A 144,179-nucleotide genomic window follows, 5' to 3' on the forward strand; every position below is an offset into this window, starting at 1 on the left:
TCTGGATAGCCCACCCCTTTGTCCTTGGGCAGGTCAACTTTACAGTAAAATTATCAGTAGGACCAAGGGGGTGAGACCAACCGGCAGCCTTGACCTCATTCCTACCCTCCAAGAGTCCTCGATTTCTCCAGTTAAAACAAATCCCATTAACCACAAAGATCTATCTTAGAAAGCCAGGTGGTTTCTTCCATAAGTTTCTATGGTAACACTTTTGAACTTGGCTCATGGCATCCATTCAGACACAGCGTACCCTGGTCAGGAAGCAGAAGCTGACCTGAAAGTCTTCCAAGCTGAGGCAGTGTCGAAGTGGTCCGGCACACATACACAGGAGGTGCAGTCCCAGAGGGCACGTGTGGCACCCCAGGGAACAGTTGACAATTGTTAGGACACCCCAAGCAGGACAGACATTAGTCAGGCAGTATGGGTTAACAGAGCACCCTCCCCACCCAGGCCCCAGGGTGGCCTCCCGCCCAGTCCAATCCAAATCATTCCATTTAGTCCTTGGTTTCAGAGGGACTGCCTGAAAGCAAGCCGGTTTTCATCGGTTCTGCTTGTCTGAGACATATGTCTTCCCTGCCCTGAACGTGGACGACATCTGGAGGTGTCAGAGCTCCCCGCAGTTGGGATGTGGGCCTCGGCAGTCAGTTTGCATACTCAAGGTGCTCACAGCAGCTTGGGAATCAAGCCCCGTGGGGGCATTTTTCTTCCAGAAGACGGGAAGCTTCCAGAACAGTTCAGAAAAGCAAAGATCATTAATGCCCGCTCTACTCCCTGGCTCCTCCCCAAATGTCTCCTGATTTCTCCATGGTTACACCATCAGTGTGTCTCACGCAGTGACCTAACCTTCCATTTCCCAAGCATTTTATTCTCCACCAAACCTTTTGTCTGGAAGCGTTGCTTGCAAGAGGGACAGAAACATTTTCCCTGGAAAAAAAATTGTTATATGATTTTAACCAGAAGGATGCATCACGTCCGGGAATTGGTCAGGAAGAATTCTCAACTTTCAATTTGTTTCAAAATGGGTTTACATAACCTCCCACTCCTTTCATGCTGATCATTTTCCCAGTGAACAGCCTAGAAAAACACCCAGCCCTTGCTGGGGACAGCTGCGTTTGGTAATCAAACGCCTGGCAAATGTGCGTGTAGCACAGAGAGTGATGAAGAATCAGGCAGGCTCTCATTTCAAGGGTACAAACTGCAAGTAATCTGAAAATTTGGAACACAGCAAGTCGACAGCGGCGACACATCTCCAAGAGAGGGTCAGGAGTCCCATCTGGATGGGACTTCACCCACTGGTGAAGGGTCACATTCCCTGCAATGTAACCCCTACAATTAGTCTCTATATCAGTAATAGAAAAACAACCAGAGGGGCAGCTGGGTGGCTCAGTCAGTTAAGCCTCTGCTTTCGGTTCAGGTCATGATCCCAGGGTCTTGGGATCGAGCCTCGAAGCTCCCCTGCTCAGTGGGGAACCTGCTTCTCTCTCTCTCTCTTTCTCACTCTCTCAAATGAATCAATGAAATCTATAATAAATACATAAATACATACATAAATACATAAGTAAAAATAAAGCCAACCAGCAAATCCATTTCGGAGAACAAGCCCACTCCTCTGGGCACCTGTATGATATTTGGATAGCTCCATGAGTGTGTTTCTGATTTCTTTGCCGGTTCAGTTTGGTTGGTTGATTGGTTTGTTGAGAACAGATTGGAGGTTCGAGGGAAGGAGTGGGGGCTGGGTGGGATAGAGAGGTAAAGGGAATTAAGAGATAGACACTGCCAGTGATCAACTAAATAAGTCACCAGGATGCAAAGTACAACATGGAGAATATTGCCAATAATATTGTAGTAACGTGCTAGGGTGATAGATGGGGACGACACTTATCGTGGGGGGGGGGGTGTATAATGTATGGAATTGTTGAATCACCGTGCTGTATCCCCAAAGCTGGTATAACATTATCTGTCAACCATACTTCAAGAATCAAAGATAGAAATGAAAAAAAAAAAGGCTCAAATATTCTATTCAATCCGCACCTGCGGATCTGTTCCTAGTTTATGCACCCCACCCCCACCCCCTGTCCCAGTTGGGGGCTGTCTTAAATAGGCAAAATTTCCAGAATCTGGGTTCTGTTCTTTGAGATGTGTTTCAGTTCGGCACAGCTCACAGTCGGGCCAAAACAGCTGCAGAAGCCAACTGTCAGCTTTCAGCTTCTAGTCAGACCCCAGCAACTGGGATCTGGGAATCCAGGACTTTTTTTCCAAAGCCCGAAGCTTTTCTTCAGTAGCAGCAAAGTCAAGACAAGGAAGGGCCGGACAGCTGTGCTCCCAGTCCCAAGCAAAGCTTCTCTAATAGCCCTTTTCATCTTGTCAGTTTCAGAGTCCAAGCAGACCCACTCAAACATACATGCATGGGGCTGGAAAGCCTCTGTGGGGTCCAGGCACCTCGTTCCCAGAAGAGCACCTTAGCAAACCAAAAGCTGAGTTTCCCATCTCCAGAAGTGCCATTTCTATATGGGCACTGCCTCTTTTTTTTTTTTCCTTTCTTTCTTTTTTAAAAAAGATTTTATTTTTTTATTTGACAGAGAGTGAGCACAAGTGGGGGGAGCTGCAGGCCGAGGGAGAGGGAGAAGCGGCCTCCCTGCAGAGCAAGGAGCCCTACTCTGGGCTGGATTCCAGCAACCCGCATCAGCATCATAGGGCTCCTTGCTCAGCCGGGATCCTGCTTCTCCTTCTGCAGCACTCGATCCCAGGACCCCCCAAGATCATGACCTGAGCCAAAGGCAGACACCTAACAGACTGAGCCACTCAGGCATCCCAGACTGCCTCTTTTCATGGTTGTCTCTTTTTCCAGAGACTCCAATAGGCAAAAATCATCCCTTATGGAGTCTTGCTCCGTCTTCAATACCCAAAGACTTTAAACTGCCATCTGCACCCAGGCAAGAAAAAGTGAGGGAGCTAGGAGCCACCGACACTTTTTGCTTCATCTATGGCTTTCCTGACGCGGACCACCTGCCTAGCGCTGATGAAACGTCTGACCCTTTACATCCATTTTTATCATGTCCCCAGATGCAGTAGCCACAGGATCCAACGTCTTTTTAAAAATCCCCCTCTTTTATCCTTGAACCCCTAGTTGTAAAATCAGCATTTACAGGGTTAACATTACAGCTGTGGGAGCTCAGAGCAGCCAAGAAAGGAGCTGCCGCCTCCCCCACTCCCCCGCCCCACTGCAGCCAGAATGGGGCAGCTGCTAAACTGGAAAAAAAAAAAAAAGTTAGAGTGTTTTTTTTGTTCTTTTCTTTTCTTTGCCATTTTTTGTCCCTCTGGTTTATCTAAAGCCTTGCTCCAGCCCTCAGATGCAATTTAGCTGTTTTTCTTCCACTAAGAGGAGAGAGCAACACAGGCTTAACGGTTTTTTAGTCCACCCCAAAATCTGCCTTCCGGGAATCTGGAGATCCTTTCCCCTCCTACCTGGAGGAGAGAGCAACTACAAACTAATTTTGATTTGTCTTTAACTCCTACAAAGCTCACTGGGGCGGGTGGGGGGGATATTTGGGCCCTTTCTCTTCCCTTTGGAGGACAGAACGCAAAACAAAGGCATTGTCCGGACTTGATCTTTTTCCTCCCTTTACCCAGCAGGACCAAGAGCAGCCCAGGAATCTTCTAGCAAGCCAACTGGCCTTCTAACTTTACGTTTATGTTCTTCAAATTCCGAAGAGAGCTTTCACCGCTTGTTACTATAGGTCACTCCATTAGCCACCTAGACACCAGGATCCTTTTTTTTTTTTTTAAGATTTTATTTATTTATTTGACAGACAGAGATCACAAGTAGGCAGAGAGGCAGGCAGAGACAGAGGGGGAAGCAGGATCCCCGCTGAGCAGAGAGCAGGATGCAGGGCTCAATCCCAGGACCCTGTGATCATGGCCTGAGCCAAAAGCAGAGGCTTTAACCCACTGAGCCACCCAGGCGCCCCCAGACACCAGGATCTTGTCATTCTCCCCAGGATCTCCCCAGGATCTTCTCACTCCCTTTTTCTTTTTCATAAGCCATGCTGGAGCCATATTTCAGTGAGTCAGATTGTTCAACTGAGTCCCACCACTGCCACCACATTCAATGATCTGCTATGAGGACTCCTGGGACTTGGGTTATAGCGATATCCACACTAAGATTTATAACAGCCAATAATAAATACATGGTAGAATCCACAAGGGGAAACGACACAGGAGGATGCCAAGCACAAACTTCCTCACTGTCTCCCTCCCATGAGGGGTCACACACACACAGCTTGTGGTTTCCCGGGCAACAAAAACCGCAGCAATACTCGTTTCCTCCAGGAGAAGCCCGTTAGAGACTTGGTGGCCAAGGATTTCACTGGGACTTAGTCATTAGGCACCCTCGGCAGAGCACGTACCAATATTCCAGATCCCCAGCACTAAAGCAGATGTTTGCCATAAACCACACCGCTGGCACAGTCTAGGCATAATAAGCCACGCTTATCACAGGGAACAGTGGGAACCCTCCTGAAATCCAAGTTCCAAGACTCGAGCCAAGGGCAAACCTTGTGAGCAGATCTTTTGAGGGCTAGCAGTCTCAGATTTTCTAAGTTAACCCCTTTCTGGGCATCCATGCTGGTCAGTCCCAGGAAAACATATTAATTCTACCACCACTGACTTGACTGCCACAAATAGTTTAAAAACAGGAGCATATACTCCCCTATTCTCTTCCAATTCCTTTCCCGGTTGCATTATATCTACATCATCTGAGCCATGACCCACTCAACTCTCCCTCTAAACTGTTACTGAGTCTTAATTCCTAGTTCAGTGCTTACTACCAATCCTCAGGTCAAAGACTCCTGAGCCATTGTGATTTTCTGAAGCTTGTTCTTTAATAGACTCTTTAGAAAGGACTTATGAGCACAATATTTCTTGAGTTTTTGCATGTTGATAACATTTTGTTGAAAGACGGCTTTTCTTGGTATAAAGTTCTTGGCTCACATTTTCTCTTCTTGTTATTTTAAATGTTGCTCCACTTTATCCTAACATAAAAGGCTTCCATCGCAGTCTGATGATGATCTAATTTTCTTACCCTTATCCATCACTTGCTCTTTTTTTCCCCTAGAGGCTCAAAGATTTTTTTTCTTTATTCTTTATTTTAAAGTCAACCATCGGGGCTCCTGGGTGGCTCAGTCGGTTGGGCATCTGCCTTCAGCTCCAGTCGTGATCCCGGTGTCCTGGGATGGAACTCCACACCAGGCTCCCTGCTGAGCAGGGGAGCCTGCTTCTCCCTCTCCCTCAGCTGCTCCCCCTGCTTGTGTTCCCGCTCTCCCTGTGTGTGTGTGTGTGTGTCTCTCTCTGTCAAATAAATAAAATCTTTTTAAAAATAGAGGCCAACCATTTATGATAATAGGATGGGGTGGTGGTCACTCTGGGTGGATTTTCTTGAGTATGTGGGGTGCCCTTGCCAATATTTTTTTTTCTGTACCTCCCACCTGCCAAAGACAACAGCCACGTGCACATTAAACAACTTGAATTTATCCCATGGCTGATACATGGCTCATTTTTTCCATCATTTTTCCTTCTATATTTTGGTTTGGATAGTTTCTATTCCTATGCCTTCAAATTCGCTAATCTTTTCTTCCACTGTGTCTCACCTGCTGTTAATGTCGTCCATGCATTTTTCATTTCAAACTTTATATTTTCATCTCTAGAAGTTCTATTTAGGCCTTTTTAGGGTGTTCCATGTCTCTCCTTAAGATGCTTGATCTAAGCTTTTGAACATTTGGACTAGAGTTATAATGACTGTTTTCATGTCCTTCACTATTGATTCAAAACTGCCATGACTTCTGGGTCAATTCAAATTGATTGATTTTTCTCCAAATTATGCATCATGAGTTCCTGGTTCACTGCATGCCTGGTTATTTTTTGCTGGGTGGCAGACATTGTGAATTTTACCTTGCCTGGGGCTGGATAGTTTTGTATTCCTATGAATGTTGTTAAGCTTTATTCTGGGACACCATTAACATATCTGGGAACAGTTTGATTCTTCTGGGTCTTGCTTTTAAACTTTATTGAGCAGGGGCAAAGCAGGTACACTCTGGGGCTATTTTTGCCCTCACTGTTAGTCTCCTAAGTACTCTACTCAATCATCTATAAATTATGAGGTTTTCTTCTCTATCTGGTGAGATCAGGAACTCTTGCCAGCCCATTGTGAATTCCCAGGATTATTCCTGCTAATCCTTCTTGGTGGTTCTTTGCCCAGCCTTGTGTAGTTTCCTCACATACAAGAGCTGAGGAGTACTTAGCTGAAGACTCGACTGGGACCCTCTGCAGACCTTTAGAGCTCTTTTCAACTCTATGCAGCCTTCTCCTCTCTAGTACCCTGCCCTTGACCTCCACCTGCCTTGGTCTCCTCGGACTCCCAGGTCCATCTCCCTAACTCGAAAGGAGCACCAGGCTCTGCCTGGATTCCCCTCTCAGTGCTGTGATGGGAAACCATCCAGGTTGAGGCATTTGCAGGGCTCACTTCACTTGTTTCCCCTTTCACAAGGATCACCGTTCTTTGTTGGTTGATGTCCATCATCTTGAAGACCGTTGTTTCATATATTTTACCGTTTTAGTTATTTCAGTTGGGAGGGTAAATTTGGTCCCTGTTACTCCATCTTGGTCAGAAGCAGAAGAAAGTCCGGTATGCCCTCTCAGTATGTAGGGTTGTTTTATTATTATTATTATTACTCCAAGAAGTTTTATGGAATTATAGTTTTTAGTATTTGTTTTGTTTCCTTAGTATGATTTTCTTTTTCAGGGACTGTACTGGTATATGAATTAGACCTTCTCTTTCTAACTTTGATATTTGTCACTTGTTCTCAAATCTTTTTACTTCTTTAAAAAAAAATGTTCCTCTTTGTCACCTTCTATTTCTCTTAAGCCGTTATGTGTTGTGTTTATTTGGTTTGTGTTCCTTGTAGTTTAATCTTCTATTCTGAAATAATTTTTTCCTTTTAATTCCAAATATTTCCTGAGATCTATCAAGTCATTTCTGAGTTTTTCTAGTATTTATTTTATGTTTTCTTTCACTGCTTTACATTTTTTCTCTCTCTTTTTAAAGCTTTTATTTTCAAAGAATTTCTACACCCAACCCAGGCTCAACTCATAGCTCTGAGATCAAGAGTCACACGCTCCACTGACTGAACCAGCCATGCGCCCCTTACATAATTTTCTTAATATCTTTTAGCTTGTTCAAAGTAGCTGGCTCGGGGGTAGAGCTCAGGGGTAGAGCATTTGACTGCAAAGTAGCTGGCTATAGCTTTGATCCGTTCTGTAGGCATGGGTTTCTAGCCCGCCTTCATTATCTCTTAGGGTGGTATTCTTCCTCTTATCCTGATAGCGACATTGTATGGGATTTTCCTTGTACGTTTTTTGTTGCTCTTCTTTATACAAAATTAGTTTTCCTTAACTTTTGAGGGAGGTGGGGTTCAGGGTAGCTTCTTAAATGTCAGAGCTCCCTCTTCTGTTGTTTTTGCATAGTGCTAAAAATTATGGTAACTTGTTTAGAAGACTTCTTCACTGTATTCACCTACTTTTATCTGGGCATTCTCTTTCTTTACCGAGGTAGGCTAGATTGTTTCTTCCTAAAAGAAATCCAAGTCCTAATTCCTGAAACCTGTGTTACCATAAAAGGACTTTGCAGATGTGATTATAAGGATTCGAGGTGAAGAGATTATTCTGAATTATCCAGGTGGCCCTAACTGCAATGGAACATATCTTTGTACGAGGGAGGCAAAGGGAGATCCCACAAATAGAAGGGAAGAAACAAATGTGATATGTAGGCAGATATTGGAGTGATGGGGCTACAAGCCAAGGAATGCCAGCAGCCACCAGAAGCTGGAAAAAGCAAGGAATGAATTCTCCCTTAGAACTCCCAGAGGGAGCATGATCCTGCCAGCACCTTGATCTTGGCCCAGAAATACTGATTTGGGACTTCTGGCCTCCAGAACTGTAAGGGAATAAATATCTTTTGTTTTAAGTCACACGGTTTGTGGTAATCTGTCCTAGCTGCCGTAGGAAACAGGCTTTGGTGCCGGAAGAATGGTGTTACTATAAGAAATCTCAAAAAATGTGAAAGTGATTTCAGAATAGGGTAACTGGGTAATAGGTGGAGGCTGGAAGAATGGTAAGGAACAGGACAGAAAAAAAAAAAGCCTAGATTGCCTGAAATAGAAATCCAGATGCTGAAGGTGCTGCTGGTGAGGGCTCAGGAGTAAGGAACATGGTAGAAAAGCCTATTTTGTCTTAGAGAAGATAGACGATTGATAGATGATAGATAGGTAGATAGATATATAGACATTCAACAAAATGTTGGCATAAATATGAGCCTTCAAGTGTTGCTCATGAGGGTTCAGAAGGAAATGTGGAACATGTTGCTGGAAACTGGAGGAAAAGCGATCCTCATTATATCGAAACAGGGAATGTAGCTTAATTGTTTCTACAGTGATAGGGAGAGCAGAACTTTTTTTTTTAAAGACAGATTTTTTAAAAAGATTTTATTTATTTATTTGACAGAGAGAGAGATCACAAGTAGGCAGAGAGGCAGACAGAGAGAGAAGCAGGCTCCCTGCTGAGCAGAGAGCCCGATGCAGGACTCGATTCCAGAACCCCGAGATCACTACCTGAGCTGTAGGCAGAGGCTTTAACCCACTGAGCCACCCAGGCACCCGCTGCGGAAATTTTTAAGCAAAGTGTTGAGGGTGTAGCCTGGTTTCTCCTTGCTGCTTATAGGAAAAAGTGGGAGGAAAGAGGAGAAACTGAAGGAAGAACTGCTGAGCAAAAAAGGCACCAACGCTTGAGGATTTGGGAAGATCTCAGCCTATCCAGATTGCAGAAGGCGCTAAAAGTAGAAGATTCACTGTCAGGAAAGCACGTTCTGGAGATGGTGCCAAGGGTGTGGCCAGATAACCTTTTGCTATTACCAAAGAGATTAAGCATTTGACTCAGTGATCCCCTCCACCTTCACAGCAGAAGCCAGGAGTAGAGATGGGATTAATGAGGGAAGCACGTGTGGAGGCACCTTTTCTCCAATGGCATGAATCCCTGTGACATAGAGAGGGGACCCGCAAGGTTTTTGAGACCATTACGTCATCGGAAATACTGCCAGTGTGGACTGAAAGGGACAAAGATAGGATGAAATGAAATAAAGGCTGGCAGATTCCTGGAACAAGAAACAGGCTTCTGAAACTACTCAGCTTTGAACGTGAGTTACCCTTCCAGAAAAAGCATGAATGAGTGGAGTTTTGAGTGGGGTAGGGCCTCAAGCTATGAACGATTATTTCCCAGACTTAAAGTCTGATGACGTCTGCCCTCCTGGATTGCAAAATGGCTCAGTGACAAAGGCTTTCTATTTTCCTTCTATTTTTCTCTCTCTTTGGAAATAGGAATGTCTATGACGTTTATCCTATGCCTGTCCCACCATTGTATTTGGGGAGGTGGTTTTAATTTGTTTTCTTGTTTCACAAGTGCACAGATTGAGCAAAATTTTGTTCCAGGATGGCATACTAAAAGAAAGCATTCATCCTTGATTCAAATGATGAGATTTAATACTTCTGAGCTGATGATCTTTAGATGAAATTTTGGACTTGAGTTGGCACTGTCATGTATTAGCCCTTTTAAGGGATAGCGTGAACATATTTTGTATGTGGCATGGACATTGATATTTGGGGACTAGAGGGTGGACTGTGGTAGGTTGAATAACAGCTCCCCAAAGATATCCTCGTGTTAACTCCTGGAACAGTGAATGTTAGATTATTTGACAAAAAAAAAAAAAAAAGACTTTGCAGGTATGAAGTTCTTAAGATAAGGCATTAAGACCCGTTAAGTTAGGGGTCTCGAAGATAGAGCAATCACCTTGGGTTATCCAGATGGGCCTTAAAGGCCATCACAAGTGCTCTTGCAAGAGAGAGGCGGAGATGACATGGGCAGAAGAGGAGATGACGATGTGACCACAGAAGCAGATTGAAGTGATACAGCCACAAGCCAAGGAATGCCTGCAGCCTTGGGAGGGAGCTGAGCTCTGCTGACACCATGATTTTAGCCTAGCAATGCCGATTCAGAGTTCTTGCTTCCAGAACTGCGAAAGAAGAAATTCATTGTCTTAAGCCACCATAGGAAATGAATACACTCACTGTCGACTGTTCTAACCTGCTCAATTTTTATTTGACCCCCAGCAGTTTCTCCTCTCCACCCCCAGATCCTTGTGCAAGGAGAGAGCCCCCTGTGGATCAGTATGGTAAAGGGTTAATTCAGCCCCACTAGAGTATCCAAACCTCACACTTTCCTAAGAAAGTTTTGGCCCTTGCACAGCTCCTGGGAGACAACTTCTAAGACCTTGGAATATCCTGCCTGTTAAGAATATCTTTGTTTGGGGCACCTGGGTGGCTTAGTCGGTTAAGCACCCACCTTCAGTTCAGGTCATGATCCCAGAGTCCTGGGATAGAGCCCCATATTGGCCTCCCTGCTCAGCGGGGAGTCTGCATCTCCCTCTCCCCCTGTCACTGACCCTGCTTGTGCTCTCTCTCTGTCAAATAAATAAATAAAATCTTTAAAAAAAAAAAAGAGTTCACAGGAATTAGGTTGCTCCACCCCACTCAGACCTTACCACAGACCCTTTGCACTTGCTTCTCACTGCATGGAACAAAACACCTGTCTGTTTCTGCTGCTGAATTCATGTTGGCCTACCATACCAGATGATTGTTTTGGCATTCTCCTGTTCTCAGGTCTGTCAAATGCCAGTTACTTCTCTCTGCTTTTCCCCATTCAGATAACTATATCATACATTTCCTGTGGCTGTTGGTAACTTGTACTCACCCACATGTATTTTGAGACTCATGGACATTTCCTCTATCTATTGCTGTGTAAATAAACCACACCAAAACATAGTGGCTTAGAATAATAACCATTTTATTGCTCATTATTCTCTGGGTCAGGAACTTGGGGAGGGCATAGTGGGGAGGGCTTGTTTCTTCTCCATATGATGTCAGAGACTGCTAAGGCAGGGTTGGATGGTCCGAGATGATTTCATCACATGACTGGGACCTCAGTGCTGGTTGGGAGCTGGGGCTTCAGTCCTCATGCACATGGTCTGTTTTGAAAATACTGTCTCATTGTCCAGGGTCTCTGTCTTCAAAAGGATAGAGTCCCCTGCTTGTGCTTTCTCTTTCTCTCTGACAAATAAATAAACAAAATATTTTAAAAAATTATTTCAGAAAGAACAGATGCTTGGTGTGAGGGTAAAGAAGTAAAATCAGGGGCACCTGGGTGGCTCAGTGGGTTAAGCCCCTGCCTTCGGCTCCAGTCATGATCTCAGGGTCCTGGAATCAGGGTCCTGGGATCAAGCCCCGCATCGGGCTCTCTGCTCAGCAGGGAGTCTGTTTCCCCCTCTCTCTCTGCCGGCTGCTCTGCCTACTTGTGATCTCTCTCTCTCTGCCAAATAAATAAATAAAATCTTTAAAAAAAGGAAGTAAAATCATTCTAAAGACTTTTTTTGAGAGAGAGAGAGAGAAAGAGAATACAGAGAGAGGGACAGAGGGAGAAGCTGACTCCTTCCTCACTGAGCAGGGAGCCCAATGTCGGACTCAATCCCAGGGACCCTGGGCTCATGACCTGAGCTGAAGCCAGACACTTAACCCACTGAGCTACCCAGGCACCTGGAAGTAAAAATGTTCTAAATGTTTTATGCTCCTGAGAAATTAGGGGTAAATGCAAATAATGTGTGTGTTCAATCTACCAATAGAGAAAATCCGAATCATGTTCATAGTGGAAGAATAATAACCAGTAGATTGATAAGCACAGTTGAACGTCCAAATTACTAAGAAAGGGAAAAGGAGATTGAACAGAAACTTGACAGAGACAGCAAACGTAAGGAAATGGAAAAAGAATGAGCAACAACAGAAACAGTCCTTCTGAATGGAAGACACAAAATCAGGCATATCATTAACAAATGAAATTGATTGGGTTCTCCTATAAGAGACTGGGGAATTGGGGCGCCTGGGTGGCTCAGTGGGTTAAAGCCTCTGCCTTCAGCTCAGGTCATGATCTCAGGGTCCTGGGATTGAGGCCCGCATCCGGCTCTCTGCTCAGCAGGGAACCTGCTTCCTCCTCTCTGCCTACTTGTGATCTCTCTCTCTCTCTCTGTCAAATAAATAAAAAAAAAAGAGAGAGAGAGAGACTGGGGAATTGGGTTTAAAAAACAAGAGTTCTTGGATGCCTGGGTGGCTCAGTCAGTTGAGCATCTGCCTTCAGCTCACGATCCCAGGACCCTGGGATTGAGTCCCAAATTGGGCTCCCTGCTCAGTGGGGAGCCTGCTTCTCCCTCTCTCTCTGCCTGCTGCCTGGGCACACACTGTCTCTCTCTGACAGGTAGATGGATAAAATCTTTTCAAAAAAACAAAACAGAACAAGAGTTCTGTGTTGTTTACTAAAAGAGACAAAATTAAACAATAGCAAAGGATACATGTCAGGTAAATGCAAGCAGAATGAAAGCAGGTCTGATGATATAATTATCAAGTTAAATTCGATGGCTCAAAGCATTCAACAGATAAAAAGAGACATTACATAATAATAAAGTCTACCTTTGGTGAAGATATAATATGTATAAACTTTTACAAAAACACAAATAGAACGAGCAAAAATAATAGAGATGAAACAAAACCTTAAAATCATAATTTATAGTGAGAGATTATACCTCTTTCAGAATATGATGAATCAAGTTAACAAAGGCAAAAAAGATATGAAAATTATAATCAATAAGATATTTAATACACATAAAAAGAACTTTATATCTTTTTAAATTTTATTTTTTTAAGATTTTGTTTATTTATTTGACGGGGAGAGAGAGACAGTGAGAGAGGGAACACAAGCAGGGGGAGAGGGAGAGGGAGAAGCAGGATCCCCGCTGAGCAGGAAGCTCCATCCCAGGACCCTGGGATCATGACCTGAGCTGAAGGCAGACGTTTAATGACTGAGCCACCCAGGCGCTCCATTCTTTGTTTTAAAAAGATTTTATTTATTCACTTGAGAGAGAGTGCATGCAAGCGGGAGGGAGAGGGAAAAAGAATCTGAAGGAGACGTTGTGGGGAGAGTGGAGCCTTGCCACATGCTTGTTTCCCAGGACCTGAAATGACGACCTGCAGCGAAACCAAGGGCCAGACAATCAACCGACTCAGCCAGCCAGGGACACCAAGAACTTTATATTTTACAAAGAGATTATATAATCCCATGTCCTTGCAACATTAAAAAACATTCAGTTGTCCCACCTGGCCTAAGAGAAATGATGGATATATTTTTAAAAAGTAGGGCCTTCACAGATCATTTCCTGTGATAAGAGTCAGTAAGAACAGAAATAAATTAAAATGTTACCAAAATACCTTAACCAGCTGGAAGTTAAGAAGCACTTTCCTAAATAAATCATGATGAAAGGGGTCTATGTTTCATAAACTCTACCAGCTCCTAGAGAAAGATGGAAATTTTCCAATTTATTTTATGAAAGAATAACCTTAATGCCCAAACGGAAATATATTGCTCACAAAACAAGATGATTGGAGATAATCTTTCATAAATGTGAACGAAAATTTCTAAATGAAGTATCCACATATCAAATCCAGACGTGTCTCCAGAAAACAAGGGGCTCCTGGGTGGCTCAGTCAGTTAAGCATCCAACTGTTGATTTCAGCTCAGGTCATGATCTCAGGGTTGTGAGATGGAACCCCACCTCTGGGGCTGTCTCTCTTTCTCCTTCTGCCTCCCCCCTACCCCCCCACCATGCATGTGCTCTTTCTTTCTCTCTAAAAAAAGAAAAAGAAAAAAAATACACCATAACCATTAAGATGATTCTAAAAATACTAGTGTAGTTTAATATTTATAAGTCAGGGGCACCTGGGTGGCTCAGTGGTTAAGCCTCTGCCTTCAGCTCGGGTCATGATCTCAGGGTCCTGGGATCGAGCCCCACATCGGGCTCTCTGCTCTTCGGGGAGCCTGCTTCCTCCTCTCTCTCTCTCTCTGCCTGCCTCTTCACTCACTTGTGATCTCTCTCTGTCAAATAAATAAAATCTTTTAAAAAAAATATTTATAAGTCAATCAACAGAAGTCATTACCCCAACACTTTAGAAAAGCTACATAATGCTATTGATATTTCAAAAGTATATGATATAATTCTAGCCATTATATTAATAGTAAAAACTCAAAATAACAATAGAAGGAAACTACTTAGGGTGCCTGGGTGGCTCAGTCGGTTAAGCGTCTGTCTTGGGTCATGGGTCATGATCCTGCTGTCCTGGGATCGAGCCCCACATCAGGCTCCTTGCTCAGCAGGGAGCCTACATCTCCCTCTGCCTGCTGCTCCCCCTGCTGTGCTCTCTCTCTCTGTCAAATAAATAATAAAATCTTTAAAAAAAGAGTCTGTTTCTTAATAAATTTAAATTTAAATAGCCATTAATTAAATTTAAATGAGCTTAGTGGCTACTGTACTGAACAGCTAACACAATAAAAAGAATCACAGCAAGTACTGGATAAATGAGAAATATTATCTACATCTGATAGGTTGTACAATTAGAAAACGAGAGACTATATACTAAGAAGCTACCAGGGGGCGCCTGGGTGGCTCAGTGGGTTAAGCCGCTGCCTTCGGCTCAGGTCATGATCCCAGGTCCTGGGTTCAAGCCCCACATCGGGCTTTCTGCTTAGCAGGGAGCCTGCTTCCTCCTCTCTCTCTGCCTGCCTCTCTGCCTACTTGTGATTTCTCTCTGTCAAATAAATAAATAAAATCTTAAAAAAAAAAAAAAAAAGAAGCTACCAGAATTGGCAGGTAGTTTTGATAATGGGCTGGATACAAGATAAAATTATAAAAATAGGTATTTTCTTGCTATACTAATAGTAAGCACATAGGATTAGCAAGCAGGCCTTAACATTGACAACAAAAATATTGTGACTATCTGAGAACAAATTTAACCAAAAAAGACGATGGACTTATAAGACGACGACAAAATGTCATTGCCGTATATAAGACATAATCAAGTGGAGACTCATGAAATCTCTAGATACAAAGGCTTATTGTAACGAAAAGCATTGACTCTTCCCAAACTATCATATTAGGGTAATATAATTCCAATCAGAATCCCAAAAGTTTTGTTTTGTTCGGGTTTTGGGGGGGGTAGTGTTCATTTTGAAACTTCATTTTAAACTTCAGGGAGTTGTTAGAAAAATAAATTTGCGGGCACCTGGGTGGCTCAGTGGGTTAAAGCCTCTGCCTTTGGCTCAGGTCGCCCATTGGGGAGCCTGCATCCCTTCCTCTCTCTCTCTCTTTCTCTGCCTGCCTCTCTGCCTACTTGTGATCTCTGTCTGTCAAATAAATAAATAAATAAGAAAAATAAATTTGCAAGAAGAGAACTCCTTTGAAATCAGATTGCAGAGACACAATCGAGAAAGAGTTCAGGTCAGGCAAAACATATGTGTGACCTTGTATGAACAAAGTGATATTTAATTCAGGGGATACAAGGCAGTGTGTTTCATAAACAGTGCCACGTGGCCCTGTTGAATTTTACCTGAGCCCTGTGATCCTGGTAAACTGAAGGCTGAGAAATCCCCTTATTCTTTCATGTTCTGGAAAACTGCTTACTGCCAAGAACTCCCCTTCCCTCCCTGACTTAGACAGGACTCACGGATGCTCCTGTTCTTTACGTATGACAAGGACAGACGCAGACCTTCCAAATTCCCAGTCCTTGCCTCATAAACGCTGACTTTGTTTCAGAACAAAATGCTTGTTACCAAACAGCAGTCGAGTCTCTCTCTTTCCTGCAGCCTCCTGAAATCAGCTTGTCCCCAAGTCTGAGACAGCACAAAAGATTGTGGAATGGGCCCTCTCTTCTCAGCCTCCCCTGGGAGGGAATCAACCGGCCACAGTGGGCACTTTCCTTTCAGATCCCACTGGCCATTCTCCTGCTAAAGCAGTTCCTCGCTCACAGATTCTGCTTATCTGGCTTGCCTCCTCCTTACCCTGTCTACAAATGAGAAGCCTTTTTCTGCTTGGTTATGAGATAATTGCAGATTTCTGAAATGGAAGCTTTCTCCCTATTTGATACAGCAAGAACAAACCTTGACCTTAGCCTCATACCATACATCACAGTAAATTCCAACTAGATTAAAACAATTAAAGCAATAAAAATGAAATAAATGTTAAGACTCTTCTTTTGGGCGGATGTGGAATGGGGGAGGAGGACCATGCAAGACAGGAAATACAGAGGCCAGGAAAGAAAGCTTAGACATTTCAGTTGAGAGAATGCGTCTTTCTAATTACATATCGAAGGACACCTATAAAATGCAAAGGAGAATAAGAGTTAGGGGGAAATACTGCGGCGCAACTCACGAAGGGTTGCTATCCATAATGCACAAAGAGCTTCTAGAAATCGATAAGAAAAAGACATATCAATCCAAAGTAAATTGGACAAAGGATATGAAGATCTGCAGAAGAGAAAATCTAAGGGGTCAACAAACAGAAAAAGATCCTCTGTTGCAGAAGTAGCCAGGAAAATGCAAATTAAAGTGATTAAACAGTACTGGCCATCACACTGGCAAACATAAAAGCATCAACATCTAGTGCTGAAAAGATTTGCCTCAATGAACTCCTATTTTGCTGCTGGCAGTAGGCATGTTACAATCTTTTGGGGAATTGATTTGGCTGTATGTATTTGACAACGAAATACCCTCACCTGAATTTAATAATATTAAACTTCAAAATATAGAAGGCAAAAATAGACTAGCACAATGAAAACCTGACCTAACAATACGGTGGGAGAATGTCTCACCACTCTCAGGAACTCATGGGGCAAGCAGAAGAAAATCATCAGGAAGGAAATACATTTTTAAGGCCCGACTAACAAGCTTGAGCCAACAAACGCATATGTTCAACCCAACAACTGGGAAATAGAATCTTTTAAATCAGGAGATGAAATATTTCTGAAACCTGGGCCCGTGCTTGAGCCATAAGGCAAGTTTCAACAAATTTCAAAAACTCAGCATCATTCAGACAAAATTCCCAGACCACGATGCGATTAGGTGAGAAAACTCTAATATCAGATTAACTTTGTGTTTGTTTGGGAGAATGAAAAATGGTGTCAGGAACTGTAAACTTTTCTGCACTCCCTCTACCTTCCTTCGTGGTATCATTAATTCCGAGAGGAGTATGTGACAAAACTCTTCTCCCCTATAAAACTCCCCATGCTCCGTGAAACGCTGGGCTGGGCCGTTCTCCCCATCGCAGCAGCCTGAAAAAAATCCCCATTCCCTTGCCCTATGAGTCCCGGAGAAGTTTTGCAAGTTGGACAATGGACTTCTAAATAATTCATGTGTTAAAAGGGGGCAAAACTTACAAATTAGCACTTGAAACCAAACACTAATGGAAAGCCATCAAAACTTGGATCTTTGGTGGAACTTTTAGCCTGAAGGCTTTCATAAGGACACCAGGAAGGCTGATCACTTGATTTAAAAAAAAAAAAAAAAAAAAAAAAGGATGAAATGCCCCACCACTGGTATCTCGGGCCTCCCAGTTAGTCGCTCCACGGATCCTTGGTCCCCAGCGCTAAATCGCCCGAGCTCCCCGCGCCCAGAGTGGTTAAACTCTCGCTGCGGGCGACTTCCGCTTCCTGGCCTAAATCTGACACGTACTGTTCTCCCCCCTGCCCGTGGCAACCACCCAGGGTCGGTGACAGTCGAGGAGCCCGGCGATGCCCTCAGCCGAGGCGGGGACAGAGAGGCGCCGGCAGGTGGGCACGTTGCGGCGCCCTGGGCCCCGCCGCAGCCGCGAGCCACCCGCGCCCGCCAGGGGCCGTCCCGTTCGCTCTAGAAGGGGAGCCGGGGCGGAGGCCGGGGCGGGGGCGGGCCAGGCTGTGGACCCGCGGCTTGGAGGAGTCTTTCTAGCGGGGACCCGGTGGCAGGACGCGAGTGGGGGGTGAGGGGGTGGCTACCGGCGCGGCTAGGCGCGGGAAGAAGAAGAAGCCGCGGCTCCCCGGGGCTGCGGCTCGAGGGCGGGGCCCCTGAGCGCCAGGAAAGGCGAGCGCCTGGAAAGGGGAGCGCCTGGGCCTGCGTCCGGGCGGCCACAGCGGAGAAGGTGGCGCGGGTGCGAGAAGTGCCGGCCGCACAGCCGGCGCTCCGGCCCAGTCGGCTCCCGGGAGACCCCGCAGGGCTAGATCCGGCCGGGGCCCGCCCGCTCCGCGGCCGAAATGAGCACCCTTCCAAGATGGCGACTCCCGTAGAGACACTCCCGAGGGGCCAGCCATGTTAGCCGCCTGACAAAGTCACTAAAGAACATTTGAAAGCCCGCTTCTCCACCGCCACGCACACGCGCTAACACGGCGCGAGGGCACCCCTGTGGGACTGCGGCCGGCCGGCCGCTCCCAGGCCGACACTGAGCGTGTGCACGGTCAAGTCCAGACACGGAAGAGTCCCTCAGAGGTAGTTTCCACACTTAGGGTTCAGGGACGTGAGTTTAACCGAGGCGGCAGAGTTGGGCCACGGAAGCACTGACATGGTTATGGGGGTGGGTGACATGGATTTCGCACTCAGTGATGCTACTCCGTAGGGTGAGTGATGAGGCTTCCCTGAAGTCCCTAAGTAGGAGGGGCGTGGAGATTTGGGGTGACTGATGGGGTCAGTGGGGAAAATAAAATGCGTAGTCTGCAGGTTGAGTGATGAGGTTCCTGGGGGTCTATAGGGTGAGCAATGAGGACGCTGTGGCGGAGAGTGGTGAGGATTCTCAGAAGTTACTGATGGGGTCTTGCAGTGTAAGTGATTGGACCCGTGGGGTAAGTTATGGGGGTCTGTGGGGTGATTCATAGGAGTGGATTCATAGTGAGTGGATTCATAGGAGTGATTCATAGTGGAGTAAGTGATAGGAGCCTGCAAGAATGAACGATTGGACTTCAGTGGGTGAGTGGTGAGGGTGTTTGGGAAGTAACGGGTGGTCTGAGGAGTGAATGGTGGAGTTTGTGCGGTGAGTATTGAAGGATCAGTGAATGAATGATTCGGACCGTAGGGTGACTTGCGTGGTCTGTGAGGTGCATGGTGGGGTTTATTGCGTGGACAGCCAACGTTTCTGTGGCATTAGTCACGCATTTATTTGGGACTGGTTGGTGGAGGGCCAGTGGAATCAGATCTGCTGCCTCAGCGATGGGTGGTCTTAAACCAAGATGAAATTGTTTCAAAACCTTACTTTGACTTTGTTGGACCTCCTGTATTTTTGTTTTCTGCATCATTAATTTCTCCCCTTGATTTCATTATTTCTCTTCTTTCGGTTTTTTCTTTTATTCTTAAGGTTTTATTTATTCACTTGACAGAGAGAGAGAGAGAGAGCACAGCAGGGGGAGTGGAAAGGGAGAAGCAGACTCCCCACTGAGCAAGGACACCCCCGCCCCCAATGCCGGGCTCCATCCCCAGGACACAGTGATCATGACCTGAGCTGAAGGCAGAGGCTTAACCTACTGAGCCACTCAGGCTCCCTCTTTTATTCTTTTCTTTTTTTAATTCCTAAGTTGAATGCTTATCTCATTAATATTCAGTCACTTTTCTTTTATAATATAAGCTGTAAGTTCATGAATTTTTCTCTAAGAACACTTTAGCTCCATGTAACAAATTTTGATACGTAACATTTTCACTACAGTTTACTTCAAGTGTTTTCTAATTTCTGTTGTGGTTTCCTCTCTGACCCCAAGTTATTTAGATATGAGATTCTGATTTTCCAAAAAGTTGAAATTTTTGTTACTGATTTCACTCAGAGACTGTTGTCTGAGTGATTATTAGGTGCAAAAATGGATGTTCCTTAAAGTGGATGGTATGTATTGAACTTTAAATTATTTTCCAAACCTTTTGTAAAACTGGTACTCCCACCAACAACATATAAAAGGGCTCACTCCGGGGGCGCCTGGGTGGCTCAGTCTGTTGAGCGTCTGACTCGGGCTGGGGTCTTGATCTCCGGGTCACATCCCTGACTAGGGCTCCGCACTGGGGGGGAGTCTGCTTCTCTGTCTCCCTCTGCCTCTTCCCCCACCCTGGACCACCCCCTCCCTGCTTGTGCTTGCGCTCTTTCTAATAAATAGATAAAAATCTTTAAAAATAGAAAAAAATTGAAAAAATAAAAGAGCTCTTCTAACATCCTTTCCCACACTGAATTTTGCTGCTTTTTAAATTTTCCCCATTCTGAGGGCCATACAGAATGGTATCTGTTTTTACTTTGGTAAAGTAAATGGTATCTAGTATCTTGTTTTACTTTGATATGCATTTTCCTGGCAACTGATGGTTGAATACCTTTGAATGGGTTTTTTAAAGTTTTCCTATCCTTTGCTCTTTTTTTCCTTTAGGTGGTTTGTCTTTCTAATTTGTGAATATTAACCTTGTGTCATTTATTGTGATCTTTTCCCTTTTCTCTGTCTTTATATCTTGATTTTTTTTTTTTAGATTTTATTTGTTTATTTGACAGACAGAGACCACAAGTAGACAGAGAGGCAGGCAGAGAGAGAGAGAGAGGGAAGCAGGCTCCCTGCCAAGCAGAGAGCCCGATGCGGGACCCGATCCCAGGACCCTGAGATCATGACCTGAGCCGAAGGCAGCAGCTTAACCCACTGAGCCACCCAGGCGCCCCTATATCTTGATTTTTGAAAGATGTTTTCACATATAATTAGAAAAAATAGTCATCCGTCTTTTTCCTTTTCAGGTTCTGAGTATCTTCTGTTGCCTAGTGAGTTCTCTCCACTTTATGCTTAAACAAATATATGCCTGAAGTTTAACATTTGTATTGTTTTAATTTTTAAAGATTATTTGTTTATTTATTTATTTGACAGAGAGAGAGAGATCACAAGTAGGCAGGGAGGCAGGCAGAGAGAGGGAGAAGCAGGCTTCCCGCTGAGCAGAGAGCCTGATGTGGGGCTCGATCCGGGGACCCTGAGATCATGACCTGAGCTGAAGGCAGAGGCTTAACCCACTGAGCCACCCAGGTGCCCCTAATTTTTAAAATTAAATTTCAGTCCAGCTGGAATTTACTCTGGTGTGTGGTGTGAGATGAGATTGAAGTTTGTATTTCCCATTTGGATAGTATATTTGCTGGCACCAATCATTACACGAATACACTTTTCTAATTCAACTACATGCCAGTTTTGTCACATAAATTTCCAAATGCATATTGCTCTATATCTGAGCTCTTTCCTTCTGATATATGCTATCTACTCCCCTTTAAAAAAGTGTACTGACTTTTAGAAATACTTTTAATATCAAATAATGCTAGCCCCTTCACTGTTCCTTTTCTTAATTTTTTGGTTGCTTTCTTTAATATTGTTTTTTTAAAAAAAGATTCTATTTATTTATTTGAGAGGGAGAGAAAGGTAGAGAACACGAGTCGGGGGCATGTCAGAGGGAAGGGGGAACCAGACTCCCCGCCCCTGGTGCCTGACATGGGGCTGGATCCCAGGATCCTGAGATCATGACCTGAGCCATAGGCAGATGTGTAACCAACTGAGCCATCCAGGCACCCCTGTTTAATATTCTTTAGCATTTATTCTTCCATGTGAATGTTAAAACCATCTTATTTTGTTTCAAAACAGCCATTAAAACTATGTATTTTGTAGTTTTCTTTTTTTTAAAGATTTATTTACTTATTTATTTGAGAGAATGAGTGCATGAGAGTTAGAGGAGGGGCAGAGGGAGAGAATCTCAAGCAGATTCCCCACTGAGCGAACAGCCTGACTAAGGGCTCGATCTCATGAGATCATGACCTGAATCGAAACCAAGAGTCAGAGGCTCAACTGAGCTCCCCAGGAGCGCCTTTTGTTTTCTTCTTATAGACCCAGCACCTTTTTTTTTTAAAGATTTTATTTGTTTATTTGACACAGAGAGAGAGAGATCACTAGTAGGCAGAGAGGCAGGCAGAGAGAGAGGGGGGAGCAGGTCCCCCCTGAGCAGAGAGCCCGAAGCGGGGCTTGATCCCGGGACCCTAAGATCATGGTCTGAGCTGAAGGCAGAGGCTCAACCCACTGAGCTACCCAGGCACCCCACCCAGCACCTTTTTATTTAAAAAATTTCATTCTTTAATATTTTACATTTATTTTTGTCAATATGGTGAAAAGCATACTTTTTCTGTTTCCAAAGGAAGAAAAGATCTATCAATTTTTATTTTCTTTTTTTAAAATTTCTTATCCAGTGCAATGATCAGATTCTCATGTGAATTCTAGTTGCTTTTTATAGTCTCGTAGTTTTCCTAGATAGAGTATCCAGTTAACAATGATACTCTCTCTTCCTTCCAAATATTTATTCTGATACCTCATCTTCTCTTGCATTAGCTAGCACTTTCGGAACAATGTTGAATAATACTTGATAGAGGTTATCCCTGTTTTGTTGCTAATTTGAAAGTGAAAGGTGCTCATTCATTCATTCATTCATTTGCTCATTCATTTATTCATACATTCAACAACCATTTATTGAGTACCTTCCCCTTGCCAAGAGACTGGGTTTGAAATCCTGCATGGCCACTTACTAGCTACATGATCTTTTTTTTTCTAACAGATTTATTGATATAATTCATCTACTATAAACTTATGATAAACTATCCATTCAAAGCTTACAGTTTGGTGGTTTTAAGTATATTCATAGAGTTGTGTAACCACCACCACAATCTAATTTTAGAACATTCTATAACCTCAAAAAGAAACATGGTACTCATTCCTCATTCCCATTCTGTATCCCCCTGCTGCAGGCAACCCCTTCTGTCTCTGTAGATCTAACTATTCTAGGCTTTTCATATAAATGGGATCATACAACAGGTGGTCTTTTGTGACTCTCTTCTCTCATTTACCATAATGTTTTCAAGATTCATTCATGTGTGTACTTCATTCCTTTTTTATTACTGAATAATATTCTTTTGTGAGGATATACCACATTTTGTTTTCCCATTCATCAGCTGAGGGACTTTTGGGTTGTTGCCACTTTTAACTACAATGAATAATGCTACTGTGAACATTTGTGTCCGCATTTTTGTGTGAACATCTATTTTCATTCTCTGGGGAGTGAAATTGCTAGATCATATGGTACCTCTATGTTTAACACTTGGAAGAACTGCCAAACTGTTTTTCAAAATGGCTGTGCCATTTTACATCCCACCAGGAATGCATGTAGGTTCCAGTTAGTCACAGCTCCGCCAACACTTGTTACTGTCTTTTTTTATTCTAGCCATCCTAGTGGGTGGGAAGTGCTATCTCATTTTGGTTTCGATTTCTATTTCTCTAATGACTACTGATATTGAATATCTTTTCATGTGTGCAATGGACTGAATATTTGGGTCAATTCAAATCCTTTGCCTATTATTAATTGAGTGATTTGGTTTTTTATTATTGAGTTGTAAGTGTTCTTGATATGTTCTGGATACAAGTCCCTTGTCAAATATGTGATTTGCATGTATTTTCTCCCATTTTGTGGGTATCTTTTCACTGTCTTGGTGGTTGACTTTGTAGCACAAAAGTCTGTGATTTTGATACAGTCCAGTTTATCTATTTTTTTCCTTTTGTTTCCTGTGCTTTTGATGTCATAGACTTTTCTTTCCCCATGGAATTATATTGGAACACTTATCTAAAATCAGTTGACTGTATGAGCCTGGCTGGCTCAGTCAGTTAACAGTCTGGCTCTTGATTCTGGCTTAGGTCGTGATCTCAGGGTCGTACCATCAAGCCCTGCATAGGGCTCCTCGCTCAGCAGGGAGTTAGCTTGTGTCTTGCCCTCTGCCCCTCCCCCAACTCATGCTTGTGCGCTCTCTCTCTCTCAAATAAATAAAAATCTTTAAAATGGTAAATTTCAATTATTTTCTTTTCTCTGATTATTGGTCTTAACAGGTTTCTGCTTTGGGGGGGATTAATTTTGGTAGTTTATGTTTGCTGGGGATTTTATATTCTCGCAGAGCTGCGCATAATGCTTAGTTAAATTATTTTGTTCACTCCCACCTTATTCTTTGTTAAGACTGCTTTAGCTATTCTAGGGGCTGTGCCTTTCTGTATAAATTCTAGAATATGTTTGTCTATGGATGTTGAACATATTCTCATGTACTTATTTTCCCTCTTTGGTGAAATGTCTCTTCATGTCTTTTGCCCATTTTCTAATTGGATTGTTTGTTTCTTCAGTGTTGAGTTTTGAGAGTTCTTTATGTTATACTTATGAGTCTTTCTAACACTCTGTAGCTTTTCATTTCATCCTCCTAACAGTGTCTTTTGCAGAGCTACAGTTTTTAACCTGTTGAAGGCAAATATATGTATTTTTTTTCTTTTATTGATCGTGTTTTTGGTGTCATATCTAACAACTTTTACTAAGCCCTAAGTCCTGATGATTTTCTCCCACATGGTCCTCTTTTTTTTTTTAAAGATTTTATTTATTTATTTGACACAGAGAGAGAGAGATCACAAGTAGGCATAGAGGCAGACAGAGAGAGAGGGGGAAGCAGACTCCCTGCCGAGCAGAGAGCCTGATGCGGGGCTCTATTCCAGGACCCTGAGACCATGACCTGAGCCGAAGGCAGAGGCTTAACCCACTGAACCACCCAGGCGCCCTCCCACATGGTCTTCTAACGGTTTTATAGTTTTACATTTTACATTTGAATCTATGATCCATTTTGGGTTAATTTTTTATGAAGTGTGACACTTAGATTGAGATTCATTTTGTTTTTTTCCTTATGAATGATCCGATTGCTCCAGCACCATTGTTGAAAAGACTTTCCTTCATCCACTGAATAGTTTTTGCACCTTTGTAAAAAAAAAAAAAAAAGTTAATTGGCTATACTTTTGTGGGGCTATTTCTGGGCCCTCTCTTCTGTTTCATTGCTCTATGTTTCCATCCCTTCATTAGTACCACATTGTCTTGATTCCTGTAGTTAAATAAAAAAGCTTGAGAAAACAGGTAGATTGATTTCTCCCATTTTATTCCTTGTCAGAATTGTTTTTAGCTAGTATAGATCCTTTGTTCTTCCACATAAATTTAAGAATAACTGTGCCTGTATCTACAAAAAATTCTTGCTGAGATTTTAATAGGAATATATTAAGTCTGTAAATCAACTTGTGAAGAATTGATATTTTTACTGCATTGAGGCTACCTGCCCATAAACACAGTATCTGTCTCCATTTATTTAGATCTTTGTTGACTTCTTTCATCAATATTCTCTAGTTTTCAGCAGGCAAGGCCTGTGTATGTTTTGTTACATTTACACCTAAATATTTCACTTTCTGAGTGATGTAAAGTATTGTGTTTTTAATTTGTTTCATTATGTTCAATGTTCATTTGTAGTATATAAAAATACAGCTGATTTTTGTGTGTTGTTTTGTGTCCCATAACCTTGCTGAAGTCACTTATTACTTCTAGAAGGTTTTTTTGAAGATTTTATTTATTTATTTGAGAGAGCAGAAGTGAGCATGGGTAGGGGGGAGGGACAGAGGGAGAGAGAAAGCAGGGTCCCCGCTGAGTGTCCCATGTGAGGCTCCATCCCAGGACCCTGATTCCATTTCACTCGAGACTTCCATGTGATCCCTTCTGTGGGATCAGGGATCATGATCTGAGCTGAAGGCAAACATTTAATCTACTGAGCCACCCAGGATCCCCTTCTTCTAGAAGTTTTTGTGTAGGGTCTTAGGGATTTTCTATCTGGACCATCATGTTACCTGCAAAAGGGTCAGTTTTATTTCTTCCTCTTCAATTTCTATGCCTTTTGTTCTTTTTTCTTGCCTCATTGCACTGGCAAGAAAATTTTCATTACTGTATTGAATAAGAGTGGTGACATTTGACATCCTTGTGTTGTTCCTGATATTAGGGGGCAAACATTCAGTCTCTCACTATTAAGTATGATGTTAGTTATAGTTTTTTGGTAGATCTTATTTCTAGCAAGTTGGCAAAGTTAACCTTTATTCCACATTTTCTAAGAGTTTGGTTTTTTAAAATCATGAATGGGTGTCGGATTTTGTCAAAACCTTTTTCTGCATCAGTTGATATGATCATGTGATTTTTTTCTTCTGTGGCCTGTTAGTATGGTAAATTACATCAATTGATTTTCAAATATTGAACTAGTCTTGCATTCCTGGAATAAATACCAGTTGGTCATGGTGTATAATTCTCTTTGTATGTTGCTGAATTACATTTGCTAATATTTTGTTAAGAATTCTTGCATCTATGGGGTGCCTGGGTGGCTCAGTTGGTTAAGTGACTGCCTTCAGCTTGGGTCATGGTCCTGGAGTCCCCGGATTGAGCCCCATATCAGGCTCCCTGCTCGGCGGGGAGTCTGCTTCTCCCTCTGACCCTCTCCCCTCTCATGCTCTCTCTCTCACCCTCTCTCTCTCTCCAATAAATAAATGAAATCTTTAAAAAAAAGAATTCTTGCATCTATGCTTTTGAAGGATATTGGTCTGTAGGTTTTTTACACTTTTTTGGCTTAGGCAATAGAATTATTTATCAAGAAAATACTATTTTCAAATACAGGTGATGACAAAATGTGCAAAATTTGCTATGTAAACCACATATAAACTAGTGGGAAAACGTGAGCACGTCAATGACATATTTATTATACTCTTTGTCTGCTTTTGGTATCAGGCTTTAGGGAATGAATTAGGAAGAATTCTGTCTTCTATTTCCTGGGAGACATAATGTGCCATTGGTGTTAATTCTTCTTGAAAAGTTGATTGAAGTCTCCAGTGAAACCATTTGGCCTAGAGATTTATATTTCAAGAGTTGTTTTTTAACTTGCAAATTGCTTTTCCTCAACTGAGGCTATCCAAACGAACTCTTTCGTATTGGAAGAGTTGTGGTGGTTTGTACTGTTTGAGGAATTGGTCCATGTCCTCTAAGTTGTCAAATTTATTATTGTATTCCTTTATTATTGTATTCCTTTATTATTCTTTTGATGTCTGTGGTGTTATCCCGTTTCATTCTTGATATTAATCATTTATGTCTCTGATTTTTTTTCTTTGTCAATATTGCTAAAGGTTTGTTTAATTTTATTATTCTTTTTGGAAAACCAGCCCTCTGTTTCAGAGGGTTTTTTTTTCTGTTGTTTTTCTGTTTTCAATTTCATTGATTTCTGCTCCAACTTCATTGTCTCCTTTCTTGTGCTAGCTTTGGTTTTATTTTGTTCCTTTGTAATTTCTTTTTTTTTTAAGATTTTATTTTTAAGTAATCTCTACGCCCAACGTGGGGCTCAGACTTACAACTCTGAGATCAAGAGTCACATGCTCCACTGACTGAGCCAGCCAGGTGCCCCTCCTTCTCTAATTTCTTGAGATGAGAGTTTAGATTATTGAGCTGAGGCTTTTTCTCTTTCACTTATAAATGTTTAGTGCCATAAATTTTCCTTGTAGCACTGCTGTAGTCTATGGAGCAGAGTCTTGTGCACGGGTTATCAAATCCCAGGGGAGGACTCCAAACACTTTTGCCTGCTGTGACTTGGTATCAGAGTCACCAAGGAAAACACAGTCCAATGAAACACTGAATGGGACAATGCTTTACTTGCCTAGAGTAGACATCCTAGTAGACATCCTCTCCTCATAGCTAGCGGGTCCCCTGGCAGCCAAATGGCGAGAAGGAAAGCATATTAAGGAAAAGATCCTTCACTCCCTTACTTAGCAAAGAAATCTAAATTGAACTAAACTAAGATACTATTCACATCCCTCTCATATTGCAGTGGAAGAACCCGACCCACTCCCCCATGGAGTCTGAAATACCGAAAGCTAAGGGCATGCGGAAGAGCCATTGACATACACACTTCCGCAGAACAGAACGGCACACACTGAGTTCAAAATAGGGAAAGATATTCCCACACAAGGCTGTAGCCCAGCACAGGTTGTGTGGGCTCTTGGTCTTGTGTTCCAGGCCCAAGGTCCATTTTTTTTAAGATTTTTTTTTATTGATTTGAGAAAGAGGTAGAGAGAGAGACAGAGAGAGTACAAGAGAGGGGGGAGAGGTAGAGGGAGAAGCAGACTCCCCACTGAGCCGGGAGCCCAACGTGATGGGGGCATGGGTCTCCATCCCGGGACCTGGAGATCATGACCTGAGCCAAAGGCAGAGACTCAACCATCTGAGCCACCCAAGCGCCCCAAGGTCCATTCTTATACGGTCAAAGGGGAATTAAATGATTAGATGCCCGAGACTCTATCCTACACATTTTAATGTTGTATTTTAATTTTTATTCAGTTCAGTGTATTTTTTTTTAATTTCCCTCGAGATTTCCTCATTGAGCTGTGTATTATTTAGAAGCATGTTGTTTAGTTTCTAAGTGTTTGGGGATTTTCCTGTTACCTCTTTGTTTTGATTACTAGTTTCATTCCACTGTGGACAGAGAACATACTGTGTATGATTCTAATTCTTTTACATTTGTTGAGATTGGTTATATGGTCTAGGATATGGTTTATATGACATATTTTCTGTGGGTACTTAAAAAGAATGTGTATTCTATTACTGTTGGGTGGAAAGTTCTATAAATGTCGCTGAGATCCTGTTGGCTAATGATGTTCACGAATTCTTTTATAACCTTGCTGATTTTCTGTCCAATTTTTCTTTCAGTTTTGAACGAAGGATAATGAAGTCTCCAGCTGTAATTGTGATTTTGCCTATTTCTCCTTTCAGTTTTATCAAGATTTTCTTCATATATTTTGCAATTCTATTGCATGGTGCATACACATTTAAAATTGCTATGTCTTCTTGGTGGACTGACCCTTTTATTATTATGTAATGTCCCTGTCCGTCCCTGGTAATTTTCGTTACTCTGAAATCTACGCTATCCAAAATTAATAAATCTACTCTTGCTTCCTTTTAATCCATGTTTCCATGATACATGTTTTCCATCCTTTTACTTCCGACCACATGTATCATTATGTTTGAAGCACATTTCTTGTAGACAGCATATAGTTGGGTCATGATTTTTGAAATAGAATCTGCTGATTTCTGTCTACATTTGGTGCATTTATGCCATTTACATTTTATGTAATTATTTATACATTAAGGTTTAAGTCTGTTGTATTTTGTGTTTTCTGTTTGTTTTCTCTTTCTCTCTCTCCTTTTTTTTTTTTTTTTTTTTGCCCTTCTTTGGGATATTTGGACATTTTAAAGAATTCCACTTTGCTTATCTAGTGTTTTCAGGAAGTTCTCTTTATATAGCTTTTTTTGACCTGATATTGTGTGTCTCATGTAATACATACACAACTTATCAGAGTCCACTGGTATCATTTGACCAGTTCCAGGGAAGTGTGGAAACTTACTTACCTCATGTCCCTTTATCCTCCTCTATTTATAATATAACTGTCTTAAATATTTCCTTTACCTGCATTGAGGACCACATTAGATGGTGTTAGAATTTTCACTTCAATCGTCAAACATAATTTAGAAAACTTAGGAGAAGGAAAGCATATTATATTTACCTATATTTTCCCTCTTCCCATGTTCTTTCTGGCTGGTGTTCCAAGATTCCTACTTCTATTATTGCCTTTCTGGTTAGAGAACTTCCTGTAGCTCTTCTTTTATGGTAGGTCTCCTGGTAACACATTCTTAGTTTTCCTTCATCTGAAGATGCCTTGACAGTGCTTTGATTCCTGAAGGATATTTTCTATGGGTATAGGATTCTAGGCTAACGATTCTTTTCTTTCAGCACTTGAAAAGTGTTGTGCCATTTCCTTCTGTTCCTAGTGGTATCTTCTTCCAATAGAAGGCTGTTTTGTCTATGTTGAAAATCTGTTGTTTAGCATAACCACCTTCAGTAATTATCTTAGCTGAATCTTCTGGATAATTGGCTTCAGCTTCCATACCAGCACTTGCTGCTTCACCTTACACTTTTATGTTATGGAGACGGCTTCTTTCCTTAAAATTCATGAACCAACAGGGCGCCTGTGGGGCTCTGTCCGTTAAGCGTCTGCCTTCGGCTCAGGTCATGATCCCAGGGTCTTGGAATCCGGCCCCTGCATCAAACTCCCTGCTCAGTGGGGAGCCTACTTCTTCCTCTGCCTCCCACTGTGCTCATTCTCTCTCTCTCTCTCAAATGAATAAATAAAACCTTTTTAAAAAAGTCGTGAACCAATCTCTGCTTGCTTCAGACTTTTTTTCTGCAGTTTCCTCACCTCTCTCAGCCTTCAGAGAACTGAAGAGAGTTAGGTCCTCGATCTGGATTAGGCTTTGGTTGAAGGGATTGTTGTGACTAACGATGTGGATATGGCTTGTGGTGCCCCCAAACGATTATGATGGTAACATCAAAGATCACTGACAACAGGTCACCATAATAAGTATAATAATAATGAAAAAGTTTGAAATATTACAAAGTATTACCAAAATGTGACACAGAGACATGAAGCGAGCAGCTGCTATTAGAAAAATGGCGCCGACAGACTTACTTGACAGAGTTGCCATAAACCTTCAATCTGTCAAAACTTCAATATCTGGGAAGCACAATAAAATGAGGTATACCTGTATTTCTTTGCTGAGATTTTCTGTTGTCTCATCTGTGTTAAGCATTTTTCCTAATTGCCCAATGAAGCGTGTTTATGATGGCTGCTCTAAAATCCTCGTCAGATGGGGCACCTGGGTGGCTCAGTCAGTTGGGCGTCGGATTTTGGTTGGGGTCATGGTCTCAGGGTCATGACTGAGCCGGGTATTGGGCTCTGCACTCAGCAGGGAGTCTGCTTGGGATTCTCTCTCCCTCTCCCTTAGCTGTCAGTAATGGTGGTGGGACCCCAGTGTTATTGTGGTGTTTGGCCTGAGTGGAGCCATTGTCTAAAAGTTTTCTGTCTTGGCAGTCTACCTCTTTCCTGGTCCTTTGACTAGAGAGAACAGGCTTTTCTGGGGGCATTTTGTGTCTGTACCCATTGGCCTCTAGTTCTAAGTTGCTGGCTTTTCCAGCACCAAGTGTAGGCTAGATGAGGCTAAAAGAAAACCAGGAGAACTCACTGCCAGGATCCCTAGTCAGTCTGGCCTCTTCACTCCACCTTTTCACATCTTCCTTTATTTTTTTAAAGATTTTATTTATTTATCTGAGAAAGAGAGTATGAGTGAGTGAGAGAGAGAGAGAGAGAGAGAGAGAGAACAAGCCAGTGGGAGAGGCAGAGGGAGAAGACTCCTCACTGAGCAGGGAGCCTGATGTGGGGCTCAATTCCAGGACCCTCGGATCATGACCTGAACCAAAGGCTGGTGTTTAACTGACTGAGCCACCCAGGCACCCTTCTACCTATATTTATGTATAATATCCACACTTTTTAGTTGTATTTAGTTGTATTAGTTGTATTTAGCAGAAAGAATAGGTAAACTACTCCATCTTCAGAAGAGGAAGTCCCCATAATTACGATTTTGAAGACTTCATGTGGTTTCATGCATTTGTGCTGGTTTTATTTGTACATATTGAATGGCCCTAAAAATTTATGCAAAAGTTTATATACTTCTTTATTGTATATTTTATTAAAAATGAACCCCATTGTTAACCTACGGAACAGTTTAGATTTAATTTCCACCTCAGTAATTATATTTCTAGATATGCTTTCATTTTCTTACATTTGCCTGGTGTATATTTTTAAAAAAATCTTTATTTAATTATGACATAATACAGGAAACTGCACAGATTATGCATTTAGCTTGATGATTTTTTAACAGACTGCGTGAACGCACAACCACCACCTAGATTTAGAAATAGAACATCGCTACACCCAAGAAATACCCTCTTGTGTTCCTTTCCAATCACTAACCTCCTCCCAAGGGGTACCAATAGCCTGACTTCTAACAGCATAGATTAGTTTTACATGTTTTTGAAATTTATATAAACATAATCCTACAGTATTGATTCATTGCTCTTTTGGGTCTGGCTTCTTTGGCCAATGGAATATTCATAAGATGAGATTCTTGTCTGTCGTGCATAGTAATCTGATCATTCTTGTTACTGTAGAGTACTACCTTGTATGATTATAGGACTTGTTTATCCATTCTGATATTGATGGGCATTTGGATAATTTTCAGTTTTGAATAAAGCCACTCTAAACATCATCTTGTCTTTCAATCAAAATATGTTCGCCTTTCTCCTAAGTACATTCCTAGGAGTGGAAGAGCTGGGTCATAGACTATTACTTGGGTTCAGCTCTCTCTCTCTTTTTTTTTTTAAGATTTTATTTGAGAGAGAGAGGGCGCCTGAGCAGGGGGAGGGGTAGAAGGAGAGGGAGAAGCAGGCTCCCCACTGTGTAGGGAGCCCCAGGTGGGGCTCGATCCCAGGACCCCGGGATCATGACCTGAGCCGAAGGCAGATGCTTACCCTGCTGAGCCACCCAGGCGCCCCTGTGTTCAGCTTTCATAGATAACACCAAACAGTTTTACAAAGTGTTTGTGCTACTGTATGCTCCTCAGAAACAATTTATGAGTTTCCATTGCTCATATCCTCACCAGCTCTCTTGGTTATTTTCCATCTTTTCCATTTTCAGCCATTTCTGGTGGTTATGAAGAAGTATCTGATTGCCATTTAATCTATATATACTTGCTAACTAATGAAGTTGAGTATCTTTTCCTATGCTTACTTGCCACTTGGCATATCTTCTTTGGGAAGTGCCTGTTCCCTTTGAGTTTTTCCTGTTACTCCTATTGATTTCTAGGAATTCTTGATATATTTGAGATATGAATTGTTCGTCAGATACCAGTATTATGATCATCTTCTTCCACTGTGGGATTTGCCTTTTCACTCTTAATTTTGTCTTCTGATGAGCCAAGGTCTTTCATTTTAGTGTAGTCCAATTTAATATCCTTTTATTCTACCAGATATCAGAACTTGATATGAAGCACATTAATTAAGATATGATAGTAGTGGTCCACATATAGACAAATAGGCCAGTCAAAACACAGAGTCCAGGAATGGACCTCTACCTAGATGGTCACAAAGCAATACTGCAGAGCAGTGGAGAAAGGACAGTCTTTTCAATAAGCCATGTTGGATCTCCTTGATATCTATATGGAAGAAAAGAATATTTTTTTTTAATTTATTTATTTGACAGACAGAGATCACAAGTTGGCTAGAGGCAGGCAGAGAGAGAGGAGGAAGCAGGCTCCCCGTAGAGCAGAGAGCCCGATGCGGGGCTCGATCCCAGGACCCTGGGATCACGACCCGGGCTGAAGGCAGCGGCTTAATCCACTGAGCCACCCAGGCGCCCCGAAAAGAATATTTTTTTTAAAAGATTTTATTTATTTATTTGACAGAGAGCATGCACAAGCAGGGGGAGGACAAAGGAAGAGGGAGAAGTAGACTCTCCACTGAGCAGGGAGCCTGACCTGATCTTGGGCTCGATACCAGGACCCCAGGACCCCAGGACCCCAGGATCATGACCTGAGCCAAAGGCAGACACTAACTGACTGAGCCCCCCAGGCGCCCTGGAAGAAATGAATCTCGACCCTAGCACATACCACACACCAGAATCCTTCCCAAGAAGGCTATAAATCTAGATGTAAAAGATAGAACAATCCAAATTTAGAAGAAAACATTGAACATCTTTATGACCCTGAGTTTTCCTAACTAAGACATAGCGAGTACCAACCATAACAGAAAGAATGATAAACAGCAATGGCATGTTTCTGTCCAATGCTTCATTTCACATCTTTGTCTTTTTGTTTTACATATGTGGCACCTATGTTTTGTGACCTCAGGTCATTGTCTTTGTCTTTTATGGCAGGAGTCAGCTCATTCAATTTAGTTGATTTATAACCTATTAAATTTCGTGCCTTCTATTATTTTATGCTAACTATTTATTTGACTCGGTATTTCTACTCTTTTCCTATTTCTGCTGGTTTGGTCACATTTCTCATTCCCCTCTGGGTTCATATTATCTAGGAATTCTGATAGTTTGGGATTTTGATTACTTACATCAGTTTCTGCTAGTAGTTGCCTTCACCTTCCTTACAAATATGATTGTCTATCTTTTCTCTATTACTAGATCCAATAATGTTGTAATCACATTTGGATCTAGGAATAGAGGTGCGTGATTTGCCTTCTCTTCGTCATTTTACTCAGTAGATTTTTCCAGGCTATTGTAAATTTTCCAATTAATAATAATCTTATTTATTCCATATGCCTAGTTACATTATTTTTCTTTATTCAGATATAACTATATATTACAAGAATCATTTCTCAAGACTGGTTTCCTCTGGTTGTTGAGGTTCCTGCTACTCTTCAACTTATAATTGCTTAGACTCTTCCCTTGAGTGGTCTCCTGAGCTAGGAATGGTGGCATTTAATGTTATAAACGCTTTTTTTTTTTTTAAAGATTTTATTTATTCATTTTACAGACAGAGATCACAAGTAGGCAGAGAGGCAGGCAGAGAGAGAGAGGAGGAAGCAGGCTCCCTGGTGAGCAGAGAGCCCGACGTGGGGCTCGATCCCAGGACCCTGGGAACACGACCCGAGCCGAAGGCAGCGGCCCCAACCCACTGAGCCACCCAGGCGCCCCGTTATAAACGCTTTTATGTCTAAAATTGTCTTTTGCTGTAACAGAAGAATAGTATCAAACTAGGATTCGTTTAAAATTCTCAGATCTCAGCCCCTTTCTCTCAGTAATTTGTAGATATTTTCTTCTAATATGATTCCTATCATTGCAAACAATAAGTCTAGTTGCCATTGTGAGCCCTTTCCATTGTAAATAACATGTCATTTCTGCCTGGAAGTATTTTAGGTTTTCTTTCTTTTTTTTTTTTTTTAAATTGTATTTATTTATATGACAGAGAGAGATCACAGGTAGGCCAAGAGAGAGGGGGAAGCAGGCTCCCTGCTGAGCAGAGAGCCCAATGTGGGGCCTCATCCCAGGACCCCTGAGATCATGACCTGAGCCAAAGGCAGAGGCTTAACCCACTGAGCCACCCAGGCGCCCCTTAGGTTTTCTTTTTATCTTCTAAATTCAATGCCACATCAGGTTTGGGGTTGATTTGGTTCCTCTGGGAGTCAAGGATTGGGGAGATTTCCTTGGGGAAGGATCAATGAGATAGGGTCCAATAGGATTAGATAATCTAAAGCCTATATATGTGATTCACAGTGGGGCAGTGAGTGACAGTCTTGGGAAATTCTTGAGGTTTTATAAGAGTTGGAGATATAGGGGTGTTTGGTTGGCTCAGTTGGTTAAGCGTCTGCCTTCAGCTCAGGTTATGATCTCAGGGTCCTGGGATCAAGTCCCGCATCTGGCTCCCTGCTTAGTGGGGAGTCTGCTTCTCCCTCTCTCTCTGTCTCCCACTCCCCTTGCTTGTTCTCTCTCTCTCTGGTCAAATAAATAAAAAAAAATAAATAAAATCTTTAAAAAAAAGAGTTGGAGATATATGTATCTGAAGCCATTGATTAACCCACGAAAGTTATTGATTGGACCCTGAGGTGACAAATGATTGCTTGTAAGCCTGGGATTACAAGTTTTGGGGGGTCAGTTTTGGTGGCCTTTTACGAGTCATTGATTGAGACCTGTGGATATCGGTAAATGCAGGACTGTGTGAGTTAGTATGTGATAGACTATTCCTAAAGATTTTATGGGAGTCACTAATTCTCCATATGGGCTGTGCGTTATGGGGTCCTATAGGAGGTCAGGTTTGGTCCCCAAAAGTCATTGAGTTGGTTTTTCTATTGAGGGTGTGTGGCCTGTGTTGATGATTATTTGGGGAACCTATGAAAACCAGTGGATAATACCATCTGGGACACAATTTTGTCAAGCAGTGTGGGTTACTGATTTAGGAGCCTGTACAGACATGCTGTTGTCAGTGCCCAGATGGGAGTTGGGGGAGGGAGGCAATGAGTTTATGTTTTCATATATGGCAGAAGAAGGTGGGCTCTCTCAGTTGCCCAGAGCAGACACCAAATTATCCAGAAGCTCAGTTTATGCACTTGTGGCATGATCACCTCTAGCCAGAGCACTTTAAGGGCAGCAGGAAATGGAAATAATGTTTTTTGTGACCTCCCATGTACAGAATACTGTATGGCTTAGTATTTAAGAAAATGTACCTTGGAGCCAGACATACCTGGGTTTGAGTCCCTGTCCTTCCCCCTAATCTGAGTGATCTGGGGGAAAATTTCTTAAGATCTCTGAACATCTCTATGTGATGATAAATGGGAATAATACTACTAGAATACCTAGTTCATAGGATGAGTTTGAAAATTAAGAGGTACCTGCTTTGCCCTTGTAATAATAATAATAATAATAATAATAATATTTAATATCAATGGAGTATGTTCCAGGTGCCAAGTAGGAATGAGCGCTTTGGAGGTATTATACCATTTAATTCTAATGACCCTATGAGAACAGATGTTTTCATCCTCAGTTGTAAGATAAAGAAACTCGGATTAAAGTGACTTCCCCCAAATTCTAGCTAGAAGATCTGGAATTCAAGCCCTCATTCATTTTATACTAAGTCTTATGAGTATTTTTTTTTCATATTATATGCTAACACTTGGTGTTGGTTTTACTGAACTTTTTCACAGTATCCAGCACAGAGAGCTGCCCCCTCTGTGCCCCCAGGAGGCAATTGTGGGGAGGATGGTGAATGACTGACCACGTGGACACTGGCTTTTCAGCATTTCTTGGAGTCTCTGCGGAACCCCCGGGCCAACCCCGTAGTGGAGGCTCTAGGACCTACCTCCTGACCCCAGCAGCTCTGATTGGGTCCCCGGCTGCCCACCCGGCTTCCAGCTCCTGGGAAGAGCAGAGTCATTGGCAAGAGAGCCCGGAGAGCTGAGGCCCAGCGGGAACATGCCAGCTAACCAGAGTTCTCCCCAGTGGTCCTCGGTCCTGGCTGCAGAGGGACATGGCAGCCTGTGTGAGGTGAGGAGGGAGAGGACTCTAGGGGCTGGAATTCACCCAGTGAGGAGGCAGCCCTGACTTGTCTCCAGGGCCACAAGGAGGGGGCAGGTGGGTCACAGAAGTGGCTGATTCCAAGACTCTAGGATACCAGGTCACCGTCTTCCAGCTGTGTGAGTACCACGTAGCTGGTGTCCCACATCCAGAGCCCTGTGTGTTTCAGTGGTCATGTGATGGAGGGAAGGTGGGATGGGAGGATCACCCCACATCCGGGGTCCTAGCAAGGAAGACACTACCCCTGACCCACAGCACAGACCCTGCACTCTCCACTGGCTCTCTGTAGATGCACAGCTGGTCACTCTCCCCTCCCCCAGCCTCCTTTCTCCCTTGTCTCAGGGGATTTGCTGATTTCTCCTCTGTCCTGATCTAAGGCAGAAAAATCCCTTTTCTCTGGAACTGAGAAGATGGCAGGGTAATAGGACAACAACAGGATCCAGGGTCCTTCTAGTTCTTCCTCTTCCTTTCAAAGGTGTAAAATGGCCCGAGAATGGACATGACTTGCCCAGGCCCCTTGGATTGTGAGTAACAGCATTAGACTGGAACCAGGTCTCCTGAATGGGTCCTCCACCCTCACCACACCACAGCCAAGACCAAGTTGCCCATTACAATTTCCCTTTGAGCATCTGGGTAGCTCAGTCTGTTGGGCGCCTGCCTTTAGCTCAAGTCATGATGTCCAGGTCCTGGGATCGAGCCCCGTGTCTGCTTCTCCCTCTCCATCTGCCCCTCCACTCCCCGCCCCACTTATGTTCCTTCTCTTTCTCTCTCAAATAAATAAATAAAATATTTTTTAAAAAATAAAAGGAAAAATAAATATTCCCCTTGAGAATCTGTAAACAGGGGAAGGAGATGAGAAAGCCAGACCCTGCCCAACAGCTCCCTGCTTCAGACCTTCCTGTGAGTGCTGTCACCTCTGGGACAGGCTTCCGGGACAGGCTTCTGGTCACAGGGGCTCAGGGTCACATGGTCACTAGGATATTAAGCTTTAAAAAATTATTTTGATTTTTATTGTTTCATAATTTCATTATACCACGATAAAATGTTAGAAAACACAGGCAAACAAATAGGAGAGAATGAAACATTACTTGTAATTCCAGCATCACCCAAAGTTAACCATTGTTAACATTCAGCTACATTTCCTTTCAGTTCATTTTTCCTTTGTACGCACATGCGTGCGTGTATGTGGGTGTATGTTGGGGACTGTGTCTGTGCACGCATACCAGACACGGATACATCCTGTAGCTCAAGTTTAAAAATGGAATCACAGTATTTGGTTGCCTCCTTTTTCATTTGTCAGCTTAACATGATTTTCTGGGCATTAAGTATTTTATCTTCCTCTCCGCACAACGCACAGCATTATGTCCTTTGGGTAAACTTGAATGAATTTAACCAATCCGCTGTATGTGTATTTAGGGTGTTTCAGGTTTTCTACTGTGATCAACACTGCTGTGGGAAAATTCCTGCACTTGAATCTTTTGCTCACGTCACTGAAATTATATTTGGGTCAAAGGTATGAAGCTGTCAAATGGTAAACACCCATGGAAATGTAGAGGCTCCATCGTATCAATCACAGACCCACAGGCCTGCAACTACGTGCTCCTCCCCAGTCTTTCCGCAGGTGGCCTCTTGCCCAGCCAGTGTGTGGGAATTTCTAGATGAAAGATTCTGGGCTCTACAGGGTACATTTCTCCATTCATCTCTTCCTTTCCAACCACAGACCTCTGACCCTTTTCAAGAAGAGATGGAAATGACCAAGACACTGTTGAATGTTATTTATTCACTTATTTATTTGTTGGTGTTTTGGGTTTTTTTGTTAGACGTCAGGGAGCAGGGAATGGGCAGAGATGCCAAAGAACCAATAAGAGTGTCCCCGGAGGTAGGGAACAGCCAGTGGGACCAGGAAATAGTGGCTGAACCTGGAAAATAGGCAGAAGGGTCAGTAAGAGAAAGAGGGATGAGGAACAGCTGAAGGGACCCTGGTGCTCTCCCTGGAGATGGAAGATAGCCAAGGGACCCAGGGGACAGATGAGAGTGCAATGGAACAGAGGAAACGGGAAACAGAAGCCCAGAAGCCAGGGGCAGCGGAGAGACCAATAAATAGTCATGGGGACCGGAGAAGTAGAGAGCAGGGAAAAGCCAGCAGGTCCAAGAACAATAAGAGGGATCGCAAAATAGGAGGAGGGACCAGAAGGTAGATAGCAACCAGAGGAGCAGAGACCATCCAGAGGGATGGGAAAACAAAATTTGGATAAAATGGAAAAAGTAGAGGGGCACCTGGGTGGCTCAGTGGGTTAAAGCCTCTGCCTTCAGCTCAGGTCATGATCCCAGGGTCCTGGGATCGAGCCCCACATCGGGCTCTCTGCTCAGCAGGGAGCCTGCTTCCCTTCCTCTCTCTCTGCCTGCCTCTCTGCCTACTTATGATCTCTGTTGGTCAAATAAATAAATAAAATCTTAAAAAAAAAGTAGATAGGTTTGGCATTCTGGGCAAGAGCCTGTGGGACAAGCAGCTTCACAAGGCACCAGGGCTTCAGGAAGATTCCAATGGGATAGGGAAAGGTAGAGGCGCCAGGGAACAAAAAAAATAGGAAAGAATGGGAAGGGAGTGGATAGCAGCCAGAGGAGCAAGGACCAGCTGCCGAGGCTATAAACAGGGGGAAGGGTGGGGAGGGGACAGGCCCATTGGACAGGTGGAAAGACAGGGAACGGCCTCCCGGGCTGAGGAGTAGCTGAGGACATCAGGAGCCACGCGGAACAAGGAAGAGTCTCTGGGTCCAGGAACAGCCAGAGGGAACAGCAAAGCTGTACTGGGCACAGGGTGTCTACTGGAGGTCCCCAGGGCTAACCAGGGGACTAGGAAACCACAAATTAAAAGCTTATCTGGTGTTGGAGAGCAGCTTGACAGACCAGAGAACAGCTAGAGGGACTAGAGAATAGCTGGAAGGCATAGTAGGCATTCCTGAGGCCAGTTAGCAGTGAGAGACCCCATGTAACAGGCACCAGGGTTAAGGGCCAGTTGCAGAAGCCAGGGAGAGGCTGAGGAACAGCCAGAGTTTCCTGGGATCAGGGATTTCAGTACGAAAATAGGGAAAGTCCTGGGCGAATGAAACAGTTGGTCACCCTACCCAGGAAACAGAAGAACCAGCAAATAGACATGATGTAAGTGATGGAGAAGGCGAAAGTCCAAAATCAAGCATGGCGGAGCGCCCAGAACTGGTAGACTTTGGTGGTCAAGAGTCTAGGCTAGGAGCCGGGTTGACCAGATGTCTGCAAAGTGCCCCCCCCACCTCCCAAACCAGATGCAGGAGTGTCAAGTGAGAGTATATTAAAAATGCATTCTAGATTTGCCGAAGGCACAGGGAAGAACTGGGACCGGACAGCAGTCAGGGGCCTCAAAGGGCAGTCAGTCTGTGTCAAGTAGAAGGAATAAGAAAAGCTCATCAGGACCAGGGAACAGCCAGATGGACTAGGGCGCCATCAGAAGAATGATGCCACAGACTAAGGTCAGCTAGAGGGAGAACTGTCGGAGGAAACACAGGACAGTCAGAGGCACCAGGGAGCATCAGAGGGAAGAAGAAACAGGAGGCATGGAACAGTTAGAGGAACCCAGGGACAATCCGGAAAGAGACCAAAGGGCACTCAGAAGGAGCAAGCAACATTTAGAGGGAACAGTAAACAGAGGGACCAAGGCAGTCCGACGGGGACTAACGCTGAGGGAATAAGGACCAGCAGAGGGAGCAGCAGGGAGAAGAGACAGAAGTGGGCAGGGGAAGCAGGGGAAACTGAGAGGGAGCCCTGGAGGGGTACGAGAACAGTCCAAGGGAACAGGGAACGACCTGAGGGAGCAGGGAAGATCAAAGCAACCCCAGTTAAAGGCAAACACACAGAGAGGCTGGGTCTTTGGCCTCTGGTGAGGGCCCAGGGAGCCAAGAACTCTCTGCACACTTTCAGCCAGCCCCATAAGCACCATGGAAGCCCTTCTGCTAGGCTGGGACAGGGCATAGGAGGGCCGGGTCATATCACAGGAGGGGATGTGGAAGTGTTCACCTGCAGGAGTGAGGCAAGCCCAGAAGTGGGGGTATGGAGACCTAAGCCCGCTGCGGGATGGGCGGGAGCTGAGGGCCAGGAAACACAACGGACAGTGAGTAGTCAATCCTGGCAGCCCAGCAGGGCCCCCGGGATGAGAGCCCATAATGTGTGGCTCAGATGATCCCGAAGGGAGACAGGAGAGTCGAGTGGGTCGCTGGAGAACCGCGAGGAGCTAGAGTGGGGATCCTCACCTCGGATGAGGAAGTCCTTGCAGGGGTCGTGGTGGTAGGCGTGCCATCCTGCCTGGTATAAATGGAACAGGAAATCAAACCTTTTCATAGGTGGCGGGTGAGGCTGAAATCTGGGCGAGTCTGTGTTAGCAACTTTCTCCCCAGATTTCTGGCGCCAAAATCCCCCTCCCAAAGCTGCTATTTTTGCGGGGAAGGGGAGCAAAGTCAGGCATCTGTGGGCAGTATACTTTGCATATATTTATCTTGTGTCTGTCCCTGCTGAGAATGCCTGTCATGGGCTTTGTACACTTTCCCTGCAAACGGGGCCATCATGACTCCCAGGGAGGGAGGGACTGACTGAGGGTGGTCTTTTGTCCACTAGCTTGGGCCACTGGAGTTGTTAAAATGTTGAACAGTGCCAAATGAGAGAGTATTTTCATTCTTGCACACTGATTGGTAAATAGCCACTCATGTCCTGCCCCCTGAGGCTCCTCCCCCTCGTGTTGCCCACACACCTGCCCCTCTGCCCTCGGGGTAGCTGGCAAGCTGCTCCAGAGGATGGGCGGGCAGAATGAGAGCTTCCCCCAAGCCTGACCCCAGGGCTTCCCCTTGTTGACTGCCCTTGGGTGATGAAGGTGGTACAGGTCAGGTGTGTTCCTAGGGGCTCAAGTGAAGGTCCTCCTCTCAGCAACCCCCAGGGCTGTGCTCAGGAGTGCTGGCTTGGTGCGGGGCGGGGTGGGGGGGGCGATGCTCCAAGTGCTGGGCTCGGCCCAGGGTTTGTGATGCTGCCTCCAGAAGCTGCTGGTGCTGGAGAAGTTACTGTGAGTTCCCCGCACTCTTGGTGCCCCTGATCATTCACCAGCAAGGGGAGGCCAACCTGGGCTCCCGGAGGCCAGAGGGGCTTTTGGCAAATAAAGCTTCTTCATTTCCAAAGAGTCAAATCATCAGGTCTTTTCTTTGATACCCAACACATATTCTCTGTCCTTTAGGAAATCCTCACCCACCCCAAGGCCTAAACAAATAGTCACCTAAATTTTCCACGAGGAGTTTCAAATCTTTGTTTTTTTGTTTTTAACTTTTGATTCTTTTGAAATAATTTTAAAATGAAAGAGAAGTTACTGGAACAGCACAAAGAACTATGGTATCCAAAATAACCCATTAACATTTTGCCACATTTGCTTTCATTCCGTTCTTAATGTATGCCTGTGTGTTTGTAAGTTCGTGTCTAAGTGTATACACACAGCTATATTTAAAACTTTATTTTCTGAACCACTTGAGAGGAATTTGCAGACACAGTTTTTAGTATTTACCCCTAAATACTTCAAGGCAAATCTCTTAAGAACAAGGACATTCTCTTCCGTAACCACAGTACAGTTTTCAGAAAGAAGAAATTTCACATCGATAAGGGGCTAACATAACATGTATTACCTAATTATCTAATCTGGTACGTATAATATACAGTTTCCCCAGCTGTCACAAGAAGGTCCTTTATAGCATTTTCCCCTGGTCCAGGATCCAATCCAGGTTCATTTATTACGTTTCCTTGGCATGTCCTTTTAGTCTTGGATCCGGAAGAGTGCCTCAGCCTTTCCTTGACTTTCATGACACGGACCATTTGAAAGAATGTCCCTCAACTTGGATTTGTTTCTTGCTTCCTCGTGATCAGATTTAGGTCATTCCTTTTTTTGCTCAGGAGTATCACAGAAACAGTGCTGTGTTCTTCTCAGTGCTTCGTGTCAGTAGGCATTCAATATCAATTTAGACTTCATTGATAACATTAACTTTGTTCACTATGACTGAGACAGTGTCTGCCAGGTTCTGTAACGTGACTGTCTTTCCCTGTGTAATTAATAACTACTTCGTGGGGAGATACCTTGAGGCTATGTAAATATCCTATTTCTCGTGCATCCCGTGACAATTCTTGCGTCTAACAATTAATTACTCTGCTGTTTCCCTAATGACGTTTTTCTAATCCCATCATTTCTTCCACATCGATTAGTTGGCATTCCAAGGAAGAACAGCCCTCGCTCTGACTGCTGAAAACACAATTACACGCCAGGCATAATGAGCACACCTTGACTTGTCATTCATCACTAATGGGAAGCAGAGCTTCTTGGAGAAATGACTGATTCCAGGGTTAGAGCAGAGAGTACAAAATGACCGTGGAAGAACTCATCGTACTGAAAAGTAATAGAGTGCTTAAAAGATGGGGCCATGTCAGAATGACACAGGAGCCACCTGGAAGGAACTCCCTGTGGCCAAATTGGACAAGTTGAGTAGCAAAATAAAAAATGATTGCAATAGATTATAACCCACTGAATAAAGTAGGAAGTCACCAGCCCATATAATAGGTGGATAGGTTTGTAGGTAGGCAGAGAGGAAAGAAATGAATGCTTCTTTTGAATAGCATTCTGATCTTTTCTGGTGTGCTCACTACTCCAGTCCTTCTGAGGATAATATTGGTAGCTTGTTAAAACTTTTTATTTTTGAAATAATTATAGATTTACTGGAAGTTGCAAAGATGGAGAGAGGTCTCATGTAACCCTTTACGCAGTTTCTGCCAGTGCTTACATCCTGCATCACTGAGTATCACAAACAGGAAACTGACATTGCTACAGTGTGTGTATGTAGTTCTCTGCCATTCATGTACTGATTCTTCCTTTTTAAAGATTTTATTTATTTACTTACTTACTTACTTATTTACTTATTTATTTGGGAGAGAGAGAGAGAGAGAGAGAGAGAGAGTGAGGGAGAGAGAGCATGAAGGGGGAAGGTCAGAGGGAGAAGCAGACTCCCTGCTGAGCGGGGAGCCCAATGCAGGACTCGATCCCGGGACTCCGGGATCATGACCTGAGCCAAAGGCAGTCGCCCAACCAACTGAGCTACCCAGGCGCCCCCATGTATTGATTCTTGTGCAATAATACAAGTACAGAACAATTCCTTCACCAAATAAGTCACTGGCATTGACATTTTACCAGTTAGAATGAAGCATAGAAGACTTAGTGACCTTTAAATCCCTTTACCCTTACCAGATTATATAATACAGTTGTCTTAAATATTTCCCCTACATACATGGAAATCCACAATAGACAATGTAATACGTTTTGCTTTGACCTGCAAATGTAATTTAGAAAACCCGAGAGGAAGAGGAATGTCTATTGTGTTTTCTTGTACTTTTTCTGTTTTCTCTTCCTTCCTGATGCTCCAAGATTCGTTTTCTTACTATCTCCTTTCTGTTTACAGAACTTGCATTGGCCATTCACTTGGGGTAGGTCTGCTGGCCACAGATTTTCCTTCACCTGAGAATATCTTGATTTCCTTTTCACTTCTTCTTTCTTAATTACAGCTTCACACAATCCATTTGACAACAATTTCATCACCTCAAAAAGAAGCCCCATTTCCTGCAGCCGTCACTCCTCCCCACCCCTCCACCCCCGCTCCCTGCCTCCCCCAACCCCAGCAACCACTCATACACTTTCTGTCTCTATAGACTTCACTCTTCTGGACAGTTCACATGGATGGACTCATATATTCTGTGATCTTTGTGTCTGGCTTCTTTCACATAGCATAATGTTTCAAGGAACTCCCTCTGGTCAAATCTGGGACAATTTGAGTAGCAAAATAAATAATGGTAGCAATAGATTATATATAACCTGAAGAATAAAGTAGGAAGTCTCCAGTCCCTATAGGTGGGTAAGTTTATACGTAGATACAGATAGGGAAGAAGTCTAGCTCGTTGGACATGTACCTGTTGTAGCATGTGTCCATTATTTTATTCCTTTTTATGGCTGAATAATATGCCATTGTATAGATGTATCGTGTTTTGTTGATCCCTTTGTCAACTGACGTACACCGGCGTGATTTCCACCTTTTAGCTCTTATGAGTAATGCTGCTCTCGACATATGTGTACGTGTTTTTATGCAGCCGTGTATTTTCTTTTTTTAAAAAGATTTTATTTATTTATTTGACAGACAGAGATCACAAGTAGGCAGAGAGACAGGCAGAGAGAAAGGAAGGGAAGCAGGCTCCCTGCTGAGGAGAGAGCCTGATGCGGGGCTCGATCCCAGGACCCTGGGATCATGACCTGAGCTGAAGGCAGAGGCTTTAACCCACTGAGCCACCCAGGTGCCCCCACGGCCGTATATTTTCATTTTTCTTGAGGATGCATGTACCTAGGAATGGAATTGCTGGGTCGAATGGTAGCTATATGCAGTCATTTGGGGAGCTGCCAGATTGTTTCCTGAAGCAGCTGCACCATTTTACACTCCCCCGGCAGTACATGAAGGTTCCAATTTCTCCACGTTCTCACCAATACTTGCTATTTTCTGACGTCTTGATTCCAGCCATCCTAGTGGGTGTGAGGTGGTATCTCATCGTCATTTTGATTTGTATTTCCCTGATCATTAATGACGCTGAGCACCTTGTCATGTATTTATTGGCCATTACCAGTTCATTTCTTTTTATTGGGGGGTGGGGGAGTAGGGAAGGGGGGAGGGGCAGAGGGAGAGGGAAAGAGAGAATCTTAAGCAGACTCTATGCCCAGCACGGAGCCCAATGCAGGGCTCGACTTCATTACCCTGACATCATGACCCGAGCCGAAATCAAGAGTCAGATGCTTAAATGACTGAGCCACCCCAATGCCTGTTACTACTTCATTTCTTAGGGGTAGTTTTGCCAGATATGGCAGGGTCAACAGTTCTTTTCTTTGAGTACTTAAAAATGTCGTGCCGGTGTACCTCGGTGGCTCAGTCAGTTAGGCAGCTGACGCTTGATTTTGGCTCAGGTCATGATCTCAGGGTCCTGGGATCAAGCCCTGCATCAGGCTCTGCTTTCAGTGGGGAGCCTGCCCGAGGATTCTCTCTCTCTCTCTCTGCCCCTCCCCCCAATACAAATAAATAAATAAATCTTTGGGAAGAAAAAAGGAAAAATGTTGTGCCATTTGCATCTCTCCTTCATGGTTTCTTTCTTTTTCTTTTTCTTTTTAAAGATTTTATTTATTTATTTTACAGACAGAGATCACAAGGAGGCAGAGAGGCAGGCAGAGAGAGAGGAAGGGAAGCAGGCTCCCTGCCAAGCAGAGAGCCCGATGCGGGGCTCCATCCCAGGACCCTGGGATCATGACCTGAGCCGAAGGTAGAGGCTTTAACGTACTGAGCCACCCAGGTGCCCCCCTGCTTCATGGTTTCTGCTGAGAAATCCGTTGTCACTTTGTTTTCTGCCCATAAGTAAGTTGTGGTTTCTCTCTAGCTAATTTTAAGGTTCTTTTTTTCTTTGTCTTTAGTTTTCTTAAGTCTGATTGTAATGTGTCTTGGTGTAGATTTCTTTGGCTTTTCCTCCGGGGGTTTTCCTCAGTTTCTTGAAACTTGTACGTTGATAATTTTTGTTAAATTTGGGAAATTCTCAGCCAGTTTCTTCAAATATTTTTTCAGCCCCACACTTGTTCTCCTCTCCTTCTGGGACTCTGATGACACAAATGCCAGATCTTCTATTATTGTCTCACAGGTCCCTGAGGCTCTGCTCATTTTTTTTCCAGCCAATTTTCCTTTCTGTTCATATTGGATCATTTCCATTGTTCCATTGTCAAGTTCTCAGATTCTTTCCTCTGTCCTCTCTATTCTCCTGTTGAGCCCACAGTGGAGTTTTAAATTTTGTCAATGTTATTTTTCAGTTCTAAAATTTCCATTCAGTTTGTCTTTGTATCTTTTCTTTCTTGGCTAAGACTTTCTATTCTCAAATTTCTTTTGAGTATGTTGAAACATTTTTATGATAGCTGCTCTAAAATTCTTGTCAGATAGTTCTAACATCTGTGTTATCTCAATGTTGATATCTCTTGATTGTCTTTTCTCATTCCAGTCGAGATTTTTCTGCTTCTTCTCATGATGCCTGATTTTTCAGTTATGTCCTGGATATTTTGGGAACTATGACACTCTAGATTTTATTTAAATGCTGTGTTTAACAGGTCTCCTCTGACACTGTTCTGCTAGAAAGGAAGAATCTTCTTCTTTTGAAGAGGATTCTGAAAAATGCTTCTTATTGCCAGGTAGATGTAAAGTTCAGGTTCCCCAGCTGACCTCCTTTGACACCCCAGAAGGAAACAAGCACCTTGTTGCTACTGGGCAAGGGTAGGATTTCAGGCCTTCCCACACACCACGTCTGACACCACCCTGGTGGGAAGGCAGAGGACACCTTGTTATCAAGTGGGGATGGAAGTCCAAGAGCCCCACGCGGCCTAAACTGATACTATGGGCAAGGGGTCTCGTTACCCCCAGGCCGGGATGAAAATCTAGGCTCCCCATTCAGCCTTTGCTGATGAGAATGGGAGTAGGAGCACAGTTCTTTTACGTGATACTTGGCTGGAACAGGGCGGTATTCCTGAAGTTTTTCTCTCTTGCTACGTTGCCTTTTCCCTGGTACTTTAACACATGAAAGCAGGCTTTCCTGGGGCTGTTTCCAGTCTATGCCAGTTGGCATTCTAGGTTGCCAGTTTCTCTAGCACCTAGTGCAAGATATGTGGGGCAAAAAGAAAATGGGGAAATCACCACTGTGTCATTCCTCAGGTTCCGACGACCATGGCAAGTTTGCTTCCCTCTCTCCAACTTGCAGAGTACGCTTATCTTTGTTTTATATATAATGTCCTGAGGTTTTAGCTGTACTCAGCAGGAGAAATAGAGAGAATTATGTCTATTCCATTTTGGTCCCATTGGTGATTTGTAACTTAATTTTTGAATAGGTAATACATTCACATGGTCTCTCCCCCAACTCCCCAGATCTCCCTAGCCAGAAAACTGGTCTTGGGTCGTGTGTGTGTGTGTGTGTGTGTGTGTGTGTGTGTGTGTGTGTCTGTGGTGTGGGGGCCGGGCTGGGGGATATAATATTGCTTAGGGATTATACAAATGAAAGGCACTAAGAAGATACTCTTTTTTAAAGATTTTTTTTATTGATTTATTTAGAGAGAGGGAGCACAAGTGGGAGGAAGGGCAGAGAGAGAGGGAGAGAGAGGATCTCAGACTTGGCACTGAATGCAGAGCCTGACACAAGCCATGACCCCAAGATCAAGACCCTGAGCCCAAATCAAGAATCGGTCACTCAGGGCTCCCGGGTGGCTCAGTCATCAAGCATCAGCCTTCGGTTCAGGTCATGGTCCCAGGATCCTGGGACCGAGCCCCACATGGGGCTCCCTGCTCAGCAGAAAGCCTACTTCTTGCTCTCCCACTCCCCCTGCCTGTGTTTCCTCTCTTGCTGTCTCTCTCTCTCTCTCTGTCAGATAAATAAATAAATAAAATCTTTTTTATAAAGAAAATCTTTAAAATAAAAAAGCATCAGTCACTCAACCAACTGAGCCACCCAGGCATCCCCGAAAATATCCTTTTTTATAAGTTTTTATTTATTTACTTGACACACAGAGAGAGAGATCACAAGTAGGCAGAGAGAGAGGTGGGGGGGGGAAGCAGGCTCCCGCTGAGCAGAGAGCCCCATGCCGGCCTCGATCCCAGGACCCTGAGATCACGACCTGAGCTGAAAGCAGAGGCTCAACCCACTGAGCCACCCAGGCGCCCCCCAGAAAATATTCTTAATATTTTTCACACAGAGAATAGATACTGTTACTATTATGTTGAACACTGGTTTTTTTAATTACTATTAATTTTTAATTTTTATCATGAAATATTACACACATTTTGAATAATGCTGCTATAAATATTCTTGGCCATGCCTCCCATTGCACATGTACACATATTCCGGTTGGGCATATTGCCACAAGTGGAATCACTGTGTTCTCGCATATGCATGCTTTAACATTACCCAATAAAGATAAAATGCTTTCCAGCAAAGTTGCACCAATTTAGATCACCATCAGAAATATGAGAGTGCTTATCACACCACATTCTCCTCAACACTTCATACTATCGGTCTTTTTCATTGAGGACATCCTAGGGATTTTATAGTGGTATCTCACTAAGGGTTTTTTTTTTTTTTAGATTTTATTTATTTATTTGACAGAGAGGAGCGCACACAAGCACAGGGAGCAGGAGAGGGGGAAGCAGGCTCCCGGCTGAGCAGGGAGCCCGATGCAGGGCTCCATCCCAGGACCCCGGGATCATGACCTGAGCAGAAGGCAGATGCCCAACCAACTGAGCCACCCAGGCGCCCCTCACTGTGGTTTAAATTTGCATTCCCTGGTTACTAAGGTTAAGCCCTTTTCATGTTTACTAAAACCTTGATTTTCCCCTTTTGTAAAATGCCTGTTCAAATGCTTTGCCCACTTTTCTACTCGGTGATCTTCTTACTGGCTTGTAAGAGTTCTTTACATCCTCGAGATATAAACCCTTTGACAGTAATAGGTGGTGCAGATATCTTCTATTCGGTGGCTTTCCTTTTCTTCTCTTATAACACTACCTTTTAAATGAATAGAAGCTTTAAAATTTATGGTAGCCAGATGTCAATCTTTTTCATTATGGTTAATGTTTTTTTTTTGCATCTTGTTTGAGAACTATTTTCCTAATCTGTGATCATAAAGATACTTGTCTATATCATCTTTTTCCTGTTTTGTTTTGTGCCAAAACCTGGGGATGAATTTTCTGTATTGTCTTTAAAGGCTCTATTGCTTCACCTTTCCCCCTATATGTTTCTTGTTATTCAATTTCTATTTTATTCAATTCTGTATTGTCTTTAAAGGCTCTATTGCTTCACCTTTCCCCCTATATGTTTCTTGTTATTCAATTTCTATTTTATTCAATTCTGTATTGCCTGGCCTGGCACGTGATCAATCAGTAAATGTAGGTAGTACCCACATTAACTAGAGGACTTAAAGAGAGCCTATTTTAATCCTCATGTTTGCAAAAGAATGACTGACTATATAAACAAATGAACGTACTACATACACAATGAATGTCAAGCTACTTCAATAAGTTTTTTTCTCTCACAGAATGAAATACAAAACCAGGTACTGAGTGAAAGTCCTATGTGGTATATTACGATAAAACATCATGAAAAAACAACTTCCCATTTGTCTTCCTTCCAACCTTCCCCCCCACCGCCCACCGCCCCCTGCTGACCCTGTCGCCTTGAACGGGACTGTGCTGTTACAGGTCTCCGTGTCATTCGAGGATGTGACTGTGGACTTCAGCAAGGAAGAGTGGCAGCAACTGGACCCTGCTCAGAGACGCTTGTACCGGGATGTGACGCTGGAGAATTACAGCCACCTGCGCTCAGTGGGTAAGCACAGCTGCCCTGTGTGCCTGCCAGGCGCCTGAGTGTGGCTATTTCCATTCTCAGCTGCTGGGTGTTCTGGAACATCTTGAGTGTGTGATGGGGTCATCTTTGATCTGTCCAGGATTCTTCAGTCCCTTTTCAGCACTCATTATTACTCTGTTGCCAATGAAATGTGCTTACTTTTCTGGAGAGCAAATGGAAATGTCATTGAAAGTTCCCTGAAATCCAATCAGCTGGACCCAATCCTGTACTATGTCCTGTTAACAGGGTGCCTGGTTCCCAAACCAGAGGTCATCTTCAAGTTGGAGCAAGGAGAGGGGCCATGGACATTGGAGGGGGAAACCCCACATCAGAGCTGGTCAGGTGAGTGAGTGTGACTCAGGCAGATGGGGGACATGGAAGCAAATCTCATTTTTTCAGGAAGAGGCTGATAGCTTTGAAAGGCTGTGAAGATAACCTGCCAGCAAGTTCTAAACTGCCTTTTTTTTTTTTTAGGATTTTATTTATTTATTCCACTGAAAGAAAGAGCAAGAGAGCACATAAGCAGGGGAGTGGGAAGCAGCAGACAGAGGGACAGAGAGACAGAGAGAAGCAGGCTCCCCACTGAGTAAGGAGTCAGATGCCGGGCTTGATCCCAGGGACCCCAGGATCGTGTCCTGAGCCAAAAGCAGACACTTAACCAACTGAGCCACCGAGGTGCCCCAAAAGTTCTAAACTTCTATAGTTTATTGGAGATAGTTCACGGAAGCTCCTTTGATACCTGAACAGTTTCTCCAAGTACAATCCTTGCAAATAGCCATTGTCTTCATTGCTTGGCATTTTTTTTTTAAAGATTTTATTTATTTATTTGACAGAGAGAAATCACAAGTAGGCAGAGAGGCAGGCAGAGAGAGAGGAGGAAGCAGGCTCCCTGCTGAGCAGAAAGCCCGACGCAGGGCTCGAACCCAGGACCTGGGATCATGACCTGAGCCGAAGGCAGCGGCTTAACCCACCGAGCCACCCAGGCGCCCCCATTGCTTGGCATTTTGACGAGAGAGCTGTCTCTCATCTCTGTGTCCTGGATCACATACCTCCCACCCTATCTTATCTAAGATCTGTTTTTTCTTCCTACTCCGCTCCCACCCCCTTTCTCTTAGATTCCTTCCTTGCACATTCAGACATTTTAACATTTCTTCCTTTTTATTCCAGTTCCGCATGTTCATTCCAGGGGTAACGGAGTTACTGTGTTTATCTGTGAATTTGTGTGGTAATTGTTAAAAGCCAGAAGTATGGGTTCATGAGTCTATTTTTAGTACATATAAATTATATTGTGCCCCAGGTCTTTTTTTTTTTTTAAGATTTTATTTATTTATTTATTTGACAGAGAGATCACAAGTAGACAGAGAGGCAGGCAGAGAGAGAGGGAAGCAGACTCCCTGCTGAGCAGAGAGCCCGATGCGGGGCTCGATCCCAGGACCCTGAGATCATGACCTGAGCCGAAGGCAGCGGCTTAACCCACTGAGCCACCCAGGCGCCCTGTGCCCCAGGCCTTAATTCTGTTCCTTTTTTTTTCACTCATCCATAAGGTCTGTCCGTATTACAGTGTGTTCATCTGGCTTCATTCCTTCAAACGGCTGCATAATATTTTATTACTTGCCCCTTTTTCCAGCCTTCTCGTCTTCCTTATAACCCCCAGCCATGAGGTTGTCCTAGGGACCCTGTCCACTGTTCACCAGTCTTTTCTTCATATACATGCACACATTCATCCGTATTAAATTCTGATGACTCTGCTTTTGACATCTCCAGTCTGGTTTTCACTGGTATTTTAGTACTAGATTTAGCTACCCAGAAAGTTCCCATGAGATGTTTCTTCTTGACCCTCAGTACGTCAGGAATTGGAATCATCATCTCACACATCACCTTCCCACCTTCCAAATTCTGTCACATTCTGTCAGTGCTTCTTTAATCTTTCAGCCTTTTTTTTTTTTAAATTAGTCACCCTACAGTTCCTAGTGCTTTTCCATTTTTGCAAATACCATTTTCAGTTCTTAGCCCATCTTCCCAGTTCCCAGTGATACCACCTAAAACCAGCTCTGTGTTTTCTTATGCCTGAATTATGATGATTTTATGCCTGATTGAATTCACTGATTCCATTCTTTCTATTAGTTCACTTTCAGTGACCCTTTGGATGTCTTCTTTGGAAAACTGTCTATTCAGTTCCTCTACCCATTTTTTAAATTGGTTTGCTTGCTTTGTGCCAATGAGTTGTATGAGCTAGATCCAAATCTAGCATTTGGATATTAACTCCTGATCAGATACATGACTTGCAAAGATCTTGCCTCGCGTTGGCTGCTTTTTCATTTTGTGGATTGTTTCGTTTGCTTTGCATTTCTGACATCTTCTTGATGTCTCCCCCATTTGTCAGTGTTCCATGAATCTGACTCTTTATTCTGTGCCCTCTCCCTTCAGATGACGCGTTTGCACCTGGTGATCAGATTTTGGTGTTCTGCGAAATGGCTCACTTAGTCCAACATAGATGGCTCTTTCTTTTTCCTCACCTTTCTTTCCAAGGAACTCAGAAAAAAAAGCACAGATTTTAGACTGTGTGGTAACTGAGGCCTTTACCTCCATGTTTTTAGAAAGTTCTCAGAATGAAGAGCCTGTTTCTTACTGTACAATTCAGGGGCTGATCAGAAGAGAGAAACTATGTAGAAATTTGAACAGGGAAAGCATAACATAAAGAATTATTGGGGCGCCTGGGTGGCTCAGTCGTTAAGCCTCTGCCTTCAGCTCAGGTCAGTGATCCCAGGGTCCTGGGATGGAGCTCCGCATCAGGCTCCCTGCTCAGCAGGAAGCCTGTATCTCCCTCTCCCTCTGCCCCTGCTTGTGTTCCCTCTCTCTGTGTCTCTCTCTGTCAATAAATAAATAAAATCTTAAAAAAGAAAGAATCGTTAGCTCTGGTGAGACAGAAGTGACAAGAGATTAGCTAGTAGAAGTAAAGAGAAATCTAAAGAATAAAGGAACCACAGATAAAAGGAACAGCCAGTGCCTCTAGGGCTGCAATGGGCCACCCACCAAAGAGCCTCCCCTGCTTCCCAGATAAGAATCCAGACCTTGTTGAGGGGCCCAGCCATGGCCCAGAGCATGGAAGAAGAGTTACTGAGGTGCCTTGCTGGTGGAACTTGCTGGAAAGCCGCACCCCCCCCCCCTGCATTCCAGAGAAAGCTCAACACTGCAACAGATATTTATTTATTTATTAAAAAAGATTTTAATTATTTATTTTACAGACAGAGATCACAAGTAGGCAGAGAGGCAGCAGAGAGAGAGAGGAAAGCAAGCTCCCTGCTGAGCAGAGAGCCGGATGCGGGGCTCGATCCCAGGACCCTGGGATCATGACCTGAGCTGAAGGCAGAGGCTTTAACCCACTGAGCCACCCAGGCGCCCCTGTGACAGATATTTAAAGAGACTCAGATCCGTCTTTGTAGAGCAGGCAAAGAGGCATGAATTTAGAGTTGAGAGGCAGTAAGTTGGTTCCCAGCACCTTTATTCTTCTGTTTTTCTGAAGCAAAGCATGGGAACTATTTGGCAAACGTAAATTCATTGAATTTGGGGAGATCAGCAGAGGAGAATCTCTTGCTGTCTTTCAGAAGGAGGTTTCAAGTGTTGGCTCAGGGGAATTCCAAGGACCATAGATTATGTTTGGAAAGGGACAACAGTTGCATGAAATATTAACAATTTCAGTCTTTGTGTTCTGAAAGAAAACCATGCCAAATTCAGTATCTGTATGAGTGGTACCATGTCTGATTTGTAAATTCATAGCAGATATAACCTCCGGAGAAGTGTCCTAAAATCAGAGCTAACATTTTGAATATGCAGAGGAGCAAAACAACAAGCTCGGTGTCAATGTATAGCATCTTTTGTATAAGAAGTCTGAGATGAATGGATTTGTTCAGCAAGTCAACTCTGATCGCAGCGGGCCATTCGGGGACCACGTTCCAAGTCCCTGCTCTGACATCTCCTAGGGCATCGTTGTCAGCTGTGTGGTGAATGTTGGGTCATTGTTGAGTCCGCTGGGAAGGAGAGAGGGGAAGAGTGTTGCCCACCGTCTTGAGTCCCAGGCTGGCAGCTGCACATGTCATTTCTACTCATACTCCACTGGTGAAGACAAAGGAAGGCTGGTAAATGGGTTGCCCAGCTACCTTCTAGTACTATAAAAGAAGAGGCAAATGCAAATCTTTTTTTGATGGATAGCTTGCAGTTTCTGCCGTAGGTGGCTTTCCCTGGCCTATACGACACTTGTTGAAAGCATCAATCCCTGGGACCAAGGAAAACTTGCAGCTGGCCGAGAGTTGGAGCACGGTATCTATTTACTATTTAGATGGCTGATGTTGGCACCGTGTTTCCTATAGATGTAGAAGAATGGGTCTTTGAGGCACATAAAGTTTATGCTGGTGCTCCTATGGTTCAGAGGGAAAAGCGAGAGAAGGCAAAGAGATTAGAACAGTTTAGAGCTGATAAGTAATGAAGACATATAATCTGAACTCTCTCTCCCCTGTCAGGATTCCCCATAACAGACTTGGGTTTCTTCTGGTTAGACTCACTGTCCAGACCTCCTCCATAGTGGATATGAATCCCCAGGATTCAAATCCCATATCTCTCATTTATTTAGCAATTTGATTTCAGCAAGATGCATAACCTGTGTGCTGCTGTTTTCTCATCTGTGAAACATGGTTGGTAATGATGGCCGCCTTTTAAGGTTTAGTGAGGATTAAATGAGCTATTACGTGTGAAGCACTGGGAACGGGGCCTGGTGCATTATAAATGGTATATAATTATTTCGTATGTAGTAAGCACTTTAGAAGAATTTTATATGACTACATTATTGCTATTTTCATGATTGTCATATGGACTCTTCCATTTCTGTGTTCACCTCATCTGAACTACATGTACCCCCTACCCCCTGCTAATTGTCCTTCGTGTCATTTTTACTTTTTTCTTTTTCTTTTTAGACGAGGATATTGGGGGAAAGCAACACCAGAGAATTGCTGGGAAAGTTTCATTGCACTGTGAGAAATTTGGTCAACTCATGGGAGAAGATCCATTGTGTTCCATTTTAGAAGAATTGTGGCAAAACAACAGCCAGCTAGAGAGATATCGGGAGAGCCAGAATCACCCTTTAAATCATGTGAAAGTATTGATTAAGGAGAGGGGCTATGAATGTAAGAATACTGAAAAAATAATCCATGTGAGTACCAAGCTTGTTCCTTCAATTAAAAGTCTCCGTAACTATGACCCATTTGGAAAGAGTCTGAAGCATACTTTAAACTTACACAATCATAATAAAAGCAATGCAACAAAGAAGCTTGATAAGATTTTTGGAAATGATAACAATTTTGCCCCTAGCTCTTCGTCTACTGAGACTGTGAATACAGGGGCAAATTCCTGTGACATTAATCAATGTGAAAAACATCTTGGCAACAAACAAGTTCTCATCCACCATCAGACAATTCAGACTGGGGAGCAACTGCCTGTATGTACTGAGTGTGTAAAGGGCTTCCCCCAAAAGCCCCATCTCTCTGAGCATCAGAGAATTCATGCTGAGGAAAAATCCCATGAATGTCATAAAAGCCACAAAGCCCTCAGGCAGAAGCCACCAATTAACGTACCTCAAAGTGCTTATACAGGAGACAAACCCTATATATGTACTCAATGTGAGAAGGCCTTTACTCTCAAGTCGAACCTCATTACACATCAGAAAATTCATACTGGGCAGAAACCCTATAAATGCAGTGAATGCGGAAAAGCCTTTTTCCACAGATCCTATCTCTTTAGACACATGAGAATCCATACGGGAGAAAAACCGTACGAATGCCGTGAGTGTGGAAGAGGCTTCTCCCAGAATTCAGACCTTACCATACATCAGAAAACTCATACCGGAGAGAAACACTATGCGTGCGGCGAATGCGGGAAAGCCTTCACCAGAAAGTCAGCACTCAGAATGCACCAGAGAATCCACACAGGAGAGAAACCCTACGTATGCCCTGAATGCGGGAAGGCCTTCATCCAGAAATCCCACTTCAACACACATCAGAGAATCCATACCGGCGAGAAGCCTTATGAATGTGGCGAGTGCGGAAAGTCGTTCACGAAGAAGTCACAGCTCCACGTGCATCAAAGAATTCACACAGGGGAAAAACCCTATATATGTACAGAATGTGGAAAGGTCTTTACTCACAGGACAAACCTCACTACACATCAGAAAACTCATACTGGAGAGAAACCCTATACGTGTGCTGAATGTGGCAAGGCTTTCAGCGACCAGTCAAATCTCATTAAACACCAGAAAACGCACACTGGAGAGAAACCCTATAAATGCAACGGCTGTGGAAAAGCCTTCATATGGAAGTCACGCCTCAAAATACATCAGAAATCTCATATTGGAGAGAGACACTATGAATGCAACGAATGTGGGAAAGCCTTCATCCAGAAATCGACACTAAGTGTGCATCAGAGAATCCACACAGGAGAGAAACCCTACGTTTGTCCTGAATGCGGGAAGGCCTTCATCCAGAAATCCCACTTCATTGCACATCATAGAATCCATACCGGAGAGAAGCCTTACAAGTGCAGCGACTGTGGCAAGTGCTTTACTAAGAAGTCACAGCTTCGTGTGCATCAGAAGATTCACACAGGGGAGAAACCCAATATATGCGCCGAATGTGGAAAGGCCTTCACTGACAGGTCCAATCTGATAACACACCAGAAAATCCACACCAGAGAGAAACCCTATAAATGCAGTGACTGCGGAAAAACCTTCACTTGGAAGTCCCGCCTCACTATCCATCAGAAATCTCATACTGGAGAGAGACACTATGAATGCGGTAAATGCGGGAAAGCCTTCATCCAGAAAGCAACATTAAGTATGCATCAGATTATTCATAACGGAAAGAAACCCTATGCCTGTATAGAATGTCAGAAGGCCTTCACCGACAGATCGAATCTCATTAAGCACCAGAAAACTCACAGTGGAGAAAAAGTATAAAGCCACTGACTGAAAAGGCCTTCAGCTGGGACTCAGACCTGGGGATACATCAGAGGTCTCAGAGTAGGGAAAGAGGAGTGCCAGATTCTGTGATCGGGGGTGCGGGGTTGGGGCAGGGGGAGTGGGCATGATAGCCCACAGCTTAAGTGAACAGAAGGCAAACAAAGCCAAGTGTCCTTCAGCCAGTTGGAAATAGAAACACCGGCACCACCAGTTGACATGCAATTATATGCAGAGGGAAACACTTTGATAAGGGATTTGAGCAATAGTCCTTTTTGGTTGCATGATTCACGTGGAGACCCTCAAGCTCCTGCAAACAGTAGAAAGACAGACCCAGGAGATGACTTGTAATCTCTTATGTTTCACTTTTTGGATTGTATAAGTTCAGCACTGATTGGTTCTTCATATCCTGGGATGCGGAAGTGCTTAATACCGGCCACCTTGTTTTCAAATGTCTAGGGTGGGAGAAGAGTTTTCATTGTCCAAACACCCTTGGAGCACCAGAGTCAAGGCAAAAACCTACTGGGGAAGACAGATCTGTGAGGAGAAGCCAGAAGTTTTTGTGATCGTTGACATTTAAGACCCAGAAAAGATGGCACGAGGCACTGTTCTTTCTCTTCCCTTCTCCAGAGTATATTTTTAAAAAACGAAATGGAATTTTAATGACTTTATATATTGGCAAATTAGGCATAGCTGTAGCCAGTGTTACAGGAATATAGTTATTAAACCTTACAGACATCTAAAGATGGCAGTTTGTTCCCTCATTAATTCCATGCTGTGGCCACAGGTGATTCACATCCAAAAAAGGTATGCATACTTTCTGACCTGTACACCAAAAGCTAGCTTTCATGTAGCCCACAGACCACAGACTTATCCTCTTAGGAACTGACCCTAAAACAATGAAACTGAGCCATGACATACTGGACTTCTGGTCTCATCTACTGAAGCTTCTGCTTTCTTTAGGTTTCCTGTTTAAAAGGAGTGGTTGATTAATTGTGTTTCAAGACATGACATTTTGATTTTGTTTTTCTTTCAATTTGGTAAGATACATTCATTTTCTACATGCACATGAAGAGCAGAATTGTGTTGATTGCTATGGGATAAAGTCAATGTTGCACTGTATTTGTTTAGTCTAAGATATGATTATAGTTGAACAGCTAGAAGACTTCTCTAGAAAGAGCACTGGTTTTTTTAAAGCACTGATCTATAGACACTTTCTCATTTTCCCTTAAATGTTTTTTATGATACTCATAAGAAAAGGGGCTTTCTAGCATGCAAATTTACCTGATTTTTAAACCTTTTTATTAATGTGTAATGCAGACAGAAAATGCAGCTGTCGTAAGCAAACAGCTCAATGAATTCTTACAAACTGAACACACTCAGATCAAGAAACACAACATGGGGCGCCTGGGTGGCTCAGTGGGTTAAGCCGCTGCCTTCGGCTCAGGTCATGATCTCAGAGTCCTGGGATCGAGCCCTGCATCGGGCTCTCTGCTCAGCAGGGAGCCTGCTTCCTCCTCTCTCTCTGCCTGCCTCTCTGCCTGCTTGTGATCTCTCTGTCAAATAAATAAATAAAATCTTTAAAAAAAAAAAAAGAAAAGAAACACAACATGCCCAACACACCAGAAGCATTCCCTGTGCTCCCTTCCAGACTTCGTCCCCTCAACTCCCAAGATAAACACTATCTAACAGCATCGACTAGTTTTGTCTGTTTGGTATTTTATGTAAATTGAGTCAAACAATTAAATATATTTCATATTTTAATAATATACTCTTTAGTGTCTATGTTTCCTTCACATTGTAAATGTAAAGGTTCATCCACTTTATTGAATGCCCTTGTAGAACATTCATTCATTCTCATGGTCACGATATATTCCATTGTGTGAATTGTATACCACAGTATGTCTGTTCCACTGTTGGTGGACATTTGGGTTGTCTGCAGCCTCGGGCTATTGGAAATAGTGGTACTATAAATATTTTAGTATCCATTTATTAATGACCATATTTATGAATCTCTGTTAGGCATATTTCTAGGCTTTGAACCGCCAAATCGTACAGTATCCGTATGCTCAGCTTTAGTTTATAAAACTAGTTTTCTAACGGGGCTGTACTAATATACACTCTCACCAGTGCAGTAGATGAGTTCTAGTTGCTCCAGGTTCTTGCCAACACTTGGTATTTTCCATCTTTTTTTTTTCTTTAGCTTATATATTCTCCATAATGTTAGTATCTAGTGATATCTCCGTGTGATTATAATTTTTATTTCTTCCAATTCCACCATAGCAGCTCCCCAAGACAGTTAACTGATATCTGAGATCTGAGACCCAGGCGTGGTTCTCACATGCCTCACAGTAAGCAAATACTAAGTTTAAATCGTCCCACACAAAAAAGCCTAAAGCCAGATGGTTTAACTGGTTAATTGCATTAAACATTTATAGGAGAAATAATATCGAAGCTCCAAAAAATCGTTCAAAAAATAGAGGAGGAAGGAACACTCCCCAAGTCTGTGAGGCCAGTATTACCCTGATACTTAAGCTATACCAACACATAAACACATAACAACAACAAACTACAGATCAGTATTCCACATGAATATAGACATAAAAATCCTCAACAAAATATTAGCAATTTGAACCTAACAACATATAAAAGAATTATACATCATGACCAAGTGAGGTTTATTCCATGATGCAAGGCTGCATCAACATTCAAAAATTATTCAATGTAATGATAATAATAAGCTGAGGAAGGAAAGTCACATGATCTGCAGATTCAATACGATTTTATCAAACTTTGAGCAGGCTTTCTTCTCTCCAAAACTGATAAACTATCTTCAAAATATATAGAGATGTAGAAAGGATCAAGAATAGCAAAAAGGTTGGGGCACCTGGGTGGCTCAGTGGGTTAAGCCTCTGCCTTCTGCTCGGGTCATGATCTCAGGGTCCTGGGATCGAGTCCCGCATGGAGCCCCGCATCAGGCCCTCTGCTTGGCGGGGAGCCTGCTTCTCTCTCTCTGCCTGCCTCTCTGCCTACTTGTGATCTCTCTCTGTCAAATAAATAAATAAAATGTTAAAAAAAAAAAAAGAATAGCAAAAAGGTATCTGCCAAAGAACAAAGAGGGAGGACATTTGCAAGCCAATTTCAAAATTATTACAAAGCTACAGTAATTGAGATAGTACGGTACTGGCATGGGGATAGATCAACAGAACAGAATAGAGTCCAGTAATAAACCCTCATGCTTACTGTAAACATCTTGTTTCTACTTTATTTTTTTTCCACAAAAGAGCGAAAGCAATTCAATGGGGAAAGAAAACCCTTTCAACATTTGGTGGAGGGATAATTGGATATTCACATGCAAAAAGATAAATTTAAATCTTGCTTCACACCATCCTAACAACTCAAAATGGACCACAGACATAAATATAAAAGCTAAAACTATAAAGGTTTTAGCAGAAAACAGGAGAAAAGTCTCTGTGACCTTGTTTTAGACGAGAAATTCTTAGATAGGGCACCACGAACATGATCCATAAGGAAAAAAATAATAAACTGGACTTTAGCAAACCCCAAACCGAAAAGGTTTGTCCTTCAAAAGACACCACCAAGGATGGGGCGCCTGAGTGGCTCAGTGGGTTAAAGCCTCTACCTTCGGCCTGGGTCATGGTCCCAGGGTCCTGGGATTGAGCCCCACATTGGGCTCTCCGCTTGGCAGTGAGCCTGCTTCCCCTCGCCTCTCTCTCTGCCTGCCTCTCTGCCTACTTGTGATCTCTGTCTGTCAAATAAATAAAATCTTTTTAAAAATTTTTGATTCAAAAGACACCACCGAGGAAATGAAAAGACAAAACAGACTGGGAGAAAACATTTATAAGTCCTATGTCTGATAAAAGACTTGTATGCAGGATATATAAAAAACTCCTACAACTTGATAAAAAAAAAAGGAAAAAAGACAAACAACCCATTTTAAAAATGGGCCAAAGACTTAAAGAGACCCTAGGCACATAAAGAAATGCCCAACATCATTGGTCATTAGGGAAATTCTCATGAAAACCACAATAAGATACCCCTTTGCTTGCACTAAAATGGTTATAATAAAAAAAGACTATCATAACAAATGTTGGCAGATACATGGAGAGTTAGGAACTTTCATACATTTCTGGTGTAAATGCATTAAAGTAGTATAGCCACTTAAGAAAAGTGTCAGTTTCCTTAAAAGTTCATCATAAATTTACCATAGGACCCAGCGATGTCACTCCTAGGATCTGCCCAAAAGATACATAACGTGTTCACGCAAACACTTGCACTGGTTCATAACAGCATTATTTATACCAGGCAAAGAGTAGAGACAATCCAAATGTTCATCAACTGGCAAATGATACACAAAATATGGTGCATTCAATAATAAAAAGAAACAAACACTAATAAACACTACAACATGGTTGAACCTCAAAAATACTACACTAAGTGAAAGAAACAAGACACAAAAGATCAAGGATCATATTCGTATATTGAATTTCTATGGAATTTCTGGAAAAATCTATAAAGATCTGTAGACTAGTGGTTGTCTGGGGGTGAAAATGGGAATGGTCATTAACTGTAAATTAGTACAGGAATCTTACTGGGGTGATATAGATGTCCTAGAACTTGATTGTGGTGATGGTTTCATGACTGGGTAAATTTAATGAAGGTCATTGAGGTGATCCTTAATTCCATTCCTTTTTGAACATCTAGATTCCCTGCTAGAATGAACTGTTGTTGTCTTGGAGCCTGTTGTACATTTAAGAATAAACTTTTGGGGGCACCTGGATGGCTCAGTGGGTTAAGCCTCTGCCTTTGGCTCAGGTCATGATCTCAGGGTCCTGGGATCGAGCCCCACATCGGGCTCTCTGCTCAGCGGGGAGCCTGCTTCCTCCTCTCTCTCTGCCTGCCTCTCTGCCTACTTGTGATCTCTCTCTCTGTCAAATAAATAAATAAAATCTTTTAAAAAAAAGAATAAACTTTTGTTTAAAAAAAGTCCTTGAACTGTACAATTTAAATAATGGAATGTAAATTATACCTCAATAAAGTTGTTTCTTTTTCAGAGTTTGTTTTGCCTGTTCTAGCTTCTTTACATTTCCATATGAATTGTAGAGTAAGTTTGTCCATTTCAACAACAACAAAAAAGCTGCTGTGGTTTTGATTTGGATTAATTTGAATCTATAGATCAATTTGGGGATAATTGAAATCTTAACAACACTGTTTTTTTTTTTTAAGATTTTATTTATTTATTTGACAGAGAGAGATCACAAGTAGAGAGAGAGGCAGGCGGAGAGAGAGGAGGGAGCAGGCTCCCTGCTGAGCAGAGAGCCCGATGCGGGACTCGATCCCAGGACCCTGAGATCATGACCTGAGCCGAAGGCAGCGGCTTAACCCACTGAGCCACCCAGGCGCCCCAACAACACTGTTTTCTGACTCATAAATAGGTATATCTCTCAATTTTTTAAAAGATTTTATTTATTTACTTGACAGACAGAGATCACAAGTAGGCAGAGAGGCAGGCAGAGAGAGAGGAGGAAGCAGGGCTCCCCACTGAACAGAGAGCCTGATGTGGGGCTCAATCCCAGGACCCTGGGATCATGACCTGAGCCGAAGGCAGAGACTTTAACCCACAGAGCCACCCAAGCGTCCCTATCTCTTGATTTCCTTAAGTATTCTTTAATGTTGTTACATTTTATTACATTTGTCGTTTTTGGGTTTTGTTTTGTTTTTAAAGACTTTATTCATTTATTTGTCAGAGAGAGAGAGAGAGAGCACAAGCAGGGGGAGCAGCAGGCAGAGGCAGAATCAGTCTCCCCCCTGAGCAAGGACTTGATCCCAGGACCCTGGGATGATGACATTAGCCAAAGGTGCACAGGTCTTTTACATCTTCTGACAAATTATTCCCTAAGTTTTTCATATTTTTCATGCTTTTTACTTCAGGTCTTCTTGTTTCTACTTTATTGTGTGATATTGTTGTTTTTTTTTTTACTTAAATTTCTTTTTTTTAAGTAACTTCTCTACACCCAACATGGGACTTGAACTCACATCCCTGAGATCAAGAGTTGCATGCTCCACTGACTGAGCCAGCCAGACACCCCTTTAAATTTCTTACTGTTAATTACTAGTATATAGAAACTCAGTTGATGTTTATATGTTTATCTTGTGCAGAAGTTAGAGGAAAGAGTCCCCACACAAGACTACCCTCACTTATGACAGCAACAGCAAGTTCAAGGGTCTCTAAGACCACCCTCTCTGTTTCAGTAATTCACTAGCTGGATTCTCAGAACTCACCGAAAGCTGTTAATACTCACACTTACATTTTATTATAGCTGGAGGATAGACATTAAAATCAGTCAAGGGAAGAAGGGAATGGAACACAGTCCTGGAAGGTAAGCTTCCAGTTGGAAGGAAGAGCTTCCAGTTGTCCTCTCCCCATGGAGACATTATTCTCCTGGCCTTGATAAGTGAAAACGGCATGGAGTACTACCAACCAGTACTCAAGCCTTCAATGGGCTCCATCATGTAGGCATGGTTGACTGTTTACATGGCTGATTTCGGTTTCCAACCCTCAGGAGGCCACACTTCATTATGTTGTTCATATGGCTCTGACCCTCACCCTAAATCACCTAGTTACTATCTGGAAGGCATGAGACCCCCAGGTAAACAAAGACATTCCTATCAGGCACGACATTCCAAGGGCCTAGAGATTATTTTCCAGAAGCTGAAGGCAAAGGCAAGACTTCTCTTTGAATAAGCTTAAATTATTTACTATACAGGCCACCCCCCAACCTTTGGCCAATGCTCTTTCACAGCAAAATATATTTACCTGAACTTGTGATGAACTATTTATCATAGAAATTAGCTAATGGTTACTGAAGTCCAGTTCTTCAAGCCATTTTCCATCGGGGGGAAAATAAAGCCTTTAGCTCAATTACTCAATATATTTGACCACCAGTATATATAATATATACAATAAGGTATTGTACATTTAAAATTTTGCATCTCTCCTGTTAAGGGTTATTTTCCAAATTAAAATTTTTTAAAAATGAAGGAAGAGAGGTGCCTGGCTGGCTCGGTCAGTAGAGCATGGGACCTTTGGTCTTGGGGTTGTGAGTTCAAGCCCCATGTTGGATGTAGAGATTACTTAAAAATAAAAAAAAAAATCTTTTAAAAAAATAAATATATTAAAAATTAAAAATTAAAATGAAGGAAGAATAAAGACTTCTCAGATTAACACTCAGATTCTTGAATCTATAAATTTACCTCATACCAAATTTAGGAATTTTCTGGCAATTATTTATTTGGGTAGTTCTTTAGTCATGCCCTAGTTCTCCTCTCCACCAGGACTCGGATGACAGGATCATTAAATACTGTGTGATAGTCTCATGAGTCCCTGAGGATCTGTTCATTTTAAAAATTCTATTTCCTCTCTGTTGCTGAGATGGGGTAGTTTCTGCTCTCCTATCTTCCAACTCACTGATTCCTTCATTGGTTCCCCCAGTGAGCTTGTCTTTTGAGGTTTTCATCCTGGTTATTGTATTTTTCAGTTCTAAATTTCCATGTGGTTTATATATATATTTTTGTATCTTTGATGAGACTTTCCATTTTTTTGCTAAGAGGCTATTTTGTCATTTGTTTCAAGCGTTCCTTTTCTTTTTTTTTTTAAGATTTATTTATTTATTTATTTATTTATTTATTTATTTATTTGACAGAGAGAGAGACAGAGAGAGGGACCACAAGCAGGGGGAGTGGGAGAGGGAGAAGCAGGCTTCCTGCACGGAGCAGGGAGCCTGACACGGGGCTCAATCCCAGGACCCCGGGATCATGACCTGAGCTGAAGGCAGATGCTTAACGACTGAACCACCCAGGTGCCCCGGTTTCAAGTGTCCTTTTTGTTCACTAAAGCATTTTTTTTAGTTTTATTAACACAAATATGACAAGCACATGAGCTGTCTATTCATTTCTTCACTTCGCAGCGTGGCATTGGGATTGGTGACGCTGATGGACAGCTGGGCTGCTCTTTCTACAGTGGCTTGGCGGTTCTTGGAGGAGACATTGTGAGCAGCGTGGGCGCAGTAAGATTTGCTGCACATCTGCAGCACCTGAGATAGATTAGGAACTTCCGGAAGCCACTGGGCAGTGTGTGCTCTGCTTTCTTGTTGCTTCTGTAACCGATGTTGGGCATCAAGGTCGGGCCTTTGATTCTTCTACGCACCCTATTGTCAATGCCTCTGGGTTTTCACCAGTTGTGCTTAATTTTGACCTATCAGTCTGACTTGTCACGGATGAACTTACTTCTTGGTCCTCTTTCTAATGATCTTAGACTTCACGAGGGTTCTGAGGGCGGCCATGATACCAAGTAGGAGATGGCTGCCATCTCTGCAGGGAGCGCCAAGGAAAAGGAACCATTTTTATTACAGCTGCTTTAAAATCTTTGAAAGATAATGTCAGATAATTTGTCATCTTTGTGTTCACATGTATTGATTATTTTTTTTCATTCAGTTTGATATATTCCTGGTTCTTGGTATGACAAGTGATTTCCAATTGAAAGCTGAACATTTTACGTATGTTATGAAACTCTGGTTCTTATTTAAGCCTTCTTTTTATTTTTAAACTTTTTTGAATTAGTGAATATATTTATTTTGTATTTTTTAAATTAACACATAATGTATTATTTGTTTCAGGGGTACAGGTCTGTGAATCACCAGTCTTACACAATTCACAGCACTCACCATAGCACATACCCTCCCCAAGGTCCATCACCCAGCCACCCCATCCCTCTCACCCTCCTCCCCTCCAACAACCCTCAGTTTGTTTCCTGAGATTAAGAATCTCTTATGGGGGCACCTGGGTGGCTCAGTAGGTTAAGCCTCTGCCTTCGGCTCAGGTCATGATCCCAGGGTCCTGGGATCGAGCCCCGCATCGGGCTCTCTGCTCAGCAGGGAGCCTGCTTCCCTTCCTCTCTCTCTCTCTCTGCCTGACTCTCTGCCTACTTGTAATCTCTGTCTGTCAAATAAATAAATAAATCTTTAAAAAAAAAAAAAAAGAGTCTCTTATGGTCTGTCTCCCTCTTGGGTTTCGTTTCATTTTTCCCTCCCTTCTCCTATGGTCCTCTGTCTTGCTTCTCAAATTCCTCAAATAAGTGAGATCATATGATAATTGTCTTTCTCTGATTGACTTGCTTTGCTTAGCATAACACCCTCTAGTTTCATCCACGCCATTGCAAATGGCAAGATTTTGGGGGGGGGTTGATGGCTGCATAGTATTCCATTGTATATATATGTACCATATCTTCTTTATCCATTCTTCTGTTGATGGACATCTAGGTTCTTTCCATAATTTGGCTATTGTGGACATTGCTGCTATAAACATTGGGGTGCAGGTGCCCCCTTTGGATCACTACATTTGTATCTTTGGGTTAAATACCCAGTAGTGCAATTGCTGGGCCATAGGGTAGCTCTAGTTTCAACTTTTCAAGGAACCTCCATGCTGTTTCCCAGAGTGGCTGCACCAGCTTGCATTCTCACCAACAGTGTAGGAGGGTTCCCCTTCTCCACGTCCTCACCAACATCTGTTGTTTCCTGACTTGTTAATTTTAGCCATTCTGACTGGTGTGAGGTGGTATCTCACTGTGGTTTTGATTTGTATCTCCCTGACGCCAAGTGATGTGGAGCACTTTTTCATGTGTCTGTTGGCCATCTGGATGTCTTCTTTGAAGAAATGTCTGTTCATGTCCTCTGCCCATTTCTTGATTGGATTATTTGTTCTTTGGGTGTTGAGTTTGATAAGCTCTTTATAGATTTTGGATCAGCCCTTTATCTGTCATTTGCAACTAACTTGCCCATGCTGTCAGTTGTCTTTTGATTTTGTGGGCTGTTTCTTTTGTTGTGCAAAAGTTTTTGATCTCGATGAAGTCCCAATAGTTCATTTTTGCCCTTACTTCCCTTGCCTTTGGCAAAGCTTCTAGAAAGAAGTTGCTGTGGCCGAGGTTGTAAGCCCTCTTTTTAAAGTGGCTTTTTCTGATACCATTCCAGCAGAGAAAATGAGTGGAGGGTGCCAGTTTGCTAATGCCAGGTATGGGAAGAAGTCTAGCTTCCCCACTTGGCCTCTTTTGATAACAGAGAGGGGAGGCTCCTTGCTACTCTTGGGTAGGGCTTGGACTTCCACTCACAAGTAGGGCTCCACTTATATTTCCCTGGGTGGAAGGGGTAGCCGTGCCTCCTTTCTGCTCTCTATATGGCCTCCAATGATACGACCCTGGGGGGAAAGAGAGGGGTGCTTTGATACTGCCAAGTGAGAGAGCAAGTCTAGGCTCCCCACATGGTCTCCACTGACACCACATAGGGGAAGGCTTGTTACAACCTGTCAAGACATAAGTCCTAGCTCTGTAATCAGTCTTTTCTGAGACCACCTTGGCAGGGTGTTTGGCATGAATTCACAGCCTCTAGAGGGTGAAACCATAAGCTCCTCGCTTGGTATCTGTTGATGGAGGTGGGAATTAGGTCACATCTTTTTCTACACTGTTTTGATTCAATAATGTAACAATTTTCTAAAACTTTACTATCTCATGGGGCTGCCCATTTCCTGGTTCTTTGACAAAAGAAAGAAGGTTCCGGTTATGGTCATTTGTCTTGTTTGGGTCCATTGGCATTTCTAGGTTGCCAGGTTGCACAGTCTCAAATGCACGAAGAAAAAAAAATCCATAGAACTCACCAGTGTGCTCTTTTTTGGGTTCTGATCCCTAGTCAGTCTGCATTCTTCCCCCCACCTTTCAGAGTCATCTTACGTTTGCTTTTATGAATATTACTTCCAGGGGGTTTTTTTTTGTACTCCAGGGGAGGGACAGGGAAAAAGGCATCTACTCCATTTTCCCAGCAGTGGAAATCCTATATTGGGTCTCTCTCTATATTTTTTCCATGTCTCTACTAACTTTCTGAGGATATGCAATACACTTGTTCATTCATTCATTCATTCATTCATTTATTAAATAAGTCCAAACTCTTACTGTGTGATTAATGGTTGAAATCCTTAAGATGAACTCATGCTGCACATTGTTCCCTTATGGAATCCACGCCCGAGTCTGCAGCATACAATTTTTAGGTCCCTCATTCGACCAACAGGTCCCAGTGATATTTCACCTTTTAGCTTTGGCACTGCAGTTACACTTTCCCTTCCTCTTGGCAGGACAGCCACATTTGCCACAGGTCAACTTCCGAACGTGGTAGGCCCTCGAGCCACAGTGCAGAACAATGTGTGTGTCTTACTACAATGCTTTCCAAATGATGAAGTCCCCTTCGTCATCTTGTTTAGGTGGCCACGACCAAAGAGCTGGGGAGAGAAGCCACTGTGCAATAAATTTATAATAATTGTTTAATATCCTTTTTGTTAATTCTAACATGTATGTCAGCTCTGGGTGAGTTGATCGATTGCTTGATTATTCTCACTACGTGTGCTGTTTTCCTACCTCTTTGCGTACCTATTGATAGTTGATTGAATGCCATTGTGGATTTTACTTTGTTGGATACTGGATACTTGTGCATTTTTATAAACTATTTTGAGTTTTGTTCTGGGACACAAGTAAGTTCCATGGAAAGTTTTATCCTTATATAAGGTCTTCCTTATATAATTTTTAGGTGTATCTGGAGCAGAGGTCAACCTAGGGCTAATTATTTCCCCACTACTGGGGCAAGAGCTTCTGGAATTTTTTATGCAGTGCCTTATTTTTCCAGTCTGGTTGGTGATTACGGCACTATTACCAGCCATGAATGAGCATCAGACCCCATTTCCTCTTATCCTTCTAGATGGCTCTCTCACTGACCTCAGTTCCCTCACCCACATGTGCTGGTCAATACTTTATCGAACACTCAAAGAGGATCCTAGAGGGATCCTTTGGAGCTTCTCTCTGCAGTTTTCTCCCTTCTGGTGGTTTGTCCTATGAATCCTAGCTGCCTTCTCCTCCTTAGACTCTCAGTTTCTTCTCAAGTCAGGGAGAACTCACCAGGCTTTTCCTCAGTTCCCCCTCTCTGTGCGATGCCCTGGGATGTCTCTCAAGGAAGTATGCTAGAACAATCAGACGGCTCACTTCACTTGTTTCCCTTTCCTCAGGGATCACTGTTGTTCATTGCCTGATACCCAGTGCCTTGAAAACTGTGGATTATTGTTGTTGTTGTTTTTTCAATGTATTTTGTCTGTTTTGTTTGTTTTTTTGTTTGTTCCAGGCCTAAGGGAAATCTGGTCTCTGTGACTCCATCCTGGCTGGAATAAGTCACGGAAGAAAATTTATAAGTGTGAAGTTTTGTCAATGGAGGTCACCAGTATGAGATATACTTGAGTTAGTGTGATTGTTATGAATAGGGAATACTGTAACCTGGGTTTGAGACAATATGCCAACGAACTTGTATCAGTGAACGCGGAATTTGTATCTATTAAGTGCTCATCAGTGTGGGATATATTGGGAAGTATTTAAGAAAGAGGAAATATGTTAATGTAGGCTGTCACTAAGAAATATTCTCCAGTATGTGAAAATTTATGAATATATTCAACTGAGATTTTCAACGTAAAAAATTCCAGTGGGCAGGCATTTACTACATTTGATCTTAGCCAAAAGGCCGAGAAGTGATAGGCAGGCATTTACAAATCAGATCTGTAAATTGGGTTGTCGATGAGAGATCTGCTTGATGAGGACTTAAGAACAAAGAGATTTTTCACCAGTGATCATCAATGGAGTTTTATGGGTTGGGGGCAGTATTTATGAATATAGATCCTGATAAATGTGGACCTACCAATCAGGGATACATTGATAGGTGTGCGTGAATGGGGAGATATACAATAGGTATTATGTTTTTTGTCTGTTTTTAAAGATTTTAATTTATTTATTTGACAGAGAGAGAGCATGTGAATGCACAAGCAGAGGGAGGGGCAGAGGGAGAAGCAGACTCCCCAATGAACAGGGATCCCGATGCGGGCTCGATCCCCGGACCCTGGGATCATGACCCGAGCCAAAAGCAGACACTTAACCGGCTGAGCCACACAGACATCCCTGTGCAATGGGTCCTGTGCGATAGGTGTTGTACAAGTTAATGTAGTATATGTCAACAGGAGTATTATGATTGGGTAGTTGTAAAACCAGCTGAGCAATAGAGCATATGCCAATAAGCAGATGTTTGAAAGATAAGACAAGGGGCGCCTGGGTGGCTCAGGTGTTAAGCGTCTGCCTTCGGCTCAGGTCATGATCCCAGGGTCCTGGGATCGAGCCCCACATCAGGCTCCCTGCTCAGCGGGAAGCCTGCTTCTCCCTCTCCCACTCCCCCTGTTTGTATTCCCTCTATCGCTGTATCTCTGTCAAATAAATAAAAAATCTTTAAAAAAAATAAAAGATAAGGCAATTTGTCATTAAACTCATAAACGAGTTATACAATCAGGTGGATATTTAAGAATACAGATTTTCTCAAAGGCAAGCAACAATGGAGTATGTATTGTGATGGCTATCAATAAAGAGAGATTTTTTTTGAGAGAGACAGTGTGTGCAAGGGGAGGGGGGGGGCAGAGGCAGAGGGAGAGAGAGAATCTTAAGCAGGCTCCACGCGCAGGCAGAGCCCAACACGGGGCTCGAATTTATGACCCCGAGAACATGACCTGAGCTGAAATTGAGAGTCAGATCCTTAACCAACTGAGCTACCAGGTGCTCCAATAGAGATTTTTAAAACAGGGGTTATATATAGATTTATTTGTTTGTTATGTGCAAAATATCATTAGTGTTTATATTATTCTTTAGTTTTTTTATAATTTCAATTTTAATAAATGTACTCACAAATAAAAAAATACAACCTATGTGTTTCAAATAAATAAACAAATAAAAAATAAACAGGTATTATAATAAGAAATATTCCAGTGGGGATGGCTGGCTGGCTCAGTGGGAAGAGCATGGGACTCTTGATCTCAGGGTCATGAGTTCAAGCCCCATGTTGGGTGTAGAAATTACTTAAATAAAAACAAAACTTAAAAAAAAACAAAAACAAAGAAAGGGCTCTTGGGTGGCTCAGTTGGTTAGGGATCCAACCCTTGATTTCAGCTCAGGTCATAATCTCAGATTTGGGAGACAGAGCCCCCTCGCTGGGCTCTGCACTGGGCATGGAGCCTGCTTTAGATTCTCTCTCTCCCTCTCCCTCTGCCCCTCCTCCACTTCTTTTTCTCTCTCAAAAAAAAAAAAAAAATGGGGCGCCTGGGTGGCTCAGTGGGTTAAAGCCTCTGCCTTCGGCTCAGGTCATGATCTCAGGGTCCTGGGATCGATCGAGTCCCACATCGGGCTCTCTGCTCGGTGGGGAACCTGCTTCCTCCTCTCTCTCCGCCTGCCTCTTTGCCTACTTGTGATCTCTGTCTCTCAAATAAATAAATAAAATCTTAAAAAGAAAAGAAATATGCCAATGGGTGTTCATGAATAAGATTTCTCAATGTCAGACACCTGTGGGTGATATGTCAATGGTTTTTATTTCTCAGTGGGGGGATTTGTCAAGAGGGGTCATGAACAGAGATATCTTAACAGATATTTTTGAATGGAGCAGGTTTTTTTTCCCCAAGAGGTTAATGGATGAAAGATTTGCCAATGGGTACGTATTTATGGAAGGAGAGATATACCATAAAGAATCATAAATGGAGGGGCGCCTGGGTGGCTCAGTGGGTTAAGCCGCTGCCTTCGGCTCAGGTCATAATCTCAGGGTCCTGGGATGGAGCCCCGCATCGGGCTCTCTGCTCAGCAGGGAGCCTGCTTCCTCCTCTCTCTCTGCTTGCCTCTCTGCCTGCTTATGATCTCTCTGTCAAATAAATAAATAAAATCTTAAAAAAAAAATCATAAATGGAGATAAGCCAGTGGGCTGTTCATGAATAAATAGATAGCACAAAAGTGGCTACAGTAGGCAGAATTCCGAGAATGACCCCCAATATCCCTATCACCCTTACATAAACTCCTCCCCTTGAATGTGAGTGAGGAAACCTGTGAATATGAAGCCCTGTAACTCCATGATTGTATTAAGTAGCAAAAGGGATCTTGCCAATGAAATTAAGGTTAATCAATTGACCATAAATAGGAAGATTACCCAAGTGAGCCTAATCTCATTAAGCACAGGAGTCCTTCAAAAATGCAGTTTTCTCCCGCTGGTGGCAGAAGAGACATCAGAGAAACTGAAAGCATGAGAAACGTTTGGCACATCCTATTGGCTTCGAAGACAAAGAGGCCCACGTGGTGAGGCACGCAACTGGCCTCTAAGGGCAGGGAACGAGCCCCGGCTGAGCAAGGAAATAGGAGCCTCAGCACCACAGCGGCAAGACTCTGAATATTCTGCCGATAACCTGAATAAGGTTGGAAATGGATTCTTCCATTTCCTCCAGGAAGGAGCTCAGTGTGGTCAGCTTCGGTTTCGTGAGACCACTAAACAGAGAAACCAGCCAAGCGCTCCCTGAACTTTGGACCTACAGAACTGTGAGTTAATAAACGGATGTTGTTTTGCTGCTCAGTTTGGGGTAATTTGTTACATAGCAACAGGAACCTAATAAAGTATTCGCCAGTTGGGTATGTATGAAAGAGGGGTTATGCCACAAAGGGGGGACTTTTCAAGGTATTTACCAATGGCTTGGGGATTTGTCGTGTGCGATCTCTGCCAACAGCTGAGATTTATAAACATGGGGATTTGTCTGCAATAAGGATTGCCTAAAGGGGAACTAACGGTTGTGGGTTGAATTGTGTCCTCCAAAAAGGTAGAGTGAAGCCCCAACTCCCAGTACCTTAGAATGTGACCTTACTTGGAAATCGTAACAGGAACATTATCACTTGGGGCGATGGCTGTCCTCAGAAGTCTTTGAAAACGTTGGTATTTGCCAGTGAGGGTATTTACACACTTGAAATTAGTGTAGGAGCATCATTCTCAGGAAAAAAAAGTTACAAATGAGCACTTTAATATTTGTAATGTTTTGGGGAAAGACCATCAGAATCATGAGTTAAAATAAAGGTACCAGCGTGCATGAAATTATTACTCCTAGCATTATACATTATTTCTAATACTATAAATTATCATTCCAAAGAAAATATTATTTGTGATATTATAAGTAATTTACTAGGATTCATCACTACAAAGTTATAAATTATATTTACTGTTACCACTCATAATAATAAGTAATACAGAGAGCTGACTAGGTGTCTGGCATTGTTTTAAGCACTTTATGCATATATGACTTCATTTAATATTCACACTGTTCCTATGAGTTAGGCATTATTTTTAATCCCCATTTTCCAGATGTAAAAAATGAGACATAGAGAGGTAATATGATTTCTCCAAGGCCACACAGGTAGGACAAGGAAAAGGTAAGATTTCTTAGGCAAAACTGTAAGCAGACACTAATGAAAACTTTTTTCATTAAAAAAAATCACAAGAACTTAAATTTTAAAATACTGACCCAGTTAAAATCTTTTATTTTTATAATCTTTTTCTTTTTAAAACATTACTGAGGTGTAAATCACATACAATAAATTTTATCCATCCAACGCGACAATTAAGTTCATTTTAGCATATTCACAAAGTTGTGCAACCATCACAGTAGAATTTTAGAACAGTTTCATCATCCCAAAAAGGAGACCCTGTACCCATTAGCAGTCTACTCTTCACTGCTCCCCCTTCCTCCCACCCCAGCCATAGACAACCACTAAGTTACTTTCTAATTCCACAGTTTTGCCTATTCTGGACATTTCATATAAATGGAGTCATACCATATGTGGTCTTTTGTGACTAGCTTCTTTCAAGTAATATTTTCAAACTTCATCCGTGTTGTAGCAGTATCAGAACATCATTCCTTTTGATTACTGAAGAACATTCCACGGTATAGCTATACCGTATTTTGATTAGCCATTCATCAGTCAAAGGACATTTGTGTTGTTTCCACTTTGGGGTGATGATGAATAATGCTGCTGTGAACATTTGAGTATAGGTTTTTATATGGACAGGTTTTCATTTCTCTTGGGTGGATACCCAGCATTGCAATTCCTGAATCGTATGGTAACTCTGTTTAACATTTCTGAGACACTTTCAAACTGTTTTCCAAAATGGCTGCCCCACTTTATGTTCTGCCAGCAATGTAAAATGGGTTCAATTTTTCCACATCCTCACCAACACTTGTTGCTGTCTACACTTTTTCTTCTAGCCATACTAGTAGGTGTGAAGTGTTATCTCATTGTGGTATTTTTTTTTCCATTGTGGTTTTGATCCCCACGTCCTGACGCCTAATGATGTTGAGCAGTTTTTCTTGTGCTTAGACCATTTCTATAGCTCACTTGGAGAAATTGCTATTCAGATCCTTTGCCCCTTTTCAAGTTGCGTTATTTATGTTTTTATTATTGAGTCATAAAAGTTCTCTATATGTTCTAGATAAAGGATTAAAGGATAAAGATAAAGGATATGTGATTTGTAAATATTTTCTCCCATTCTGTGGGTTCACTTTTTACTTTCTTGACAGTACTGTTTGCAGAACAAAAGTTAATTTTGATGAAATCCAATTTATCTGTTTGTTTTGCAGTGTCTGCTTTTGATGTTATATCTAAGAAACCATTAAGGGACAGGATTTGAATACAGACTTGGCACCAGCATTTGTGCTCTTCATTACACCACATTACCTGTCTAGAAATTAAATCACTGCTATTGTTACACATGAAGTTATTATTATGTGTTTTGTGTTTTGACCTGAGAAAATACACACATCCATGATCCTCCCACCCTAGCACGGACTTCAGGATTCTGGGTATGGATTGTGAGGTCCATTTTTTAGGGGAAGTACTGAGACTTAGTGGAGGGAAGGGCCACCCATTGAGCTGGACTCCCCTGCCCACCCCGTGCTGCACACCTCACAGGGCTGACACCCTCACGTGCTTCCTCTCCGCCATCCATCTCTCCCAAGCAGAGATTCACACCCATCCGCATGGAATGCTGAGGTGGAGGGTAACTCCCTTTACTTACTTTAGTGGATTTTCTGGAAGGGTAATGGAGGAAATGTGGTGACACCAGGACTACAGATTGCCTGCCAGGAGCCACACAAGGACTCTGAACTAGGAAGCCTCCCTGTAAGGTAAGTTCTCCATGGCAGCCATAACTAAAGGGAACTATGTGGAAGGAAGGTGCTTCCTCTGCAGCCTGACACTCTTTGTTGTCTGATACTCCCAGCCGCATCCAGTGGCTACAACGGTCCTTGGTTTTGAGAAACAGTTGGATAAACCAGAAAATAATCAAGTGTGAGTATGCCTAGGATTGAGGTAACAACTGGGAGGGTTTGGTAAATTATTCTAGGCATTGGAGAACAACCAGAAGCAGCAAGAACAGTCTGTGGCTGAGAAAATATTCCAGGACACGGGGAACAGTCACTGCAGTGATGTGAAACAGTCAAAGAGACTATCAAACAGCCAGAGGGACAGAGAACAGTTCTTGGAATGAGAGGATAGCCATAGAAACTCTAGAATGGCCACAGGAAGTCATTCCTAAATGTTATGCAATAGCCAGAAATACCTAGGAGATAGCCAGGGATAAGGGAACAGTCTCAGGCTAAAGGAATAGCCAGAGAAATAAGGCAACAGCTGGAGGGGGACAGTGTCTGGACCTGAGGAACAGCAGGATCATCAAACATCTGGAGAGACCACAAAAATAGTCCTTGTATATTTGGAAGATAATCAGAGGGACTGCAAAACAGCCAGAGCAACAGGGGATAGACCCTAAGGATCAGACCACAGCAAGAAAAAGAAGAAAGAAAGAGAGAAAGAAAGAAAAAGACCAAGTAAGTTCTGAAGTACAAGGAACAGAAAAATAAAGCAGCAGTCTAAAGGATTGGGGAACCACCAGAGTCCAGGGAACAATTTCAAGGATTGAAACAATAGCCAACAAACCAGCATACAGAGATCAGGGAACAATGGCTGGTCCTAATACAGGATCATCATAAACTGTGGGGAATAATCACAGAGATCAAAGACACTATACTTAGGACTAGTGGGAATTCAACAGACAGTCGTGGGAGCTGACATAGCACCAGCAGGCATAGCTACGGGGGACTACTGGGCATCAAAGACCCTGTCCTAGTGGCTAATACAGGATCGTCTGAACCAGGAAGGGCTGTAACGTAGGGTAGGCTCTAATGAGTCCCAGGCATTCTGATGAGGCTCACGAAGCCAATACACAGCACTAGGGAATAATGAGGGACCAGCATCCACAGGGATGGGGATAATAGATGAACTGATGCTGAGATAGAGACATTATCACTTTAGTGGTGCTCCATGGCTAATCAGCAGAGTGACTAAGGGCTAAGAGCTGATTTTTTTATGATCAAAAACACTGTATTTGTGACCAATATAAGTGGATAGTGATGACACTAGCTCAGGGTCAGCCGCAGATGCCAAGACTGAGAAGCATGAGGCAAAGATTAGACTAATGAACAGTCACAGGGCTGAGGCTACTCTAATGTTAGCATACGCAGTGATGAACTCAAATGTATGGTCGACACGCACTCAGCTGGGGCACGGTTGCATTCTGACACTGTACTAGTGGCTCATGATTGTAACTTAAGAGGGTCAAAGACACTGTACTGATGGCTAAAAGGATATCAGCAAGTTGGGGCTAATGGGGAATCAGCAGATACTGTCCTGGAAGCTCATGGAAGTTAGCCTCAGCTCTTGTGGTTAATTGGGGATCAGCAGACAGAGGGAAGGTAGTGGAGTAGGATCTGCAGATACACTGCTGGGGCCTCATGGGTGTCAAAGAAACTACTGTTGGCTAATGGAGAACCAACAGATACCATGAGGGGGGCTAATGGGGGATCAGCAGACTTGACTGAGGCTTCAACTGGTCAGAGACACAGAACTCGTGGTTAAAGGGAGGAGATTTAGCTGACATAATGATTCAACTGAAGAGAAAAAAAAACGTGATGCATCCTCAAGGAGTTCATACTCTGCTAGTGGCTAATAAATGAAAAGACACTTTGGGGTACCTGGGTAGTACAGGTGGTTAAGCTTCAACTTGGTTTTGGCTCAGGTCATGATCTCAGGGTCATGAGATGGAGCGTTGGGCTCCACACTCAGCCTGTAGTCTGCTTAAGATTCTCTGTCCCGGGGCGCCTGGGTGGCTCAGTGGGTTAAAGCCTCTGCCTTCAGCTCAGGTCATGATCCCGGAGTCCTGGGATCGAGCCCCACATCGGGCTATCTGATCAACAGGGAGCCTGCTTCCCTTCCTCTCTCTCTGCCTGCCTCTCTGCCTACCTGTGATCTCTCTCTCTGTCAAATAAATAAATAAAATCTTTAAAAAAAAAAAAAGATTCTCTGTCCCTCTCCCTCTGCCCCTCTGCACTGTGCTTACGCTCTCTCCCCCTCTCTCTAACTAATAAATCAATACATCTTTAAAAATCAGTCAATCAAAAAGCATCGGTGTATGGTCAGCAGATACAATGACAGGCTGTAGTGGAAGGTCGGAAGACACAGTGATGGGGGCTCTTTTAAGCAGACACCACTGGGTCTCAAGGTTAAAAATCTTGAAGCTTGGGACGCCTGGGTGGCTCAGTTGGTTAAGCAGCTGCCTTCGGCTCAGGTCATGATCCCAGCGTCCTGGGATCGAGTCCCACATCGGGCTCCTTGCTCATCGGGGAGCCTGCTTCTCCCTCTGCCTCTGCCTGCCATTCTGTCTGCCTGTGCTTGCTCTCTCTCCCTCTCTCTCTCTGACAAATAAATAAATAAAATCTTTAAAAAAAAAATCTTGAAGCTTGGTAAACAGGGGATCAGAAGACAGAGTGACAAGGTCATCTGAGTTCTGCAGATACTGTATTGGGGCTCAGAAGGATCAAGGTCACCACATTGGTGGATAACTGGGGAACAGCGGACGGAAACTGGTGCAATTGTGCTGTGCTGTGGGTACATGGTGGGGTCAGACACTGACTACAGGTGACTGATAAACATCACCATAATGAGCGCATCCAATGTGGTTTGAACACATTGGGTTGACTATATCGTATGGTAGCCAAGTGGGGAGCAGTAGACACTGCTGATATGGGTCAACAGACATTACATTCAGTCTAACAGAAGGCAACTAGACACAGTACTGTGAGTTAATGGGAGGTCAGCAGTCACCATGCTGAATCTAAAGGAAAGAAAAAAAAACCCATGATACTGAGTTAATGGAAGATCATCAGTCACAAAACTGGAGGCTAAAGGGGTGAAAAGACACTCTGCTGTGAGCAAACGGGTCAGCAAAAATTGTAATGGCAGCGAAAAGGGGTGGTGAGACATGATGCTCCGAGCTAACGGGGAGTCAGCAGACTTTGCTGGATCAAAATGTTGTGATAAGACAAGATATCATGAGCTGATGTTATAGGTCATTGTACAGACACTGTGCTCTAGGCCCAGAGAAGTGAAAAGAAGTGCTGTAGGTTAATGGGGCTGACATATCCTAGGGTAAAACCTACTGTGGCGGTGGCTAATGGAGGATCAAGAGGGATTGTGCTTAAGCCATTAGGAGTCAAATACACACAGTAGTGTTGGCAGGGAGGGTGCTAACCGAGGATAAGCACAAACCATCACGGGGCCTCAGTGAAGGCCATCTTCATGAAGCAAGGCCATTTCGAAAGCCTTAGGAGGACTAAGTCTCCCATTGCCAGTGTACTTTTACCTGCTCTAGTGGTCAAGATTCCTGGTTTTCTCCCTGGAAGCCCACATATGGCTCCTGGTGTGGGAACCCATAACATTTGTATTATTGCTTTTAAATTTTAATTGAGATATAATTTATATCAATAAAGGGCACAAATCTTAAATTTACTCATTTAATAATTTAATATGCATTCCAATCAAGATACAGAATAGCTCTTTCACCCCCCAGGAAGGTCCCTCCTACCCCTTAGGATTTAATCCCCATCCCACAGGCAACCACTGATCTGCTTTCTGTCACTATAGATTACTTTTATTTATGTTTGACATTTTCCATAATAAGAATAAGAATAAGAATTTTAAAACATAAAATTGAAGTTTTTTAAATGATTGAGCTGAAGATTAAAAGAATAAATAAGATAACATCTTGATAAATGTAATTAATACTCAGTAAATGAGGGTTAGGGAATGCTGTTTAAAAAATGCATAAAGGGGGCACCTGGGTGGGTTAAGCCTCTGCCTTTGGCTCAGGTTATGATCTCAGGGTCCTGGGATTGAGCCCCACAGCAGGCTCTCTGCTCAGTGGGGAGCCTGCTTCCCTCTCTCTCTGCCTGCCTCTCTGCCTACTTGTGATCTCTCTGTCAAATAAAAAAAAATTTTTTTTTAAATGCATAAAGTATAATATACACATTCATGTGTATGCTGTATTTGGAGGCATCTGATGATTAATCCAAATATCCTGGGTCTTCATATTTATTATGAAACATCCAGGAAACAAAACAAAAACAGGTACTTAATTTAGCATCAATTTACTATAGCATAGTGCTACAAAATACTAATGGGAAAGGATTAACTTTTGTGGATCAAAATGGTGCATTAGAAAACATTCTCAGGGTGCCTGGCTGGTTCAGTTGGTAGAGCATAAGACTCTTGACCTTGGGATCATGAGCTGGAGTCCCATGGTGGGCCTAGAGCTTACCTAAAAAAGAAAAAGATAAGCTTTACCAAAAAAAAAGAACACATTTTCCAAGTTGAGGGGTTTGGGTATACACTAACAAACCTCCACTAAAGGGTATTTTTCAGGCAAAGAAGAAAATGATCCCGGATGGAATGCAGAAAGGAATGAAGAGCAACCAAGATGGCAAACAAGTGGGTAAAATGAAATGAACATATAAAACAAAAATGTTTTGTGGGGATACATGACTGTATCTGTGTATGTGTGCATATGTATGTGTGTGTGTATCTATATATATAATATATACACAAATATTACATATAAATATTTATATAAACCCCATAATACATTATTACATTTTAAAATATATATGTACATACAGATATATGAGCAAAGTTTCTATTAAAAATTAGCTTTAAAAGATAATTTCTTGGGGGAAAACCATAAAATACTATCAAAGGTCAAAAAGGCGACTTAAAAAATAAAAAGACAAACCGTATTCATGGATACAACAACTTCAAGCCATTTTACACCTTTCAGACTGGCCACAATTTGAAAGACTGCTAATAAGTCCTGGTGAATACATGGAAAAATGTAAACTTCATCTCAAACTGCTCATGAGAATGTAAGTTAGTACAACCTAGAGGGGGAAAAAATCCAATTATTTAACAAAGTTGAAAAATTTCTGTATCAATCTGAAGGACCCAGCTAGGGGAGAGAAACAACACCAGTTATTTTTTAATGAAAAGAACTTATTATAGAGACTTTTTAGCTAGTTACAGAGTTACTAACCATGTAACTGAAAAGACAGGGAACATTAAAATTATCGTGGAGATAGCAACTACAGGAAGCAGCTGGGCTAAGGTAACAAGGGAAGAAACTGGAATTGAAAAGTTGAAGGAGTAGTGTCATGTGGGTGGGACTCACACCTCTAGGGAGGTGGCCCCGGCCAGCGGCTGCCAGTGTCTCTGAGGGGGTGGGAGTTCGTACCGTAGGGGATTCCATGGGTGCTGGAAATCTACAGCCTGGATTAAACTACCGCCACCGGGAGGAACTGCTGCTGGCCAAGGGAAGAAGTAACACTGGGCTGACACTCAGATGAACAGGGAGCTAACAGGAAGGGGAAACAAGGAGCAGGTCCCTTCTTCCTTCCTCACCCTTAAAGTTTATATTTAGTATCTCTTATTGGCAAGACCCAACAGGAAGAAGATGGCAAGACAGAAACATGTTTTGTAGATCATAGCCCAAGCACCACAAAGCACAGTGTAGAATGGGGATGTTAGAGCTAGGGCACAAGAGCTGAATCACTTAAACAATGCCTACACTCTATGACCCATCAGTTCCACTTTTAGATTTAGACACCAAACACAGACACGATACAAATGTCTTGCACCAAGAGAATGGAGAGAGAAATGAATGGACCAGACCTATATTTATCCGCGTGGACAGACCCTGGGAAGGTAACGTTCCATGAAAGGAGCAAGCTGCAGAACTTTCAACACCGTGTGATACCATTCATGTAAAGTTTTTAAAAGCAATAGGGTATTAGATATTGTACAGTTCACACTATACACACAAAAATTCTCAGGGTAGATGACAAATTCTCAATGTTGAAAGGAAAACCTTAACTTTAGAAGAAAGAATAGGAGAATATTACCACCCTGAATCTGATCCATATTCCAACATAAAACCTCAGCAGAAGACTTAACAAAATTAAGCAACCAGGCACAGTCCGTGAGGACATATCTGTAACACACATAACTGAAAAAAGATTTTTATATTCTCATGTAGTAAAAAACAAAGCCAAGAGACACTTACGCCAAGAAGTAAAAGAGAAGTGGCCCATTAAAAACAATGAGCAAAGGATAGAGCACTGTCAGTGCACAGAAGAAAAAAACCGAAATGGCCGGTCAACAGACAAGAAGCTATGCCACCATACCATTCATTAGGGAAATCCAAATGAAATGAAAATGACAATGAGCTATCCCCTAACAGGAACTGGGATGTATTTTCACACCAGTGTAGGAGCCAAACTGTTACGGGTGTACTCTGGGTGCAGGGTGACCAGATGACCCAGAGGGCTTGATCAAATGGTGATGGGAGTCTTCACGAAGAAGCTTTCTCCATTGTACAAGGCAAGGGCCGGCCTACGTGGATTCTCTGATGTTCTGTGAGGTGTGCTTTCCGGCAAAAGGCTTTCCCACATTCCCGACATTCAAAGGGTCTCTCTCCTGTGTGAATTCGCTGATGTTCAATGAGGCGTACTTTCACGTAGAAGGCATTTCCGCATTCGCTACATTCGTAGGGTTTCTCTCCCGTGTGAGTTCTCTGGTGTTGACAAAGGGATTTCTTCATACTGAAGATTTTTCCGCATTCCCTACATTCATAGGGCTTCTCTCCTGAATGCATCCTCTGGTGTTCAATGAGGCGTGCTTTTACGTAGAAGGCATTACCACATTTATTACACTCATAAGGTTTCTCTCCTGTGTGAATTCGCTGATGTATCCCAAGAGATGAGTGTACCCTGAAAGACTTCCCACATTCATTGCACTGATAGGGTTTTTCACCTGTGTGAGTCCTCTGATGATTATTGAGAGTCATTTTCATTCTGAAGAATTTCCCACATTCACCACATTTATAGGGTTTCTCGCCTGTGTGAATTCTTTGATGCTGGTTTAGGGATTTCTTTGCACGGAAGTTCTTCCCACAGTCCCCACATTCGTATGGTTTCTCCCCTGTGTGAGTTCTCTGGTGCTGGGTAAGGGATATCTTAACTCGAAATGTCTTTCCACATTCACTACACTCGTAGGGCTTCTCTCCTGTGTGAGTTCTCTGGTGAATCATGAGGGTTGCCTTCTCAGAAAAGGTTTTCCCACATTCGGTACATTCATAGGGTCTCTCTCCTGTGTGCGTTCTCTGATGTAGAATGAGTTGTGACTTCCTGCCAAAAGATTTCCTACATTCGTTACATTCAAAGGGTTTCTCCCCTGTGTGAGTCTTCTGATGAGCAATGAGGTATGACCTTGCACTAAAGGTCTTTGCACATTCTGCGCATTCATAAGGTCTCTCCCCCGTGTGTATTCTCAGATGTTCAATAAGGTTTGATTTCCGGCAGTAAGCTTTCCCACATTCGTGACATCCAAAGTTTTTTACCCCTGTGTGTGCCTTTTTAGGACCAACAAAGCCTGTTTTCTTGTAGAAGATTTTCCCGTATCCATTATATTCAACAGCTTGGTCCAACGTTTGAATCTTCTGATGCCGGAGGTCATAATCATGCCCGAGGGCATTACCCTCAACAGAACTGTTGTCACACAGCAGTGAGAGAGATCCTTTAAAAACAAATCAGATCACCCTTTCACTTAAAACTCAACAACGGCTTCCCCTGTCACAGTATCAAATGAAAGTGCTGCATAAAGCCTATAAAAAAGTGCTTAACAGAGCCTAAAAATCTCTACATGATTTGGCCCCTGGCTAACTCTCTTGATTTTGCTTCTCACCACCCCCTGTTAAGTTGCACTGGCCTCTTTGCTATTTTTAGGATTTACCACTCAGACCAGACCTGACATGTACTCTCCTCTCTACCCAAAATATTAAAAATCTCCATGGTTCTGTCTCTCTCCCATCCCTGATGTTGGCGGACTCATGTTAACCTCACCAAAGAGTCTTCCCTGAGCACATTCTCTACAAGCACACAACCATCATTAGCCAGCTTTCTCATCTTGCACTGATTTTCTTTTTACCACCAAACATGATGTATTTGTCTCTGGTCCCTTTCCCTCATCAGACTGCAAGCTTCAGAACAGAGCTCTTAGTTCATTCGCTGCTGGACCTCCACACCGTGAACGTGACCAGATTAGAGCGGATACTCATTTAAGATTTGGTGGAACACTAAATGAAGGAATGAGTGAAGGCCTGACCACAGAAGCCATCCCAGGCAACAGAGGGAAGGAAGGCAATTTCGAATACTAAAGAGAGGCAGAACAGCGAAGAATGTCTGAGATGAGGCAGGCAGGGATAGATAAGAATGGCAGATAACTACAGAAATCAAAATAAAAGAGCACGGAGCACATGAGCGTGAGCAGGATAACTGGCATGTGTGATTTACTTATCTGAAGTGTGCAAACCTTACGTGGCCTCCAGTTGTTTCCAAAGCACAAGGGCCTCTAAAAAGAGATGACCAGAGAACACCTCCCAGAGTGTTTTGACCTGCATTTCTGGGCTCTTATTTCCCGTTTCCATATGTCTGGCTACTGCACACTCACCTGGGTAACCAGGGCCTGGGGATTCCTCCTCTAATATCCACAGCTCTTCTCCTCGCTCCAACTTGAAGATCATCTCTGGTTTGGCCACGCAGAGGCCTGTTAATGGGAAATGGCACAGGACATGGGCCAAGTTGTCTGAGCTTAGGGCCTCTGATGGAGGAGGAAGGTGCATCTTCGTGAGCTGCACAAGGAAGGGGGCCCATTTAAACCTTTCACTGGGGGGAAGTGACGACACACACGCTTCCCGGTGCCCCAAACTGATCAGTCACCTGTGACCCCTGCATCTAGAACTCGAGCATCATCCAAGTCTACAAAGGCTGCACACATCCCAGTAACCAAGACAGGACACACACGTGACCGGGAGTGACATGGGAGATAATCCTCACCCACAGATGCCAGGTTGCTGTAGTTCTCCAACATGACATCCTTGTGCATGGTCCTCTGAGCGGGGTCCAGGCTGTGCCATTCCTGTCGGGTAAAATCCACAGCCACGTCCTCAAATGACACAGATCCCTGTAACAACAATCTGCAAGGATCAGAATGGGACACACAGAGAAGATGTGTGGGAACTAATTCCACGGAGCACTAATATAATAAGAGTTAACTAGGAGTTGGGGAGCATGGGTGACCCAGTGGGTTAAGCCTCTGCCTTCGGCTCAGGTTATGATCTCTGGGTCCTGGGGTCGGGCCCCACATCGGGCTCCCTGCTCAGTGGGGAGCCTGCTTCTCCTTCTGCCTGTCCCCCTGGTCATGTTTTCTCTGACAGATTAATAAAATCTTTTTAAAAATTAAAAAAAAGGGGGGGAATAAGATGGAGTGCCTGTTCTCAAAGAGCTCATACTCCAATAAAGAGACTTGTATATAAACACATTCTTGCTAGGTGCCTGGGTGGCTCAGTAGGTTAAGCATCTGCCTTCAGCTCGGGTCATGATCCCAGGGTCCTGGATCAAGCCCCACATTGGGCTCCCTGCTCAGCAGGAAGCTTGCTTCTCCCTCTCCCACTCCCTCTGCTTGTGTTCCCTCTCTCACCGTCTCTCCCTCTGTGTCAAATAAATAAATAAAATCTTTATTTTTTAGCACACGGGAGCTGTGCTAGACACGTGTGCAGGGTGCAGTGGGCTTTCACAAGGGATGGAATGGGATTCTACTTTGTGTTATCAGATTCAACTCAATTCAGCTTCATTTGGGGAGACAGAGCTTTGAATCCCTAAACAAGAATACAATTTCCCTCCACAAACATGGGGCAATCACATAAGAAAAGGCAGGAAAACATGAAACACACATGGTGAGTTAGGGAACCTCACATAGAACAGTGTGACGGAAAACAGCACTTCAGGCTACGATGAAATAAAGGCTGTGGAGACACTCAGGGGCCAGAGAGTGGAGGGCTTTGGGGCTCTTTTTTCCTACACATTATCAGTCTCTAAGATATTTGACTGCATACACCATCAGAATATTTTCTGACCTTTGCACAATATATTCATACTTATAAATTATACAGAAGTACTGTCAAGTGGAGGGAAAGCACAGAATATTAACTCCCAGAAAAATGGCGTGAGCAGATGGGTTGGGGCTGGTGGCACATACTGAGATTAGCAAAACAAGAGAGATACTAGGTTGGCAGAAGGGGAAATTAAAATAGATCTTGGACCTCAGCTGGAGTGTTTATGACACATACTGATAGACATCCAGCTGGCAGGTGGGTATATGATTCTGAAGCTCAGAAGAGAAGGCCAGGACAGGCCAAGGCTTGGGAGGCAATCACATTTCAGTGCCAGCTGAAACCACCAGAATAAATTGGATAGCTAAGAAAAAAACAAAGAGCTTGAGAAAACAAGTACTGAGTCAGCAGGGACACCAAAATGGCAGGAAGCTTGAAGGAGGGTACTGTGGGACAGAGAGAATGGGAGAAGTCCTGTTTGGGTTTGTTTTTTTTTTAAATGCACTACTGCCCCAAAGTCAGCCCCAGAGTCAAAGCCACAAACTTTGTTAGAAGCAGACACCTCGCACTCTGAGGAAGAGAAATCTTTTTCTTTAGCAAGGAGAATAGTTTAGCAAGTGCCCAGGAGGGCGCCTGGGTGGCTCAGTCGGTTAAGCGTCTGCCTTCAGTTCCGGTCCTGATCTCAGGGTCCTGGGATCGAGCTCCACATCGGGCTCTGTGCCCAGTGGGAAGCCTGCTTCTCCCTCTCCCACTCCCCCTGCTTCTGCTCCCTCTCTTGCTGTGTCTCTCTCTCTGTCAAATAAAAAAAAAAAAAAAAAGTGACTGCCTTCGGCCCAGGTCATGATCCCGGCATCCCGGGATCGAGTCCCGCATCAGGCTCCCAGCTCCATGGGGAGTCTGATTCTCCCTCTGACTTCTCCCCTCTCATGCTCTCTCTCACACTCTCTCTCTCCCTCAAATAAATAAAATCTTTAAAAAAAAAAAAAAGAGTATGGAAAGGATCCGCATTGCCTTTTCTCTAAACCCCACCACTTGGCCCTGAGGGTAAACACAGTTATAGAAAGTGAGAGCCAAAGTGGAGAGATTAAAGCCCTAACTCTCCAGCCAAAAGACCATGGAGGGGATCGTGGAGGGGGGGAATTGCTCTAATAAAATAGCCTAGAGTACATGAAACAAAACTAAAAGAACTGGAAGGAAAAATGGGCAAATCCACACTTATGGCTGTTGACCTTCAACACTTCTTTTACTGATAGAAGTAACTAGAAGACAGAAAATCAGCAGGGATATAGAAAAACTGAACACCAACCAACCGACTTTGCAGAGCATTCCACTCAAAAATATAGAAATTAATTATGTTTCTTCAAGTACACATGGAATATTCACCAAGCTAGAACACACCCGGCATCATAAAAAAAACCTCAACACATTCCAAGGCCCGTTGGGTCCCAAGGAAAGTTGACCTGGAACAACCAACTCCGAGATATATATATTTTTTTAAAGATTTTATTTATTTGCCAGAGAGGGAGGAGAGCGAGCGAGCGAGCACAGGCAGACAGAATGGCAGGCAGAGGCAGAGGGAGAAGCAGGCTCCCCGCCAAGCAAGGAGCCCGATGTGGGACTCGATCCCAGGATGCTGGGATCATGACCTGAGCCGAAGGCAGCTGCTTAACCAACTGAGCCACCCAGGCGTCCCTCCGAGATATATTTTAATAAAACAATTAGAATTTAGAGACAAGGAAACTATTCCCTCAGGGCCTCCTGGCAAAAAGATGAAATAACTCCCAAGACAAGAGAATTAAACTGGCATCAATTTCGCAAGACACAAAGCAGTAGTAATGTAGCACTTTCAAGAAAGTGAAGGGGGAAAAGTACCAACAAAGGCAATTCGATGCTTTATACTTGATACTCTTCAAGTATCGAGGCTATCAGAAGAACAGCTGAGTGGGCCAAAACACTGGTGCCCTTCCTAAGGAATTTCATAGAGCTGCACCGTCTAATTCGGTAGCCACTAGACACATGTGGTTATAAAATTTAAGTTTTGATGAATTAAAATGGAGTAACATAGGAAATTCAGTCTCTCGGTCACATCAAGCATATTTCCAGTGTTCAGTAACCGCATGTGGCTAGTTACAGTCCTGGACAGCAGAGACCCAGAACATGCTCATCGCTGCAGGAAATGCTATTGGCCAGCCCTGTACCATCCATCCAAAACCAATGAATGGGAAAATTCTGGCAAAAGCCTAACAGTGAGCATTCCATATACTAATTGTAAAGCTAAGACTAAAACAAAGCTGGGGTCATGGGTCATAAGACAACGTATAAACTTGAAGTTGTCCTGACAAAGTAGAAGAACAAAGAAAAATGGACAATGAATCATTGACTTCTATATAGGCAAAGCTGAGATACAAATTAGATGTTATCAAAGATTAATAAGGAAAAAAAGGGCCATCTGGTTGGCTCAGTTAGTGGAGCGTGTGACTCTTGATCTAGGGGTTGTAAGTTTGAGGCCCATAGTGGGTGTAGAGATCACTTAAAAATAAAATCTTAAAAGGTAAACAGGTACAGCCGTTACGGAAAACAGAATGGAGGTTGTTCAAAAAATTAAAAATAGAACTATATGATCCGGCAGTCCCCCTTCTGGGTATGTATCTGAAGGAAGTGAAATCACTATCCCAAAGAGATATCTGTGTTCCCATGATCACTGCGGCATTATTCACAATAACCAAGATATGGTCCATCCATGGATGAAGGGATAAACACGTGGTTTATATATACAACCAGATCGATTGAGTCATGACAAAGAAGGAAATCCCACCATTTGCAACAAATTAGATGAAACTGGAGGACATGATGCTAAGTGAAATGAATCAGACAGGGGTGCCTGGGTGGCTCAGTTGTTAAGCGTCCGCCTTCGGCGCAGGTCAGGATTTCAAGGTCCTGGGATCGAGCCCTGCATTGAGCTCCTGCTCATCGGGGAGTCTGCTTCTGCCTCTCCCTCTGCCTGTTGCTCCCCCTGCTTATGCTCGCTCTCTCACCCTCTCTCGCTCTCTCTCTGACAAATAAATAAATAAAATCTTTTTTTTCTTAAAGGAAATGAATCAGAGAAAGTCAAATACTGTATGACTTCACTTGTATGTGAAATCTTTTTTAAAAAGGTCGGACTCATAGAAGCAGAGAGGAATGTTACCAGGGGGATGGGGGAAATGAGGACATGTTGGTCAAACAAAACAAAGTCAGTTATGTAGATGAATAAAGTCTAGAGATCTATGGGCACCTGGCTGGCTCAATCAGTGGAGTGTGCGACTGTTTTTTTTAAGACTTTATTTATTTATTCGACAGAGATCACAAGTAGGCAAAGAGGCAGGTGGGGGTGGGGGGAAGCAGGCTCCCTGCCGAGCAGAGAGCCCGATGCGGGGCTCGATTCCAGGACCCTGGGATCATGACCTGAGCTTTAACCTACTGAGCCACCCAGGCGCCCTGGAGTGTTTGACTCTTGATCTCAGGTTGTGAGATCTACACCCACGCTGGGGGTAGAGATTACTTAAAAATAAAATCTTTAGAGATCTAACATATAGGCATAAAGACCATACTTAATAATACTACATTGAACAACGGAAATATGCCAAGAAAGTAAATTACGGGTGTACTCATCACACACAAAAAAAATGGTAACTATGGGGGAGCCTAGCTGGCTCAGTTAGAGGAGTGTGTGATTCTGGATCTCGGGGTCGGGAGTTCAAGCCCCATGGAGGGGTGTAGAGATTACATAAATAAATGCAACTTTTTTTTAAAAAATGGTAAATATGTGAGGAGATAATATATTTATTAGCTTAACTGTAGTAATCATTTCAATATGTATATCAAATTATCATGTCATATACCTTAAACATATACAACTTTTGTGAATAAATAAGCAAATGGAAAGAAAGGAGGGTTGACTAAGGGTACTATAAGAAGTATTAACACGAAGGGGTGCCTGAGTGGTTCAATCGGTTCAGTTTTGGCTCTTGATTTTGGCTCAGGTCATGATCTCAGGGTCGTGAGATCCAGCCCTGCGATGGGCTCCACAGTGAGCATGGAGCCTGCTTAAGATTCTTTCTCTCCTGTGGGGTGCCTGGGTAAGCATCCTACTCTTGGTTTTGATCAGGTTGTGATCTCAGGGTCATGAGACTGAGTCCCACCTTGAGCTCTGAGTCTTCTTGAGATTTTTTCCCCTTCCCTCTCCCTTCCCCTCTGCTCCTACCCCCACCCACACTCTCTCTCTCTCTCAAATAAATAAATTTGTTTTAAAGATTTTCTCTCTCCCTCTCCCTCGCCCCCCACTGCCCCGCTCACACCCTCTCCCTCTCTCTCTGAAAGAAAAAAAAGAGAAGTATTAACAAGGGAATTACCAGCATAAAAATACAACCTTCTTAATTACCAAAAAAATTTAGAGGAAACACTCAATAAAGAAGCAGAGTGAATAGAACATATACACACAGTTATTACATCAGAAGAGAAAATGAAAGTATTGAGACCAAACATATTTGTATTGTTTCTATCATCAAACTATAACAGAAATAACTGTTAATAGGCTTACCTCACCTGTTAACCAAAAAAGATTTTCACAGCGCCTCATAAAGCAGAGCCCACCAACGCCGTGCATAAGAGACATGTTTAAAACATAGTCATTCCAAAAGGCTAAAATTAAAGAGAGGGACAAAGATTTACCAAATGAAAACAATATAAAAGCAGGGATAGAAATCCTGATGCCAAAGTAGAATTCCAAAAGCAATTATATGAGCCAAAGGAAGATACTCTGTAATGTTAAACACCCCCTCCAAAACGAAGATTTGACAACAAAGATACGTGAAAATACCTATGCACAAAGTTACACAGCAAAAGCCTCTATAAACCAAAACTATAGGAATGCAAGAAACAGAAGCATTCTTTAATGGGAGACTTTTAATATACCACTCACAAAATGAGACAGGTTAAGTGGACAAAAGAATAAGCAATGATACAAAGGACCCAAGCAACATAATTAAGAAGGTGAAACTTTTGGACCGATACATATTGAACATTACAGATCATACAAAATATAGTCTTTCTCAAGCACACACAGGATATTCACAAAAATTGACCATATAGTAGGGCACAAAGAAGATAATCTCAGTAGGCTCCTTAAAATAGAAATATCACAAACACCAATCACAATCAGTAAAGAAATTTAACAGTTAGAAATTGACAAGCTGATTCTAAAATTCATATTTAAAAAATGAAAGGACCTAGATAGCCAAAGCAATCTTGCAAAAGGAGAAAGAAGTTGAAGGGCTTATATTATCTCATTTTAAGACTTATAAAGCTACAGTTCTCAAGACAGTATGGTATTTTTTCAAGATACACGTGACACAAAATAAAAAGTTTAGAAATAGACCCGCACATAAATGGTCAGTTGATTTCTAACGAAGGTGTCAAGGATATTCAGTGGAGAAATAATACTTTTAACAAATGGCCCCGAGGGCGCCTGGGTGGCTCAGTGGGTTAAGCCGCTGCCTTCGGCTCAGGTCATGATCTCAGGGTCCTGGGATCGAGTCCCGCATCGGGCTCTCTGCTCAGCGGGGAGCCTGCTTCCCTCTCTCTCTCTGCCTGCCTCTCTGTCTGCTTGTGATCTCTGTCTGTCAGATAAATAAATAAAATCTTTAAAAAAAAAAATGGCCCCGGAAAAACTTCAGAGCTTGGATAGTCATGCCCAAAAAACTTCAGAGCTCCTGAGTGCCTTGGTGGCTCAGTGGTTAAGCATCTGCCTTTGACCCTGGAATCAAGTCCTGCATCGGGCTCCCTGCTCCGTGGGGAGCCTGCTTCTCCTTCTTCTACTCCCCTGCTTGTGTTTCCTATCTCACTGTGTCTCTCTCTGTCAAATAAATAAATAAAATCTTAAAAAAAAAAAAACAACCTCAGAGTTCCTGAAGGATCTTACTCAACTGTAAAGACTGATTATCTCCAGAAGGTAAGAAGATTAATGAGGAACTTTCAAAGTAAGATTTTTGTATTTCTGGTCATTTAGTTAACGTGGTGTCTATCAGGTTTCTCCATTATAAAGTTACCAATTTTCCCCAAGTCATTAATGAGTAATCTGTGGGGATGTAACTTGAGACTCTAAATATTTTGTTCCTCATTAAACTTTCATCCAGCAGCTTTGGCACTCATCAGTGATGCTTGCTTGGCTCGATTATTACTTTAATGATTTCAAAATGCTTATTTTTCTTACTCTCATTCTTTCCACATTATTTTTTTTAAAGATTTTATTTATTTATTTGACAGGGACAGATCACACGTAGGCAGAGAGGCAGGCAGAGAGAGAGACAGAGGGAAGCAGGCTCCCTGCTGAGCAGAGAGCCCGATTCGGGACTCGATCCCAGGACCCTGAGATCATGACCCGAGCCGAAGGCAGCGGCTTAACCCACTGAGCCACCCAGGTGCCCCCATTCTTTCCACATTATTAATTGGCATTGGACATTAAGGAAAGAACTTTCCCTGTCTCCTGTTCCTTCATTTATTATCAATATGGACTCATGGTTTAGCTTGGTCTCCAACCAGATTCAACACCTAGCTGCACCCAAGGCCGTATGCACACGTGTGGGTAAAATGGCCAGGAGGGCAGAGAAGAAACTTCTCTGGGACTCTGTCATGAAAAAATAATGAACTTGATTCCAAAATCTGCTGGCGGAGTCCCAACAGGGGCCATAGTTAGATGAGGAGGATATAGGGATACAACAGTTGATGGAATTAAGGTGGAAGGTTGGATGAAAATGGGAATGTCTGAATGGACTTTACGGGAAGTAGTTACATCTCCATCTAAATGTATTTCTGAGATGGATATTATGTCTAACGAGGGAATACTTCTCCTCTCTAGTATGGTAACACAGAAGGAATAGAAGTTCATCCTTTGGGCAGTATTAATCGTACATGATAACTGAGAATCTTCAGAATTGCCCAAGCCTACACAAGTTGTTATTCTGAAGCAGGGCAAAATACATGGTGGACAAAAAGAGATTACTGCTTTTAATTAATGGCATGTTAGAATCTGGTCCAATAGATTCTCCTAGAACAGCCTTGTGTGACCTGTGACAAAGGTGGATGGCACAGGAAGACTAACAGCAGGTCATCAAGGCTTACATAACTTAGTAATGCCTTCTAGCATCAGTAGCTTCTGATATGGTTTCAACAGTGGAAAAATAAAGAAAGGTAAGGAGATTGGTTCTCAGTGACTGATCCTGCAGAGGCTTTTTCTCTATCTCAATGTAGGAAAAGAGTCAGTGGTACTTTGCTTTCACATGGGGAAGATCCCAATTTCCATGTATGGTACTACCACGGTGTTCTCTGAATTCTAGAAGGGATTTGGGCTTGATCCAGGTCCCAAGGACAATAATACACTACACTGATGACATCATGGTAAAGTCAGAAACTGAAAATCAAGCCAGGACTGACTGACTCGCAATAGCAACCCATGGCGAACAGTGGGGAGTAAATAAATCCAACGAAAATCCAAAGGCCTCCTCAGATGGTGAAATTCATCAGAATATGCTGATAGCAAGAGCGATCCATGACATTCCACAGGTAACTAAAAATGAACTCTTGCTGGACCGCGAGCATGGGCGAGAGCCAAAAACTGACTGGAGCTTGAAAGGAGCCAGAAACTTCTGTCATTCTCAGAACGTCAGGAGGCCTCGGGCCCTGCATAAGGGATGAGTGATGGGATCTACACTTCTTCCTGAAAGGAGGATTCTGTGGTCACCAGGTCAACCGGCACAGGCATTTCTTTCATATGATGAAGATCAGGGATCTAAACTTACCTGCAAAGCTAGAGAGGCACCATGTGTCCCCACTGGGATGGCAGGATTTTCAGCAATCATTGTGTGTGGAGTATATAAATCGAAGAGCAGGCCAAATACTAAAATGTTGTCTGTTCACCGGACCCACATGTGCCCGGCAGCCCAAGGCTTTGCTGTGGGAGCAATGACTCTTGCTATGGGCTAAGGAATTCTGGGCAAAGCCTAAACCTTAGAAGGAGGGAGCCTGTCTTGGTCTTGGAGGGGTAGTTGCTTTACCTAGATATCTCATCTTGACATTGAATGTTCATGTTGAAGGTAAGTCATTAGAGTGGGTCAGACAATAATACAGTGATTTGGGGCGCCTGGGTGGCTCAGTGGGTTAAGCCGCTGCCTTCAGCTCAGGTCATGATCTCAGGGTCCTGGGATCGAGTCCCACATCGGGCTCTCTGCTCAGCAGGGAGCCTGCTTCCCTCTCTCTCTCTCTCTCTCTCTCTGCCTGCCTGTCTACTTGTGATCTCTCTCTGTCAAATAAATAATAAATAAAATCTTTAAAAAAATAATAATAATACAGTGATTTGAATATGGGCTTCCTTTCTTGCAGGCTTCATCGGTCTGATGACCAAATTATAGGTGATGAGTTCACTAACCAGATCGTTCAGGGGAGTCAAATCAGCACCCCAAAATGTCACTTTTTTATTAATAGTTTTTTTTAAAGATTTTATTTATTTATTTGACAGAGACCACAAGTAGGCAGAGAGGCAGGCAGAGAGAGAGGAGGAAGCAGGTTCCCTGCTGAGCAGAGAGCCCGATGCGGGGCTCGATCCCAGGACCCTGAGATCATGACCTGAGCCCAAGGCAGAGGCTTTAACCCACTGAGCCACCCAGGCGCCCCCAAAATGTCACTTTTAAAAGCACCTGTTACTGGTATATTTACCTTCTTAAACTCTTCTGGTGAAATCATTTCTAAAGAGGACAACATTCCAGTCCCGACGTACTTCCAGTCGCTGCAGAATATCATGTGCATTGGATGTTACATAGGAATCCAATTTATTCCAGTTAATTTAACTTTCTTCTGTGTGCTTTGTGGACTGACGGAGTACTTTGCTTTTAAGGCTGGTTAGCTATTGAATCCTCTCAGAACATCGCATGGAATGTAACATTCTAAGCCTCCCCACAAGTGAAAATATGTGGATGTGTTTCAACCAAACCCAAAAAGCTGACAGAACTGTTCAGAAGTAGAAATATTGGGCGCCTGGGTGGCTCAGTGGGTTAAAGCCTCTGCCTTCAGCTCAGGTCATGGTCCCAGGGTCCTGGGATCGAGCCCCGCATCGGGCTCTCTGCTCAGCAGGGAGCCTGCTTCCCTTCCTCTCTCTCTGCCTGCCTCTGCCTACTTGTGATCTCTCTCTGTCAAATAAATAAATAAATAAAATCTTTAAAAAAAAAAAGAAGTAGAAATATTTATTTCAGGACCACACTTGCAAACATGAGAATAACTCACTTATGGATCCCAGTGTAGCCCTTCCGTAACTGCAGAATTATGATTATGCTGCTGGCTATATTAGAATAATTTGTAAAGGGCACCTGGGTGGCTCAGTGGGTTGGGCCTCTGCCTTTGGCTCAGGTCATGGTCTCAGGGCCCTGGGATCGAGCCCTGCGTCGGGCTCACTGCTCGGCGGGGAGCCTGCTTCCTCCTCTCTCTCTGCCTGCCTCTCTGCCTACTGTGACCTCTCTCTCTGTCAAATAAATAAATAAAATCTTTTTTTTAAAAAAAGGGAAAAAAAGAATAATTTGTAAATGTCATCTTGAAATAGAAATACATATTTTGGGGTGCCAGGGTGGCTCAGTCAGTTAAGCGTCTGCCTTTGGCTCAGGTCATGATCCCAGGGTCCTGGGATTGAGCCCCACATCAGGCTCCCTGCTCAGTGGGGAGCCTGCTTCTCCCTCTGCCTCTGCCTCTGCCTCTCTCTCTCTCCGTCTCTCATGAGTAAATAAATAAAATCTTAAAAAGAAAAAGAAATACGTGCTAATATGTGCTAATGCAAAGGTAAATGAAGAACACTTTTAAATATATGAAGAATGTTTATTTTTCCCATAAGAATAATAAATGTTAATGAATTACCTATAATGGAAATGATTAATGACTCATGAGCCAGCTGGTTTGGTCAGACACTATACACAGACTTCGGTATACTCCAGAAGGTGCTATTGAACTTGTGAAATTCTCTCGTCTAACCTAAATTTACATTCCACTGTCACAATGTGGTAAATGTAGTCTTACTAGAGTAAATGAACACATAAAAAAACAAACAAACAAAAAACCCAGAAACCTACTGTTGCCTACCGCTAGTACTAAGCAAAAAACACAGCGCCTGATCAGGTTATCTGGATTTTGCAGGATATTTGTTTCACATCTGTGCATATTGTTAGCTCCTATCTATACAAATACCCAAAGAAGGTCATATTTGAAAAAGATCCTGAAAAAAAGTAAGCCATTTCAACTGCAAAAAACAGTAGCTCGTTGTATGTGTGTGTGTGTGTGGTGAAAAAAACATATTTAGAATTAGCCAGCTGGACCCAGTTTCGATGCTCCCATTTTTGCTGGCAACATCCAAAGCACCATAGTCAGAAGCCCATTGAACATACGCCTTCTTCTCTCCATTGGGCCTGATCAGGATGTTGATCTTGGCCCCGTCAATGTCATAGAGCTTCCTCCCAGCCTGTGTGATCTGCTGCTCGTTGGCCTTGACGTCCACAATGAACATAGGTGTGCTGTGGTCTTTCTGTCCTCTTCATGGCTGGCTTCACAGTGGTCAAGCTTGTATCTCCTGGGGGCGCTCTTTTGAGGCTACTTAGGCTGCCTTCAGAGACGCAGAGTCTTGGGCCGTCAGAAGGTACGTGACAGGCAGATCTTTTTTGTGTGTGACTGGATGCCTTTCAGCACTACTTTCTTGGCCTTCAAGGCCACCGCTTCAGCTGCAGCTTTGAGAAGGGCAGGGGTTTCCTTACTAGCCTTCGGTGCCATCTTCGTGAAAGGGAACCATGGCTCTCTTGATGCCTTTGGCCATCAGGATCCACACTCATATGATTCTGGAACCATCCACAACTTGGGCTAATGAAGACAGGAGCCCAGGAGGCTCACAAGCAAAATTACTGTGGTAATGGGGATGGAGGTTATGTACAGACCCAGCAACATGGGGTTCCACTCACCAAGGCTGATCTGGCTCCAACCACAGCCACGTGCCCAAGGTGCTAGTTGCAGAGACTAACACTGAGTCTCTGATATGGCATCATTCTCTGGGGTTATCACCCACGGACCTGGTGGCAGCATGACGACACCGGACTGCTCCCGTCATGGAAAGGGGAGCATGTTCTTGTTACAGGAATAGACAGTCACTCTGAATATGGAGTTGTCTTTCCTGTATACCACGCTTCTGCCAAAACTACCACCTATAGACTTACATGCTGCCCTACCCACTATTGTGGTATGCAACACGGCGTTGTTTCTGACGACGAAAGTTACTTCCCAGCAGACGATGTTCAGCAACAGGTCTGTGCTCATGGAATCCACTTGTCTTACAGGGTTCCACTGTCCTAAAGCAGCCGGCTTGACAGAATGGCAGAATGGCCTTCTGAAGACACAGCGGCAATGCCAACTAGGGGGTAATGCCTTGCAGAGCTGGGGCGATGTCCTCCGGGGGGCTGCACGGGCTCTGAATCAGCATCTAATACATGGCACTGGCTCTCCCATAGACAGGAGTCACAGCTCCAGAACTCAAGGGGTGGAAATGGGAAACGGCACCAGCCACTATTACCCATAAGGACCAACTAGCAAAAATGTCCCTTCTCGTCCACCCTGTGACCTTATGTTCTGCTGGTACAGAGATCTCAGTTACAAAGGGATGAATGCTTCCACCAGGGGACACAGTAGTGATTCCATTTCACTGGAACCTGGGACTGCCACCCAGCAGCTTTGGGCACCTCATGCGTCTGAATCAGGCTGATTGAGTCTGACTACCAAACAGAAATTAGGGTGAAGTAAGGAGGTATACGCCTGAAACACAGAAGGCCCCTTGGGCACCTGCGTGGTGGCTCAGTTGGTTAAGTGTCTGACTCCTGATTTCAGCTCAGGTCTTGATCTCAGAGTTGTGAGTTCAAGCCCCGTGTTGGGCTCCATGCTGGGCTCCGAGCAAAAACAAAAGGCCCCTTAAGGCATTCTATCGTGCTCTGTGATTAAAGTTAATGGAAACCTATACAACCCAATTCAGGCAAGACTATTAATAGCCGGAGGAATGAAGGTTTTGAAGGAATGAAGGTTTGTGTCACCGCACTAAGCAAAGAACCATGACCCACAGAGATGCTCGCAGAGGGCAGAGGGAATATGGAATGGGTAGTAGATGTATTTATAAATACCAGTTATGACTACATGACCAGTTACAGAAATGAGGACTATAATTTTTATGAGTATTTCTTCCTTGTTTTGTTATGAACATCTGTATAAGACAATTATTTTTGCTTTGTGCTCTCCCTTAGCCTCTTATCATCCAACATAAAGTCTATGCATAACGATTAGCTTTACATCACAGTATTTAGGTTATGGTATATCAAGGAGAAGAGTAAACACCACTCAATGACTTTGCATCCTCCTCTGAGGAAATAATTGGCCTGTTTTCGGTTGTACACATGTTAACTGTATCACGTTGGACAAAAGGACAACCCTGTTATTCTCTTTATTTGGGGACTGAGCGTGATGTCAGGTGATGCATGTGGAAGCCAAGTTGACAAGGGGTGGACTGTGATGGTCAGTTTCACGAGTCAAGTTGGCTAGCTATCGCCCCCAGCTACTCAGTCAAACACTGATCCAGGTGTTGCCGTGAAGTTATTTTGTGGATGTGTTCGAACATCTCCCATTAGTTGACTTTAGGAAAGAAGATTATCCTCGATAATCTGGAGTGGGTTTTATCCAATCAGGAGAAAGGCCTTAAGAGCAAAACTGAAGTTTCCCCGAGGAAGAAGTTCTACCTGTGGATGGCAATGTCAGCTCCTCCAGCCAGTTTCCTGCTCTGTGGATTTGGGACTTGCCTATCCAACTCACATAATCACTTAATTCAATTCTTTGCAATAAATCTCTTAAAGTACCTATAAATATATATCTGCTACTGGCTCTATTTCTCCAATAGAACTCTGACTGATAACCTAGTACCTCGTTGGGCCTTTAATCCCTATAAGACATGGAGGAGGAGAAGGCAGACACAAAGGAGAGGGTCACGCAAAGACAGAAGCAGAGATTAGAGTGATACAGCCACAAACCAGTGAATGCCTATACCCATGAGAAGGTGGAAGAAGTAAGGAAGGGCTCTCCCTTTAGGTAATAAAGCTAGAATTTTGAGGCAAGTGACAGGGAAAACCCAGACTGCCCTGAAGAGAATGTTGGAAGAAATATGGACATTACAGGGTACCTGGGTGGCTCAGTCACTTAAGCGTCTGTTTTCGGCTCAGGTCATGATCCCAGGGTCCTGGGATTGAGCCTCACATTGGGCTCCCTGCTCAGCAGTGGGGGGCCTGCTTCTCCCTCTCCCTCTGCCTGCCTCTCCCCCTGCCTGTGCTCTTCTGCTCTCTGTCAAATAAATAAATAAAATCTCTTTAAAAAAAAACAACCAACAAGAAATATGGACGTTAAAGGCACTGCTGGAGAGGGCTCAGAAGAAGGCAGAAAAGATGGTAGAAGAAGTTTCTATCATTTTAGACAATACATACATCATGAACACAATGTTAACAGCCATATGAACATTAAAGGTGCTTCTGGTGAAGCTTCAGGTGAAAATGAGAAACATCTTATTGGAAACTGAAAGAAAGACTTTCCTTGTCATATAGTGGCAGAAAATTTGGTAGAATTGAGGTGCACCTGGGTGACTCAGTCGGTTAAGCATCTGTCTTCAGCTCAGGTCATGATCCCAGTGTCCTGGGATTGAGCCCCACGTCAGGTTCCCCCTCCCCCTATCCCTCTCCCCAGCTGTTCTCTCTCTTTCATAAATAAATAAAATATTTAAAAATTAAATTAAACTAAATTCAATTTTAAAAACTTGGTAGAATTGTGTTCTATAGTTCCGTGGGAATGAAACCTTATAAGGAACGAACTTGGATATTTAGCTGAGAGATTTTCAAACGAAGTACTGAAGGTATAGCCTGGTTTTGTCTTGCTGCTTATAGTAAAAGGTAAGACAAAAGGAGTATCTTGAGTAAGGAACAATTACGCAGAAAAAACCCAACACTTGATGATTTGGTATATTCTCAGCCTACACATATTGTCATGAATGCTAAAATTAGAAAACTCATTGTTGGGAACTAGTGCTGTGGAAAGCCAAGGGTGTGGCTCATCTTTCCCTAAAAAGATTAGGTATGTGGCTCATCAATCCACTGAACCATCTCCACAAAATCCAGGAATGGCGATGGGATTATCCAGTACAGATCTTTGGGGTCCCTCTTGTCTAAAGGGAACATCCACAAGAGAGTCACAAGGCTTCTGAGAACGCTATGGGCATAGAAACTTTGCCAGCTTGAACTGAAAGGGACAGATGGGGGACAAAATGAGAACATGCTGAGAGCTTCTAGGTTGGTGAACATGTGGAAGTGGGGAGACTGGTATGTCTCGAGAGGGTGGGGAAGCGCTGCGCCCTTTCCCCGTACCTCGCCTTGTGCATCTCTTCATCTGGCTGTTGGTTTGTTTACTTTATCAGACGCTTTAACAAACAAGAAACATTTTAAAAACAACACAAGGCTGCCAGACTTCCAAAACTTTATAGGTAGGAAACCAGCTGACGGAACTACCCAGCTGTAAGTGTGTGCTACTCCGCCAGAAAAAAAAAGGAAGAATGACTTCAAAGGTAGGGCCGCAGGTGCATCCAGCGGAAGCATGGGCCCAGAGGTAGAGGCCAATGGACACGCTGCAGGCATCGCAGAGGCTAGAAGCATTGCCATAGGTCCAGAAGCTCAAGAATCTTATGCAAGAGAAAGAAACGCTATTGCAATATCTCAATTCTGTCTTTCTGATGCTTCTTCCTTGTAAGTCGGTTTCCTCTGGACTCTAATGGGGAAAGAGCATGATGGCAATTTGCTGAACAGGTGGGAAGACCAACTACATCTACAGTACGCTCTTCCAAAGGAGACACTTGGGACCCCACTGGGCACGGTACTCTATCCATGACTTGTCATCCAGGTATTGACCAGCAATTGGCATTGTACTCATTACCTGTGTAGATGTGTCTGACAAGATCAGCAAAAGAAGTCGGCATTGCAACTCCCAAGAAAACTTAGAAAGAACCAGCCTAGATGGGGTCAGAAAAGGCATGGGAAAGACTTAAAAGGGGGGCGGTAATAGATTAAGGACTGAAGATGATGGTAAAGATGGAAACACTTGGAATGCAAATTCTACTCAACAGATGTAGTGAGACTGGTACAATATGTACAACCAATCACTGTTTCTTTTTTAAGTCAACTAAAATTCTACTGGGGGAATGAAGGAGGGCACTGGTTGTGATGAGCACTGGATATTATACGTAAGTGTTGAATTACTACATTGTACACCTGAAACAAATATTTTGTGTATGTTAACCAACTGGAATTTAAAGAAAAACCTAAAAAATTCTACTGGGGAGAATCTGGGTGGCTCAGTCCTTAAGCATCTGCCTTCAGCTTAGGTCATGATCCCAGGGTCCTGGGATCGAGCCCCACACTGGGCTCCCTGCTCAGTGGAGAGCCTGCTTCTCCCTCTCCCACTCCCCCTACCTATGTTCCGTCTCTTGCTGTGTCTCTCTCTGTCAAATAAATAAATAAAATCTTAAAAAATTTTTCTAGGGGTTTGGGGGGATGGATGAGCCTGGTGATGGGTATTAAGGAGGGCATGACTGCATGGAGGACTGGGTATTGTATGTAAACAATGAATCTTGGAACACTACATTAAAAACTAATGATGAATTTTATGGTGACTCACATAACACAACAGAAGAAAATATTTAAAAATATGCACATACAAAAAATTCTATCAGGGCAGTAGGACTGCTTTATGTTTCCCAACTAATCTATATTTTAAAGTGTTTCTTTAATCCTGTTTAGTGCATGTGAGTTAAAACACATAGACCAATAGAATAGGATAGAGAGTCCAGAAATAAACCCACACATATATGTCAATTACTATACAACAAAGGAGGAAGAATTTACAATGAGAAAAAGGCAGTCTTTTCAATGAATGGTGTTGGGAAAACTGGACAGCTATATGCAAAAGAATGAAAGTGGACCATTTTTTACACCATATAAAAAAAATAAACTCAAAACTCCTAAAATGAAGCATAGGCAATAATTTCTTGGACATCACCCTTAGCAACATATTTATTGATATGTCTCCTCAGGAAGGGAAACAAAACAAAACCATTGGGACTACACCAAAATAAAAAGCTTCTATATGCACACACACACACACACACACACACAGGCTTCTGCACAGCAAAGGAAACCAACAACAAAATGAAAAGGCAACCTATTGAATGGGAGAAGATATCCACAAATGATGTATCTGATAAGGGGTTAATACACAAAATACATAAGAACTTATACAACTCAACACTAAAAAAATCTGATTAAAAAACGGGCAGAGAGGGACGCCTGGGTGGCTCAGTTGGTTGGACGACTGCCTTCGGCTCAGGTCATGATCCCGGAATCCCGGGATCGAGTCCCACATCAGGCTCCCAGCTCCATGGGGAGTCTGCTTCTCCCTCTGACCTTCTCCTAGCTCATGCTCTCTCTCACTGTCTCTCTCTCAAATAAATAAATAAAATCTTTAATTTAAAAAAAAAAAAAAACGGGCAGAGAGGGAGCCTGGGTGGTTCAGTGGGTTAAGCCTCTGCCTTCGGCTCAGGTCATGATCTCAGGGTCCTGGGATCGAGTCCTGCATCGGGCTCTCTGCTTGGCAGGGAGCCTGCTTCCTCCTCTCTCTCTGCCTGCCTCTCTGCCTACTTGTGATCTCTCTCTGTTAAATAAATAAATAAAATCTTTAAAAAAATTTTTTTTAAAAAACGGGCAGAGATGGGGCACCTGGGTGGCTCAATCGTTAAGGGTCTGCCTTTGGTTCAGGTCATGATCCCAGATCCTGGGATCGAGTCCCACATGGGGCTCCCTGCTCTACGGGAAGACTGCTTTTCCCTCTCCCTACACCCCCCCCCCCGCTTGTACGCTCTTTCTCTCTCTCTCTCTCTCTTTCAAATAAATAAAAATCTTTAAATAATAAATATAAAAAAATTAAAAATGGGCAGAGAACCTAAACAGACATTTTTCCAAAGAAGACAAATAGCCAACAGACACATGAAAAGATACTCAGCATCACTCATCATCATCATCGGGGAAATGCAAATCAAAACCACAGTGAGATACCAACTCACACCAGTCAGAACGGCTAGAATCAAAAAGAAAAGAAGTACGTGTTGGCAAGGATACAGAAAAGAAGAAACCCTAGTGCACCATTAACGGCCATGTACATTGGTACAAGCACATACTGTGGAAAACAGCATGGAGATACTTTTAAAAATTAGAAATAGAAATACCATATGATCTAGCAATTCCACTACTAGGTATTTACCCAAAGAAAATGAAAACACTAATTTGAAAAGATATAAGCACCCTTACGTTTACTGCAGCATTTTATTCACTAGCCACGATACAGAAGCAGCCCAAGTGTCCATTATGAGATGAATGGATAAAGAAGATACATATACACAATGGAATATTGTTGAGCCATAAGAAAGAATAAGATCTTTCCGTCTATGACAACACAGATGGACCTAGAAGGTATTATGCTAAGTGAAGTAAGTCAGACAGGGAGAGACAAGTACCCTATGATTTCACTTATACCTGGAATCTAAAAAACAAAACAAACAGACTCATAAACACAGGGAACAAACTGGTGGTTGCCAGAGTGTAGGTGGATGGGGGAATGAGCAAAATAGATAAAGGGGATTAAGAGGTAGAAACTTCCAGGGGCCCCTGGGTGGCTCAGTGGTTTAAGCCTCTGCTTCGGCTCAGGTCATGATCCCAGGGTCCTGGGATTGAGCCCCGCATCGGGCTCTCTGCTCAGCAGGGAGCCTGCTTCCCCCCTCTCTCTCTGCCTGCCTCTCTGCCTACTTGTGATCTCTCTCTCTCTCTCTGTCAAATAAATAAATAAAATCTTTAAAAAAAAAAGAGGTAGAAACTTCCAATTATAAAATAAATAAGTCACAGAGATGAAAAGTACAGTATGGGGGGTTGCGTCTGGGTAGCTCAGTCATTAGGTGTCTGCCTTTGGCTCAGGTCATGATCCCGGGGTCCTGGGATCGAGCCCCACATTGGGCTCCAGGCTCTGCGGGAAGCCTGCTTCTCCCTCTCCCACTCCCCCTGCTTGTGTTTCCTCTCTTGCTGTCTCTCTCTGTCATGTAAATAAAATAAAATATTTTTTAAAATAATATAATATATAATAACATTGAAATTAATATAACATTGTATGCTAATTATGCTTTATTAAAAAATCTATAACCTAGAAATAATATAACACTGTATGCTAATTATATATTATATATATTAACTACATATAGCTTGTATATGTACAATATAACATTATAGGTAATGTTATAATGAAACTGAAAAAAAGATTTTATTATATATTTATTTGAGAAAGAGAGAGTGAATGAGAGAGAGAGAGAGCGAGCGAGCACAAGCCGGGGGAGAGGCAGAGGGAAAGGGAGCCTGACGCGGGGCTCATTTCTTTGTAAACCAGAGTTAATTCCATTTTGAGTTCCCAATCCCCATCAGGCTGGAGAGAAACTCAGCGTTAGTTATTTGGGGACCCCTCACTCAGACTTGTGGATGACTTACTGTATTTTATTTTATTTTTAAAGATTTTATATATTTATTTGACAGAGAGAGAGAGCAGCAGAGGGAGAGGCAGACTCCCATGCTGAGCAGGGAGCCTGACCCGGGCCCATCCCTGCGACCTGAGCGGAAGGCCGCCACTTAACCGACTGAGCCACCCAGGCACCGCCCCTTCCATCAGCTTTCTTTGTTTTTTAATCTTTATTTTATTTATTTGAGAGAAAGAGTGTGTGTGAGAGAGAGACAGCACAAGCAGGGGGAGTGGGAGAAGAAGAAGCAGGCTCCCCGCTGAGCAGAGAGCCCGATGAGGGGCTGGATCCCAGCACCCTGAGATCATGACCCAGACTGGAGGCAGCCGTGCAAACAGACTGAGCCACCCAGGAGCCCCTTACTCTTTTTTGTTTAACCAACAACTGAGCCACTCAAGCACCCCCCATCAGCTTTCATATGTAGTATTTCATATACCCAGTATTAGTATGCTGTTAGATGGCATGTTCTGCTTAGGTGTATTTTCTTCTAAAACCTTTAAGCCAGGGCGCCTGGGTGGCACAGTCATTAGGTGTCTGCTCAGGTCAAGATCCTGGGATCCTGGGATGGAGCCCAGCATCGGGAAGCCTGCTTCTCCCTCTCCCACTCCCTCCGCTTGTGTTCCCTCTCTCACTGTCTCTCCTTCTCTGTCAAATAAATAAATAAAATATTTTTTAAAAAAATTTCCTGACCTTCAAGTATCAGGAAATCTTTACTATAGAAGAGTTATTGATTTCTTTATGGAGATACTGTAATTCGTGTATCTGATTGCACTTTTTACTGTTACGCCTTCCCAAGATATCAGAGATCAGTCTGGACTTCAGAGCCTCTAGCTGTGCAGGACTGTCTACCAGCATGCCTACATTCTAAAACGTATGTTGATCTTTTCTTCTTTTTACTCCCTTTTTCTATCCTAATACTTCTCTACTTATACTTAGAAGCATCTTAAAAACCACAGGAAAACCAAAGCAACAAGTAAATAAATGAACAAATAAAAACTGAGGAGGTGGTCATTTCTAACTCTTCTTTAGATGATCTGGGAAGGAAGAGTTGGAGTGGGGTCAGGAGGGCTAATGAGGAAAATGTTGCCATGTATGACCCGCAACCGTCAGTCTCCAAACAGTATGACATGTAGAGTATGACGAGGAAGATGTTTCACTGACATCCACCGAATTCCTTACAACCTAGTGATCCTTCTCCTGCGACACAAAAATTCCATTTCTGGAAAAATGTCTTTAACAAATAATCATGGATGTGCCTAAAGACATAAATTGAGGAATTTCACCACCGAAGTGTCAATGTTAATGAAAACCTACTGCCACTGCCATTGCTCAAAGGATGAAATGCTATGTGACCATTACGATTATGGAGCAAATTATCTCTGGACATGGAAAAATATTGATGTTCCACTCCCAAAGTTTCTTTTCTTTTTTTTTAGAAAAGGCGACCATTCTTACTAGTTTTACTTTATCCTCCCACTATTTTCCCTATTATAGGATAAACCAATCAAGTAAGTTATGTTCATGTCATTATGACCTCTCCACCAAAACAGATACATAAATAAATATCGAAGAAGTAAAAGTTCTGTGATTTTAATCTGAAATGAAATTGAGGTATTTTTTTAAAAATATTTTTTATTTGTTTGACAGAGAGAGAGAGCGCATGCATAAGCAGGGGGAGCAGCAGGCAGAGAAGCAGACTCCCCACTGGGGAAGGAGAGTGGTTCAGCTGGTTAAGCATCTGCCTTTGGCTCAGGTCATGATCTCAGGGTCCTGGGATCGAGCCCTGCCTCAGGCTCCTTGCTCAGCAGAGGGTCTGCTTCTCCCTCTCCCTCTGACCCTCGTCCCCACTTGTTCGTTTTCTTATTGTCTGTAGGGATGCAAGCTGGTGTAGCAACTCTGGAAAACAGCACGGAGGTTCCTCAAAAAGTTAAAAATAAAACTATCCTATGACTCAGCAATTGCACTACTAGGTATTTATCCAAAAGATACAAACATAGTGATTTGAAGGGACATGTGCACCCCAATGTTTATAGCAGCAATGTCCACAATAGCCAAACTATGGAAAGAGCCCAGATGTCCATTGATGGATGAATGGATAAAGAAAATGTGGTAGATATATACACAATGGAATAGTACTCAGCCATCAAAAAGAATGAAATCTTGCTATTTGCAATGACGTGGATGGAACTAGAGTGTATTATGTTAAGCAAAATAAGTCAGCAAAAGATGAGTACCATATGATTTCACTCATATGTGTAACTTAAGAAACAAAACAGATGAATGTAGGGGAAGGAAAAGAAAAATAAAATAAGATAAAAATGGAGAGACAAACTTTAAGATACTCTTAACTAGAGGGCAAGGGTTGCTGGAGAGGAGGTGAGTAGGGGTATGGGGTAATTAGGTAGTAGGCATTAAGGAGGGCAATTGACAAAATGTGCACTGGGTGTTATACACAACTGGTTAATCACTTAACTCTACCCTGAACCTAACAATACACTACATGTTAACTGACTTTAAATTTTTTTTAAAAGGGGGGGGGGAGTACATGAAGAAATAATGGCTAAAAATGTCCCAATTTAGCAAAACATAAATTTACAGGGGCACCTGGCTGGCGCACTCAGAAAAGCATGCAACTCTTGATATCCGGGTTGTGAATTCAAACCCCATGTTGGATACAGAAATTACTTAAAATCTTAAAAAATAATAATAAATAAAAATAAATTTACAGACTGAAGAACCAGAAGAAACCACAAACAGGATAAAACCAAAGAAATCCACACTAATTCGTATTGTTAAGCTTTTGAAAACTAAAGATTAAAAATATGTACATGGGGGATACCTGGGTGGCTCAGTGGGTTAAGCCTCTGCCTTCAGCTCAGGTCATGATCCCAGGGTCCTGGGATTGAGCCCCGCATCAGGCTCTCTGCTCAGCAGGGAGCCTGCTTCTCCCTCTCCCTCCATCCCTCCCTCTGCTTGTACTCTCCCTCCCACTCTCTCTCTGTCAAATAAATAAATAAAATCTTTTTAAATAAATAAATAAAATAAAAATATGTACATGGGAAACCACAAGAGAGAAATGACACCTTACCTACAGAAACAATTTGAGTGAAGCTGATTTCACATCAGAAACCATAGAGGTCATAGTGGGTAGCACAACATTTTTCAACTAAAAGAAAAGAACTGTCAACAATGAAAATATCATTTAGGAATGAAGGAGAAATCAAGACATTCCCAGATTGAAAAAAAAAAAAAAACCTAATAGAATTTGTGTCCAGCAAAACTATCCTATAAGAATGGCTAAAGGAAGTTCCCTAAACAGAAAATGAAAGATAAAGGAAGGAATCTTATCACACCACAAAGGAAGAAAGAACACAGGAAACAAAAATGTGGATAAATACAACAGACCTCCCTTCCCCTCTTGAGGTTTCCACACAATGTTTGCTAGTTGAAGCAAAAAATTATAACACTATTTGATGAGGTTCTAAATATATGTAGATGCGGGGCGCCTGGGTGGCTCAGTGGATTAAGCCGCTGCCTTCGGCTCAGGTCATGATCTCAGAGTCCTGGGATCGAGCCCCGCATCGGGCTCTCTGCTCAGCAGGGAGCCTGCTTCCTCCTCTCTCTCTACCTGCCTCTGCCTGCTTGTGATCTCTCTGTCAAATAAATAAAATAAATCTTTAAAAATAAATAAATAAATAAATATATGTAGATGAAATATTTAAGACAAGAGATGCCTGGGTGGTTCAGTGGGTTACGTGTCTGCCTTCAGCTCAGGTCATGATCCCAGGGTCCTGGGATCGAGCCCCTCATTGGGCTCTCTGCTCAGCGGGGAGCCTGCTTCCCTCTCTCTGCCTGCCTCTCTGCCTACCTGTGATCTCTCTCTGTCAAATAAATAAATAAAATCTTTTTAAAAGATTAACAAAAGAAATATTTAAGGCAATTATAAACAAGGGACAGCGAAGAGGATTAAAGAGTGGCAAGGTTTCTACATTTCACTCAAATCGGCAAAGTGATGATCCTAACAGACAAACACAAGTTATGTATATATGATGTAATACTTAGAGCAACCATTTAAAAAGCTATAAAGGGGACGCCAGGCTGGCTCAGTCAGTGGAGAACGCGATCCTTGATCTCGGGGTTGCGAGTTTGAGCCCCATGTTGGGTGCGGAGATTACATAAAAATAAAAACTTTTTAAAAATTTAAAAATAAAAAAATAATAAATGAAAAACTACACAAAGTGCCTGGCTGGCTCAGTCAGTGGAGCAAACGACTCTTGATCTCAGGGTCATGAGTTTGAGCCCCACATTGGGGGTACACTTACTTCATTTAAACATAAATAAATAAATAGCTATACAAAAAGACATGCTCATAAACACTATAGGTAAATCAAAATGGAATTCTAAAAAAGAAATGTTCAAGTGACTGACAGGAAGATAGGGAAAAATAAAACAGAAAGTGAAAGAGAGAACAAAAGAAGAAAAAATAAAATGTAGACATAAGGCCTAACATACCCTTAATTACATTAAATGTCAATGGTCTAGGGTGTGCCTCGGTGGCTCAGTCAGTTGAGCCTCCGACTCTTGGTTTCAGCTCAGGTCGTGGTATTGGGGTGGTGGGATCAAGCCCCGCATCAGGCTCCGTGCTCAGTGAGGAGTCTGCTTGAGATTCTCTCCCACTCCCTCCACCTCTCTCCTGCTTGCGCACACATGCGCATCACACGCTCTCTCTCTCCCCCTCTCTCAGATAGATGAATCTTTTAAAAAATAATAAAATAAAAAGTAAAATAAATATAAATGGTCTAACTGCACCAATTAAAAGACAGAAATTGGTAGAAAAAATTAAAAACATCACCCAAATGTAGGGTATCTAAAAGAGCAATACAGGGGCGCCTGGGTGGCTCAGTGGGTTAAAGCCTCTGCCTTCGGCTCTGGTCATGATCCCAGGGTCCTGGGATCGAGCCCCACATTGGGCTCCCTGCTCAGCGGGGAGCCTGCTTCCCCCTCTCTCTCTCTGCCTGCCTCTCTGCCTACTTGTGATCTCTGTCAAATAAATAAATGAAATCTTTAAAAATAATAATAATAATAATAAATAAAAGAGCAATACAGGCAGGTTGAAGGTAAAAGTATGGGGAAAGATACATCATGCAAACATCCATCAAAAGAACACAGAAATGGGGCGCCTGGGTGGCTCAGTTGGTTAAGCGACTGCCTTTGGCTCAGGTCATGATCCCAGAGTCCTGGGATTGAGTCCCGCATCAGGCTCCCTGCTCCATGGGGAGTCTGCTCCCTCTGACCTTCTCCCCTCTCATGCTCTCTCTCACTGTTTCTCTCTCAAATAAATAAATAAAAATCTTAAAAAAAAAGAACACAGAAATGTTAATTATACCTCAATAAAGCTGGAGAAAAAGAAAGCAAAAGTAGCTATATTGATGTCAGAGAAAGTAGACTTCAGAGCAAAAAATTACCACAGAGAGAGAAGACATCTAACAATAAGAAAAAGTCAATTAATCAAAAGAGACAAATCAATCCTAAATGTTTATGAGGCAAACACAAAAGAAAAAGCTAATAAAACTGGGGTGGGGGAGACAAATTAGGGGGTCCTGGGTGGCTGAGGGACTGACTCTTGATTTTTGGCTCAGGTCATGATTCCAGGGTCATGAGATCGAGCCCTGCAGATCGAGCCTTGCGGTGTCCGTGGGCGCCATGCTCAGCAGGGAGTCTGCTTCTCTCCCTCTGCCCCTCACCCTACTTGGGCATGTACACTATTAATCTGACTAAAAATAAAAAAATAAATATCTTTTTTAAAAAGACAAATTATAGTTGGAAACCTCAATGCAACTTCTTGCAATTCAGAGCAACTAAATAGAAAATGAGCAATTTTCCATGACCCCACTGGAATTAAACTAGAAATCAGTAACAGAGGGGCACCGGGGTGGCTCAGTCCTTTAAGTGTCTGCCTTTGGCTCAGGTCATCATCCCAGGGTCCTGGGATCGAATGTCGCATTGGACTCCCTGCTCAGCAACAGAAAGCCCGCTTCTCCCTCTGCCTGCTGCTCCCCCTGCTTGTGCGCTCTCTCTCTCTCTCTGTCAAATAAATAAAATCTTTTTTAAAAAAAGACATCAGTAACAGAAAGATAACAAGAGAATCTCCAAACACTTGGAAATTAAGTAACACATTTCTAATAATCTATGGTTCAAAGAGGAAGTCTCAAAGGAAATTTAAAAAAATACAATGAACTGAATAAAAATGAAAATACAACATTTTCAATTCGGGGAACACGTCTAAAGCAGGGCTGAGAGAAAAGTATAGAGCACTAAATGCATATGGTTGGAAGAGGAAAGTCTCAAATAAAACATCTAATGTCCTACCTCAAACACTAGGGGGAAAAAAGACCGTATTGGGGATATATGCTGTTTAAGGGTACAAACTTCGAACTAGTAGATAAGTAAGTATTGGAGATCTAATGCATAGCAAGTTGATTATCGGATACAATACTATAAACTTCAAGGTTCTTAAGAAATTAGACTTAGGGATGCCTGGGTGGCTCAGTCATTAAGCATCTGCCTTCAGCTCAGGGATCAAGCCCCGAGGATCCCTGCTCAGCCAGAAGCCTGCTTCTCCCTCTCCTACTCCCTGTGCTTGTGTTTTCCCTCTCGTGCTCTCTCAGTCTCTCTCTCTGTGTCAAATAAATAAATAAATAATCTTTTAAAAAAAAAGAAACTAGACCTAAACTGTTCCAATCACAAAAAACAAATGATAATTATGTGATATGATAGAGATGTTAACAAACACTACAGTAGTAATCATATTGCAATATATAAATGTATCAAACCAACACGTTGTACACCTTAAACTTCCACAATGTTATATTATCAATTATATTTTGCTTTTCAAAAGGACCAAAGTAAACCCAGAGCAAGCAGAAGGAAGGAAAACAGAAAAGAGCAGAAATCAGTGAAGGCTCGGTTGGCTAACCACTTGCCTTTGGCTCAGGTCATGATCCCGGGGTCCTGAGATCGAGCCCCGCATCGGGCTCCCTGCTCAGTGGGGAAGCCTGTTTCTCCCTCTCCCACTCCCCCTGCTTGTGTTCCTGCTCTCGCTGTCTCTCTTGCTGTCAAATAAATAAATAAAATCTTAAAAAAAAGAAATGGAAATGAAAGGTATACAGAATAAAGAAGAAAAAATAAAAATGTCCCTAGTTCTAGATGACATGATGGTCTAGGGGTAAAATCACACACACAAACAAAAATCTCCAAAAAAAGAAAAACCTCCTAGAACTGAATTCAGCAGTCATGGGAAACAAGATCCAATACAAAAACCCATTGTATTTCTACATTAGCCATGAAAATATGGACTCTAAAATTAAAAATACATATATAAAATCATTCATAATCACTAAGAAATATGAAAGACTTTAGTATAAAGCTGACAAAACATGTACAAAACTTGTAAATTAATAACTACAACACACTAGCAATCTTTTTTTTTTAAAGATTTTATTTATTTATTTGAGAGAAAGAAGGGGAGAACACCAGAGAGAGAGCATGAGCAGGGGAAGAGGCAGAGAGAGAAGCAAGCTGCCTGCTCAGTAGGGACTTGATCCCAGGACTCTGGGATCATGACCTGAGCCAAAGGCAGACGCTTAACCGAATGAGCCACCCAGGTGCCCCACATAAGCAATCTTGAGAAGAAAGAACAATGCTGGAGGCATCATGCTCTCTGATTTTAAACTATCATACAAAACTATAGTAATCAAAGCAGTGTGGTACTGGCATAAAAATAGACACATATCTCGGGCACCTGGGTGGCCCAGTTGGTCAAGCACCCACCTTCGGCTCAGGTCATGATCCCAGGGTCCTGGGATTAAGTCCCGCATCAGGCTCCCTGCTCAGCAGAAAGTCTGCTTCTCACTCCCCCTCTGCTCCTCCCTGCCACCCCGCACCCCTAGCTTGTGCTCTCTCACTCTCTCTGTCAAATAAGTAAATAAAAATAAAATCTTAAAAAAATAGACACATATCTCAATGAAACAAAACAGAGTTCAGAAATAAACCCACACACACATGGCCAATTGATTTATGACCAAAGACCCAAGAATAATCAATGAAGAAAGGAGTCTTCAATCAATTGGACAGCCACATGCAGAAAAATGAAACTGGGGACCACGATCTTACACCATGCACAAAAATTAACTCAAAATGGATTAAAGACTTGAACCTAAGACCTCAAACCATCAAACTCTAAGAAAATATAGGCAGTAAGCTCCCTGACATCAGTCTTGGTGATGATTTTTTGGATTTGATACCAAAAGCAAAGGCAACAAAAGCAAAAATAAACAAGTAGAACTACATCAAACTAAAAAGCTTCTGCAGAGCAAAGGAAACCTCAACTAAATGAAAAGACAACCTACCGAAGGGTAGAAAATATTTGTAAATCATGTATCTGGTAAGAGGCTAATATCCAAAAATTTATAAAAAATCCATATGACCCATATGACTCAATAGCAAAAAACAATCTGATTTAAAAATAGGCAGGGGCCCCTGGGTGGCTCAGTGGGTTAAGCCTCTGCCTTCAGCTCAGGTCATGACCTCAGGGTCCTGGGATCAAGCCCCGTATTGGGCTCTCTGCTCAGTGGGGAGCCTGCTTCCCCCTCTCTCTCTGCCTGCCTCTCTGCCTACTTGTGATCTCTGTTTGTCAAATAAATAAAATATTTTAAAAAATAAAAATAGGCGGGGGGGGGGGGGCGCCTGGGTGACTCAGTTGGCTAAGTGTCTGCCTTTGGCTTAGGTCATGATCCCAGGGTCCTGGGATCAAGCCCAGGGAGCCTGCTTCTCCCTCTGCCTCTGCCTTCTCCCTGCTTCTCCCTCTGCCTCCGTCCCTCCCCACCATTCATGCTCTCTCTCTCTCTCTTTCTCGCTCTCGCTCTCTCACTCTCTCGAATAAACAAATAAAATCTTAAAAAAAAAATAGCCAGAGGATCTAAACGGACAGTTTTCCAAAGAAGATATGCAGACGGCCAACGAGTACATAAAAGATGCTCAACATCACTAATTTAGGGGCACCTGGCTGGCTCAGTAGGTAGGGCATGGGACACTTGATCTCAGGGTTGTGAGTTCAAGCCCCGCGCTGAGCATGAAGCCTACTTGAAAAAAATCACTAATCTAATCATTGGAGAAAGGCAAACCAAAACCACAATGACATATCACCCCACACCTGCCAGAACGGCTAGTATCAAACACAAAAGTTGGTGAGGATGTAAAGAAAAGGGAACCCTTGTGCACTGCTGATAGGAATAGCAACTGGTACAGTCACTATGGAAAACAGTATGTAGGTTCCTCAAAAAATTAAATATAGAACTATCATATCATCCAGCAATTCCACTTCTGAGTATTTATCCAAAGGAAAAACACACTAACAAAGAAATATATACACCCCGTGTTCACTGCTACATTATTTACAATAGCCAAGATACGGAAACTACTCAAGCGTCCATCAACAGATGAATGAATAAAGAAAATATGGTGTGTGTGTGTACACACAATAGAATATTATTCAGCCGTAAAAGAATGGGGACATATTGCCATTTGCAAGAATATGGATGGATCCTGAAGGCATTATGCTAAGGGAAATAAGTCAGAGAAAGAAAAATCCTGTATGGAACGCCTGGGTGGCTCAGTTGGTTAAGCAGCTGCCTTCGGCTCAGGTCATGATCCCAGCGTCCTGGGATCGAGTCCCGCATCGGGCTCCTTGCTCGTCGGGGAACCTGCTTCTCCCTCTGCCTCTGCCTGCCATTCTGTCTGCCTGTGCTCGCTCTCTCTCCCTCGCTCTCTCTGACAAATAAATAAATAAATAAATCTTTAAAAAAAAAAAAGAAAGAAAAATCCTGTATGATCTCACATATATGAGGGATCGAAAAACAACAACAACAACAACAACAACAACCACCAAGCTCACAGTACAGAGAAAAATTGGCGGTTACCAGATGTGGCGATAAGAGTTAGGCATTATGCCTCCATCAGAAAGGATGAATACCTAACTTTTGTATCAACATGGACGGGACTGGAGGAGATTATGCTGAGTGAAATAAATCAAGCAGAGAGAGTCAATTATCATATGGTTTCAGTTACTTGTGGAGCATAAGGAATAACATGGAGGACATGGGGAGATGGAGAGGAGAAGGGAGTTGGGGGAAATCGGAGGGGGAGACGAATCACGAGAGACTATGGACTCTGAGAAACAAACTGAGGGTTTTAGAAGGGAGGGGGGTAGGGGGTTGGGTGATCCTGGTGGTGGGTATTATGGAGGACATGTGCTGCATGGAGCAATGGGTGTGGTGCATAAACAATGAATTGTGGAACACTGAAAAAATAAAATAAATTTTTTAAAAAAGAGCCAAATGGGTGAAGGGAGTCAAAAAATACAAACTTAGGGGTGCCTGGGTGGCTCAGTGGGTTAAAGCCTCTGCCTTTGGCTCAGGTCATGATCCCAGGGTCCTGGGATCTAGCCCCGCATTGGGCTCTCTGCTCAGCGGGGAGCCTGCTTCCCCCTCTCTCTCTCTCTCTGCCTGTCTCTCTGCTTGCTTGTGATCTCTGTCAAATAAATAAAATCTTTTAAAAAAATACAAATTTACTGTGCTCGCTTCGGCAGCACATATACTAAAAAAATACAAATTTACAGTTATAAAAAAAAGTCATGGGGATGTAATGTACAACATGGCAACTATAGGTAATTATACTGTATTGCATATTTAAAAGTTGCTATGAGTAAATCTTAAAAGTTCTCATCACAAGAAAAAATTCTACAACTGTACATGGTGATGGATGTTAACTAGCCTTATTGTGGTGATCATTTTGTAACACATGCAAATATAGATTGATTATGTTGTACATATGTTATACATATTTACATATGTTCAGATATACACATGTTGTACTCCTGAAATTAATATAATGTTGTAAGTCAGTGAGACCTCAATAAAAAAAGAGCATGGTAGGGGTACCTGGGTGGCTCAGTGGGTTGAGCCTCCGCCTTTGGCTAAGGTCATGGTCTCAGGGTCCTGGGATCGAGCCCCACATCGGGCTCTCTGCTCAGCGGGGAGCCTGCTACCCTCCCCCCACTGCCTGCCTCTCTGCCTACTTGTGATCTCTCTCTCTCTGTGTCAAATAAATAAATAATCTAAAACAAAATAAATAAATAGATAGATAGATAGATGAAGAGCATGGTATCGGTGAAGAATAGACAAATATATCAGTGGAACAAACAGAAAGGAAATAGATCCAGGGCTCCTGGGTGGCTCAGTCAGTTAAGCATCTGACTCTTGATTTCAGCTCAGGTCATGATCTCAGGGTCATGAGATTGAGCCCCAAGTCAGGCTTCATGTTCAGTGTGAATCTGCTTGTTCATCTCCCTCCCTCCCTCCCACTCCCCAACTTGCACGCTGTGTGCATGTGTGTACTCGCATGTGCTCTTTCTCTCTCAAATAAATAAATAAATCTTACTTTCAAAAATACTGTGTTTATTTATTCATTTATTTATTTATTTGAAAGAGAGTACACAAGCAGTGGGGAGGGGTAGAGGGAGAGGGAGAAGCAGACTCCCCACTGAGCAGGGAGCCCAACACAGGGCTCGATCCCAGAACCTGAGTTCATGACCTGAGCCAAAGGCAGACACCCAAAGGTCTAAGCCACCCAGATGCCCCCTCTCAGATAAATAAATAAATCTTAAAAAAAAAAGGAAAAAAGTTCTGAATAGACATTTGACCAAAGAAAATACACAGATGGCAAATGAACATGTACAACTATGTTCAACATCATTTTTCATTAGGGAATTATAAGTCAAAACAATGATGAGATACCATTATACCCCTATTAGAATGGTTACAATCCAAAAACCCAACAATACCAAATGCTGACAAGGATATGGAACAACAGGAATGTTCTCGTTCATTGCTGGTTTGAATGTAAAATGGTCAAGAACTTAGGAAGACGGGGCGCCTGGGTGGCTCAGTGGGTTAAGCCGCTGCCTTCGGCTCAGGTCATGATCTCAGGGTCTTGGGATCGAGCCCCGCATTGGGCTCTCTGCTCGGCGGGGAGCCTGCTTCCTCCTCTCTCTCTGCCTGCATCTCTGCCTGCTTGTGATCTCTCTCTGTCAAATAAATAAATAAAATCTTAAAAAAAAAAAAAAGAACTTAGGAAGACAGTTTGACAGTTTCTTGCAAAGCCGGTTTTACCGTATGATCCAAAATTGCACTCCTACTTATTTATCCATCTGAACTGAAGACATATGTCCACACAAAAACCTGTATATAAATGTTTATAGCAGCTTTATTCATAATTGCCCCAAACTGGGAACAACTAAGATGTCCTTCGATAGGTGAATGGATAAGCAAATTGTGGTACGTCCATACGCTGGAATATTATTCAGTGATAAAAATAAATGAGATATAAAGCCACAAAAAGACATGGAGGAAGCTAAAATGCAAATTGCTGGGCGCCTGGGTGGCTCAGTCGTTAAGCATCTGCCTTCGGCTCAGGTCATGATCCTGGGGTCCTGGGATCGAGTCCCACATCGGGCTCCTTGCTCAGCGGGAAGCCTGCTCTCCCTTTCCCACTCATCTGCTTGTGTTCCCTCTCTCTGCCTCTCTCTCTGTCAAAAAAATAAATAAAGATTTTTTAAAAATTTTTTTAATAAAATAAATAAATAAAATGCAAACTGCTGAGTGACAGAGGCTAATCTGAAAAGGCTGTAGACTGTATGAGTCCCACTATATGACACCTTAAAAGAGGTAAGACTATATAGAGACAATAAAACAAAAAAAAAAACAGAGGTTCAAGCCTAGGGAGAGAAAGGATGAACAGCTGAGGCACAGACGAAACTGTTCCATATGAAACTGTAATGGAGAATATATGTTATTACGCATTTGTCAAAACTTAAAGAATGCGCAACACAAAGAATGAACCTTACTATAGACTATAATTAATAACAGGGTATCCATATTAGTTCATTGTAACCAATGTACTACACGAATGCAAGATATTAATCATGGGGAAACTATGGAGGAGACAGAGTGGTACATGGAACTACATGTACTATTTTCTCAATTATTCAATAAATCTAAAGTTGTAGTAAAAAAAAAATTAAGTCAATTGTTTGAAATGCACTTAGCATACAATCTAGCCATTGCATTCACATGCATTCGTCTCATACAAAATCCTTACACAAAAAATCATAGCATCTTTATTCATAATAGCCCCAAACTGGAAACAGCCAAGATGTCCTTCAACAAGAGGATGGTTAAGCCAACTGTGGTACACTGATACCAGGGAATACTATTCAGCAATAAAAAGGATCAAGCTATTCATATACCCAATAATCTGCATGAATCTCCAGAGAATTATGCTGTGTAAAAAAAGCCAGTCCCAAAAAGTTACGTACTGTATTATTCCATTTATATGTCATGCTTGAAGTGACAAACTTATAGCTCAGTGATGGCCAGGAGTTAAGGAGGGAGTGGGGGAGGAGGGAAGTGGTTGTGTCTATTAAAAGGCAAGATGAGGGGTCCTTGTCATGATGGAAATGTTCCCTATGTCAATATCCTAGTTGTGATACTATACCAAGGCTTTTGCATGATGTTCCTGTTAGAGGAAACTGGGTAAATGGTACATTGCATTGGAATCTACAATTATCTCAAAATTTAAAAATTTATCTTAAAAAAAAGAAAAAATTTTAAAGTAGGCTCCTCCTCCTTACCTCAAATGATCTGCCAGGCAGTCCTGGAACCAGAGCAGGGAACCTCTGGGGTGATTTCCTATTAGCTGACATGTTCACCCTGGGTCTCAGCCCACCTTCCAAAGCTGGAGGGGAGTCGGTATATGGGCTGCGGTCAGAATGAATGGAAGATCCCGCAGCCTCCAGTAAGGAGAAACCTCGACAGCTCCACAGAGACACCAAGAAATCCTAAAAGGACAGCATCCGTGTGATCAGTGTCATTCCGCATTTACACCACAAAGTTCAGCAACCCCCACTCTGAGCGTTAGGGCGGATTATGAAAATGATCAAGATATCTGAAGTCAAATGAATGACCTCAGAGGCCTTTATTCTGGGGTGGCTCCACAGGGAGCTTCACACCTTACCTAGCCAGCCTATTCCTCAATTCTAGGTTCAAGGTGGACCTAAGTTTGCAGGGAGGGCAGAATTGGGGCAGCAAATGGTGCTAAAGTCGATGGGGACCTGAGGGGTGACTGACAGGAAACTTGGAAACCTGGTAATCTGAATGAAAGGTATCTCTTCTGCCCTCTTCAATTATTTTTCCATTTTAGGGTGAAAAATCCCTCTTAAATTCTTCTACAAGAAGCTCTTAGCCTCTTCTTTCCAGAAGACGGTTCCACATTAATAATATTTATTAATCAACAAATGGGGGGGGCATGTTGCTATTAACTTATACCAGAAAAGCATTTGACACTATTCAGGAGACATTACCAATAGAACTCCAGCTAAAATTAGGGAAGATGTAACCCATTTAAATACCACAAAAATCATTTACAAAACACAGCCCTGGACTATTATGCTAAAAAGTAAAATGAAGAAGCTATTGCCATTAAAATTATCAACAAGATAGGGATGTCTAATAGAACTCACAATTGTTTTGCTGGCTCTAGCTCACACCAAGGAAGATGAAACAGTAAGAATGGATATTGCAAGGAAATGGAAATGTGGCTTTCTTTTGCCAATGTATATGATTTTATACAAAGAAAACACAGACACTACTAGCATTCATAGGGCAATTTGAAAAGGGGCTGGATACCAGATAAAATTATAAGAGCAGATAGTTTTCCCTCTACAACAGCAGTGATCATATAAAAATGGGAAAAAAAAAAACCCATTACTAATGACAGCAAGAAATACACAAAATGTATTTAAGGAATTGGACTTCTACAATTAAAAAAATTGACAAATATAAAATAGTCACACAGATATACCATATCCTTGGATAAGATGTAATAAAAATGTCAACCCTTCCAAAATGCATTTTATTAAGGTAATATAAATAATAGAAAAGAAACACAAATCTCAGTAATAATAAGATGGTGTATGTAAAATTTTGTGGAATGCAGGTAAAGAGATTCTTAAAGAGAAATTCATGTTCTAAATGGTTTTTAACAAAGAAGAAAGGCTGAACATTAATGAATTAATATCCAATTTAAAAAGTTAAAGAGAAAGTGGTACAGATAAGAGCAGAAATTACAGAAATAGAAAACAAAGGTACATCAGAGAGGATCGACAAGGCCAAAAGTTGGTTCTTTGGAAAGACTAGTAAGATTAGCACGCCTCTGGGGAGACTGATAAGGAAAAAACCTAAACACACTCTATTAAGATTTGACAACGAGATGCAGCAAGGAATCTAAAAACTGACTATCCCAGAAACCCCCATCCCTGACCTGCACAGATTCCCATTCACCACATTCTGCAACTCCCCACCAATGGACCTTACAAACTGACAATTCGTCATTCCCAAAAGCCAACAAAGCCATCACCTCAAAATCACTGATGACTGTCACGCCTTAAAACCTCGTGCACTCGCTTTAGCGCCGCGCGCCAACAAGACTTAAACGTCCTCTGAGGGCCACTTCCGTTTCCTGTCCTCACCCCTGACAGTGCCCCTTCTGTGGTGTTGGTCTCGCACACATCGGAATGGCTGTGATGCTGTGTGGTCTACTCACTCTGAGCAAGGTGCAGTTATGGATCTGCAGGGACTTTGTCCACGAGTGGAGTTGTTGGGCGAGGAACATGGCTGTGCCGAGGCTTTCCTCCATGGAGGCCGCCATCTTAGCGCCAATTCCGTACAGTGGGCTGTTCCACCGAAGGAGGGGGCGGGGGGCGTTGTTCAGGGCAAGCGTCCGGGAGGAGTTGGTCTTTGGAACTGGGTTCTATAGGTCTGTGCAAAGTTTACAGAAGCGGAGGCGCCGGGGTCAGGGGAGATGTGACCTTATCTCTAAGGGAGACACCACTGGGGAGAGGAGAAAGAACAGGATTAGTTTCCTCCGGGAAGATGTCACTCGGAGGAAAGGAGAAATTAGAATGGTACAGTCTCCCCCCCCCCCCCCCCCCCCCGCCCCGGCAGATACCACTGGGCAGGAGAGGGAAGGAGTCGGTGTGGTACAGTTCTCTCCTTGGAGATACTCCTGGGAAGAGGTGGGGAAAGTCAGGTTATTGTTGATCCCCTCCTGGGTGATACCACTGGAGAAGAGTGGGGAGGAGTCATAGTGATACATTATTTTGATGTGCTGGAATTGGTGAAGGGAATTGAAACCACCTCAGTCTCCATTACTTTCATTACGCCCACTAAAATGATAGTGGCTAGAAATAATAATAATAATAACCTTTGATATAGACAACTAATATTTTTAAGCAAATAGCCAATAGAAAAATATTTTAAAAACATAGTAAGCATACTGTCCCCGAAAATACATCTCAGAAACACGCCCCTAACTCCTCCTGTCAACCAGTTTGCAGCCTCGTCACCTCTCTTACATGGGACTTTAAGAGCTACTATGTACTCTTGGGAGAGAAGGGAGAATTCTACGTGTTCTTCACCTCCGAACTCCTAATCTAAACATTCTTCAAAACCTACTCCTACATATACCCTTCCTGCAGGCCTTCTCTGACAAGAGGTAGAAGGCTCTTTGCCCTGTTGAAGGCATTTCAGACACAACAGGTAGGCCCTAGCTAAGCTCGGGCATGGATTGCTGGGTCCCCTAGGAACATTCAGACCCTCTGCCTCGGTCTCAGCACAACAATCAGGAGAGTTAGAGTGTCACCCTCTCAGTATTTGTGAACTGAGTGGAAGAAAGAATAGCAAATGTGAGAATATTATTGTAGCACACACACTTCTACAGAAATTTCCAAAATATTCTTGTCATGACTTTTGGGCAACATCTCAGATCCTGGACTGTGCTAACTTCTACCATCAGTGCCTCCTGGGCTGATCTCAAACCTGGATCTTTTTCAACTCTACCAACACCTTGTTGCACTCTTGATCTAAATTAATGTGCTGTATTATCATTTCATCATTAGTATCTCTGTATTTTGACCATGAATCCAAGATGCTGTTAACTCATTTACCATATGTGCCCCTTTTTTGTAGACTGAGAGTAGGCATTTGTTAATTTTCCACTATCAATACCTCTCTGGTCTGTATCTCAACTATTGAACCAAGGTTGACTTTTCTACCATCAATGTCCTTTGGATTAGACCTCCAAAACAGACATTGGTCACAGATGACTGGGTTCCAGCTCAAACCTGAGAGGAAATTATGTCTGAAGGATAACAGAGGCCCAAGTTCAAGAACTGGACCTGAGGACCATCAAATGTACAAGTTCATTCATGGTAGAAGATTGCTCCCGAGGCTGGGCTTATGATCAGTAAAACAAGAGGGTGATTTCTGGCAAAATCATTAACAGATGTTTTTAGATCAAACCAGGGAGATTGATGATGTTGAAAGTTCATATTTTCCTAAGGTAGAGACAGGGAATTGTTAATGAAGGCCCAGGGTTCCAATTCAGAAGAGATGGTTTGTCACCTCAGAGAACAGACTATAAAAGACTGAGGCTTCTGGGGCGCCTGGGTGGCTCAGTGGATTAAGCCGCTGCCTTCGGCTCAGGTCATGATCTCAGGGTCCTGGGATCGAGTCCCGCATCGGGCTCTCTGCTCAGCAGGGTGCCTGCTTCCCTCTCTCTCTCTCTCTGCCTGCCTCTCCATCTACTTGTGATCTCTCTCTGTCAAATAAATAAATAAAATCTTAAAAAAAAAAAAAAGACTGAGGCTTCCATGTGTTCTCTCTCTCTTTCTCTCTCTGTCTCTCTTCATCCCTCATATCACTCATTCTGGGAGAAACCAGCTGCTGTGTCATAATGACACTAAGGCAGGCAGCCTTTGGAGAGGCCCGTATGCCAAGCACACCTACCAATAACCAGTGAGGAACTGAGGCCTCTAGCTTATAGCCATATGAATGAGCCAGACTCCAGCCTCAAGGACTATAGCCCCAGGCAACAACTTTAACTATAACCTCAGTTAGAGACCCTGAAACAGAATCTTGAACCCAAGCCTCTCCCAAGTTCTTAACCCCACAGACACTGTGAGATAATAAATGTTTGTTGTTTAAACCTTAGGGGTGCCTGGGTGGCTCAGTGGGTTAAGCCGCTGCCTTCGGCTCAGGTCATGATCCCAGGTCCTGGGTTCAAGCCCCACATCGGGCTTTCTGCTCGGCAGGGAGCCTGCTTCCTCCTCTCTCTCTGCCTGCCTCTCTGCCTACTTGTGATTTCTCTCTGTCAAATAAATAAATAAAATCTTTAAAAAAAAAAAAAACCTTTACGTTTAGGAGTAATTGGTTGTGCAGCAATAGATAACAATATAAACATTTAAAGTTTTGGTATTTTGTTCATCATGGATTTTTGCATTAATTTTGACTTTTGAAAACATTGCACTGGGGCACCTGGCTGGCTCAGTCAGTTAAGCGGGTCATGATCCCAGGGTCTGGGATCAAACCCTATACTGGGCTCTTTGCTCAGCAGGGAACCTGCTTCTCCTTCTCCCTCTGCCTGCCGCTCCCCCTGCTTGTGCTCTCTCTAATTAATTAATTTTTTAAAAAAGAAAACATTATACTGAATGATATTTATCTTGATTACTGAGTTTTTTTTCATGCCCCCTTAAATTTTGCGTTTGGAGGTGACTCACCCTAGTCCTGGTCCTGCTAAGAAAACTTCTCTAAAATCATAGACTATCAGAAACCTTGCTATTTGAAATTCTATCAATAAGAATAAAACATCCTACTCTGCCTGGAGGATCCAAGTCACTTTGACATAGAGGAGCAACCTCAATTTCCAGCCCAGCTTCAGAGGCTCAAATAAGGGGCATCTGGAGTGAACATGTCATATATATTTTTACTTGAGTGTTTCCAAATAAAAAGGCCCCTGAATCCATTTCACAGTCCAGACTTAACATTGACTCTTTTATATACCAACTTGCTTTGCTTTGGGCTAATCAAAACCCTGCTTCACTGAAAATTTTTTTTAAGGTTTTATTTACTTACTTGTCAGAGGGAGAGTGTACAGGCACAAGCAGGTTTAGTGGCAGGCATAGGGCGAAGCAGGCTTCCCTGCTGAACAGAGAGCCTGAAGTGGGGCTCGAGCCCAGGACCCCAAATCATGACCTGAGGTGACCACCCAGGTGTTCCTCATTTAAGGTTTAACTTAACTCAACTCTTTCCCAAAACCCTATAGTAATCCCATTTCCTCCTTTGTTTGCAAAGTCTAAGGTGATCGACCATCCTTGCTTGCCTAAAACTGAGGGATTTACTGGGCTAAGGGACAATCAATGCTGAAACCAGGAAAGTCCCAGACAAACCTGAACAAGTTGTCTGCCCTAGGTGAGATTCCCTCGCAGTCCTTATGGGGTGTGGTCTCCCTTGCTGCAGCAAGTTAATAGGCCCATTAATGTCAGACTATGGATGGGACCCTGGTGGTCTTTATGAGGTAGGCTTTATCAAGGTCATTAATGTTGGAAGGGTTCAGAGGTCACGTTTGAGATCAGTCCTGGTATACACTGATGGTGGAATATTTAACAGACCTGAATTGAAGCTTCGGATCAAAGGGGCATTGGTGGAGGAATAATTAATTGAAGGCTGAGTGCTAAACATTGTCAGAAAAGCACTAATGGTTGAAAGTTATCAGAGCTCTAAGTCAGACTAGAACAATATTAGATGGGGTTAGAAATTGGTCCAGAGGAGGTAGAAATGTTAAAAGGGGCCCAGAGTTTAGATTTTGACAAGAAGGTCGTTGGTGGTGGATTAGATAACAAATGACCAAGTTCAAGGGCCAGCTCGATGAGCAGTGGTGGCGGAAGAGTTAACAGAAGCCAGCAATTTGAATCTAGACCAAGTCTTTGGGTTGCAGATAAATGGTACAGCTGGCCAATGGCTGTGTAAGAGAGCTGGGGTCTAGTTCCTGGTGGCCAATGAGCTAAAGCAGCAGCCTGTTACTAAGGAGAAGCTCCTGTTGCTATGTGCTGAGTACCAATGCCATGAGAAATGAGCCAGCCAAAGGGACACCTGAGAAGCTGTAGACAGAAGGTGCAGTTAGGGAATGGCTGAGCATAGGAGGCTCTGGCCTCCCCACTCAAATAAGGCTGCTAGGTCTGTAAACCAGAAGTCCCTATTGTCCAATGCAGGGAGGGGGCAGGGCCCGTCTGAGGGGGTGTAGATACCTGATGCTGTGTGAGGGGTGGGGGCAGAGCCTGGGGCTGCTCTGGACAGAGGATGCAGCTGGCCAATGACTCCGTGGGGGAGGCGGGCTTTAGTTTCCAGGGCCAATGAAATGTGAACATCCCTGTCACTATGCAGAAATAACTTTGCTGTACCAAATTATATCCATAAGAATGAAGCCTTTCTCTGTTGCCTGGAGAATCTAAATTGCTTTGATGAAAAACAACAAGCCTCCCTGTCCAACTCAAGTGGAAGGGGAGGAGGAAACAGCATGAGGGGCTGCAGACAGGTGACACATTAGGAAGAAAAAGAAACAAATGAAATGTCATGATGTATTTTATTTAAACTACATATCCAAAACATCATTTCGACTTGTAATCAGTTTTTAAAACCGCCGATGAGATATTTGGCATCCTTTTTGTTGTAAATAAGTCTGCGAAATCAGATGTGTATTTTACACTTAACAATATGCCTCAGTTTGAATACTAAATTTCCACCAGAAATACTTGATTTGTATTTAGATTTCATAACATTTAAATTTGAAAACATAGATTAATATTCACAAATTCATCCAAACATACTTGAAAAGTTTTCCGATAACTGAATTGAGTATCTATTTTATTTTATTTTTAAAAGATTTTATTTATCCATTTGACAGAGAGAGAGATCACAAGTAGGCAGAGAGGCAAGCAGAGAGAGAGGGGGAAGCAGGCTCCCTGAGGAGCAGAGAGCCCGATGTGGGGCTCGATCCCAGGACCCAGCGACCACGACCTAAGCTGAAGGCAGAGGCTTAACCCACTGAGCCACTAAACTAAATGTTTAGTTAAGGGTGCTTGTGGCTCAGTGGGTTAAGCCTCTGCCTTCAGCTCAGGTCATGATCTCAGGGTCCTGGGATGGAGTCCCGCACCGGGCTCTCTGCTCAGCAGGAAGCCTGCTTCTCTCTCTCATTGCCTGCTGTTCTGTCTACTTGTGATCTCTCTCTCTGTGTCAAATAAATAAATAAAATCTTTTTAAAAAATAAAATAAATGTTTAGTTAATTCAAATAAATAACATTTAAAATTCAATTCTCAATCTCACTAGTTTCATTTTAAGTATTCCATAACCACATGTGGCTCATGTCTACCATATCAAATGGCATAATTCTAGACAATATGCCACTGATGGTGGTCGAGTTAGAGATGCATGGTTTTGAGTTGTGGACCAGGTAGGTGTGGATGGTAGAAGAGTTCGCAGAAGCCAGGGTTGAAGATATATAAAAGATGGGAAACGGTGAAGGATTGTTGACACAAGCCCACCTTCAAGGACAGACCAATGTAGCAAGGATGGTGGAAGAATTAACAGGAGCTTGGGTCTGAGATCAGCCCTGAGAGGTGTTAATGGTTAAAAAATAGAGTTTTCCAGTCACAACAAGATAGCAGAGACCCGTTTCTCACTGTTCCCTCCTGCTAAGCACAACTATCAACCCTAGAAATGAAACAGGAGAGCGTCAAGAGAAAACTATGAAGGGTGGTTAAAAAAAAATTAAAGTGAGTTTGTTTTTTAAAAGATCTTATTTATTTATTCGTCAGAGAGAGATAGCATAGAAGGAAAAGGAGGCTCCCCACTGAACAGGGAGCCAGATGCAGGACTCGATCCTGGGACCCTGGGATCATGACCTGAGCCGAAGGCAGATGCTTAACCGACTGAACCACCAGACTCCCAAGAAGGTGAATTCATTTAGGATCCCAGGACTGGAGGAACAGTACAACTTCAAGGTATCTTACATTCCGTCCTCCATCCCAGGAGAAGGCGACTCAGGCCAGGCATTTTCTAACACCCAACCTAGGAACACGAGGCAGCTTAAGGAGGTTCAAATGGAAGGCCCTCTGGCAACATGAGGCAAACCCAGTAACCACAAGGGGATGGACTTACAATAAGTGGCCATGAGAAGTTCTTTCTTTCTCCATTGGGCCCCAGACTGCCCTCCCCCACCAACAGTGCAGCAAGCATGGGGAAGCTGTAAGAGGGAGGCAGCCACAGCAAGACACCAGGCCTGGAAAACTCCCCTTCCCTTGAAAGCCCCCAAGACCTGAGATTCCCTTCCCCCAATAGAAGGCACAAGGTGAGTGCATGAAATCAGCAAGAAGAACCCAACCAGGCAACCAGACTTGGAAAATCCTTCACGTTACCCGGGGCACTGGGGCAAGCAGGCAGAAGCAGCAAAAGGGGCTCAGCCACAACAAGCATCGTGCCCCAAGATGGCGCTTTGAACGTGCTGGCCAAAGATTCCCCTTCCCTGCACAGAGACCCCTGGGCAGCCATGAAGCAGTGATCAGTGGAGCTCATCATATCCTTCTACCACTGAGAGACCCCAGAAGTCTGGCCTGTAGAAATCTTTTCCACCCCCTCAGGCAGAACCAGCAGAGACAAATGGAAGCCCCAGAGACACCAGATAGACCAAGCAGATGAAAATTACACCACAAACTTTCTGAAAATTAAGATTCCATTGAGGGATGTCTGGGTGGCTCCGTTGGTTAAGTGTCTGCCTTCGGCTCAGGTCATGATCCCAAGGTTGTGGGATCAAGTCCTGCATCGGGCTCCCTGCTCAGTGAGGACCCTGCTTCTCCTTCTGCCTGCTGCTCCCCCTGCTTGTGCTTTCTCCCTCTGACAAATAAATAAATAAAATATTTTTTAAAAAACCTTCTATTAGAACTACAGCACAAAAACTAGGTCAAAGCCCACATCCTAAACCTAAACAGGGTAATAAAAGATTTTAATAGGACCCAGAGTCTCCTAACATCATAGACAAATGCCTGGGATACAATAGAAAATTCTCCATCATTCCAAGAACAAAGAAAATCACAACTTGAATGAGAAAAGAAAACCTGGTGCTAACACGGAGATGACCCAGATGTTCCAATTATCTGCTGAGGATTTTAAAGCCGCCATCATCAAAATGTTTCAACAGTTATAAAATCTGCAAGTTCTCATGGAACAAATGAAAAAACAAGAAAAATCTCAGCAAAGAAATAGAAGTTGTTGTTTTAAATCCAATGGCAATTATAGAACTGAAAAATGCAATAAAAGAAATAAAAATCTCACTGGATGGGCTTTTTAAAGAATAAAATTGAACTGAGTACCTTTAAACCTCTAATTGGCTTTATTCAATCATTAATGAATCTAGCAGTATCCCATCTATGCAATAAAAGACAGCTCCGAGGAGCTGTACAAAACATTAGATTTTTATTGGTAGAAGAAGGCAGAACAAGGAAGTTACTAGCAAGGAGTGAATTGTTTCAGGCAAGGTCACCTTCCTTTGAGGGGTGATGGAGGTCTACAAGTAATTACCTCATTAGTGCTGACCAGGAAATTCTAGACTGTTTTATATTACATTCCTGGGAGAGACTGAAACTGCAGTTAGGTTAGGAACTAAGTCTCTATTTGGTGATATGAGTTTAGCACAGATGACTCCATTTTGGGGCTTCTTGTCCTCCCCCCACCACCCCCCAACACCATGGCCTCAATAGTAGAGTGGAGATGGCAGAATATAGAATCAATAAATTTGAAAACTAATCAATAGAATTAACCCAATCTGAACGACAGAGAGAAAACTGATTGAAAATATTGAACTGATGGGGGACCGGGGTGACTCAGTCCTTAAGCATCTGTCTTCAGCTCAGGTCATGATCCCGCACTGTGCTCCCTGCTAAGTGAGCAGACTGCTTCTCCCTCTCCCACTTCCCCTACTTGTGTTCTCTCTCATTCTCTCTCTCTCTGTCAATTAAAAGAAGAAAGGAAGAAAGAGAGAGAGAGAGAGAGAGAGAAAGAAAGGAAGGAAGGAAGGAAGGAAGGAAGGAAGAAAGGAAGGAAATACTGAAGTGAGAAACGGTAACAAAACACCTAGTATTCAGGATGCCTGGGTGGCTCAGAGGGTTAAGCAGCTGCCTTCGGCTCAGGTCATGTTCCCAGTGTCCTGGGGTCGAGTCCCACATCAGGCTCCTTGCTCGGCAGGGAGCCTGCTTTTCCCTCTTCCTCTGCCTGCCACTCTGTCTGCCTGTGTTTGTGCACTCTCTCTCTCTCTAACAAATAAATAAATAAAATCTTTAAAAAAAAAAAAAAGTACCTAGCATTCATATCGTAGATGTTCCAGAAGGGTGACAAAAAGCAAGGCCAAAAGAACACTTGAATAACTGCCGAAATGTTCCAAATCTGTCAAAAGACACAAACCTACAGATCCAAGGAGCTGAGGTAATCTCAATGGGATAAACCCACCCCAAATTCACATCAAGATATATCATAATTAAGCTTTTTTTTTTAAGATTTTATTTATTTGACAGAGAGAAATCACAAGTAAGCAGAGAGGCAGGCAGAGAGAGAGGAGGAAGCAGGCTCCCCGCTGAGCAGTAAGCCCGATGTGGGGCTCGAACCCAGGACCTGGGATCATGACCTGAGCCGAAGGCAGCGGCTTAATCCACTGAGCCACCCAGGCGCCCCCATAATTAAGCTTTTGAAAACTAAAGACAATGAAAATATGTTGAAAGCAACCAGAGAGAAACAAAGCATTAGCTCTAGGGGAACACCCATTTTTTCTTTTTTTTTAAGATTTTATTTATTTATTTGACAGACAGAGATCACAAGCAGGCAGAGAGGCAGGTAGAGAGAGAGGAGGAAGCAGGCTCCCCGCCGAGCAGAGAGCCCGATGCGGGGCTCGATCCCAGGACCCTGAGATCATGACCTGAGCCGAAGGCAGCGGCTTAACCCACCGAGCCACCCAGGCGCCCCGGGAACACCCATTTAAATGACAGCAGATTGGGTGAGGGAGTTGGGGAGATGTTGTTTAAGGGGACAAACCTGCAACTCTTAGATAAATAAGTTCTGGGTATCTAACGCACAGCGTGATGAATATAGCTAAGGGTATCATATCTGATGTGAAAATTCGGGGATTCAGGAGTGAAAGGTCAAGCAAGAATTCTTGAGATGTCTTCCGTGCAAAAAGGTGTTTTTATTAAAGCATGGCGACAGGCCCCATGGGCAGAAAGAGCTGCACTGGGGTTGTGAGGAGTGGCTGATTATACACTTTCAAGTTGGGAGAGAGTTAGGGATAGTGTAAGTCTCTAAGGAATTTGGAAACAAGGTTTGCTGGACCTTGAGGGGCCGCTGTTGAAGATAAGGTCATTTACTACTGTCTAGTTCAACCTTAGTCATGAGACCCTTCAGATGGATATCGGCGAGCCTATGCTTGGAGGATGACTGCTAAGACACATCTTAGGGGGTAGAGATAAAGGAAGTTTCCAAAGGAATTTTTCTGTTAAGGAGATTTACAGGATCCTGGGGGGTTGGGATGATGCTAAGGTGATTTTTGCCCTTAGCTAAGTATTAACCTAGAGGAAGGTCGCTCTGCCTGTCTCAAGGACTTGTCAGTGGGCTGTAAGTAGTAAAGAAATTTATTTTTTTTCTTTTGCTTCTGTTCCCCACATCAATATCCTTGAATACTGCTAGGAGAGTAGATCTTAAATGTTCTCACCATAAAGAAAGAAAGGGTAACTGCGACAGGATGGAGGTATTAGCTAATGTTACAGGAGTGATCATACTGCAATATATAAATGTATCAAATCAACACATTATCCACCTTAAACTTATACAATGTTATATGTCAACTAAATCCCAATTTTTTAAGTTAAAAAATTAAAAAAAGCTCTCAGTAAAAATGACAACAAAGGGACGTGTGGGTGGCTCCGTCAGTTAAGCGTCTGCCTTCGGCTCCAGTCATGATCCCAGGATCCTGGGATCGAGGCCTGCTTTGGCTTTGGCTTTGGGCTTCCTGCCCAGCGGGGAGCCTCCTTCTTCCTCTCCCTCTGCCCTCTCTCAGCTCGTTCTCTCTCTCTCTCTCTCTCAAACAAATAAATAAAATCTTTTAAATAAATAACAAAAAATTTAAAAAAAAACATTCAACCAAGTACATTTTGAAGATCTAATTGGCTTTACTAATTGACTCCTGAGTTGGACAGCAACCCGTCTAGCAAGTCCGAGGGACTACAGAAACGGAAAAGTCTTCAAAGGTAGAGAGGGAGTGGGAAAAAGGAAATTATTAGCAAAGACTCCATGGTTTTAGGCAAGGTCACCTGCCTTCGGGGAATGGAAGGAGTCTCTCAGTACATTTCCTATTGCTGACCAGGAAATTCCCAGGTTGACTGGTTAAAGGTTACACTACCAGGGGGTTGAAACTGCAGTTAGGGTTAGGTATTAAGTCTTGGTTTACTGACTTGGGGTCGTAACCCTATGGGATACAATTTGGAGCCGGTGGCTTTCTTTTAAACGCTGGTACTCTAGTAACAAAAATGTTCCTGAGTTATGTGACCTGCTCTAGCAAATTAATGGAGCCTAAGGAGGTGTCGTGAGAATCTCTGGTTTGTAGCCAGATGGTCAGAAGTACAGGTAATCTGAGCTTGTGACTGCCATCTGAAGTGTGTCTGTGGCGGGCTGGAGCGAGGGCGGCGGGGTGGGGGTGGGGGGAGTCTTGTAGGACTGAACCCTTAATCTGCAGAGCCTGGGGCCATCTCCGGGTAAACGGAACCAGAATTGCCCGCTGTGGTGTCAGAAGCCCCCCCCCCCCCCCCCCCCCCGCGCATTGGAATTGGGTCCAGGACCCCAACGTAGTTTGGTATCAGATACGTGGGATTTGCTAAGAATGGCCCTTGGCTACTAGAAACAAGTGGTTTGGAGAGGGAAGGATAAGGGGGTAGGGGTGGGGATGAGGCAGGTTTGATTCCGGGGTGGCCACGTGGTCACTTAAGGTTTAGAGCCGCAGCTATGCGGTGCTCAGTTACAAACGATAAAAATTACCAATGAAATTTAAAAATGCATCCAACTCGCAGGAGGTTGGTTCACTGAATATAAGGAAAGAATGAGAAGCTAAGAAGAAAGCGAAGTAATAAAAGGCCAAATCTTCAATCCCTTTGTGATTGTCATCTGTACTAGCTAAACAAAGAGAGAATGCGGCTCGGGCTCTGGTGCTAGCCCAAGCTCAGATTTCAGTCTAAGCTTCAGCCCCCGGCCTCAAAGCCGCCCCCAAGGTAAAAACCCAGGTGGGGGATGGGCAAAGCCGGGAAACGACTGAAACTGGGGGGAGGGGGTTGGAGGGAGAGGGGGTTGTTTCCTTTTGTAGATCGGGGTGCCCTCAGCTTCCAGAAGAGCCTTTACCAAAATGAATTATGAGAATCATTTCCTTAGGAGCTGCGTCCGTGGTCTTTGAGTACTGCCGAGCGGAAGAGCATGTCTGGTTTGTTTGATCCAGGACTCGCAGCTCACTCCCCAGGTCAAGATAAATGCTGTGATTAAGGGGCCCCCTTTCAAGGGGCACCGCAGACAACCTTATTGTGGCAGAACTGAAAAACAGCTCCGGAAGCCTTATTGAATTTGGAGTCTCAGCTTCCCCTCCCGGGTCTTACACATGCTAATGATCATTAGGGTCATTAACAAGTGAATGGGGGAGATTCCGAGGGCACAATCCGAGGACTCTTCCCCCACCAGGTGGAAAATTTTTTAACAGTTGTTTAGAAGTGGGGTGAAGAAAGCAAATAATTTAGGAGCAAAACGGGGGAGAGTCACGGGATTTGTCCCAGCAGGGTGGAAATCTTTAGGTGGTTAGTAAGAGATGGGATGAATGAAACAGACATTGAGGGGGTTAAAGCAGAGGTTTTAATACAGCACTACCGAAGGTAGCAATACCAAAGCTATTACCAAAGGTTGGGTGGGCGGAAGGGACGGCCCCCACCACCACCATTGGCAAGTGTCCCAATATCAAAGGGCCTCAAACAATTCTGCTTTATTTACCCCAGTTAGAAGCAATTTGAAAAGTCAGGAGGTAGAGATTCCTATAAGAAACCTGACCAGCAATCCCATGGATCAATGGTTAGGCAAATTAATCAAGTTAAAAGTTGACAAAAGCCCTGGGGCCGGTGGGGGGATGCCTGGCTGGCTTGGTCACTGGAGCCTGCAACTAAATCTGGGGTTTGTGAGCTCAAGCCCCACGTTGGGCATAGAGATTACTGAAAAATAACATCTTTAAAAAAAAAAAAAAAAAAGTTTGACAAAAGGGCCAGAGTCCTGTGGCTGGGTCCGTCTCTGAGGAGCCAAAGGCCTTTAGCACCAGAGTAGATAAAATGGTCGGGGGATGGAGAAGTTTCTAGGACTCCTTGAAACAGAAGCAGTACAGATACAGAGCTGTAGCACCAAAACATGCAGATGAAGTCTTAATGGAGGCTACGGTTAGAAATGCAAGCGAAGGGGAGCACGCTTTTCCACCCCAAAATGTGCTTCTTTGGCATGGGGATTATTTTAAGCTGCTTACTTTCAAGAAACAGCAGACACAGGTGAAACTCTGAAAATTGAATAGAGGTTACATTTGGTAAGAGACATTTACATGTATAAGGGAAATAGCCATTTGCAAAAGAGTCTTTGTTACCTTACCAGGACGAGGGTTATGACTCAATCTCTAGAAATTCTTTTTTTTTTAAGATTTTATTTATTTATTTGACAGCGAGAGAGGTAACACAAGCAGGGGGAGAGGGAGAGGAGAAGCAGGCTTCCCGCTGAGCAGGGAGCCCCTCAATCTCTAGAAATTCTTATCCACAGAGAAGACGGTGACTTAACTGTGCATAAGAACCATACGCTAGGGGCGCCTGGGTGGCTCAGAGCGTTAAGCCTCTGCCTTAAGCTCCGATCATGATCTCAGGGTCCTGGGATCGAGCTCCGTATCGGGCTCTCTGCTCAGCAGGGAGCCTGTTCCCCTGCCTCTCTGCCTGATTGTGATCTCTTTCTCTCTCTGTTAAATAAATAAAATCTTAAAAAAAAAAAAGAACCCTATACCAAAGTATCCTGTGCTCTGTTTCTTTTGTCTTTAGCTGAAGGTGGTATTTAAAGGGATGGCTTTGATCTTTTTTGGGGGGGCGGCAGGGAGTTACTCAGTTTTCCTGGTCTGTCCCATGTATAAGGGAGGTATACACGTAATTAAACTTGTGTTTTTCTCCTCTTGATTGGTCTTGTATTAATTTACTTATCAGACCAGCCAAAGAAACAAGAAGGGGAGAAGGGAGAACTTTTCCACCCCTGCCTAAGGGCTGATAAAATTAAGGTGAAAGTTTGTAGGGGAATTGCTGTGTTTGAAGAGGCTTTATGTGAAGTGGTTGCATTTTTTTTTTATAATCTAATTGTATTGTGGAGATGGACACTGTAACTGACTGGGGAATGTTTCCTCTGCCCAACAGCGTGACCCAGAAGGCGTGGAAGCCTGCCCTTCAAAGCAATGTTAATTGGACATGCTCAATGGGAATCAGTAAGATTGCCGGAGCCCATGGTGCAGAACGGGAGCTGGAGCGTGTAAGAGATTTCAGAATACAGCGAGCCAGCCTAGATAAGAGTCTCTTTTAAAAATAGGGTCAGGAGGCCATCAGGGAGGAGGAATTTATGCACATACTCATTGAAGAAGCCATGAACTTTTTTTTGAACTTTTCAGCCTGGGCTTAACTTTTCACCCTGGGCCCCCTCCTGCCCCTGTCCCCCAGTCATCCCCAACTTCACTTTGAAAGGAGCCAAAATGATTTAACAATTGTCAATCCCTCCTGTGCGTATGAACCCAACGAATCCCAGTTAACCTAGTTTCGGGCCCCATTTTCCCTGGGGGACCTGAAAGAGAGCTACACGTAAGGCTTTTGCCCCTCTCTTTGTTTTCCTTGGAACATAACTTAGATTTCTACCTGAATCTGTGTCTCCCGAATCGCAAGTCTAATTGCTCAAATAAATGCCTTTTTGTTCACATTCTCGGGGAATTCTTTCTTAGTCCACAAGCGCTGATGGGGACAAACAGTGCAGTAACCCCACAGGGAGTTTAGATTGGGCCTTAGGGCAAAAACCAGTGAGCGCCTCCCAGCAACTACTCCGAGGACCTTGAACTAGAGAATTTCCACTGGAAGGCACTTAATACCTTCCTATGAGACATTATTAATTGAAGCTATCTCTGTGACTGAAGGACATAAAGTGATCTTAGTGCCAGAAAGTAGGCCACGAAAGACAAAGACCCGGGGAACAAATCCAGGCCAAAAGGAAGTGGCCCAAAGGCAAAGTCCAGAACAAGTTTAATAACCTAGACTTCTTTGACAAAACAACATACGACAAACTCTGCAAGAAAGTTCCCAACTATACGTTTATAACCCCAGCTGTTGTCTCGGAGACACTGAAGGTTCAGGGTTCCCAGACCCGGGCAGCCCTTCAGGGGCTCTTAGGAAAGGACTTATTAAACTGGTTTCAAAACATAGAGCTCGAACCTAAGCAACCATCAACTTAACAGAGACCGTTATATGCGGAAGATGTTATATAAAAACCTAATAGTAACCGCAAATCAGAAACCACCAATAGACACAGAAAAAGAAAAGAGAAAGGCATCCAAGTGTATCACTAAAGAAAACCAGCAAACCATGAAACAGAGAAAGAGAAGAAAGGATCGGAGACAAACAACCACAAAACAAGTAACAAAATAATTATAAATACTATCTATCAATAATTACTTAGGGACCGACTGAGTGGCTCAGTCAGTTAGGCGTCTGCCTTAATCCCCAGGCGTCAGGTCATAATCCCCTGGTCCTGGGATTCAGCTCCCCCCATCAGGCTCCCTGCTCAGTGGGGAGCCTGCTTCTCCTTTTACCTCTGCCTGCCACTCCCCTTGCTTGTGCTCTCTCTGTCAAATAAATACATAAAATCTTTTAAAAATAATAATAATAATAATAATTTACTTTGAATGTAAATGGACTAAACATTCCAAACAAAAGACATAGGGTGTGGGGTGCCTGGGTGGCTCAGTCAGTTAAGCTTCCAACTGTTTTTTTTTTTTCCTAAGTATTTTATTTATTTATTTGAGAGAGAGCATGAGTGGGGGAGTAGTAGAGGGAGAGGGAGAAGCAGGCTCCCCGCTGTGCAGGGACACTCCCCCACCCCCATGTGGGGCTTGATCCCAGGACCTTGGGATCATGGCCTGAGCTGAAGTTAGACGCTGAGCCAACTGAGCCACCCAGGCACCCCAAGCATCCAACTCTTGATCTTAGCTCAGGTCTTGATCTCAGGGTCCTGAGTTCAAGCCCTGCATTGGACTCCATGCTGGGCATGCAGCCTACTTTAAAAAAACACAGGGTCACAGAATGGATTAAAAAGGAAAGACCTATGTATATGCTATGTACAAGTGACTCCTTTTAGACCTAAAGACACTGGCAGATTAAAAGTGAGAGAGTGGAGAAACATCTATCCTGCAAATGGATGTCAAAACAAAGCTAGAGTAGCAATACTTATTTCAGAAAAAATAGACTTTGGGGCACCTGGGTGGCTCAGTGGGTTAAAGCCTCTGCCTTCAGCTCGGGTCATGATCCCAGGGTCCTGGGATCGAGCCCCGAGTCGGGCTTTCTGCTCAGCAGGGAGCCTGCTTCCTCCTCTCTCTCTCTCCCTGCCTCTCTGCCTACTTGTTATCTCTGCCTGTCAAATAAATAAATAAAATAAAATAAAAAGAAAAAAGAAAAAATAGACTTTAAAATGAAGACTGGGTGCACCTGGGTGGCTCAGTCAGTTAAACATCTGACGCTTGGTTTTGGCTCAGGTCATGATCTCAGGGTCATGAGACTGAGCTCCATGTCAGGCTCCCTGCTCAGCACAGAGTCTGCTCAAGAGTTTTTCCCCTTCCTCCCCCTCTGCTTCTCCCCTTGCTCATGCCCATGCACTCTGTCTGTCTCTTCTTCTCTCTAAAATAAACAAACAAACAAATAAATAAAATCTTCTTTTAAAAAGAATAAAAGTGAATCAGGAGAAAGAATGTTAAAAAAAAAAAGAGAGACTCTAACAAGAGACAAAGAAGGACCCTATATAATAATAAAGGGGAAAATCCAACAAGAAAATATGACAATTATAAATACTTATACACCCAACATGTGAGCATCCACATACATAAGGTAGTTCATAACAAACATAAAGAAACTAATCTATAGTAATAAAACAGTAGAGGACTTTAACACACCACTTCCATCGATGAACAGAACATCCAAACAAAATCAACCATGAAACAATGGCTTTGAATGACATGCCGGACCAGAGGGATTTCACAGATATATTCAAAGCATTCTATCCTAAAACAGCAGAATACACATTCTTTTCAAGTACGCATGGAACATTCTCCAGAAAGATCCCATATTAGGTCACAACAAGTCTCAGCAAATTCAGTTTTAGTACATGTGCTGCTGAAGCGAGCACTAGTCTCAGCAAATTCAAAAAGATCAAAGTCATATCATGCTTCTTTTCTGACTACAAAGCTATGAAACTAGAAATCAACCACAACTACATGCTACTAAATAATGAATGGGTCAACCAAGAAATCAAAGAAGAAATCAAAAGTACCTGGAAACAAACCAAAATTAAAACACGATGGTCCAAAACCTTTGGGATGCAGCAAAAGCAGTTCTAAGGGTGAAGTTTATAGCAAGAAAGGCCTAGCCTTCTTTACTCAAGAAAGAAGAAAAAGCTCAAATAAACAAACTAACCTTATACCTAAAGAAGCTAGAAAAAGAATGACAAACAAAACCCCAAACCAGCAGAAGGAAGGAAATAAGAAAGATTAGAGCAGAAACAAATGATATAGAAACTTTAAAACAATAGAACAGATCAATGAAACCAGGAGCTGGGTCTTTGAAAATATCAAGAAAAGTGGACAAACCTCTAGCCAGACTCATAAAAAAAAGACACAAATATACAAAAATCACAGATGAAAGAGGAGAAATAACAACCAACACCACAGAAATACAGTTGTAAAATAATATTATAAAAAGTTATATGCCAACAAATTGGACAGCCCAGAAGAAATGGATAAATTCCTAGAAACATATAACCTATCAAGACTGAAATGGGAAGAAATAGAAAATTTGAACAGACCAATTACCAGCAAGGAGGTTGAATCGGTAACAAAAAAACTCCCAACAAACAAAAATCCAGGAACAGACAGATCACAGACAAATTCTACAAAGTTAATACTTATTCTTTTCAAACTATTACAAAAAAAAACAGAAAAGGAAGGAAAACTTTAAATTTATTCTCTGAGGCAAGTATCACCCTGATACCAAAACCAGATTAAAAAAAAAAAAAAAACACACACACACACACAAAGAGAGAACTATAAGCCAACATCTCTCATAAACATAGATGCAAAAATCCTCAACAAAATACTATCAAACTGATTCCAACAATATATTTTAAGAAGTCATTCACTGGCAGACAGTCTCTGCTTTGTTGTCCTGCCTGCCATTCCCTTGTGGTATATTCAACAAACTTCTATCTTTTTTTTAAAAAGATTTTATTTATTTATTTGACAGAGAAGGACACAGCAAGAGAGGGAACAGAAGCAAGGGGAGTGGGAGAGGGAGAAGCAGTCCTCTCATTGAGCAGGGAGCCGGATGCGGGGCTCGATCCCAGAACCCCAGGATCATGATCTGAGCTGAAGGCAGACGCTTAAAGACTGAGCCACCCAGATGCCCCAACAAACTTCTATCTTAAAAAAAAGATGATTCACCACAATCAAGTGGGATTTATTCCTGAGATGCAAGTATGGTTTAATATTTGCAAATCAATCAATGTGATACATCACATCAATAAGAGAAAGAATAAAAACTATATGATCATTTCAGTAGATATAGAAAAAGTATCTGACAAACTATAACATCCGTTCATGATAAAAGCCCTCAAAAAAGTAGGTTTAGAGGGAACATACCTCAACATAATAAAGGCTACATAAGAAAAATCCATTACGGGGCGCCTGGGTGGCTCAGTGGGTTGGAGCCTCTGCTTTTGGCTCAGGTCATGATCCCAGGGTCCTGGGATAGAACCCCGCATCGGGCTCTCTGCTCAGCGGGAAGCCTGCTTCCTCCTCTCTCTCTCTCTGTCTGCTTCTCTGCCTACTTGTGATCTCTGTCTATCAAATAAATAAATAAAATCTTTAAAAAAAAAAGAAAAATCCATTACAATGATCAAATTCAATAGGGAAAAAGTAAGAGCTTTCTGCTTAAGGTCAGAAACAAGACAACAATATCTACTCTCACCACTTTTATTTAACATAGTACTGGAAGTCCTAGTCACAGCTATTAGACAAGAAAAAGAAATGAAAGCATCCAAATTCATAAGGAAGAAGTAAAACTTTCATTATTTGTAGATGACATGATACTATATAGAGAAGACCCAAAAGAATCTATCAAAAGACTACTAGAACTGATAAATGAATTCATTAAAGTCATAGGTTACAAAATCAATATACAAAAATCCATTGCATGTCTATATACTAATACTGATGCGGCAGAAAGAGAAATTAAGAAAAAAAAATCCCATTTAGAAATGCAACAAAAAGAACAAGATACCTAATAATGAACTTAACCAAAAAGGTAAAAGACGTGTACTCTAAAAGCTATAGAACACTGATGAAAGGAATTAAGACAACACAAAGAAATGGAAAGACTTTCTATGCTCATGAATTGGAAGAACAAGTTTTGTTAAAATATCTATACCACCCAAAGCAATCTATGCATTTAATCGAATCCCTATCAATATACCAATACCATTTTTCACAGAACTAGAATAAACAATCCTAACATTTGTATGGAACCACAAAAGACCCCAAATAGCCAAAGCAATTTTGAAAAAAGGAAAGCAAACCTGGCGGTATCACAATTCCAGACTTCAAGTTATATTACAAAACTGTAGTTATCAAAACAGTAGGGTACTGGCACAAAAATAGACACACGGATCAATGGAAGAAAATAGAAAACCCAGAAATAAGCCCCCAATTATGTGGTCAATTAATCTTCAACAAACCGGGAAAGAATATCCAATGGCAGAAAGTCTCTTTCATAAACTGTGTTGGGAAACTAGTCAGTTACATGCAAAAGGATAAAACTGGACTACTTTCTTACACCATACACAAGAATAAATTCAAAATAGATTAAATATCTAAATGTGAAACCTGAAACCACAAAAATCCTAGAAGAGAACACAGGCAGTAATGTCTCTGATATTAGCTGTAGCAACACTTTTCTAGACAGGACTCCTGAGGCAAGGGAAATAAAAGCAAAAATAAACTATTCGACTACATCAAAATAAAAAGCTTCTGCACAGCAAAGGAAACAATCAACAAAATTAAAGGGCAACCTACAGAATGGGAGAAGAGGTTTGCAAATGACATATCTGATAAAGGGCTAGTATCCAAATATATGAAAAACTTTTATAAGTCAACACCCAAAACCCAAACAGTCGGATTTTAAAATGGGCAGAAGACACATATGGATATTTCCGCAAAGAAGACATCCAGATGGACAACAGACACATGAAAAGATGCTCAACATCACTCATGATAAGGGAAATACAAATCCAAACTGCTATGAGATACCACCGCACACCTGTCAGAATGGCTAAAGTCAAAAACGTAAGGAACAACAGGTATTGGTGAGGATGTGGAGAAAAAGGAGCCCTCTTGCCCTGTTGGTGGGAAGGCAAACTGGTGCAGCCACTCTGGAAAACAGTATGGAGGTTCCTCAGAAATTTAAAAATAGAACTACTAGGGGCGCCTGGGTGGCTCAGTGGGTTAAGCCACTGCCTTCGGCTCAGGTCATGATCTCGGGGTCCTGGGATCGAGCCCCGCATCGGGCTCTCTGCTCAGCAGGCAGCCTGCTTCCTCCTCTCTCTCTACCTGCCTCTCTGCCTGCTTGTGATCTCTCTCTGTCAAATAAATAAATAAAATCTTTAAAAAAAAATAAAATAAAAAATAAAAATAGAACTACTCTACAATCCAGCAACTGCACTACTGGATATTAAATCCCCCCAAATATACAAAAACACTAATTTGAAGGGATACATGTACCCCTATGTTTATAACAGCATTATTTATAATAACCAAATTATGGAAGTGGACCATGTGTCCATTTATAGATAAATGGATTAAAAAGTTGTGGTACATATATAATGGAATATTATTCAGCCATAAAAAGGATGAAATCTTGCCATTTGAAATGACAGGAATGGTGCTAGAGAGTGTAAGGCTCAGTGAAATAAGTCAGTCAGAGAAAGACAAATATCATATGATTTCACTCCCATGTGGAATTTAAGAAACAAAACAAACAAGCAAAGGAAAAGAGCAGGTGAAAGAGAGAGAGAGAGAAACCAAGAAACAGACTCTTAACTATAGAGAACAACCAGAGGGGAGGTAAGTGGGGGGGAGGGGCGATGGTGAAACAGGTGATGGGGATTAAGGAGGGCACTGGTCATGATGAGCACTGGGTGATGTGTGGAAGTGTTGAATTGCTATATTGTACACCTGAAATTAATAAGATCCTGTATGTTAACCATACTGGAATTAACATTTAATAATGATTTTATTTATCGGGGCACCTGGGTGGCTCAGTGGGTTAAGCCTCTGCCTTCAGCTCAGGTCATGATCTCAAGATCCTGGGATCGAGTCCCACATTGGGCTTCTGCTCAGCGGGGAGCCTGCTTCCCTCTCTCTCTCTGCCTGCCTCTCTGCCTACTTGTGATCTCTCTCTCTCCCTGTCAAATAAATAAATAAAAATCTTTAAAAAATTGTTTTAGTTATCTATCTGAGAGAGAGAGAACAAGCAGGGGGGCAACCTAGGGGAAGGAGAAGGAGGCTCCCCACTGAGCAGGGAGCCCGATGGGGGGCTCAATCCCAGGACCCTGAGATCATGACCTGAGCTGAAGGCAGATACTTAACTGACTGAGCCACCCAGATGTCCTGGAATTAAAATTTTTTTTAAAAACTCCGAGCTGAAGTAATTTACACCAGAAACATCAAGGGTGGAGATGCCCCAGCTGCTGATGAAGATACACGAACAGATCCTACCAACTGTACATTTTGAAAAGTACAACTTCATTAAATCGAAAAAAATAATAATAATAAACAAACCATGAAATACCCACAATGTCTAGGATAGTGTTGAAGAAATGCCCTAATGGGTATGGGAGTGCCCAGAAGAATTCCATGATAAAATGGAAATAGTTTATATAGGATCATGCTGCCTAGGCATGGGAGAATGCAGGGAGAGCAGGGAACCCCTTTTGCCTAGGATTGATTCTGGAACTGTGTGAGGAATTGCTGGATTCTATTGTCACTTGGACAATGCCTTATCCATAGCTCTCAACTGACCAACAACAAGCTTCTTGGTTGGTGGATGGTAGTCCCACCATGAGTGGAAAGCATCTTGTTTGGAAGGCCACCACTCTGATTGAATAAGGTTAAACACTGATCAGCTCAGTGGTCTGAATTACATGTTCTTTTGTTAGCAGTGATGGAAGAATTGAACCATGGTGAAAGCCTGTATGTTTGACTTTTGACGGACTCATGGGCTGTGGCCAATGGCCCGGCCACATGATCGGCAAGCGGGCAATGGGAATGTGGCCTATTAAAGGGATGCCCATGTAGGACATAGCCCTCTAGAAATTTTTTAAAGTAATATCTACACCCAATGTGGAGCTCGAACTCAGGACCCTGAGATCAAGGGTCCCATGCTTTGCTGACTGAGCCAACCAGGTGCTGCAGCCCTGTGGAAATGTGAGGGGTGTGTCAGAGTAGGACATGTCAACACCCATCAGAAGAACTCCCTTCCAGGTTTGGAAGGTGGTTGGAACAAACAAGCAGATATTTCCATGTGCTCCCTTGAGGTGGCCACCTGGGTCCATGAGATAAGTGGACACTGGGGGTCTGCAGCCGTGCAGAGATGAGCTGGTTCCAGACCTGTTCCTCTGGCACCTTCGGAGGCACAAAATGTCAACAAGAACTGTTCTGTTAGCAAAGGAGACAGAGTGCAGGTGGCCTTGTGGCAGATTCCCTGGTGGGAAGAGCTGGTGAGGGAGCCTGATGCTGGCAGCCCCAAGGGCTACAAGTGGGTCCTGACAGCAGGAGTCACTGACTCTAGACCGGCTTTGCTTCCCCGGTGGGAGGGGCGGACGCTCCAGTGCTGGGAAAGAACCAGAACTGAGGACAGGGCGCTTCTTTGGACAGCCCATCGACACTTCTTCAGACCGAGGAATGTACTTTCGAGCTGATAATGTCCAACTCTGGGCAGGGATATCCTCCTCAGAGTACTAGTTAGACAGAGAGTGGAGGGGGCGATTAAACTGTGGTTGTCGAAAAGTGGGGAGGGGCAAGGGGGGAGACACGCATGAAGTGGGCTGGCTTACAGTCCTTCACGAGCGCGTGCTCACACTCAGCGCGAACACGAGGAGGCTACAGGAGTGTCCCCCCCAGTGGATAGATTCCTCTGTTTTTCTGGTGGGTCTGGGGAAGGGGGGTGTGGCCTCAACTTGCCCCCGCCCCCTATTTGATGCAGTGGTTGGAGGACCAGGGCTGCAAGTACAAGGGCGGGAAGAAGGGATGATTCCTAAGCAAGAAATGTATCTGTGTTTTTAACTTTTATGTCAGGATTCCTAAGGGCCTAATGGAGCAGGATTTGCCTTCACCCCATCTGGCAAAAATGGATTAACAATGAATGTGGCTCTATTGCCGAGGGGTAGAGCTAGCCCACCAGGCTATGTGCCTAGGTAACCTTACCCTGTGTGAACAGGAGTCACTGAGGGGAGGCATTCACTAGACTAGTATTGCTGCCTCCAATCTAGAGCACTGGAGGGGTAAAGCCAAATGTCCCCTCCAAAGGTGGAAATGCTTGGGTATAATCGGAAAGAAGGAAAAATAGTAGCTGAGTGTAAGGGGATGAGTGAATGGGTTATGTTATGTAACGAGAGAAAGCTAATATACATTAACACCTTTAAAGAGGCTCAGAGCAAGAAATGATACTCTCTAAACGTGATTATACCAAGTGCCTGAAAGGGTGAAGCCATAACTTTGCTGACACCACTCCTGCTTTTGGAAACTGACCAGATGAAATGGAAGCCTGTGTAGGGGAGGAAAAATTTTATTCCTACCCTTCTAGTTTCTTTGGCTGGTTTCATAAATAAACTGACATAAGACAGGGGCGCCTGGGTGGCTCAGTGGGTTGAAGCCTCTGCCTTTGGCTCAGGTCATGATCTCAGGGTCCTGGGATCGAGTTCTGCATCGGGCTGTCTGCTTAGCATGGAGCCTGCTTCCCCCGACTTCTCTCTGCCTGCCTCTCTGCCTACTTGTGATCTCTGTCAAATAAATAAATAAAATCTTTAAAAAAAAAAAACTGACAGGGGCACCTGAGTGGCTCAGTGGGTTAAGCCGCTGCCTTCGGCTCAGATCATGATCCCAGGGTCCTGGGATCGAGCCCTGCATCGGGCTCTCTGTTCGTCAGGGAACCTGATTCCTCCCTTTTTCTCTGCCTGCCTCTGTGCCTACTTGTGATCTCCCTCTCTGTCAAATAAATAAACAAAATCTTTTTTAAAAAATAAATAAATAAAAATAAAAAAAATTTAAAAACTGACATAAGACAAACAGGAGAAAAACAAATTTAATTATGTGGTACAGGAGCCCCAAAAGTATA

The 144,179-nt window shown here is 43.0% G+C and overlaps 2 protein-coding genes, 1 long non-coding RNA gene and 1 pseudogene across 4 annotated transcripts; 2 read left to right on the top strand and 2 right to left on the bottom strand.

Moving 5' to 3' along the window:
- Positions 1 to 17,670: 17,670 nt before the first annotated feature.
- Positions 17,671 to 58,749, top strand: ZNF41 (zinc finger protein 41). The gene is made up of 5 exons (XM_047714992.1): positions 17,671 to 17,798; positions 36,491 to 36,830; positions 50,207 to 50,333; positions 50,598 to 50,693; positions 55,319 to 58,749. The coding sequence occupies exons 2-5, from the start codon at positions 36,759 to 36,761 to the stop codon at positions 57,349 to 57,351; spliced, it is 2,328 nt and encodes a 775-aa protein (XP_047570948.1). The 5' UTR covers positions 17,671 to 17,798; positions 36,491 to 36,758; the 3' UTR covers positions 57,352 to 58,749.
- Positions 58,750 to 69,850: 11,101 nt separating this feature from the next.
- LOC125092566 (uncharacterized) lies at positions 69,851 to 69,983 on the bottom strand (annotated as a pseudogene).
- Positions 69,984 to 80,464: 10,481 nt separating this feature from the next.
- Positions 80,465 to 120,226, bottom strand: ZNF157 (zinc finger protein 157). Of its 2 annotated transcripts, none has more exons than XM_047715024.1 (5): positions 120,121 to 120,226; positions 118,151 to 118,357; positions 84,616 to 84,697; positions 84,230 to 84,325; positions 80,465 to 83,296 (listed from the first exon to the last, which is right to left on the bottom strand). In XM_047715024.1, the coding sequence occupies exons 1-5, from the start codon at positions 120,223 to 120,225 to the stop codon at positions 82,074 to 82,076; spliced, it is 1,713 nt and encodes a 570-aa protein (XP_047570980.1). In that variant the 5' UTR covers position 120,226; the 3' UTR covers positions 80,465 to 82,073. The 2 variants fall into 2 exon arrangements, with proteins under 2 accessions (XP_047570980.1, XP_047570978.1); XM_047715022.1 differs by having other exon boundaries at positions 84,616 to 84,742.
- Positions 120,227 to 130,949: 10,723 nt separating this feature from the next.
- On the top strand, positions 130,950 to 134,421 carry LOC125091414 (uncharacterized). The gene is made up of 3 exons (XR_007124676.1): positions 130,950 to 131,073; positions 131,514 to 131,711; positions 133,905 to 134,421. It is a non-coding gene; the product is annotated as an uncharacterized LOC125091414 (long non-coding RNA).
- Positions 134,422 to 144,179: the final 9,758 nt, after the last annotated feature.

This window comes from Lutra lutra, chromosome X, assembly GCF_902655055.1.
Source record: "Lutra lutra chromosome X, mLutLut1.2, whole genome shotgun sequence".
In the NCBI taxonomy this organism is placed as follows: domain Eukaryota; kingdom Metazoa; phylum Chordata; class Mammalia; order Carnivora; family Mustelidae; genus Lutra; species Lutra lutra.

Excerpts from the sequence above, each read along its gene's own strand:
- ZNF41 (XM_047714992.1), top strand. The coding sequence starts at position 36,759 with ATGCCAGCTAACCAGAGTTCTCCCCAGTGGTCCTCGGTCCTGGCTGCA. Across the intron at positions 36,831-50,206 it reads GACATGGCAGCCTGTGTGAG|GTCTCCGTGTCATTCGAGGA; the intron begins GTGAGGAGGGAG and ends GTGCTGTTACAG. Across the intron at positions 50,334-50,597 it reads CAGCCACCTGCGCTCAGTGG|GGTGCCTGGTTCCCAAACCA; the intron begins GTAAGCACAGCT and ends TCCTGTTAACAG.
- ZNF157 (XM_047715022.1), bottom strand. The coding sequence starts at position 120,225 with ATGGCGGCCTCCATGGAGGAAAGCCTCGGCACAGCCATGTTCCTCGCC. Across the intron at positions 118,358-120,120 it reads ATAACTGCACCTTGCTCAGA|GATTTCTTGGTGTCTCTGTG; the intron begins GTGAGTAGACCA and ends CTGTCCTTTTAG. Across the intron at positions 84,743-118,150 it reads TGCCTGGCAGATCATTTGAG|GGATCTGTGTCATTTGAGGA; the intron begins GTAAGGAGGAGG and ends TTGTTGTTACAG.